General features: G+C 42.2%; 11 protein-coding genes and 1 pseudogene across 17 annotated transcripts in view; 5 read left to right on the forward strand and 7 right to left on the reverse strand.

The window, feature by feature from the left end:
• The first annotated feature begins 341 nt into the window (after window positions 1-341).
• taf5 (TAF5 RNA polymerase II, TATA box binding protein (TBP)-associated factor) lies at window positions 342-13,302 on the forward strand. Its single transcript, XM_054780069.1, has 11 exons — window positions 342-4,077; window positions 4,868-5,099; window positions 5,173-5,488; window positions 5,610-5,773; window positions 7,577-7,712; window positions 7,813-7,933; window positions 8,501-8,630; window positions 8,723-8,887; window positions 9,972-10,149; window positions 10,254-10,431; window positions 12,659-13,302. The coding sequence occupies exons 1-11, from the start codon at window positions 3,669-3,671 to the stop codon at window positions 12,871-12,873; spliced, it is 2,244 nt and encodes a 747-aa protein (XP_054636044.1). The 5' UTR covers window positions 342-3,668; the 3' UTR covers window positions 12,874-13,302.
• On the reverse strand, window positions 13,105-14,198 carry atp5md (ATP synthase membrane subunit k). The gene is made up of 4 exons (XM_054780070.1): window positions 14,108-14,198; window positions 13,483-13,586; window positions 13,317-13,407; window positions 13,105-13,226 (listed from the first exon to the last, which is right to left on the reverse strand). Exons 2-3 carry the CDS (start codon window positions 13,567-13,569, stop codon window positions 13,318-13,320), a joined length of 177 nt encoding a protein of 58 aa, XP_054636045.1. The 5' UTR covers window positions 13,570-13,586; window positions 14,108-14,198; the 3' UTR covers window positions 13,105-13,226; window position 13,317.
• A 143-nt stretch (window positions 14,199-14,341) lies between these two features.
• pdcd11 (programmed cell death 11) lies at window positions 14,342-43,566 on the forward strand. Of its 3 annotated transcripts, none has more exons than XM_054778170.1 (36): window positions 14,342-14,380; window positions 14,777-14,896; window positions 15,053-15,199; window positions 15,993-16,157; window positions 19,354-19,515; window positions 19,602-19,722; window positions 19,816-19,991; window positions 20,666-20,773; window positions 23,653-23,865; window positions 23,953-24,077; window positions 24,179-24,239; window positions 24,991-25,137; window positions 25,224-25,475; window positions 26,773-26,892; window positions 27,324-27,518; window positions 27,652-27,822; window positions 27,920-28,133; window positions 29,239-29,391; window positions 29,706-29,818; window positions 31,360-31,913; window positions 32,027-32,089; window positions 32,175-32,271; window positions 32,355-32,444; window positions 32,884-32,986; window positions 33,088-33,265; window positions 34,157-34,213; window positions 34,297-34,419; window positions 34,517-34,639; window positions 36,983-37,151; window positions 37,300-37,440; window positions 37,504-37,647; window positions 37,748-37,998; window positions 38,231-38,399; window positions 38,507-38,660; window positions 40,681-40,846; window positions 40,973-43,566. In XM_054778170.1, the coding sequence occupies exons 2-36, from the start codon at window positions 14,798-14,800 to the stop codon at window positions 41,142-41,144; spliced, it is 5,496 nt and encodes a 1,831-aa protein (XP_054634145.1). In that variant the 5' UTR covers window positions 14,342-14,380; window positions 14,777-14,797; the 3' UTR covers window positions 41,145-43,566. The 3 variants fall into 3 exon arrangements, with proteins under 3 accessions (XP_054634145.1, XP_054634148.1, XP_054634147.1); XM_054778173.1 differs by having other exon boundaries at window positions 37,507-37,647; XM_054778172.1 differs by lacking the exon at window positions 14,342-14,380 and adding an exon at window positions 14,382-14,438.
• On the reverse strand, window positions 42,574-55,316 carry zgc:175214 (uncharacterized protein LOC557610 homolog). The gene is made up of 6 exons (XM_054778181.1): window positions 54,198-55,316; window positions 51,237-51,390; window positions 47,598-47,640; window positions 46,683-46,724; window positions 45,763-45,845; window positions 42,574-43,356 (listed from the first exon to the last, which is right to left on the reverse strand). The coding sequence occupies exons 1-6, from the start codon at window positions 54,220-54,222 to the stop codon at window positions 43,236-43,238; spliced, it is 468 nt and encodes a 155-aa protein (XP_054634156.1). The 5' UTR covers window positions 54,223-55,316; the 3' UTR covers window positions 42,574-43,235.
• LOC129182287 (inositol 1,4,5-trisphosphate receptor-interacting protein-like) lies at window positions 54,185-68,844 on the forward strand (annotated as a pseudogene).
• On the reverse strand, window positions 60,811-64,248 carry LOC129182284 (calcium homeostasis modulator protein 1). Its single transcript, XM_054778178.1, has 2 exons — window positions 63,703-64,248; window positions 60,811-61,709 (listed from the first exon to the last, which is right to left on the reverse strand). Exons 1-2 carry the CDS (start codon window positions 64,246-64,248, stop codon window positions 61,197-61,199), a joined length of 1,059 nt encoding a protein of 352 aa, XP_054634153.1. The 3' UTR covers window positions 60,811-61,196.
• Window positions 68,845-70,899: 2,055 nt separating the features above from the next.
• On the reverse strand, window positions 70,900-73,183 carry zp3c (zona pellucida glycoprotein 3c). Its single transcript, XM_054778177.1, has 5 exons — window positions 72,568-73,183; window positions 72,383-72,489; window positions 72,134-72,237; window positions 71,108-71,285; window positions 70,900-71,032 (listed from the first exon to the last, which is right to left on the reverse strand). The coding sequence occupies exons 1-5, from the start codon at window positions 73,108-73,110 to the stop codon at window positions 70,900-70,902; spliced, it is 1,065 nt and encodes a 354-aa protein (XP_054634152.1). The 5' UTR covers window positions 73,111-73,183.
• Window positions 73,184-74,274: 1,091 nt separating this feature from the next.
• Window positions 74,275-80,280, forward strand: LOC129182285 (ras-related protein Rab-40C-like). Its single transcript, XM_054778179.1, has 6 exons — window positions 74,275-75,008; window positions 75,089-75,149; window positions 75,223-75,283; window positions 75,356-75,433; window positions 75,508-75,730; window positions 78,308-80,280. Exons 1-6 carry the CDS (start codon window positions 74,855-74,857, stop codon window positions 78,610-78,612), a joined length of 882 nt encoding a protein of 293 aa, XP_054634154.1. The 5' UTR covers window positions 74,275-74,854; the 3' UTR covers window positions 78,613-80,280.
• A 375-nt stretch (window positions 80,281-80,655) lies between these two features.
• On the forward strand, window positions 80,656-88,626 carry wfikkn1 (WAP, follistatin/kazal, immunoglobulin, kunitz and netrin domain containing 1). Of its 3 annotated transcripts, XM_054778176.1 has the most exons (4): window positions 80,656-81,264; window positions 81,328-81,344; window positions 83,052-83,474; window positions 83,546-88,626. In XM_054778176.1, exons 3-4 carry the CDS (start codon window positions 83,205-83,207, stop codon window positions 85,058-85,060), a joined length of 1,785 nt encoding a protein of 594 aa, XP_054634151.1. In that variant the 5' UTR covers window positions 80,656-81,264; window positions 81,328-81,344; window positions 83,052-83,204; the 3' UTR covers window positions 85,061-88,626. The 3 variants fall into 3 exon arrangements, with proteins under 3 accessions (XP_054634151.1, XP_054634150.1, XP_054634149.1); XM_054778175.1 differs by having other exon boundaries at window positions 80,656-80,930; window positions 81,164-83,474; XM_054778174.1 differs by having other exon boundaries at window positions 80,656-83,474.
• mettl26 (methyltransferase like 26) lies at window positions 87,303-89,596 on the reverse strand. The gene is made up of 6 exons (XM_054778180.1): window positions 89,240-89,596; window positions 89,009-89,171; window positions 88,098-88,157; window positions 87,949-88,016; window positions 87,776-87,854; window positions 87,303-87,695 (listed from the first exon to the last, which is right to left on the reverse strand). The coding sequence occupies exons 1-6, from the start codon at window positions 89,500-89,502 to the stop codon at window positions 87,639-87,641; spliced, it is 690 nt and encodes a 229-aa protein (XP_054634155.1). The 5' UTR covers window positions 89,503-89,596; the 3' UTR covers window positions 87,303-87,638.
• Window positions 89,597-90,960: 1,364 nt separating this feature from the next.
• Window positions 90,961-118,354, reverse strand: LOC129183080 (girdin-like). Of its 2 annotated transcripts, none has more exons than XM_054779920.1 (29): window positions 117,993-118,354; window positions 117,823-117,914; window positions 115,626-115,731; window positions 114,767-114,836; window positions 112,588-112,646; window positions 111,198-111,281; window positions 110,832-110,972; window positions 110,558-110,739; window positions 108,275-108,356; window positions 107,063-107,221; window positions 105,110-105,256; window positions 104,845-104,989; window positions 104,020-104,679; window positions 103,735-103,940; window positions 103,459-103,653; window positions 101,568-101,695; window positions 101,343-101,481; window positions 101,092-101,262; window positions 99,267-99,428; window positions 98,920-99,197; window positions 95,983-96,126; window positions 95,687-95,873; window positions 95,448-95,593; window positions 94,940-95,032; window positions 94,544-94,755; window positions 94,258-94,338; window positions 93,738-93,947; window positions 93,544-93,609; window positions 90,961-92,568 (listed from the first exon to the last, which is right to left on the reverse strand). In XM_054779920.1, exons 1-29 carry the CDS (start codon window positions 118,053-118,055, stop codon window positions 91,628-91,630), a joined length of 5,349 nt encoding a protein of 1,782 aa, XP_054635895.1. In that variant the 5' UTR covers window positions 118,056-118,354; the 3' UTR covers window positions 90,961-91,627. The 2 variants fall into 2 exon arrangements, with proteins under 2 accessions (XP_054635895.1, XP_054635893.1); XM_054779918.1 differs by having other exon boundaries at window positions 90,962-92,568; window positions 93,750-93,947; window positions 101,343-101,484.
• A 2,506-nt stretch (window positions 118,355-120,860) lies between these two features.
• pld5 (phospholipase D family, member 5) overlaps window positions 120,861-140,857 on the reverse strand; it is a 23,239-nt gene continuing 3,242 nt past the window's right edge. Inside the window, exons 1-10 of one of the 2 annotated variants that reach the window (XM_054780312.1) lie at window positions 136,027-136,251; window positions 132,635-132,771; window positions 131,033-131,210; window positions 130,709-130,817; window positions 130,498-130,625; window positions 128,586-128,783; window positions 126,531-126,682; window positions 126,194-126,359; window positions 125,357-125,447; window positions 120,861-123,848 (exon numbers count right to left, since the gene is read on the reverse strand). In XM_054780312.1, the coding sequence (XP_054636287.1) occupies window positions 123,610-123,848; window positions 125,357-125,447; window positions 126,194-126,359; window positions 126,531-126,682; window positions 128,586-128,783; window positions 130,498-130,625; window positions 130,709-130,817; window positions 131,033-131,210; window positions 132,635-132,771; window positions 136,027-136,059 (1,431 nt within the window). In that variant the 5' untranslated portion in view covers window positions 136,060-136,251 and the 3' untranslated portion in view covers window positions 120,861-123,609. Of the gene's footprint in view, window positions 123,849-125,356; window positions 125,448-126,193; window positions 126,360-126,530; window positions 126,683-128,585; window positions 128,784-130,497; window positions 130,626-130,708; window positions 130,818-131,032; window positions 131,211-132,634; window positions 132,772-136,026; window positions 136,252-140,857 lie in introns of those variants that run through there. The other variant, XM_054780311.1, reaches the window with a different exon arrangement.

Below are 140,857 nucleotides of genomic sequence, written 5' to 3' on the forward strand. Positions count from 1 at the left end.
CAGAAATTAAAGTGACTGTAGACCCGCCACGCCCTAGCCTGTGCCCCCGCATCACTGCTGCCGCACATGCAAATATTCATGCTCTGCAGAGATATATATTAATAATCATACATTACACCTCACGATCATGAAATAGCTGTAAATGTACCTCAATCTTCGGATGGTGGCACTCATTTTGATTTAGCCATCCCTTATAGACCCTCACGGCTACCTCATTAGAGGATATTTTACACAGCTTGAAGCAACACTTTTCCTGATGCACATTAAACATGTAAACACAACAACAGCCTCTTAATTTGAGCCATTGATGCATATGAATTTGCTGCAGCAGAATCTGAATGGTAAAAATCAGTATAGTAGAATGAGGAGCACATGTTAAGTAGTATACTGTAGTACAAGTATAGTACTGTATGTTTTTCATTGATGTTGGCTTTGTTTCATATACAGAGCTGCTGGTGTTGAGTGGAGCCACACCCTGCGCCTCCTAATAGAGACAGCAAGGAGGAAAGAAAGACACGCGCACACACACACGTACACACACACATGGTGAAGTCACCACTGAGGTGTGAAAGGAGGGTACGATATGCGTCTTTCACCTCCTCCTTACCCATTTCATTATTTTCACATAGAGCAGCATAAAAATGAATAAGATCACATGAGATACTTTACATTTTAAACGTACATTTTACATTACCTTTTATCTAAGAAAAACTAATGTGCCTAAAATGCCCTAATTTTATGTACCTACAATAGGGGTGCAGTGTCATATCATATTTTGTATTGTTAAACTGGAAAATCATTGCAATGCACGACAGTGGGTTAGATTTTTAGAGGTATTGTACCTTTTATTGATTTGTTTTGTTTTTAATGTGCTACAGCAGATCTGGGAAGCTGGTGCATTGAAAAAGCTCTCATCCCTCAGTGCACATGCAGGACATGCTACTGTGTTAAGAAGTCACATATGCAGTATTTTTATACTATATGAAAGGAAGACTTAGAAACACTACATTAAGTTAACTGCCTTCTCTAATTCCTATGCATTGAAGATGATGTGCCATTGCCAGCACTTGATTGTATTTCATGAACTACATACCTTTTGCTCGACATGAGATGAGAAACACTGAGTCTCCACACGTGACCACGCCCTGAAAGGCTGATGTGAACACCAGTGTCTCCCACAGCCACCAAACAACCCCCATCTGAGAAAAGCCCCTGCAATGTTATACAATGTCTTTCTGCTTGCACTGTGAACCCCTCTTTTGTCCAACTACGTTAAATGAACACTTTAGGTGGTGTGAACGTGCTTTAAAAACATACAGGAGCTGTTTGTGTTGCAAAACAGGGTATGTTTAAATATACGCGTAGATGTTTGCAGCCTTCCACCATTTGAAACACTATCAAATGAGTTTGCACGCGTGATTTCTTGAAATATGATGAAATAATATAGTAAACTCTGAGGAAACGGACAAAGACAAAGAATGGTGTGTCGTGAATGAACCTGTGATGACTTGGCTGCTTCTCACCAGGGCAATATTGATGCTTTCAGGCTGACTATCTGACAGCATATTTCTTTGTCTTTTCTGCAACATCTTATTATAGAAGGTCATTGTGATGGGGCTTGAGGGAGGGCGGTGGTGTTGTGTGAGCAAACTGCCCCCACCTGGTATAAAACGGTACTTTCCATAAGCATACCGTGCTACTGCCCTAAAATGAAAAGTCAAGTAAAATATGACCATGATTAGTTATGCAATCATTACATGAGTTCCCCTTTAAAAAAAAAAACTGCTGCTTGTCATGCTAGTTGGGCTGATTGCTGCAATTTCCCTGACTTTTTGTTGTAATTTCAAGGCATGATTTCTTTTGCGCAAGGTGCTAGCTGTCATTAACGACTTGTAAGAGGAGCGATCACATTATTCAAATGACTTATGTCTTCATTACACACACACAAATGCAGTCACCGAACACGAGAGTGTTGTGGGTTTGACTTTTGGGGTTGAATAACAAATATTGACTTTTTGCACACATGTGATGTACCTATATTTTAAATGTACAGAATGATTATTATTGTTAGTCTAATATAGAAACATGTACAAATACTCTGAAGCAGAAAAGTCACAAAACTGAGTTCATGCCTGAACAACAGTATGGAATGTTTTGTTCATAAGATATAGATCAAATCTGTCGTTTACTTCACTAATTCTACAGCAATCTAAAGCTATTTGTAAAACTAGGAGAATACACATGTGGGAGTTTAAATATTATGTGTGGAGTACCCCAGGGGTCAATATTGGGACCAAAACTGTTCAATTTGTACATCAATGACATTTGTAAAGTAACGAAGGATTTAAAGCTGGTATTATTTACGGATGATACCGTTGCCTTTTGTTCTGGGTAAAGCACACAAGAACTAATTAAAAAGGTCAAGGATGAAATGGTCATATTAAAGTCATGGTTTGACAGAAGCAGATTATCCTTGAACCTAAGTAAAACTAAAATAATGCTATTTGGAAATAGCAGAAAGGAGAAGTACGATCAAATACAAATAAACGGAGTGGACATTGAAAGAGTGAAAGAAAATACATATTTGGGTATCATAATAAACAAAAAAATGAGTTGGAAAACTCATATAAAAAATATACAACACAATGTGGCGAGAAATACTTCAATATTGAACAAAGCAAAATATGTTTTAGATCAAAAATCACTCCACACTCTTTACTGCTCTTTGGTATTACCATATGTAACGTATTGTGTGGAGATATGGGGCAATAATTATAAAAGCAATCATCACACGCTCAATGTACTGCAAAAAAGATCGGTGAGGATAATTCATAATGCCGCGTAGAGAGAACATACAAACCCTTTATTTTTAAAATCACAGATATGAAAATTTACTGATTTAGTACACTTTCAAACTGCTAAAATAATGTATAAAGCTAATAATAATTTGTTACCCAAAAACCTCATACAGTATTTCTCTATAAGAGAGGAGAAATATGATTTTAGGGGAAAATCAAATTTAAAACACTTATATGCGAGAACAACGCTGAAAACCCACAGTATTTCTGTATGTGGAGTTAAATTATGGATTGGATTGAGCAAGGAACTCAAAAAATCAAGCAGATGATGTTTGCTATATACAAGGCAGAAGAGTCTTGATCATTACAATGATTGTTCTGTCATGCTTGTTTTTTATTAATTATTACACTGATTATTATATGGAATAATATTACATGGAATGCAGGAAGTGAATAATATGTACTGTACAAGACGTGGAATGGAAGGGGGGTAGGATGAAATAAACTCTGCTTCTTCCTACTCCTTTGGGACATGTGGAACTGTGAAAGGATGATTCATGAGATGTATTCCATTGTAACCTTCATGCATGTTCAAATAAACTAAACTAAACTAAACCACATATACAAATTTGAAAACTTATAATTACATATGCTGTTATACACAAAAACACATTTTTCGTACTTTTTCACATTTGATTTAAAGAGTTAAAATCTTGTGCGATTGAATTGAAATGGGTATTGCACCACGTGACTACCAAAGCGACATAAAATAGTGACGTAATTCAAAGCTAGCCAATCAGGTGGCTTTATGTAGAACCACGAGGTCTTGACTTTTTTTGTACTGTTGCACATGCGCAATTCATTTCGAAAATGGCGGCCGTACAAGGCGGTATGGCCGACGCTGTTGAAATAAAGGACATTAAAACAGAACCACCCATCGATGGCATTGCAAACAACAATGCGAACGACGGAAAGCTACATTCTACGTCCCCTGGGCCCGGTGCTTCAGGTGAAAGTAACAAACCAGCGACTGGAGCTCCAGAGGAGCAACAGACGTTGTTGGCTATTCTGCAATTCCTTAAAAAGAACCAGCTGTCGGAATCCGTCGACATTTTGCGTCGCGAAGCTGGATTGTCGGAGGATTTGTTGGATTTGAAGGCGAGTGATGTGTCCTCAGGCTCCGGGGGTGCAACGGGAACTGTGGAGGGAGGAGGTCTGGATACCAACTCTCTTCTAAGTCGTGTGACGTCCTCCGCTGTACCCCAGGCACCAGTCAAAGGTATGATAACACCTTGCAAATAGATATAGCGATATTGTTACCTATTTAAAAAGCATTCATTTTAAGGAATGTACATCTTTTATTACTGCGTTCTATTATCTGTGAACACTCAACTTGTCTTGGAATACAGTATGTACTGTATACTCTTCCCAGTGTGTGTTCTAGAGATGCTGTGCTGTGTTCTTTTTTGCACAGGTCATTGGCCATTATAGTTTAATTGTAAACATGGTGTCAAACAATAACGCATAGGACATAACACATCCAAGGTTTTAAGATGCACAGAAATGTCAACATCCAAAAGTAGTCACTGTTGATGTACAACACTGCTGATGGGGATGACATACAACTTCAGGTCAAAACATCCCAACTATCCCTTTGGAAAACAAACCGCTGTTTGTTGAGAAGCGCTTCCATGTCAGAGCCTACAAAAGTCTCTTCACCAGATTTTTTCGCAGGTCTCTTTTTTGAAAAAGAGTATCTGGAAGGATCTGATTTCTTGATAAATATAGTGACAACACCGCTAAGTTTGTCAACACTGATGAGTCTTGCTTAGTCTTCTTATTCTCTGGCAGACTAGGTGTGTTTTAATGTTTAATGTTTATGTTATGAGCGAGGGCCAACAGTTAGAGCCAAATCTATTTGTTGCGATTCAAATTTATTTTGGGCGGGCCACACAACAGCAAACCACAGGGTAGGAATTAGGTGTACTTTGTGAACAAAATTGATGCACTAGGAGCTAGCAGACTGTTTTTTATGTGCTAATGTGATAGTATGCTAACTTGTCTTTCAGCCCCCCCTGGAGAGGACCAGCCAGATGTGAGTGTGGTTCTGTCAGCTTACAGCCAGCAAGGAGACCCAGCTCTCTATGAGACTTACTACAGCGGCTTGAAAAAGTTTATAGAAACGGTTTTGGACTGTCACAGAGCAGAACTGTCCCAGGTGTTCTACCCACTGTTTGTACACATGTACCTGGAACTTGTCTACAACAACCACGAGAATGAGGCCAAGGCGTTCTATGAAAAGTGAGTTTCCGTGACAGTCTTATCTTCTTCTGCTTGCTTGACGTTTTAATAAACTGCTTCCACTCCATGTCAGGTTTAGCGGGGATCAAGAGTGCTATTATAAGGAAGACCTACAAGTTTTGTCGGGTTTGACGAAGAAGGAGCACATGCGAGGCAACGAGACCCTGCTGGACTTTCGCACTAGCAAATTTGTCCTGCGAATCTCCCGTGACTCATACCAGCTGCTCAAGAGGCACCTGCAGGAGCGCCAGAACAACCAGATTTGGAACATCATCCAGGAGCACCTCTACATTGACATCTTTGATGGCATGCCGCGCAGCAAAAGTCAGATTGATGCCATGTCTGGCAGTCTGGCAGGAGAGGCCAAGAGAGAGGCTAATAAGGCCAAGGTAGGCAATATGTACATCCCCCGCTTGCGCGCTCTGTTCCCTCATTTTGAGAGCTGTCTCATGCGTTCCACTGGCTTATAAGAAGTGTGTCATGTTTTGGGTCTTAACTACTTCCTTCTAGGTTTACTATGGATTGCTCAAGGAACCAGAAATTGAACTTCCACTGGATGACGAGGACGAAGAGGCGGAGAATGAAGAGGGTAAGCCCAAGAAGAAGAAACCCAAAAAGGACAGCATGGGCTCCAAGAGCAAGAAGCAGGATCCCAATGCCCCTTCACAGACAAGGTATAGATTTGCATTTATTTGTGTTCTTCGGCACACATGGACATATATTATTTTAAAGCAGTGTTTCCTGTATATTGTGCTGGCCTGCCACAAGTAAATGTGGACTGCCACAAATACATTTGGCACTGCCTGTTCGCACTCGCTCATAAACGCATTATATTGGGACTGTGCAAATGTAGCTTCTCATTACAACTCTGTAAAGTAAGTGGCGGTATGCACCATAACTTCGCTTCATAACACACCTGATGCCGGAGAATAAGAAAACAGGAGGCGTCAGTGTTGCCAACTTAGCAACTTCATCGCTATATTCAGCGAGTATTCAAACTCCTGCAGATACTTTTTTTTTTTTCACAAGGGGTTAGCGGCAAATGTAGTGACTTTTTCTGGTCTTTTTGGACTGTGACGTGAAAGCATATATCGTTATTCTCAACAAGCAGCGGGTGCCGTTGTGGAACCCTCCCCCATCTAAAAGCACTCACAGGTGGCTACGTCTTGTTTGTGACATTAAAGAAAAGCCACAGAAAGGAGCCCCAGAAAAAAGTGAATTTGTATTTGTAAATATATACAGGTAGTACTCCCCCATATGTCAAGGTTAATTGCTTCCAGACCCGACCGTGATAAGTAAATTTAATGCCTGTTCTGGCGATCAAGGGCTTATATTTGGATTTTAGGTGAGATTTTAGCCATTTTTATGCTTGAAAATGCTTTTAGGCAAAAAAATATGTACGAATTGCTTAAATATGCATATTTTTCCACTAATAATAGGCCGCATTCTACCATGAAACAGCATGATTTATTAATTACATGATTAATTAATTAATTAATTAATGTTTGAAAAACAGTGAGAGTGAAGTAGGGCTGCAACTAACGATGATTTTAATAACCGGTTAATCGGTTATTAAAATTATTGTTTTTTCGAATAATCGATGGGTTGGATTTAAAAAAAAACAAAACAAAACAACACATTTTTAATTTACACCTCTTGATTCAGAAATAGAAGACTTGAACTGACAGAGCCAATAAGTGCACAAACACCAGGTTGCAGCTTAAATATTCTGTTAAAATAATAATAAATCATAAAAAAATCTAAATGTTTTGTCAAATAGCTTCAGTAAAACAATAAATGTACAAAAAACACAATCATGATCATTTTGCTAGTGGATGAATGTGAAGCTTGTTGTTTGAATGAATGGAGTAATGCGTTAGGCCATAGATGGACCAAATTAATATGAAAAAAACAACTACAGTTGGTGGTTGAAAAGAGGCAAAAATGCCCATCACTGTTTTCCAAAGTCAAAGCTGGTATGTGTGAATATCTTGTTTTGGCTAAAACACAAAGATAATAGGTCTGCTTTCATGGACGACTAAGGAAATAAAAAAATATTCACATTGGAGAGGCTGAAATCAGAGGATATTTACATACAGTATTTAAATAAAAAAAACAATGAATCGATTACCAAAGTAGTTGTCGATGAATTGGGTAATTGATTAATTGTTGCAGCTCTAGAGTGAAGCCATGAAATTTGAACCGCTAGGTGGCGAAGCACGACTCGTTTTCCTTTTCATGTTTTTTTCACTCACTTTTGTCTCTTTTGTCTCTCTTTTTCACAATGTTCTTTCTATCTCCTGCAGCGTCCATGACAATTACATGCACTAATGTCCTGATAAATTATGCAAATTAGACAAAAAGAACTCCCACCACTGCCACAGATAGATTGTAGTCCTGTGGGAAACACTGTAAACTTTATTTAGGATGAAGCATGCAAGCAACATTTCATGTAAACTGTTCTCTGTGTTTCTCAGAATACCTCTTCCAGAATTAAAAGATTCTGACAAACTGGACAAGATAATGTACATGAAAGAGGCCACCAAAAGGATCCGACTTGGACCAGATAACCTTCCTTCCATTTGCTTCTACTCTTTTCTCAATGCGTATCAGGTCTTGAACTCATCACTTTTTAATGAATGCTCAAAGGTGTCAAGTGGACTAAATGCTTCTTGTAGTCTGACTTATTTCATGTTGCCTGTGTTACCTGCAGGGTCTAACTGCTGTGGACATCACGGATGACTCCAGCTTAATTGCAGGAGGCTTCGCTGACTCCTCGGTCAGATTGTGGAGTGTCACTCCGAAAAAGCTGCGCAAAGTCAAGTCAGCAGCAGGTAAAGTAAGCGTGCGGGTCAAATGTCATTTCCATGTTAAATTGAAACTGCCACTAACCTTGCATCAGATTCAGATGGAACTTGCATTGGTGTTACATTTTCTGACACTGCATACATATTTAGTGATGTTTATAGACTTCAACTTAGACATTCTTTATTGATCCACAAGGTGAATTGCTTGGTTGCACTAGTTCAATTGCAGAAGAAAAAGAAAAACACTCTTAAATAAAATCCATCCATATCTCCAATATGCCGCCTGTCCTCACTAGGGTCGCAGGGGTATGCTGGAGCCTATCCCAGCTGACTTTGGGCGAGAGACAGAGTACACCCTGGACTGGTCGCCAGCCATATGAGAATAGATGATAGATTTAGAAACAATGGAGATTTCTTGTCCTTTTTAATATTTTCCATGTCACCAATGTGTGGCTTGTCACCAAAATGTAATTAAAAAGACTTAAAATCACAAAACTCTTCATTGATGATTGGTGGAGGTGAACTCCTGGCTTTCATCCAGCAGCATGTTACGCACTGAAGCTAACTTTGTTTGCCCTTCCTTTCTTCCTCAAGACTTGAATCTGATTGACAAAGAGTCAGATGACGTACTGGAGAGGATCATGGATGAAAAAACAGCCAGCGAGTCCAAGATGCTGTATGGGCACAGTGGTCCTGTGTATGGTATCAGTTTCAGCCCAGACAGGTAAAACAGCGGTTGTGCTCCAGCTGGTACTGCATTAATCACACACATTCTCCTGATTGAGCTGCACCAAACATGCTGTCATGCACTTTTAGAAACTACCTCCTGTCCAGCTCTGAAGATGGCACTGTGAGGCTGTGGAGTCTCCAAACGTTTACATGCCTTGTGGGCTACAAGGGTCACAACTACCCAGTCTGGGATACACAGTTTTCTCCACATGGATACTATTTCATCTCCGGGGGACATGACCGAGTTGCCCGGTAAGAACTGTAGAAATTTATTTTCTTCACTAACTAGGAATACCTACTCTACACAGCACTTTTGTTGGTGTATGACAGCGTCACTTATTAGTAGGGATGCCCCGATCCCATCTTCAGGATCAGCTGCGGATCCGCTGTATTTTGAAGATGCAATAATATCGGCTTCCATCACGAAATCGGGCCGATCCGGTTGCTGTATAACATTGGTAACTCTGGGCCACACTCCAACACGGTAGGTGCGGTAATGCGCCTCTCAGCTGGTTGCCGCTCAACTGCCGCCACCCGCAAGAAGAAAAGGCAACACCACCGTGCAGACATGTCCGCCGTGTATCGTGGGGAAGTTAGTCTCACGTTGGACTACAGTGGTAGTTCCCCCTCATGGTGCCCGGACTGCTGTGTCATGGGGCGGGGAGCTCGCACGAGAACTGCTGCTCTAACCGCTGGTTGCTTATGCTAGGGACTGTCAATAATTTACTATTGCGCTGAAGAGAGGGTTTTTGGGTTTTTTTGAGTCGTATATTGTAAATCACTCCACAAATTGACCTACAACCATGTCAAATGATTAGTTTACCCTAAAAGTATTTTGCATGCCCATTTTTTCCAATTTGATCTATCATAGGATGGACTTTTATTGGATTAGGGACCTGACTCACACAGGTTTGTTACCAAAGCCAAACAATATTGTTGGTCATGCTGTGGAATGAAAAAGTACATTTAGCAATACTTTGCTTGCATTATTTGAATGCTTTGGAGAGGTATTTTCATAACCATATTCAATTGCACAAATTATTTAAAAAAAAATACATAAATAAAGGATCTGTATTGGATCGGATAGGCAAGACTATAAAAAAATCGGATCGGATGGGAAGCCAAAAAATGTGGATCGGGACATCCGTACTTATCAGATATCCCTTCATCTCACGAAAGCACACATCCTTAACTCAGTAATGGAACAAAACATTAAAAACACCTCTTGGTATGTTTTAATGCAGACTACACTAATGTTACAAAAGAAGACCTTTGTCACCTGAGCATTATGAATAAAGAAGATGAACTAAGGTGCTCTGTTCTTTCTCTCGCTTAGTCTATGGGCTACAGATCACTACCAGCCACTGCGGATGTTTGCTGGTCACCTGGCAGACATTACTTGCACCCGCTTCCATCCCAACTCAAATTATGTTGCCACAGGGTCATCTGACCGCACCATTCGCCTGTGGGATGTTCTGACAGGAAACTGTGTTCGCATCTTTACCGGTCACAAGGTTAGAACTGTAATAGTACTTCCTGGCTCCAAGTATTTGAATTCAATGCTCACAGGTACAGAGATGCTGAAGAAAGTCTAACAGCTAAGTATTGCATCTTCTAGGGTCCAATCCATGCCCTGTCATTCTCTCCCAATGGAAAGTTTTTGGCTTCAGGCGCTACTGACGGCCGAGTTCTTCTTTGGGACATTGGTCATGGTCTTATGGTTGGAGAGCTCAAAGGCCACACAGACACCATCTACTCTCTCAGGTTCAGCAGGGATGGAGAGATCCTTGCCTCTGGTGGGTACTTGCCTTCCCCAAAGTCAACAAGCTATTACTAAGATGAGGAACTAAGGGGGGGCTGTAGTCCAACTTCTGATTAAGACGTGCGTCTGGAAACTTTTGTCTATAGAGTTCACATACACTCATGATCAAAATTTTAAGACCAGCTGAAAATTTGCAAGAATTTACATTTTGCACAGTTGGATCTTAAAGGGATCATTGGGGTGTTTTGACATGAAGTTGTAGGACATCCCATCAGCAGTTTAGTACATCAACAGTGACTTGGTCCCGTGAGTCCAGTTCTGGTCGTATTTGGGTGATGAAGAACGTAGTTCCGCTTTGTTGCTGGGTCATTTAAGTAAAGAGTTTGGATTCTCAAAATAATATGCGTTCAAAAGAGTACTACATTTGCATCATAAAAATGTCTCCTCCAAAAAAATAAGACCTCACAAATCGCTTGGCGTTATATTTGTCTCCCACCGTGTCCCTGCACAATGTCGCCTCTCCATTCTTGTGTATGTGATGAAGACGCTCTGATCTTCTTCCGCTGCGGAACACACGTAAACAAGATGGCCGGTGCACCGTCGCAGGAGAAGATGTGAGCGTCTTCATCACATGCAACCCTGACCCTGCAACTAAGCGGAACTACGTTCCTCGTCAGGGATCTCCGACTAGAACTGGACTCGCATGACCAATTTGGGGAGGGGGGGGGGGTGAGTCACCGTAGATGCACTACACTGCTGATGGGGATGTCATACAACTTAATGTCAAAACATCCCAACTGTGCCTCTAAGGAGGTTCTAAGTAGAGCTTCAAAATGCAAAAAGAGGTAATGGGAGTGAGATAAAAATTTTTTTTGAGTAAACAATTTATTGCAACAACAAACTGAAACAGGCTGTTCATCAACTGACCAAAAGACCACAGCCTTTAAAAGCTAAAATGTTGGCAAAAATGTGGATTCAATGTGATTTTCTGTCAAGTATTCACACTGTCATGATCTCTTGATGACAAAGACAAAAAAAGCTTTCTCTCTTTTAATGCGGTGGGATTGTTCAGCTGCATAAGCAAGGCCAACACCTCGTCTCCTTCAACGCCACAAAATTGCCTGTTTGGAATTTGTACAAGAACACCAAACATATGAGACATGGAAAGGTGGAAGAATGTTTTCTTTTCTGGTGAGATCAAATCAAAACTTGATGGTCCTGACGGCTTCCAACGTTACTAGCATGACAAGGAGATCCCACCTGAGATGTTTTCCACCATCATGATCCTTCAATGGAGCTTCGTGTTGTGGGGGGTGGTGTCAAACGGCATATGTTGCAGGGGGCATCCCTCATGATTGAAGGCCCTCGTCTATGTGGCAATGATTGGCTTTTTCAACAGGACAACGCTGCACTTCACAAAGAGGAATAAGCTCACTCTTTTGGGCCATCCTCCGTGTTCCCCTCATCTAAATCCAATGGAGAACATTTGTGGATGGACATGCGTTACAGACAGTGGATGCCCTTCGTGTAGCCATCTTCATCACCTGGAGCAACATTCCCACTAGCTTCCTGGAAATACTGGCATCAAGCATAGCATCAAAGCAAACCCATTTTTGAGGTGATTAACAAGAATGGCGCAGCTACTCATTACGGAGTCCTTTTTTGAAAATGTTATTTTTATTTTTGGTCTTAAACCTTTGACGAGCTGATGAACAGCACAGGACAGGAAGGACCTGCAACGGGTGGTGAGAGCAGCAGAGCGGTTTTTATCCTCAAGCCGTGAAATGTCTTTCCCATCCCCTGAGGAATAGATCACATCCAAGTGCAATTTTCACTTCTAACAATGTGCAATATCACCTCACGTGCAGTACCACTTCCAATAATGTGCAATGCAACTTTACACTTTCTCTGTTACTTTTATACCAACACACTTTAATATTAAATACAGTATGACATTTCAATGCTAAAGATGTTTATTTTATATTTTAGACTGCACCTTATATTTACATTTGTTTAGTGATTTATGTTGCAATGGAGAGTGCCAGACAGATTGTCATTGACAGTAACAATGAAGTTCTATTCTAACAGCCTATTTCAGTGTTTGGAATAAATTGATCACTCAGTTGTTTTTGTCTCACTCCCATTCTACTTCTATTCTATTCACTCCCAAGTTGTACTTATAACCGGCTGAGGATCTAACAGTGCTGCATGTGAATTATTTTCATCAGCAACATATGTAAACATGTTTTTGTCTCCTCCAGGCTCTATGGATAACACAGTTCGTCTGTGGGATGCCATGAAAGCATTTGATGATTTGGAGACTGATGACTTCACAGCAGCCACAGGACACATTCACCTACAAGACAACTCACAGGAGCTTCTGCTTGGCTGCTACACAACTAAATCTTCACCAGTCATACACCTTCACTTCACCCGCAGAAATCTGCTGTTGGCGGCAGGCGCCTACAACCCATAAGACTACAGCATACTAAATTGAGAATCATCTACAAAAGCTTGACATGAAGCATTTTAGTGGCTCCTGACAGTATTGGGCAGCGTGAAAAGACCTCATGATAAATGATGTTTGCCAACACCTACACTGGACCTAAATTAAGTTGTCCGAAGACAGTGCCATTGTAACCGGTGACAATGATAGGAATCATTTTGTATTATATTCTTTTTATAGCTAAATGTGTAAATTAAAGTGTTTTCTATGTTTTGGCCATAAATGATCTTTATTAACACAAGGAAACCAAACAGTTACTTTATTACAAGTACACCCAGCTGCCTCCTCCGCTCCCAGCAGTCAGACTTGGTCAAAATGTACATCTGTGAAGGACATATTCATGATCGTTAAGCAATATACTCTATAAATATGTTGCTACATTTGGACTAAGTGGAGAGGTGCTGTATACTTACATTACTTCTCAGCAATGGCAGCTTGTTTCTTGGGTTTTAATTTGAAGAAAAGGCCAATGGCGAGTAGGGAGGCATATGTGGCCAAAACACACTAATGACAGAGGTTATGAATTACAAACAATACAAAACTGAAATTTGGTTAAAAGTGCAACTACTGTCAACTCACATTCCTCCTGCCTACGTTGGTGTAGGAGTTGAAGTACTTGGCAAGTCCGGTGAACTGTGGGTTCGATCCACTGTCATGGCCTCCCATGATGGATGGTAGTGATCCTGCATCAGGATGAAGATCAAGGGATAATATTTAACATACCAGCAACAAACATCAGTGAGCCCAATGAGAAACGTACAACTCCGTTTTTACTCTGCCCCGTAAGTGCATAACACAGTACAAAGGTAAATAGTTACATTTGCCACACAACAGATGAACTGCACCACTTATGGTAATGTCGAATTACTTAATATTTTTGCGAAACTCACCTCAGTATGACAGCCAAATGGTAGTGGGCCTTAATGAAGTATGGTGTCTTCACAGATTATTTAACTAGGTTTGCCCTTAATCGTAATTGTAATTGCATGAATTGCAACCTGACATTGACTAGTTAGTAACTTGTTAGCATAGTATGCTAACAGTAAGCCATTTATACAGCACTACAGTCGGTTTTAAGCGCTGGCACATTTGTCAATGCTAAACTCGTAAATTACATATGTCCTTACGTTTGTTTAAAGTTACACCGTAACAGATATCACAATCAAGCCCAAAGTGAGCGATGAGATCAAGCATTTATTCTTACCTTTACCACAAGACCCTTGAGAAACTAGAGAGCGGTGTGCCCTTCAATTGGAGGCCTTGAAGCTAGCAACGAAAGGAAGTCCCGCCTACCGCATGCTGTTAGGGTCTGGTTTTCTATTGGTTCAAAATAATGACGTAAAAAAACCTCGCAAAACTTGATTACTGAATGGTCCGAAAGAATATCCATCAACCTTGTTGCTTGTGATTCGCCAGACTTTGAAACGCCCACGCTCGTTGTTATTCCGGGTCACCGCTGTGGCATGCTGAACAACATGTGAGTTTTTAAACCAAGACTGAAATATTTTAGCTAGGGAAACCTCACATTACCATCTGTAAGAGCAGTTTCCAATATTTATACATATGCAAAACGTATAGATAGTATATTAATTTACTAGCAAAGCTGAAATAGTGTTGGTGTTATGTTAGCATTTTTAACACTCTTAAGTTTTGAGCTATGGCCGTGGCTAACAGGAACATAAAATGCTGTTGTTGTTTCATATTAAACACAACATTTTGTATATAGTGTCATTTCAGCCGAATAATATTTGTTAATGAAGTGATCGTGTGCATTCTGTGCAATATTGAGTTGCGATTTTAGACGGCCTGCAAGTGGATAGCGAGCTGTAAGTTTTGCCACTTTGTGCCCACTAAAAGTGTGTTTAATTTGTAGACTGCTGAAGCAACATAAACCATGGCGACAACAGAAGAAGACTTCCCACGAGGTGGGACAGTTAAGAAGACTTCCGAAAGTAAAATAGTGACACTGACTGAGGTGGACAACCTTTTCCAGGTATAATTGGCCATCTTTGTCCTCATTGTTTCAGTTTTGCAGTCAAATGCTTCAAAATTCTCACAACTCTCTCTCCTTTGGGCTTGCACCGATACATTGCAAGCAGTTCAGGCTGCAAAATGTTTAAACATGAGTCTTTTTGTTTTCATGCTGCAGTCAAATGAACCAACAGAAACAAAGAAAAGGAAGGGGGCTCCCAAAGATGATAGCAAGAGAGTTAAAAAGCAAAATACTTCTGACAAGAAACAAGATGTTCTGACCCTCAATGCGTCTGCAAAGTCTGTGGAAATACTTCATATGAAGGTACCTGCAAGCCGTTCCTGTTTGCACATCCTGTTACTTATGTGTCCTTGTGTGGGTGAATGTTTGTGTGTGGTATGTAACACAACATATACAATAATACAGTTCCCCTTGAGACTATAATCAATCAAATAAAGTAAAGTTAAATTTACAAAAGAAATCATTATTTGATGAAAGCAAGAAACTCACGTTCTAACAAGACAGTATACAGTCACAAACTTGTGGTCAAAGACATTTCAAGAAAATAACTCCACCAGCTATTCATTATAATTGTGTGCGTGTGCAAAGTAGATTTAAAAAAAAAAATACTTTGTCATATGCCGTAGCAACAGGCTTTTATCGCAGGCTTGAATGATCTCACAACAGGCATAATAATAATGACATAATGACAACATGGGCTACTGTTAGGGTTAGTCCAAGATAAAACTCATCTCTGAACCCCCGACGTCACTTCCTGTCCTCCAGAGAACACATTCATTGCAACACACAAGACTTATTTATGTCTTAAATTGTTTATATTCTTTTATTTTGTCTACTGAATTGGATAATGCGGGTGACTATAGGGATGTTATTAAATTCTAACATATTTAGAAGTTTGTAAACAGTTTTATGTGCTGTAACTACAAAAATGTTTGATTTATAAATAAGGAATCCTATATTGAAATTCACCTATCACGGTCAGGTCTGGAACCGATTAACCGCAATAAACAAGGGTTTACTGTACACACACTTTAGCCCATTGTTAGTCATAGTGTCTCATTTCTTATTGTGTTTGTGTGTGCTGACGTTTTCACAGGACGTAAAGGAGGGCATGTTGATGCTGGGCTGTGTGAAAGATGTATCGGACTTTGAGGTCACTGTTGGTTTACCTTGTGGCATGCAAGGTTTCCTCAGCATCAGGAACATCTGTGACTCGTACACCAAGATGCTCACTGAACTACTAGATTCAACTGACACGGAGGTACATGCTTGGATTATTCTGTCCTGATGTGTTTCTCCCATCTTTGGGGAAAAAATACATTTTCTAATGATTTAACCAATGGCTTCTTGTGACATACAGTATTCTGAAATCATATTTGAGACGACATATAGGCAGCCGTTTAGTTTGCTGACTCAGTTTTCCAGTTGACCGGAATCGGCGTTCATGGCAAGCGCTCTGCATTTCGCTACCGGAGTTTTGAACTATTTTGCTGCTTTCCTGACCACACTTCATGATCACGAGACTAGAATAGCTTGCTAGCATGCCCAACTTCAACTCGGGTCGGCGAGAGTTACGGATTTGTCGAAATAAACGAGTTATACTGTCATGGAAAAAATGATGAGACCACCCTTCTTTCAGTTTCTTGTTCATTTTAATGCCTGATACAACTAAAGGTAGCTTTTGTTTGGACAAATATACCGTATTTCCTGCACCATAAGGCGCACCGTATCATAAGGCGCATGCTAAAACATACGGTCTGCAAAAAACGAAAGGAAAGCAAAACAGTGAGTTTAGCTGAACTTTATTCTACTATTTAACAATCCATCAAAGCCCTCATCTTCTTTATCTGAATTGAACAGCTGGGCAGTTTCACCATCAAACATGCCGGGTTCCCTCTCATCATTGTCGGAGTCAGTCTCGTTGTCAGGTGGCTGTTCAGCAACGATGCCGGCTTTCGCGAAAGCTCGGACAACAGTTAAAGCAGATACCTTAGCCCAGGTATCTACAATCTATTCGCATATGGTGGCGGAACTCTCCCGGTGCTGCCTCCCAGTCTTAGTAAAGGTGTGTTCTTCGTCTCTCATCCATCGCTCCCACACTGCTTGCAACTTCACTTTGAACGCCCTGTTTACACCAATGTCCAGGGGTTGGAGTTCTTTTATTAATCCTCCCGGAATGATGGCGAGCTCCGAATTCATTTGCTCCACTTGCTTCATTTGTTTCACTTCACAAATGTTGTTTTGCACCATACCGGTAGTATACCTACCTGAGGCGTGGCGGAGGTAAGCTTACGTAATGTGCATATTACGTAATGTTCTCTGATTGGTTTGTCGCTGCCAGCATACGTACTGTACTTATTACGTCCCTGTGTCAGCGGGAAATGGTCCGACAGTCAGTCAAGAGGAGCGCTTACCCAAATCGCACACCAACATTTTTACAGATTTTGGAACTCGGTGCACACGTAAGGCGCACCGTCGATTTTTTGAGAAAATTAAAGGCGCCTTATAGTGTGGAAAATATGGTAACAATGACAACAAAAATAGCTCATAAGAGTTCAATGTTTTGGCGGTACAATGCTATAGCTATTCATGTAAGAACTTAAGTGATTTTGGTTATTATCAAGAACAGCATGGAAGTTGCTAGATAGCTCTTAAATGAAACTGTTATGAGCTATAGTTGTTATCATTATATTTGTCCAAACAATGGGTTAGGATTAGTAAGGTTAGGGTTAGGAGAGTTAGGGTTAGGATTAACAATGGTTCAATAAACTAAGAAACAAGGGTGGTCACATCATTTTTTCTGTGACTACAAGTGCCGACAGCCACTAGCAAGAAACATAACCTGGTTAACTGCCTAAGCTCAACGCGAAAGCAGTATGATTCAGCCACGGAATTTTCGGGTCAGATGACCTGGAAACAAGGACACATCCAACAGAGCAATGCACGCCGTTGGAGGGCAGGGGGTTTTGAACTTCTCTTGAGATCATTGATGAGGTGAAGAACCTTCAGGAGAAAACTAGAACATTGCCCAATGATGTCAAGGTAGTACAGGATGATAGCGCTGCCTTGTGCGCTGCTCTTATGGAAGATAAAGAAGCAGAGGAAAAAAAGAATTGCAGTTGACGAGATGGATCAGAATGCAATAAATGACTTCAGTGTTTCCCCTAGGATTTTTTTGAAGCTGTGGTGGCAGGCTGCATGGGACTGCCGCCGCTGTGTCGTGCCGCTGCTGCGTCCGCAAATTACTTTTTTATGATAAATACCAATTATTTATTAAGTTATTTAACTTTTTTCAACAACTAGCAGAACATGAACCGAGAACATTGCAAAACAGTCAATTTAATGGCAAAGTTGCTGAGAAATTGTACTTTTTATTTACAAAGCACATCTCCACTCAGTGTGCTCATTTGACATTAAATGCAGGTGTCATGTTTGAATAGAACACTTAAATATTCTTTGAGCTCGTGAGCTACCTGTGGGAGACCCCTGTGATAGCATCACTGTCTACAGCTGTACACATGACGTGCTTTTGTTGCACAACTAGTGTTTTGAAGACAAGCATAAGTATTATAATGATAACAAGAGAGCAAGATTAAGTGATATTTTAAAAAGTGAGTTTTGATGATCGTAGCTCGCCCATGGGACAAAAATTAGATAGATGCCGCCGGCCAGAAAGTGGAATGAGATTGAAACGTGAGCGATCACACACGCTGCCATAGATAGGCTTAGCATGTGACAGGCTCTTGTCAGTTGACGACACATTTTACAGGCTATTGTTCATTCTCCTGAAAATAAGAAACAAAATGAAAGTCAACACAAGATGTGTCACATATCTGGTCATACATGCATAAGTGCCAGCAAGGCAGACTGGCGATTCCGGTGCATGATAATCAAAATATAACGCAGTGAAACATTTTTATGGTATTTGAAATCGTTTTTCAAATTAATTGTGGTCAATAATAAGCTATATATGTATGTATGTACTGTATGTAGCATATATATATGTGTGTGTGTGTGTGTGTATATATATATATATATATATATATATATATATATATATATATATATATACAGTATATCCATCCATTTTCTATACCGCTTCTTCCTCATTAGGGTCGCGGGGGCATGCTGGAGCCTATTTTTTTATATTTATATATATATATATATATATACACACACACACACATTCATACAATATATTACTTAAAACCCTAATTTTTAAGGTGTGCTGGCTTTTATTTTTACATGTAGAGGAAGCCCTGCATTAGCAATTGATGTAAAACGAAGAAGGGGTAGGATTAAATAAGCTTTGCTTCTTACTACTCCTTTTTGAACATGTGCAACTGCGGATTGTACTATGTGATGTATTCCAATGTAAAATGTATGCATGTTCAAAATACATGAAACCATCACCATATTTGGGTCTATCTAATAACAGGGTTTTCTGTTCTTTTCAGGATATCTGCGCTTTGCCACAGCTCTTCTATTCTGGCATGTTGCTCAGATGTGTGGTTGCCAAGTTGGACACCACGAAGGGAGGCTCTGTCAGCGTGCAGCTGTCAATCAACCCAAAGTTGGTCAACAAGGCTCTCACCTCTAGTGCTCTGAAGGCTGGCATGGTGAGTCGGAAGCCAACACCAGTGAACCACAGAATAACTTCCTCAGCACTCACTGACTCCATCGTCTCTGTTTTATAATGTTTCAGGTGTTGAGCGGATGTGTTGATAGTATTGAAGATCACGGCTACATAGTTGACATTGGTGTCACTGGAACGAAAGCCTTCCTTCCCAAGAAAACTGAGAAAGAGAAACACAACCATAACAGTGGTATTGCCATCAGGAAATGTCTAATTATTTTCTTCTCTGAAACAACACACTTTATAATCAATTGTTGTTGTTTTTTTACGGTCACTTATGCAGAGCTGAAAGTGGGCCAGTATTTGACTTTTCAACTACAGGAAGTGAAAAACGATGGACGTTTAGTGCGACTGTCTGTCTACTCCGCACCCGGCAGCCAGGCTTGTGCCGAATCCCATCACGGATGGACCTTGACTAACCTTTTGCCGGGTCTTCTTGTCAAAGCCACAATTGCAAAGGTAGGGAGAGCTTTCATGATTTCCGAGACCACTTACAATACAGCAGTGGGCACCAACCTTTTAGGTCCGAGATCCCTGGTCTCACCAAAACACACACACACACACACACACACACACACACACACACATATGAGAAATGTATTTTAAATATATATTTCTCATATGTATGTATATTTATGTGTATATACAGTATCTATGTATAACCAGTGGTGTTAAAAACTGCATTTTGTTTTCACTTGTGTTGTCATTGACTAATATTTAAATTTTTTTGATGACCTGAAACATTTAAGTGTGACAAACATGCAAAAAAATCAGAAATCAGGAAGGGGTCAAACACTTTTTCACACCACTGTATGTCTCACGGAACATTACAGTGATATTACTGACACCTAGTGACCAGTCTAGAGTACTACATTTCATCAACATTTTTGAGTCAGTCTGTTGAATGTCTTATATTTTGTATATTAGTTCATTTTTATGAATAAAAATGCTCAATTTATGCAAAAAGGAGGTAGGAAAAAACGTGGTACATGAAGCCGTGAAATTCTAACGGCATTGTGGCAAAGGACAACATATAAAAGTTTATCACATGTTGTCAAAAGCATGTTCAAATGACATACATTTATCACCCCTCAGATTTTGCAATGTTCAAATTTATCTTTTTTGTTTTGCAGGTGACCAAACATGGACTGCTCCTGGATTTTCTGTCGTCCTTCAGTGGTCAGGTGGACTTCCTCAACATGGAGCGAGACAAGGCTTCCAGCTACACAGAGGGAAGCAAGGTAAAGTCTTCCTGGCAAATGTGCCTGTTGCTGTGTCCTATTACTTTAATACGTCACTTTGTGCCTCATGGCAACTAAGGGCAGGCACCCCTTCAAGCCTCAAGTCCCAGACCAAAATATGGAAAGAGAGACTAAGAAGTATCTTTCCATTGTTGTCCTTGGTGGTTTCTCAAGCATTATCAGGATAAAACTTAGTTTTTTTGTTGATATTGTTCAGTTTTAGACGACAGAAAACATGAATGCCTTACCACAATCAAATATGTCATCAGAACAAATGATTTTCTGACTGTTACTACTCTGTTATTGTAGCTCAGCAAGATATTGATCCCAAATAATGTCAGAGTTAAACGTATTTAAATATTTTATGAAATGCGTTACACCTGCCATTAGCTGGCAACCAGTTGAAGATGTACCCCGCCTCTTGCCCAAAGATAGCTGGGATAGGCTCTAGCATACCCGCGACCCTGGTGAGTACGAGCAGTATAGGAAATGGATGGATGGAAATGCTGTGTTTGTTCAAAGTGGCGGGTTTTTATTGTGTGGTGCCAGTATTACCGGCAAATTTTGTGTTCCTGGTAAGTAGTGGGTCGTCACAGAAGAATTTGCAGTGCATTCAGTACGCTTCCATGCACTAAATTACCATAAATTCCAGTGTATAAATCACTGCGTTCTTTCTTAAACTTTGAACCCTGCAGCTTACACAGTGGTGCGACTAATTTATTCTTGTGACATCTCCTTTACTTCAGAATTACTACTGATTGTTTAAATACTGTGCCGCTTGCGAGTCAGTGAGAAATCGGTAGCTCTCTCTTTGCCAATCACAAGCTATCAGTGCTCTCACAACAAGCTTGTCAGTGGAGGTCAGTATATATACCCAATATAAGAATATTGTTGTCTGCCTCAATGTCATCTTCTAAAGACATTTTACTAACTGTGCTAAATTCAGCACACGGAAACTTCATACTCAGAAGATGTATACACAAATATCGAAACATGTCCCAATGTGACTAAAAGAAAAAGCCAACATTTTAAAGGTTTCCCAAAATGCATTGCGTCTGAGCAGCATTCATTAGGCCGCTGCAATAACTTCACCTTCCTTCCGTCATCGTCTTCCTCTCATTTGGTCCTCTGGCTTCCTCTGGTGGACAGAAGCAGCATTGCAGCCATTATCTTCAAGTATGTGTCCTATGCTCCCCTCCAATGAAATGGTTTTCTCAACCCAAATGCATTATGGGAACACCTTTTTTTCCTCGGACACATGCGGCTTATACACCCGAATATACGGTAGCCAGAATGAAATAATTTGGTTTCTACATTTTTCACACCTCTGAGCGATATCCCTTTTTATACCCACTGTCTCCACCGCGATTGGCCATATGCTACGTGTCTACCAAAACACTAGATGGCGCTAATGCTGCTTTTAGTGGGGGTAAATGTTTGACTTTTCTGGCTGACCTTTATGTCACATATAAACAAAGCATCTTGACCAGTGTTGCCAGATTTGCCAATTAGAAGTGACTTTGGGCTTGTTTTTTTGTAAAGTTGCTTTTAAATTCCCAAGTTCCCTGTTGGTTCGGGCTTGTTTAGTTGTTTGTTTCTCTTGCGAGACCTGGCAACATGTCTCCGTGTCTCGACTGCAAATGTGCGTGAGAAGGAATTGTACGAGCCACATTGTGCTGTCAACTATGTCTCAGGTGAAGTGATTATGCAAAACAGTTACCTGCCAGACACGAGTGCTGTCCTATTCAATTTATGACGAGCATCTAGACTTGGATGGCTGGCAGTTTACACAGAAACAATACGGGTGGCCGCAGCGTGATCGCCTCTTTTTTACATCACAAAGATTGACCGTTTGGCTTCCTCCATATGTACTGCGCTTTATGTCTCTAATAGCCACTAACGGTAGACAGTTGTTTTCCTCCACATTCATAAGCTACCCGGTAGTGATGGAAATTCCAGCTCTTTTGAGAGAGACTGTTCTTTTAGCTCCCAAGTGACTCCTCAGATTTTTTTGTTGTCTTAAATGAACATATTACCAAATGATGTGTATTGTGTAAAAAGAGTTACTAATATAAAACACAGATCATATCCAATCTTTATTATTTAAATTGATTCATTTAAATCCTCAATGAACGGCTACAAAGAAATCGAATTATATGATAAAATACAAGACCCATCTCAAGAGATAAGGTCAAATCTCTGCATGCAAATGTTTTAACTATTTACAATCCCACAACAGAACATCAATTAAAACGTGCAAAAGAAAAAGCAGCATCCAGGTAACAGTTGTCTCTTTTACTGAAGTTTGGCATTCAAAGACGACTCCTCCGTGTGCTGTGTGTGTTTAACCGCCCCTATTGTGTCAAACTTTAACAGAAAAAAGACAAGGAACAAACAAATCGGCTCTCAATTGGCTCCCAACGATGACAACTGGCTCTTGTCGTTCATTTCAAAGAATCGGCTATTAGAGACGATTTTTTTGTGACAGACACATCACTACACAGCAATGTGCATACAGCTAATATTTAGCGATTTCTACACAATCATGACCACTTGGCTACAATTAATTCCGGGTTACCTCACGCCATGGAGACTGGCGTGTGCGCAGAGGGTTGGCTTCACGCCAGTAGCACACACATGCAAGCGAGAGAGCTAGTTTCCATTCGCATCTATCATATCTAGTACCACAGTTAAGAAAACGTAGATAACATACTTTGCCGTAATCGATTGAGATCTTGCAGTGCCACCAAGGTCCCCCACCTCAGGAAAGCACATGTACAGGCCCGTCTGAAGTTTGCCAATCAGCAAAGAATGATTTGAAAACGTAAGTTGACAAGCGACAGCCTCAAAAAGCACATGTTTTTGTATCGTCTGTTTAGGTGCAAGCCCGTGTGCTGTACGTTGAGCCATCCACACGTTTGATAGGAATGAGCCTGCGTAGCTACCTGGTTCAGCCTGAGACCAGAATCATCACCACTCCTGCCTGCGGTGACCGTATTGGTGAAGTTGTGAAGGACTGCAAGATCACTTCCGTGCACCACATGTCTGGAGCCATGTTGGAACTTCCTGACGGAACCCTGGCGTTTGTACATGTGAGTAGAACTGATGTTAGGAATACTTGATGATGAATGGAATGCATATCTCCATATTTGCCTAATGTACATTTTTTTTCTTGACAGAGGACCCACCTGAAGGAGCCAAATGAACCATTCAAAGAGAACAGAGTGCAGGCCTTGACCAAGCACACCTGCAGGATAATGGACTTTAGCCCTATGGACCAAATTCATCTTGTTAGTCTGCGCAAGTACGTGCATTCATCATTGCCTTTTGGATTTATCTTACTGGTCAGTTATTGACCCTAGCATCCAACCGAGTTCCTCCTCGACAACCTCCTCCTTTTTTCAGGAGTTTGATTACGAGAACTTTCTATCGATACCATGATCTTCAGGCGGGTCAAGTCGTAGAGGTAAGTGGTGGCACTGGTACTGGATCGAACAGAAATTCAATTTTGCAGCTCCCGACAATTTTTATTTTTACTGGAATCTGAGGCAAAATGCCTTTTTTAATGGTAAAGGTTTCCGACCCCTGGTATAGTGCCACAGTGTGTTCCCAACACTGTTTTTATGCAGACAGAGGCGTAAGTACTCTTGTAGGAATGAGTTGCACCAACTGCCAAGGCTTGATCAACCTCCATTTCTGCACAACAGCTTTAAATTGTCATTTTGTGGTCTCTGAAACGGTATAATTCTGAAATACACATTATGTTTCACTTTTGGCTAACCTCACCTTTTTTTTTAACCTCTGGTACTTCACCACTTAACTTTGTACCATTTCAACCTATTTGTTGCACTTGAACCACTTGAATTTCAATAAATACCAAAAATTGGGCTGTTGTAAAACTTTGGAACGGTAGTGTATGTACTGTATGTACAGTGGTGTGAAAAAGTGTTCGCCCACTTCCTGATTTTGTATTTTTTCGCGTGTTTACACACTTAAATGTCTCAGATCATCAAACAATTTAAATATTAGTCAATGACAACACAACTGAACACAAAACACAGTTTTTAAATGAAACTTTATTATTATTAAGGGAGAAAAACAATCCAAAGCTACATGGCCCTGTGTGGAAAAAGTGATTGCCCACTAAACCTAATAACTGTAGCAGCCACAACTGCGATCAACTTTAACACCAAGTCTCATGCTGCTTTTCCTTTAAGGGGACAGTCTCAGTCTTGTCGAGTCATGGGATGGTGGTGCATTTGTCTGGCCACATTAGAGGGCTGGTGCCTCGGACACACCTGTCTGACATTGCCCTAAAGAACCCTGGGAAAAAATACACAGAGGGCATGAAGGTGAAATGTCGGGTGAGTCCATTCTTCGCCTTAATAACAAGAAGATCTCATGTGTTGTCTTTCACAAATCTCAGTTATCTTATTGTTTGTGTCCTCAGGTGCTGTCAGTTGAACCAGACAACAAAAAGCTGTATCTGACCAGAAAGATGACCCTTGTTGAAAGCTCCCTGCCCTTGTTCCTCAGCTACACAGATGCGCGTCCTGGACGAGTGTCCCACGGTTACATCGTCTGTGTCAAAAACTTTGGCTGCATTGTTCGATTCTACAACAACGTCAAGGGTCTAGTGCCAGTCAGCGAGCTTGGCTCTGAATTAATCCTCAACCCAGAAGAGGTTTTCCGTGTTGGTCAGGTGAGGAGCTCTTAAATGGTCACTGACATGATTTATCAACTTTGCTTAAATACGGTATGTTCTATATTGTTTGTAATTATGTTCTGCGTTTTTCGTTGTTTTGTTTTTTTTTTTTAAAGCGAGCGTTAAATGAATAAAAAGTCATTTTGGGTCTCACCTTCTTAGAAAAGGGACGTTTTCAAAGTGACGTCGGCGAAGGCGCAGCTCTCATCTTAGGCAGAGTAAACAAACATGATGGACGAGACAGAAAATATTTAGTCATGATAGCAAAGATTTGAGCCATGGGTCAATAGTTTTTGGGATGAAATGTGAACTCGCAGAACATGGAATTAATTTATTTGAAACACCGACGATGGGCCGATATGTCTGATGCGGAGGTGTCTCATGACAAAGGCATGCAGATGAACATTGGTCAGCTTCAAACACAAAATGGTAAGTGTAAATTGCCTTGGAGTTGCCAATTCTTCAATTATTGTTTTAAATCTGCTTCGTAAAATAAATAAGAAGTATTGAAAGTAAGTTTTATAATGCTTGTCGCTGTGGTGGTATAGTGTTTACAATACAATATGTAAATAAGAAATGACTTACTGTGTTCTGTGGCAACTGACGCCTTTCTCCTCCTTTTGTCCTATGTAGCATAGGAATAGCATCCAAAATGCGTTCATACTGGACCTTCAAGCCAAATGCTTCTTGTAAAAGTGTTTCTTCATAGCAGTCTTCAGTGAAATGAACGCAAGGCAGTGGTCCGTATCACATACAACCAAATTAACACTTGCTCCACCCGGGGCTGCTCGCAGCATGTGTACACTTACAAAGCACCTTCCTCGGCCACGGCTGTCGTACTTGCTTCGTTCATTGTAGTCTAAACCTTTGTCTTTTGGAAAACAAAACAAACAGACACTGTGAACAGCCAGCAGCAACACGTTTTGGCATGACTACAATTTTGATGAAAAATATACCGAACGAAGTCGACGAGCTCACTCTAGTGTTTGTTTACTCTGCTAAGATGAGAGATGTCCCTACGCCGACGTCACTTGAGAAGTGCCCCTTTTCTGACGACTGATGAACATGGCCACCGGCATGTACAAAAATGTAATTTTTACTAATTTAATGTTCGCTTTAAAAAAAAAAACAACAACGTAGAACATAATTACAAACAATATGGAACATATTTAAACTAAGTTGATAAATCATGTCAGTGACCCTTTAATGTGTAATGATATTGCAATATCTTAGCTGCCGTCTTGCCGTATTTACTAAGCAAGTACAATGAGCTTTTTTCCATATGGTATTAAAGGTGTTGAAGACCAAGGTTCTCCAGTGTGAGCCAGAGAATGCAAAGATGCTGCTGTCATTTGAGACTGCAGCGGAGGTAGACGCTGAAGAAGCAGTTCAGTTTGATTGTGAGGTGGGAAAGGTAAGTTTAACGACAGGAATATTTGATATTTGTGTGTTTTGACAATTTACAAAAAAAACAATTTAGATTTGTTATTTGATATTATTATATTTTATTTCGCACAATTCGAGTTATCGTGGGAATGGAACAGTCATCACACAAAACAATGGCAGCACCTACAAAGATGCAGTATGATACTATAAGAGACGTTCTAAACTATTTTTGGTTATGCAGTGGAACCTCCTTTTTTTTTTTTCATTAATTCATCAAAAGGTCACATGAAAAATGAATATATGAGAATTTTCCCCATAATCTGTTCCAGACATCCAAAAATATTAACACAAGACAAATTTGACGTGAAATAGTTACAGTTCTACAGAAAACAGAAACATAAATAACGCATTTGTTGCCCAGTGCTCATTAACAATGTTTTTGTTTTGTCTCTGTCATAGAGACTGGAAGCCAAGGTGCTGAAGAAATCGGTCAATGGTGTGGTAGTGTCTATCTTTCCTGAGGAGATTAGTGCCCTGCTACCCACCATGCACCTCTCTGATCACATTTCCAACTGCCCTCTGCTATGGGAGAGTCTGCAGGAGGGAGACACCATCTCAAACCTTGTCTGCATCCTCAAGCACAAGCAAATGATTGTATCCTAGCTTTGATTGCAACCAAAATTTGAACAAGATCCTGACATTGCCTGACCCTGTAAAAGCTGTGTTTATGTTATTGCTGTTATTGTTTGCTGTGGAGCTGGCTTTAATTTACTTAGCAGTTTGCCAGACACTCACCAAGAAGCCAACAGTGATATGGTCTCTGGAGGAAGGATTGGTTGCTAAGGATTTCTCTGAGGTCACAGTTGGAATGCAGATGATTGGCTGGATCAAGAACATCATGGACTACGGTGTCTTTGTGGAGTTCCCATACGGCATCGTTGGTCTTGCACCAAAATCTGTAGGCCATGGGTCGTCGTCAGCAGCGATGGAGTCATTCCCATAAGTATATGTGTTGTGCTAAGTGTGATTCATTTCTGTCTTCTGCCCACTTTTAGGCCATCGCAGACGAGTTCATCTCTGATGTAATGACAACATTCCAGTTGGGCCAGACAGTGATTGCTAAAGTGACTAATTTGGATGATGACAAAAAACGATTCCTGGTCACGCTTAAAATTTCGGAGGTCAGTGTGCCAGAAGGAGCCGTCCAAACCCGACTTATTAATGCTCTGCGGGAGAGACGAGCCGTGACTGAAATGATTGCAATGAGAGGTACGTGTGTTTTGTCTTTGTGAACTAACACTGTCATTAACTCTTTCAACACCTTCAGTAGCGCCCATTTTAGACCATTTTGACTGATCTTATATAAACATGGAACCTACCAAATGAAAGACTAGACTCCCGTCTTTCATTTTTGTTTCTACCTTTTTCTGTTTTTTAGTAATTAGCGGTAGAACATAGGTGAGTTTCAGGAAAATACCAGTTCCTGACTAGAAAAGGGAGAAAACCAGCTTTTTGTGAAAAGATACTGTTTACAATTTTCACATTTGGAACTGAATTGTGTGTGTGTGTGTGTGTGTGTGTGTGTGCATGCGCATGCCTTAAAATTTCCCTACAATGTGTAATTTTTTATAGTGTGGTACATGATGTAACTGCTGCCTTTTTTGCAAGGACTTGTCTTCCTGTTGTGTGTTTCTCCTTCCGCTCATGATGTACTTCTGTCACCTAGTGGCCGTTTTATAACATTACAAGTGCTCTCAAGCCTAATCCATTGGTGAGGCGTTGCATAAGCACCTCCTTTAGCCTCAACAACGTACTGTAAAAGATGTATAAATACTGTACATTGTTGGGATCGGGCGTTCGGATGTATAAAAATGTATAACCACGTCTTTGGGTATTGAATGAGTTAATTGAGAAACAAGCTTACCAGGTACTTCCATCTATAAGCCCCAAAATATATAAAAACACAAGCAATTAAATGAATTGTCGGCAGCATGGTGGAGTATGTGCTTAACAGCTCGCAGCCAGCTGGTTTCCTCCCACAGTCCAATAACATGCATCACCGTCAGGTTAACTTGAGACTCTGTTGGTTGTCTATATGTACCCTGTTATTGACTGATGACCAGTCCAGGGTGTACCACGCTTCTCACCCAAAGGCAGCTGCGATTAGGAATGCATACAGAAACTTGGTATCGTAATGGCACCAATGCCGACATAAACGGTAGCCAGCTAGCTAGCAGTGCCTCACTTTGGTGCAAAATAAATGCAGACTCAGTCATGTGCATCAAGTGCTTGAAGGTGATATGTAGTGTATATTGACCTATGGTTTACGTGAAGTCTGGGTTCACTGTCTGACCTCATCTATGTTGTTCCTCAGACCCCAGTGATCTTCGCCAGCAGCTATCTGCTTTATCTATAGGCCAGAGGCTAAAGTTGGTGGTCGATACGGAGAAGGATGGCGACGGTGCCATCTTCAAGTCAGATGATTTGGTCGGTGCCACCATACTGGCCACAAAGCATCATGTGATGGGTACGTCTTGACCTGAAGCTTTAATAACATTGTACTTGAGAGAATGCATATTTCTAATCCCACGCTTTCCAAGCATATTGGCCCCTTTTTGGGAAATCGTTTTTGTTTATTCTTTGCATCAGGTAGAATGCAAATGCATGAATCTCTTTCCCCCTCCTTTAACAAACAAACGTTTGCTAGACAGCATTTCAAGTGCATCTTACACCCCCTTCTTTCTGATATGTTCTGGATAAATACTGTAAAATCTGATGCATTTTGGAAGTCTGTCTTAGAGCACACCCTCTGCACTTTGCTGTCATGATTTCCTGCTGCAGGTTTTCAGTTGAGCCCTGGACAAAAGGTTACTGTGGTTGTCCTTTATGTGGACATCCTTTCTACTACTGTCCATGTGTCCCTACTTCGCAAGTTGGTTGCCAAAAAGAAAGCGGTAAGTTGTTTTAATAAGGCTTATATCCCAAAACGCATAGATTTGTTCAGTTGACAGTTGCCTTCCATAGATGAGCTGTAGCTGTTGGAGGAATTTTACTTAGTTGAAGAGGTAGTTGGGATTTTTTTACATGAAGTTGTATGACATCCCCATCATGAATGTAGTGCATCAGCGGTGACTTACCCCCCACTTGGTCCTGTGACTAGAGTTCTGGTCGTATTTCGGTAAGGAGGAAGGTAGTTCCACTTAGTTGCTGGGGTCACTTAAAGAGGGCCTTACATCCTGACGTACGTACGTGTGTCCACAATTTTTGGGAAATGTGTTGGCCGTGGCCTGCACGTAGAGGAAGTTGGGTATCACAGGGGTTGCAAGTGTGTCGTACGTTGTGCTCGCCCTCCATCGGTAGCTTTTCGATCGTGAGTGCGGCGTGTGACTCATGCATGCAAGGTGCGCTTCATGTAAGGCTGTCAGACGTTTCACTCACTGGGGACGTATGTTTGTTGGCATCGTACGAGGCTCGTGCAGCCCACTCACTTCGATCGCAAGACGGGCGTACTGGCTTCTTACGGCACCTACGGCTATTGTGACTGGGAGAACCAGAGAGTATAGCGGGAAGAGCCGTGGCCGGGTAAGGCGCATTCATGTCAGATACGCTATGTGAGCAGTCACCGTGCGTCCATACAGAGGGGGGGTTAGCAGTTAGCTTTGTGAGGCAGCATACACTAATATGAATGAAGGCACAGAAGCAATGGTTTCTGAGCCACAGTGTGTGGCTCAGCCCTAGTGTGGGAATATTTCGGTTTTAAACAGAATGGTGAGAGCATGAACACAGACAAACCGATATGTCGCATTTGTTCGAAAGTAGTGAGGAGGAAAAAAGGGAACATGTCCAACTTGCGCCGAGAGATGAAGCGGCAAAAACCATCCTTATAGTCCTGCGTAACATTTTGTGGGAACGACACCGCTGCGGGAGAAGGTGCCAACCAGGCTTTGAGCGTCACAAGTCTGCCTGCTTGCCCCCCCCCCCGCATCTACCTTTTCCTGGGAAGCAATTCCTCCTCTCGCAGCAGGAACTCTGGTACATCAGCCAGGTACGAGGGGCGCAGTTTGTTGGCCCCTTGTACTCGTTTGCACAGGTTTGCCACAATGTTCTGGATTTTAATTCCTGACAATCATACACCAGCAGAGAGTCGTTGGTCCTCACAACAAAAAGGAAAACAAAGATAAGATTACAGTGAGTTGAGGGAAGCGGCGAGCCAGACACAAGGGTTTATATTATTGCATATAGTTCATGAGGAAATGGTCTAAAAAGTGCCGATAAAGCTGATTATCAACCATAATTTGTCGCACAATTATCGATCAGTGAAATTTATCATGACCGGCTCACTAGTATCTTAAAATTGTCCCTTTTGGTTTGTCAAGGCTGCATCTCTCTGGGGTGGGGGGGTTTGAGCTTACTCGGGAAGTTGTTTGCGTTTATAAATTTCTAGACCCCCCCCCCCAAAAAATGTTAACACTTGTGTGTATTTATTTTTGAACAGCTGACAGAAGAGGGCAGGTACACAGGCGTCGTGCAGCATATCGACAAAGACCTTGCCGTCATCTCATTACAAAACGCCGCTCATCTAACCATCATTCAAACACAAAACCACCTGAATGAGGTCACCCTCTCAGAGCATAGCAAGCTGTGGGTTGGAATTTGTTTGGCCACTGAAGTCATTGAACCCGCCTGTGAGCAACTGCAAGGGCTTCCTCTGGTGTCGTGGAAGCGTACTGCACACAAATGGCCCGCCTGTGAGAAACTGCAAGGGCTTCCTCCAGTGTCGTCGAAGCATACTGCACCCAAATGGCAGCGCACTGTCTCTGAAGGCGCCGCAGGTCACTGCTTTGGAGAAATCGTGCAGGGCAAAGTACGAACTGTGAAGCCTACCAGCATTCAGGTGACTTTAGAGGATGGAAGCACTGGCAGTGTGCACGTGTCTGAGGTGATGGAGGCTGCGGAAGTGTCACCGGGATCCTTCCCTACGTCCTCTGTCAAATTGGGCAGTGTGGTCACTGGCAGGGTGATTGGAGGACGAGAAGCCACCGGCCACAGGTCACTGCTCTTCATTTTGCCTTTCTCATTATTTTTATAATGAGTGAATGTAAATATGCTCATAGTCACCATTTCAGGACTTTCAAAATTATTCTGCCATCTGTTTTGTTTAGATTCCTACCCTTTTCCCATCCAAGATTCACATACACCATCCCTGAGCTCACACTCGTACCCAGGCAAGCGTAAAAGATCATTACTACTGTAACAACTTCATAATTACATGGCTGTGTTTTTATCGCTTCCCATTTTTTGTCCACCCAGCAAATTGGATGCGAAAGTCGAGCTCAAGCCAGTTGCAGCAAAAGACAAAGTGGGCAGTTACAAGGTTGGGGAGGAAATAACATGTTTTGTTTCAAAGGTAGGTTGCACTTTGGCACCTGGCATTCTGTTCTGCAAAGCAGAGGTGATTTAAGGAAATAAGTTTTGAATTTGTGTTCACAGTTTCACACCGACAGTAAGACTTTGGAGCTCACCTGTAATCCTTGTGTCACTGGAAGAGTAGAACTGCTGGCCATGATTACTGACCCCAAAGTAAGTTCTTTCACCACGATACATCATTAATTCAACTTTGATCATGCATACAGTGGTGTGTACAAGTGTTTGCCCCCTACATGATTTCTTTTTTTTTTTTCCTCCCTTAATAATAAAAAGTTTCATTTTAAAAACTGCATTAAGTGTTCAGTTGTGTTGTCATTGACTAATATTTTTATTTGTTTGATGATCTGAAACATTTAAGTGTGACAAACAGGCAAAAAAAGAAATCAGGAAGGGGCAAACACTTTTTCACACCACTGTAGCTATTAAAAAAAAGTCATGTGCGTGCCAAAGCATAGGTGGTGCTGTATACTTAACCATGAGGCAAATTAAGGAAATAGAATGATTAAAAAAAACAAATAACATAAAGAGTACTGCTTAGGATGCCATAATAAGGTGCTAAGTCAATTAATTATTGTGGAATTACATTTGTTAGGATTCTAGCCACCCGGAGAAGATATACAAACTTGGTCAAACAGTCAAGGCCAAAGTGGTCGAAGTGAATCTCAAGCCTCAGTACCTTGTACTGTCACTCACAGGTAAGAAGCACTGAATCTTTCTGTTTGGTATAGTGGTCGTACTAATTCAAAGGCAGTGGAAGCATTGTAAACGGCTGCATGACTATTTGTCTTTTTTTAAGGTTTTCATAAACTGGAGGCAGGAAGTGTCGTGTTGGGGATGGTTACTGACATGGTGCAGCATGTAGGCCTCATGGTCAACCTGCCCTTTGGTTGCAAGGGAGTTGTGGCCATCACCGATCTCTCTGACGCGTATAGGCCCAACCCCCTGGCAGCTTTCAGCAAGGCTCAGCTGCTCAGGTCAGTGAGAGTGTTTGGCTAATACGTCTATACAGTATACTGTATGTATTAATGCAATGCACATGCTATTTAACCCTTTAGGCGCCAGAGTTTTTTCAGTTCAGCTTGAAGATGGTTAGAGATAAAGGCGTACTGTAAATTAGAAAAATCTCAAGTATGTCACAAAGTTTGTGATGGGAGTAAATTTAGTCATCTAATTTGTATATTATGACTTCACCAGGCTCAGAATTTGTCCTATCCCTGTCTCTACAATACATCAAAATGTCTGATACGCTTCCTCCTCTCTCAAACCCAGCCATCATCATCGTCATTTACAGCGCGTTCTTGGAACACCACTGCTGCCTCAACGGCTATTACTGCTATTATTACATAGATAGATATAAAGTATCTATCTATCTATTAAGCCTGTAAATATTGTCATTCGTCCAGGTCAATGTATTCTCAGGTCTATTTATCTATTAGCCATGTATTTTTTGTCTCACGTGGATATTTCTGCATTTTCTTTTTTTACTATCCCGCTAACCCACTCACTGTTAGCGGTGTTTTGACAACCCACCACGTCCCCTCCTGCAACCCCACGGTTTAGCAAAGCATCGGCTCAAGTATGCTGCGTCTGGACTGTCATGGTGAGCCGAAGCGCTGCTGCGCACACAAGGGGCTTCGGAGTCTATAAACGTCTAAAACTTTGCATAGAAACGCCCACAAATGTTGCTCAGATTGAAGTTACAGATGTCCGTCATCTCCTGGTGTAAAGTATGAACTACATGAGCAGCATATTTGCAGAAATAGCTTGTTAAATTCAGCAATGTTTCTTGTCTTGGCGCTTAGAGGGCTTTGGTACATAGACACACATACGCTACATATTTTGAGCTGGATGTGATTCTGCTGCAGGTGTTACCTTCTAGGCAGTGAAAACGGCAAGTGGCAGTTGTCTCTACGGCCATCGAGGTACACTGTTTAAAAAATAAAAATCACACGTAAGAGATGAAATACAGTCTTATTGTGGTGTTGATGTCACCCTTCTCGCCCAGGTTGATCCCAGATGAGGCCAAACCAGCAAAAGATCCAGAGGTTGTGTCCTTTAACGACCTGCGTGCAGGCCAATTAATCAGAGGCTACGTCAAGTCTGTCAGTGAGCAAGGGGTCTTTGTAAGGTCAGCCAATGGTTCCCTATGCACCCACAAATTTAGTGGCACTGCCAGCATGATTTTAATTTGACGTCACACGTACATGTCCTTTCTTATCTTTCAGATTGTCAAACCATATTACGGGGAGAGCTGAACTCCAGCATTCCACCAAGTACTTTGTTATCAAGCACAAGGACCTCTCCAATCACCTGCCTCCCAACACGCTGCTCACCACAAAGATCCTTCGGTAAAAGTTGGAATACAGTGTTCCATTGTTTATGGCGGCGGATTGGCTCCCAAAATAGCCCGCAAATAGTGAAATCTGCCAAGTAGCCGACTTTATTTGTTTACAATTATTACATATATTTTAAGACTGTCAAACCCCTCGGCATACACTTGAAATCAAATCAAAGTTTATTTGTATAGCACCTTACAACATCCCAAAGGCGCCCAAGCTGCTTGATGAGAATAAAAGCAAGTTATAGGAAATAAGAAAAGGACAAGATGGAATAAGTTGTAATAAGAACTAAAACAAAATAAATATACATGCAGAGAATCCCATCTAAAATACATATAATCATCATGTGTCAAATGCCAGTCTGAATAAATGAGATTTAAAAACTCATAGCTCCGTAATAGACCATAACGCAGGGGGGAGGGAGTTCCAAAGCTTGGGGGCACCAAAAGAACGATTCCCCCATTTTTTGTATTTCATCCTCAGGACAGGGCCCTGGAGTGGTGACGGACAGTTAAAATTTCAGCCAAGTATGCTGGAGCAAGACCGTCAGTGACCTTGAACTCAAACAGAAGGACTTTAAAATTGATTGTAGGCTGTGCCGGGAGCCAGTGGAGAGAAAAGACAACTGGAGTGATATGAGCGTGTTTTGGAGCATTAGTGAGGAGGCGAGCAGCAGCATTCTGCACCAACTGGAGTCTGCGGCGGAGGGACTGATTTACTCCAGGAGAGAGGGCATTACAATTATCAAGCATCCATCTGATGAAAGCATGAATTGCTTTTTCAAAATCTGTACTTGATAAAAAGGCTTTACCTTTGCCAGGAGCCTGAGGTGGAAAAAAACTTGCTTATTTGCTTATCAAACTTTAGACACCAAGGTTTTTCATGGCAGGAGTAAAAATGAGGGGTAGGAGTGTTAAAATTGGGTTCATTGTGCGGTGAATCAAGACTAAAAACTATATACTCTGTTTTTCCTTCATTTAAACAAAGAAAATTCTGAGACAAATATTGTTTGATGTCATGCAGGCAGCTATGGAGGGGATCTGGTGTGTTCTTGTCACTCAGCATTACTGGTCGGTAGAGCTGGATATCATCAGCAGAAAATGAAAATTGATATTTTGTCTGGAGATGATTGGTCCTTATGGTAGCATGTATAGTGAAAGTAAGGTAGGCCCAAGGATGGAACCGTGGGGCACGCCATAGGAGAGGGGAGCGGCTGTTGAGGAAAAATCATTGATCATTACTGAAAAAGTCCTGTTGGTGAGATATGACATGAACCATTGAAGTACAGAGTCGCATAGGCCAATGCAGTGTAGGCCTTTATACACTTTTCTCAGACAGGCATTAACATTTTCACATTTCTCTTGTTTAAACACCCTCAAAAAAGTTCAAACCTTTGTTTGAATTTTAATGATCACCCTGCAAGGTTGGACACAAGAATTTATTAAGTGACTGACACGTATTCCACTCATGTGACCATGCCTCTTCATCCTGGCGCCGTTCGGATGTAGCGTTTTTGTATCCTTGTTAAAACATGTTACTCCTGTTGTCGTATTTTCCTCCTTCCTTTCTCCGTCTGTGATGGCGCCCTACAGCCGCAGGTTCTGCGTCGTCCTCTGCCTCTTGCACCGGCAAGTGCCTTTGCCCGTGCAGAACGTTTAATTTGACATTGTGGGTCTTGTTGGGGATAAAACTTGCAAACATGCAGCACTTCAGAGTCACACTGCTCGCAATCAAACATTTATGTACATTTGGCAAGCCGAACGCATTCTGTACTGCACAGGAAGAAACAGAGGAGATTGATTGACAATGGTCTGCAGTCCCTTAGCCAATCAGGACGCAGGACACAATGCGTGGCTTCTCCCTTAGGCAGTCAGGATGCAGAACACAATACATGTTCATGCGCTGTAAAAAAAAATTCCGCAAGTCCGTGAAAACCACGATGTAGCGAGGGAACACGGTACACCAAAATAAGTTACACACATTAATCACAACATTAAGTTCAAAAAGAGCTGTCTTGATATTTCTGATTATACAAAGATTAGAATGATATGGATATCAATTATTATTTGTTTATTATTATTATTTATTATTATTTGCTAGCTGAGGTCATAATTAAATTATTGTTTCTACTGGAATCAAAAGGTTTAAAGTACATTATTTTAGAAGGTTATTTATAATAGTTATAATGCAGATATTTGAAAGGATAAAAAATAGGGTTTTTTACCCTAAAAAAATTACAGCATGAGATGACATACGTGCACAGTGAACAGCACCAACATGAGGGAATTATTGTGTTTCACAAAACCGTCTACAGTGCCTAATTGTGCAGCTCTGTCTGCTCTTGTTTTTCAGCATTGACAAAAAAGAGAAGTTAGTCAACCTGTCGCTACTCCCCAAGGACACTGGGAAGCCAGACATCCTTCCAGAGTCCCTCAATCTGCCACTGCGCCTGATAGGGAAGGAGAAAAAGAAGTACGACCTCGAAAAGAAAATCAAACGCTCACTGCCTGAATGTGAAGAGGTAATGAAACGGCGTCCTTGCGCCTTTCTTTCAAGTTAAAACAAATATATAATAGGGACCACTTTCCACGTAGACCGTCTTGTAGCCGTAGTGCTTTTGTATGATGGTTATGAAAAATATTGCATTCATTTTGGATTTGTTTTGCCAGAACCAAAAAGACAGCCCCCCACCAAAAAAGAAGAAGCAGAAGAAAGCAAGCCCTGAAGACTGTGACAGCGGGGTTGAGGTTTACTTCAGAGAGGAGGAAGATGGTGAAAATAAAGAAGAACCCAAACCTGCAGCTGTAAAAGTGAGCAAAATCATTGCCATTCAATCTTTTCAGTCCTATCAACTCAACTGCCATGTCCCTCAGCAGGTTCCCAATTCTACTGGACCCTCCAGACTGCAGGTGGCAGCTGGATTTTCCTGGGATGTTGGCCTGAGCTCGCTGAAGCCTGCCACAGCAAACAAGGATGCGGATTCCAGTGATGGAGAGGACCAAGACGAAAGCAGTGAGGTGAGCCAGCTGTTGATTTGTTGTTTGTTTAAATTCCGCCATGTGTCCTCACCACCCATCCTCTTTATCTCTCTGTTGATTCTTCTATGGTGCTTGTCAGACTCAGAAGAAGTCTCGGTATGAACTGGAGCAGGAGAAAAAGGCAGCAGAGAAAGCCCTGGTGCGGCGGGAGACTGAGCTGATGGACCCTCAGCTCAGACCTCAGGATGCAGCATCATTTGAGCGCCTCCTCCTGGCCTCGCCCAACAGCTCGCTCCTCTGGCTTCAGTACATGGCTCACCACCTGCAGGCCACGCAGATTGAGCAGGCCCGCGCCGTGGCCGAAAGGGCGCTTAAAACCATTTCTTTCAGGTAGGTTGCCGACACGAGCTTTGTGTTATTTTGTCCACATGTAAATTTTAAGAAAACTTCTGCAACAGTGGAAAAAAAAAATCCACTTTTCAGTGCTTGAGTTGTTCTTCAACATTCAATAGTTTTTTTTGATTTATCAAAAGTAATAAGTCATATCAACAAAGTTTTTATTGTGTGCAAAACAATAGTGTCAACAATCAATTTGTCAACAATCCCCCTAATTATTTTCCAGAGAGGAGCAGGAGAAACTGAATGTGTGGGTTGCCCTCCTAAACCTGGAAAATATGTACGGCACGGCAGAGGGCCTCAAGAAAGTGTTTGAGCGGGCGCTCCAGTTCTGCGAGCCCATGCCGGTCTATCAGCAGCTGGCTGACATCTACTCCAAGTCTGACAAGATCAAGGTAGACCGACAGCCACTCTGGAAGCTTTCCAAAGTGTAGAACTGTACTTTCTATGTTTGAAACTGGATGTGAACATGAAGGCCTGCATGTGTCTTTGTTTGGATCAGGAGGCAGACAACTTGTATAAGTCAATGGTGAAGCGTTTCCGTCAAAATAAGGCTGTATGGCTGAGCTATGGGAACTTCCTGCTTCATCAGGGGGAGAGTGACGCTTCCACGGTCCTCCTGCAGAGGGCGCTCAAGAGTCTACCTTCCAAAGAAAGTGAGTCAAACGAACTGTGGTTTATATAGTGGATGTAAAAAAAAAAAACAACTTTATAATCATTAAATATGCATCCACAATGTTAAGCGAGCCTTACATCCTGACGTACGTGCGCCTACATTCTAGCTATGTGCAAAAATGGGGAAAATCGCAAGAGACATGCACGGATTATCAAACCTGCATGCAAAGCCTGTAGGAAGCAAATTGGGATGCAAATTATTTTCTGCGTGCACGCAGGAAAACCTTGCATGCAGCCTGGTCGCAAGGGCAAGGCAGAGGAGGAGCGCGTGACTCTTACATTGTGTACATTGCCCGGCCAGTACGCCCATCTTGCAATCCAAGTGAGTGGGCTGCACGAGCCTCGTACGATGCCCACGCACGGTACATCCCCAGCGAGTAAAACGCACGACAGCCTTACATGAAGCACACTTGGCACGCACGAGTCGCACGCCGCACTCACGATCTAAAAGCTACCGATGGAGGGCGAGTGGCAAGCACGTGGGTGTCACGAATCACTTTCTCCGTAAGTGCAACACACTTGCAACCACGCTGATACCTTACTTCCTTTACGTGCTGGCCACGGACAACACATTTCCCAAAAACTGCGGGGCCCATGCGTGTGGTAACACGTACGTCAGGATGTAAGGCCTGCGTTAGGCACACCACAACAGATGTTTAGGGAACTACAGTATATTTTTCAAAGCTACATAGGTAAATACAGTATGTAAAAAAAACCAACCAAATATTTTAACAACTTTCAGTGCCTTTCCAATACAATTGCCAAGAGATTTCCAGACAATGCATTTTTGATGTACTATCTACCGTAGTTATTAATTAAAGTGGTATTCATCTGTATTATTGTGGGTTCTCATGTGCATGGGTAGTGGTGTAGAGCTGCATTGTATTCATCTGCTAATTCCCGTTAGTGACAGTCCAAACCTTTATGAGACAGATGGACTTTTAAAAAGCACGATATACAAATTATAAAATGCGGGGAAAAAGTATTTGATCCCCGAACAACCCAGCAAGAATTCTCCATGCAAGAGCTCACCTCATGGAGTAAGGGTGATTGGGAGAAAAGTGAAAATTAAAATTTCCCAACAATGCACAACCTTCTGCACGCTACACTCCTCCACGTTCTCTCACTTCCTCCTTCCTGTCATGTTTTTTTCCATCCACATGATCCCTGCTGAGCTCTTATCAAATGCACTTCTGCCACCTTGTGGCCGTTTTTATGGGTAGAAATTGCTCTGAAATGAAATGCATTAGCGGAGAGTTGCGTCATCACCCCTTTTTACCTAAAAAAAAACAAAAAAACCCCCCGTAAAAGACGTATAAAGGAATTGTTGCGATTGGGCGTTCGGATTTATGAAAAACGTCTTTGGTATTGAATGGGTTCATATCTTGGAGCGTTTCCGGAGCTGTGTGGCGGAGTGGAGGAGGACGTGTGGAAGTACGATCAGCAACGTTGCATTTTACGCCGCAACTCAGCTGTAGTCCAACTTAAATATGACCCCCTACATGAGTTTAACAACACACTACATAACTGTGTGGATGTGTGTGTAGGTTTTATTGCAGTGTTTTTTTTTCTTAACAGATGTTCTATGTAGTTTAGCGTCACTGGGAGTACTTCCTGTTTCCCAGCAGCTTTGCTGTACTGTACTTTTATGACACAGTGAGCAGGATTGGTATGTGAAGTGGTGACCTCCCGCGATTTCACTGGGGTTGAGAAGTTCATTGTGAGTTGTGTTGTTACTCTGCTTGCAAAATAAAGGGTTACCTCCTCCTCACCGCTTCGTGAGCGCCACAATAGGCAAATTCACACAGGTACCATCTAGTGGTTCAAATGTGACATGACAAATGGTCCAAAAAAGTCAATATTGTCGACTATCAACGATAATTTATAGCGCAATTATTGACCAGCAAACTTTATCGTGGCAGGCCTATCAGCAGGGAATTAAATACATATTTGCACTATGCATATCACAACAGGTTTTTAACCTTTCTCATTCATCATCAGGTGTGGATGTGATTGCCAAATTTGCCCAACTGGAGTTTCGCTACGGGAATACCGAAAGGGGTCACGCAATGTTTGACAAAGTCTTGACAAGCTACCCAAAACGCACAGATCTCTGGTCCGTCTTCATCGACCTAATGGTCAAGCATGGGGCACAGAAAGAAGTCAGGTGAGGACAAGTTGTTTTGTTTGATGGATCTGTTCTCTGCTGCATCTTTTGAATGGGTCACCATGACAAACATTGGCAAGCAGGTTGTGCACGTGTTCAGTTGTATTCACGACCGCATTCCCACAGGGCTCTCTTTGATCGCGTAATTCACCTGAGTGTGTCAGTGAAGAACATCAAGTTCTTCTTCAAGCGCTACCTGGAGTACGAGAAGAAGCACGGCACGCCGCAAAGTGTACAGGAGGTCAAAAAGAAGGCTGTGGCGTTTGTGGAAGGCAAAAGCTTAAACGCTTGCGACTAAAGAGTGAATGCAAGCGTTGCTGCTCAGGTTCTTCATAAGGAACATCAACATTCTGACTTTTTTATTGTTTTTTATTGTCGGACTGAATTCCTGCATCCTGAAGATTCAAACCAACCTTTGTAAAAAAAAAGTATTAATGTGGTGATGGTGAACCAGAATTTATCTGGATTCCCTTTTATTCCTTGTCTCATTGTATGAATTTGTAGCTAATATGGGAGAATTGTTTGTAGAAGCTTTGCAATGACTCTCAATAAATATTCCACCATTACAATACATTACATGACTTTTTGTTTAAAAATCTCCCATATTAGCTAAAAAATCTGATACTTTATTGATCTCCAAGAGAAATAACCAGAAGAAGTCTAAGTTCCACCAGCCCGAAGGTGACCATCTCACTCTGCTGGCCGTCTGTAACTCATGGTAAATGGTCTTTGACTTGTATAGCACTTTTCCACCGCCAAGGCACTCGAAGCGCTTTGACACTATTAGCACATTTACCTACTGCAGGCCCGTAACCGGGGGGGATTCGGGGGGTTCGAACGAACCCCCCCGCGGGCGACCAGAGGTCCGCTTGGTTAAGAAAAAAAAAAAGCTGCTATCAAGGTGTGCAATCCCGTTCACTTCCCCAACATCAGGGTCCTCCTTCATTTGGCCTGTACCACCCCAGTAACATGGTGTGAATGTGAGCCAAGTGCCAGAACCTTGAAGCGTCTGAACACCTACATGAGGGCCAGTATGACGCAACAGCGGCTGACCTCGCTGGCACTTCTCCACATTCACTACAAAAAGGTTATCAACCTAGAGGAAGTGGTGGACATATTTTCCATGAATGAGCGATAGGTAAGGCTGAAACACGTTGTAGTGATTCATATAGTGCAGGCCTGTGTAAATAGCATCCACCACTGAAGCCATGGCATGCTCAGTCGCCCAGTAAACTGATTAACTTATCTAAATAGGGCAAGCTTGATGTTGTCATTTTGCCCATAAGCTTGTAATTTGGAGGAAATAACATTGTTATGTCTGTCCAAAATATGCATCAGAAAACTGTTTTTTCGGGCTCCAAATGCAAAATTTTCCGTGCTCCCTCCACCCACTTTTCCAATTTTTGGTCGGTTGAAAATTCGCTCCCTCGCAAAAGGTCCGTTCACTCAGATTTTTTAACCCCCCCCAAAAAATATCTGGTTACGGGCCTGTGGCGCAGCATCAGGAGCAACTGGGGGTTCGGTGTCTTGCCCAAGGACACGTCGACACGATCACGGAAGGACCTTCAACCTTCAGGCCACTCTTTCACCTGAGCCATGCCGCCCCCATGGAAGAATAACTATTAGAAATGCTTCATCTCCAAGAGAAATAAAGTATCTATCTGAATTTGTAGCTAATATGGGAGAATTGTTTGTAGAAGCTCTGCAATGATATTCCACCATTACAATACATTACATGACTTTTTATTTAAAAGCAACAAATACAAAATAACAATATACAAGGACACATTTACGTACAATACATACAGGCTAGTTTTCTATCCATCTTTTTTTCTGTTTCTTCTTTTTTTTTTTTTTTTTAAAGGAAAGCTCCCGGGACACATTCTGAAACGTTGCCTACTTAAATCCATCCTGCTGGTTACGTCATCCAGACGGCGTGGCTTCCTCTTGACCAAGTATTTCACCTACATACACAGTGGCAGTATTGATTGTAAGATGCATGTGGGATTAATGGATGGACTGGTATTTGTGCTGGCTGGATTGGAAACACCCCTGAGATGGAAGAGGTATCGGTACTGCTACTGTTGTACTGTGTCCAGCAGTGCAGAAACCCTCAGTGGCCCCTTTTCCAGTCAGGTTGTTGCTGAACAGTGCATTATGGAAGATAAACTAGGACCAATGTAACGAAAATGTCCCATTTCTTGACCTTATATGCTTCTGTCAGTTCCCACCGTGTAATATTGCTCAAAAGTCAGCAGCATCATGGCCACTTGGGACCATAAACAGCATTTTCTGCGGCGAGATGTCCTGTGAGACGGTCATCTGTAGTCGTATTCAAACGTATGTGGTTTCTTCAGGAAAAGTCTGGTTTCATTCCTCCCAGCCACGCTCACACCTCCTCCGGCTCCATGGGACCCTCAGCACCCTGCGGGGCGTCCGTGTGGAGTCGGAGGATGGGTTTGTTGCACATCGGGCATACGCTGCGGATCTCCAGCCACTTTAGCAGGCACCTGAAGAAACAAGTGCCCTCTTAAACATACGCTGTATTTACAATATACTCAAACTTGATGCATTTAACTTCGGGCTGTCAGATGATTACAATGTTCAATCACTTGAAACACTATCGTGGTTCACCGCTGTTTCGCGTGTCTTTTTACAGCAATTTTAGTGGGTTTTTTTTTTTTACACTGCCCATTGTCTCCTGCATCCTGATTGGCTGTAGACCATTGTCAATCCATCTCCTTCGTGCCGCCCTGCACGTCTCCTGTGCCGTCACTAGCTTGCTTGCTTGCCAGCTAGCAGTCTTTGTACGTTTGCAAGTTTCTTCCCAACAAAACCCACAATGTTGACGAAACGTTCTGCGGCCAAAAAGCAGAGGAGGATGCTAACCATCGCACCGAAGGCTGGACTTGTGGACGTGCTGAAGGAATGTAGAAGTTATGTGGCTGTAGGGCGGCATTACGGAATAAATGAATCTTCGGTCGGAGGAGGACTGCGGCAATGTGTTTTAACAAGGATACAAAAACGCTACAGTACCGCGGGTGAAGAGGCACGGTCAGAGGAGTGACATACACGTGAGTCAGTTAATAATTTCTTGTGTCCAACTTCATAGGTTGAGCATTAAAATTCAAACGAAAATTTGAACTTTTGAGTGTGTTTAAGTGTATAAAGCGTATGGTGAGGGTTTTACAGCCGTAAAACATATATAATCATTGTAAACAAAGTTGGCTACTTGGCAGATTTCACTTATTGCAGGCTATTTTGGGAACCTATCCCCGGGATAAATGAGGGAACACTGAATTGTATTAACGGATAAATGACATGTCAGGATATTTATATACTGTATATTAACAGTTCCAAGTGAGCTGAACATTTTAGTCATGCCAAATGATACCACACGTCTGAAAATCTACTTGCTTAACACTGGTTTCTTTAAAAGTAGCAGAACATTTGAATCCGTCTTACGATGAGCAAAGAGGGGTTGCCTTCAAAGACACCACGTAATGTGGTGGAGGTGGTGGTGGGAGGGGGGGGCAACGGACGGGAAACAAACAAATTTATTTTACAGGGACATGTAGCTTTGGATTTTTTTTCTCCCTTAATAATAAAAAGTTTCATTTAAAAACTGCATAAAGTGTTCAGTTGTGTCGTCAATGACTAATATTTAAATTTGTTTGATGTAAAAGTTTTTACTTTTTTACAAAGCTCAGTCTCGGTGGATGTCGTAAGACAATGGAAACATCCGCATGCTAACGACGTCTTTTAATAAGAGTCACTAATAACAATATATTATATCTACAAAGTGTCCCGCATGCGCAGAACCGATTGCGTTTCCGGTACGTATTGCGTAGTAAGAGTAGTCCGTGTTAGGGAGTGTTGTGGCGATTGCGTTACTGCAATAAAAAGGCTTTTAGTTTTACGATACGTTGTCCCTCATGCCGTACACACAAACACACCAATGCTTGTTCTTACAGCTTCCGTTTTGCATCTGGCGTCTTTCCCATGCGACCAGCCAAGTGTACTGCATGAGCGATGTGTAGGTGGTGAACGAACCGGCTCCAAGAGACGACTCTTTGTTCGTCGTTGGGAGCCGAGTAGTTTTTTCCTGGTCTTTGTTTTTTCTGTTAAAGGCGAATGCCATTGGTCACGATGTGTGCCGGCGTCACTGTGTCCACACTGAGCAGGGGGAAGGGCGGGGTTAAACACGCTGTGGTGCTTTTAGAGCCGATTCGTTCAGGAGAAATTTGCATGAAGAAATTTGACCTATTTTGACTTAATTTGTCGACTGAAATGGGCCTTCGTTTTTGTATTTTATAATATAATACATTTTTGTAGTTGTTCATTGAGGTTTAAATAAATCCATTTAGGTAATACATATTTGATATCATGTATTTTTTACATTAGTATTTCTCACAATACACATAATTTGGTAATAAATTAATTAAAGACAACAAAAATATCCAAGGAGCCACTTGGAAGTCGAAAGAGCCGGCTCTTTTTAGTGAGCCGAGCCAAAAAAACAGTTTTCTAAAAAGGAGTCTAAATTTCCATCACTCTAGCGCATGAATAAGCAGTTTTGCATGAACTTCCTTTGCCAATTTACTCTTCAATAATTACACGTGAATCATTTTATTGTAGAGGCCACAACTGGATGGATTTTTGAGACTAAATGACCCAAGATGGTCCTGGTAGCCAAGGCCACGTGTCGAAATGCTGCATTTGTGTTCATCGTCAGCTTCAGAGTCTTACGTAGCCCAATGGACACCAGCACATCTGCGATTCAGCATCCACGTCCCCACAAATGAACGCATATCATGGCTCCATATTAACAGAATCCGCATGGGAGTCTTACAAGCCTTTTAACTGCGTGCCTAAATAGCAAACGTATTAGTAAGTCATGATCAAATGACACTCACTTCTTGTGAAATGCATGTGAGCATGGGCACACTCCCAGTTCATCTCTGGTCCTGAATTCTTCCAGACACACTGCGCAGGTTTGCTGCCAAAACCACAACGATAACGAGGTAAGACACAAAACACGTTTCATCACTGTGTACTTCACAAAAGGTCAACACGTGTACTTTAAAGCAGTGATTCTGAGTGGGAATTTGATGTTTTAATGTTGTCATGCTTCAGTGCGTTGTTTATAAATGTGCTGCTTTTGGAAAAATGGAAATGCAGTCATTAGAAAAGACAGACAAGCGTTTTATAAAGAGCACAGTTATTCTTAGGAGTCCTGAATTGTGCCATGAGAAGGCAGGAAAGCACTTGGAATACAAGAGCTTTTCAGGACGTGTCCACTGCAAGTGTGTGCTGCATGTTGATCGCAGCTGAAGTTGAGTGAAGTACGGCTCAACGGAACACGTGTATGGTAGCTATGTTAGCATAGTCAGTCCAACCTGGCTTGCCAACACGTATAAAAGCATTTCAAAACTTAAAGGGATAGCTATGATGTTTTGACATGAAGTGGTATGACACCCCCATTGGCAGTGTGGTACATCGATAGTGACTTAACTTTTCCGGTCGGATTCCCGTGACGAGGAACGTAGTTTGTAGAACGTAGGGGTAATACATTTGCCTCCCAAAAATGCCTCCTCGGAAAAAATCAGACCTCATGAATCTTTCGGCGTTCAGCGATTTGTGAGATCGGATTTTTTTAGAGGAGGCATTTTTATGATGCAAATGTATTACTCTTTTGAATGCATATTGTTTTGAGAAGCCAAACTCTTGACTTAAATGAAGTCACTTAAAGTCACTGCTGATGTACTACACTGCTGATAGGGGCGTCATACAAATTCATGTCAACAAATCCCAGCTATCCCCTGAAAGGACTTACTCCCAGAAGGCTTAGTTTCTTGCTGGCTCCCTTCAACACCACCTAAAGCGGGAAAGAGAAGATGGAGGGACACACATTCAGTATATTTAGTGTCAGGAATATCATAAAACAAATACTTCAGATGACCCATATTCATCCTCATATTACTGACCTGATGTTACTATTCGCTACATGGTATAGAGGGTCTAATATTAGCATTTAGTTGGCCCTTCCCCTGATGGTCTGCTCTGCACTGCGCTTTCACACTGTCAACCTTTTGAAACGAGAGTATGTAATGATACATGTAGCCAGTCAAGGTCATTTCAGGGGTGGTGCTGGTAGTGGGGGGGAGCTTGGGTTGCATGGTTGAAATAAAAACGTCTGAAATGCTGTGGTAGTATTTAGAGAGCCTCAGAGGGTGTTGAGTGGTTTTACAGGACTGCAGTCTGTCTGTGGCGGAGTGGGGTGGGGTGGGGGTGTTTGACAATGTGCAACACTATCTCATATTTTTAAACCTTATTCAACAACAGAACACCATGTTACTGACTTACAAGGAGGACCCCCCCTCCCCCTCCCTTGTTGAGAAGAGCCACGTGTTCAGAGTGTCCGAAAGTGTCCGATAAAACCAGAAAAAGTCGCTAGATTTGTCACTAGACACTTTTTGGAAAAAGACAATCTAGAGCAGTGATGGTGCTAAAATGACAGCACAGGTAATTAAATGCATACCAACCACCAAAGTACCACAATGCATGCTGGGAGCCAGCATCACCCCCAATTAGGGCTGTGACAAAATACAAAATATCTACCTCAAACTATTGCGCTATTAAACCCTACTGTGGATTATCCATATGCTCTCCCCTTGTATTGCAGAAACGTAGCGGCAACTTCATTCGGGGTGAGTGTCATGAAGGTATGGGAAACGCTGCAGCGACATACCTCATTGTAGCTGAACTGCTCTCTTGTTCCTTGCTGTTTCAACCTGACGGTGACACAAACAGGACAAAACAAGGTGTGTTATTGGTATGTTACACCACACGGATAACCCTGTCCTTTTAATTGAGAAACAGCAGCCCTGGTGACAGAATGAGTAGAAGGCAGACCTTTCGATTCGTTCAATAATGTGAGTCTATTTAGCAGCTCCAGCTAAATAGACTTTGCCTTTCTTCAAAAGTAAAAACATCTAGAAAGAAACCTCGTAATAGGGTCACACGGGGACACTCGCAACGTAAGTGGAGTGACAGTATTTTGGAAGTCTCCCTTGAGAGTGACAGGGTCATCTGAGAAAGGCCTGACTGTTATTTATGCTTATGCACTGGTGCATCTGGTCTTTTTACAGCTCATGTGCACATCCATGGATTGGCAGCGTAGTGGTTCACTCTGCGGACTTTTGTCTTGCTGGTGTTACTCATTCTCACTCAATACCACATTTACAATATCCCTGCGACTGACTAGCAACCAGTCTAGAGCGTACGTAGTCTGCTGGAAGCCTGAATAGGATAAGTGGTATATAAAAAAAATAAAAATGAATGGACAGATTTATCATCAAACCCGAGAGACACTAAAACCAATCTAATGTAGGTGAAGATATGTTAAGGAGGTCTTTACAAGGATTATGGGTGCCCCAGGAGTGCCTGTTGGTCGGGATGACACTGTTATTTTTGTGCAGCCACCCTGGACAAATAGTAACATAGAGTGGTGTGAAAAAGTGTTTTCCCCCTTCTTGATTTCTCATTTTTTTGGACGTTTGTCACACTTAAATGTTTCAGATTATCAAACAAATTTAAATATTAGTCAATGACAACACAACTGAACACAAAATCCAAAGCTACATGGCTCTGTGTGAAAAGTGATTGCCCCCCGTTTAAAACGTAATTTAAGTGCGATGACTTGAGATCTGTTAGTCTGGAAAAGGTTATAAGGCCATTTCTAAAGCTTTGGGACTCCAGCCAACCACAATGAGAGCCATTATCCACAAATGGCCAAAACATGGAACAGTGGTGAACCTTCCCAGGAGTGGCCGGCCAACCAAAATGACCCCAAGAGAGCAGTGCCGACGCATCCGAGAGGTCACAAAAGACCCCACAATAACATCCAAAGAACTGCGGGCCTCACTTGCCTCAGTTAAGGTCAGTGTTCATGACTCCACCATAAGAAAGACGCTGGGCAAAAATGGCCTGCATGGCAGAGTTCTAAGACCAAAACCACTGCTGAAAAAAACCCATTAAGGCTTGTCTCAATTTTGCCAGAAAACATCTTGATGATCCCCAAAACCTTTGGGAAAATACTCTGTGGTCTGACAAAAGTTGAACTTTTTGGAAGGTGTGTGTCCCATTACATCTAGCGTAAAAGTAACGCCGCATTTCAGAAAAAGAACGTCATCGCAAGAGTAAAATATGGTGGTGGTAGTGTGATGGTCTGGGGTTGTTTTGCTGCTTCACAACCTGTAAGACTTGCTGTGATAAATGAAAGCATGAATTCTGCTGAGGGAGAATGTCAGGTCATCTGTTGGTGACCTCAAGCTGAAAGCAACTTGGGTCCTGCAGCAGGACAATGATCCAAAACACACCAGCAAGTCCACCTCTGAATGACTGAAGACTTTGGAGTGGCCTAGTCAAAGTCCTGACCTGAATCCTATTGAGATGCTGTGGTATGACCTTAAAAAGGCGCTTCATGCTGGAAAACCCTCCAATGTGACTGAATGACAACAATTCTGCAAAATTCCTCCCCAGCGCTGTAAGAGACTCATTGCAAGTCAATTGCAGTTGTTGCTGCTAAGGGGGGCCCAACCACTTATTAGGTTTAGGGGGCAATCACTTTTTCACACTGGGCCATGTAGCTTTGGATTTTTTTTCTCCCTTAATAATAACACAAAACTGCATAAAATGTTCAGTTGTGTTGTCGTTGACTAATATTTCAATTTGTTTGATGATCTGAAACATTTAAGTGTGACAAACATGCACAAAATAAGACATCAGGAAGGCGGCAAACACTTTTTCACACCACCGTAGCTATGTACTTTTCAAACAAACAAAGTATTATTCAAAGATAGATGTCATTTTCCATCATGTAAAAGCAGTCACTATAAAACAGTGTTGTGCGTTACATGACAGATCCCACGGTATACTACTTTCAACCATTTTAAATCAGTCTGAGATGTATTCCAAGTGTGATGCACAACTGTCAAACAACCGACAGAGGACAGGAGTGAAGGTATCACGATCTAGAAGACTTCATGAACAAAAGTACAACAGCTACACATGAAGATGCGAAAAGTACAGAGATGAGCCTCAAAATGTCATCGTTTGTCTATTTCTGAGGCAACTGTTTGTCTTTTTATTTGTTAATATAAGTTGATAAGCTAGTTGTTTTTGCAATGTGGTGTCAAAGAGGAAGTGGTAAGCACTCCAGCAGTAGTGCATTCTTAGGCCACAAACTAAAAATAGCTTTTCAAAAGCTGCAAAAACACTGCAGAGGTGTGGCAAGACATTTGGCACATGGAGTCATAGGACCCACTGAAATAATATTCTTACGAGATGAAAATAGTGTTGACAGCGCCTACGGGAAACATGCATATTTGTTAAAAACAAATCACTAATAGTGTCAGCTTGTTACTTAATGTTTACCACTGATGCTTTTATCATTATGCTTTGGTGCACTTAGTAGCTATGTTTTGTAAATGGTCAGAACGAGGGATGCGCCAATCTATCAAAAGCCGATACGTGAGGCTAGCACTATTGCAGTGTTATGTCTTAGCTTACCTAGCGTCTTTGGCGGTGTCATCCTCCCACTTTTCCCACAATAACAATCATGTCTGCAGTGTGGAACTTAACTACCAACACATGCCAGGGAAACTAACTAGCACATTAAGAACTTTAATGCAGCTTTTGAAGAACCAACACTTGACGGAGTACGGTGAGTTTTGGAGGCTCATGGTACGATTATCGGCAGCTAATGTAGCCGTGGAGCTAATAACCCGAAAATAACTGAATTCATCGCACGATAAGAGCAGCCTTTCTCAGCGGTGGAAGACAGAGTTTAGCTGTCACGTACCTGGAAGTTGCACCAATGTGCTCTCACATCTAAAGTCTCCTTAAAGAAGGCGTTTCACCAGTGATATGCTGTATGTTCTCTTCCAAAAGTAAGTCAAGTATGTTTTTGTCTTAATGAAGCTGGTTTTATGGTTACTTTTTTCATATCATATAGTCAGTAGCAGGGGTGCTGGCAGGAATTCTGGGTCTCAAGAAAAATATTACGCTGCTCCCCCTTTGTTAATTAATTGATAATTTTATTAGTAATTACCTATTTTTTGGGTCCCCTGGCAGTCAAGGGGCGTTGGAATTGTCCTGACTTTTCCCCTTCATACGGCACCCCTGGCCAATAGCACTATTAATAATATCATTATTAGCATTATATTATTAGCCAATAGCATTATAAATGAATTGAAAAATGTATACTTCATCCATGTGATCGGTAGCGGTATCTCTTTTTGTTTGTCTTGATTTCTACCTCACACATTGTCTTCTGTCCAGGTGTTTGTCAGCTAGGCACACTTCCACCCTCATCCCATGTACCTACCTGAAAAGGTAGCAGCAGAAGATGAGACTGAGCATGAAGACGAAGAGGCCGATGCCCAGCACAATGACGTACACATTGAGTGGCAGGTGATACGTGTCAGACGTCATGATGCAGTCGTGTTCAGAGCTCAGAGAATTCAAACCACACAGGCATCCTGTCAAAAAATTAAAAACAGACAACACGTTTATTCATACCTACACATTTAATTCTGTAAGGTATTGCCATGGACTCCTGGTGATTTTCACAGCTAGCTTTCCAGGGTGTCAAATCAAGTTCAGCCAGTCCTCACTTAACCTCCTGAGACCCAGGAAAATAAAGTTGCAATTTTATTTGCATGAAATAATTGTTTTGGGTTAAAACAACATACTGCAATATTTTTTTTTGAGAGAAAATAAGTTTTGTTTTTTTTTATACAACGTCCTTTGCAGTGGACTTTTTGTTTTCGCTTAACGCGGACAAAAAAACAGCCTATTTTCAGAAAGAATAAAAACCTTTTTGACCAAAGAGCTGCAAATTTGTGGGGCTGTGAATGTGCTGTACAGTATTTAGTTCGGTATATCAAAATACATGCTTCTTGATGCATTTGTTGCATCAACCATCTTCATCGTTTTATATGAAAAAGTCACAGCAGTACGTCCTCATTTTCACCACAGAGGACATTGGATACATTGTTTGCAGTATCTTCAAAACGGGTGTATGTTGCCAAAACCACCTCAGGCTATTGATTAAACTTTTAATTTCTGCCTTTAAAAACAGAATAACTGCATACATTAAAAAAAACACATGCTGGTTGGCGCCTGCAGGGTGTTCTAGTGGTTGGCATGCTGGCTCCCAGTCAGGAGATCATGAGTTCGTATCTTCGTTGGAACATCTCTGTGTGTAGTTTGTATGTTCTCCTCGTGTCTCCGGGCTCTCTGGCTTCCTCCCATGCAGTGGCGGTGCTACGTGTTGGCCATGGCCACCCCTGGGCACGCTCCGGCCACCCCACCGGCCATCTAAACATTTCAGGTATTAACGTATTGCCACCCCTATGTGAGTAATGGTCTCACCTTGGCCACCCCAATGAAACATTTCTGGCTCCGCCACTGCTCCCACATTCCAAAAATGTGACCAGTCCAGAGTGTAACCCCGCTGGGCAGCTGGAATAGGCCCCCAGCGTACCAGCCACCACCGCGGTATAGAAAATGACCGGATGGACGCTGGTTGGTTTGGCAGCCATTTTGGGAAGACACAGCTTCTACGTCATTGGACAAACCACTCACTGCTTTCTTCTTGTCGAGTGTTTTGCATTTGAGGACAAAAATGCTTTGTTGGGTCTCGGGAGGTTAACAAAACACCAAAACCTTTTCTCATAATTCTATATTCAATTTCAAAACCTATTTTTTAGTTGAAAGCGCTTGAGGAGCTTTAAGAGCCTGCAAGAGTTGCTCCTCTTTGGTGGAAATACTTGATGACGCTGTTGGGATACAGGTGTGTCCATGGTGCCGTGGCTGTGGCACAGTGGTGGCAACCCGTGCCCTCGCCGCGCTGCACAATAATTGGCCATGAAGAAGACAAACACTGCAAAGTGACACGCACAGCACACAACCATCTGTTCCCCAGACTCAATGGAGGAGTGTAGTAAAGTGTGTGTATGCGTGACGGCATTGAGGGGGAGGAGGGGTTGTAGTATGGAGTGCGTGTACGTCTGTGTGCATTTCAAAGACCACAAATGTGTGTGCTGCAGGTGGTGGGGGGTGGGGTATATTTAAACAAGAATGAACCTTGGACCATTTGGCAAAACAATAGCAAAGGAAGCCCCACTTCCACTCGCCACATGTGACCCCGTTAATTTGCAGCAAGCAGGCTCTTTGCCACACTCCAAACGCCCATGAGCTCTTTAAAGTCAATGAATGGGTTCAGCTTGCACAGTGTGGGAGGCACGGATAGGATCATTTGACATAGCTGGAGGTTGGGGGGGTTAATGAAAGATGGGTAAAATGGATCCCAGGCCTTTGCAAGTAGAAGCTAAAAATGGAAGAAAGACTCACCCCCACCACTTATTCAGCTATAACATCTTTGGAGACTTCCTACAAAGATTTTTCCAGAATCCAGAAAAACCGACAAGAGGCGCATAACACTGGTCTACAAATTTCCCCAAAAATTCTGCTACTGTGATAAAACATCACCCTTGGTCAGCTGTGGGCTGCTGAACAAGAATATGAGCATGAAAAAATCGGATGAGCTAAAGTTTTAAAGATATGCGAGGTTGTTTATTACATAGTAACATACAGGGAGTAATACACAACGTGATATGTCTACATAAACTGGATGTGCATAACGTCACAAGATGATGAAGATTCAACTACGCACTTGTTGTGAAGTGAATATAGTGTAGGTTCTGTACTCAGCATTATGCAGCCTATTGCGGGCGTGCGGTGTATCTTTAAAACAAGAGCTAATGAGCATTTTTAAACATCATTTTCCTACTACTACTTTCATTTCAGTAGCGTTTTGGATGTAGACCAGTGTAACCTGCTTGGAGTTTAGGTCAAGGCTCTCAGGTTCTTCCGCAACAAACTCATCCAGCATGCTTTTCTGGTGCTTGCTTTGTGTACATGCTGAAACAGAAAAGGCCAAACTGTGGCCACAAAGTTGAAAACATGCATGATGTCTTTGTCAGATGAAGATCCAGCAGCCACTAACAGACACATGAATGAATCAGATGGAAAAAAAACAAAAACAAAATGGACAATATTCTAGCTGTATCAGTGAAATAAACATGACCTTGAATGCAGCGTATTTTGTGTGCTGTCTGCCATTTGCATCAAAACACTAAACTCAGGCCTCTGTGCGCTCCTCGAAGCCATTATGCAGAACCGCTAAACGGCCGAGCAGAAACCGAGGTTATGCGTTGTAAGTACACAAAGTGCATGTGCCTCTTTAGTATCAAACAGATGGCAGAGAAATCCATTCGCTTACCGTTACACCATTGGAATGGTTGCATGAAATTTGATTCCTGGGCCAGCAGCAGTAAACAGACCCTTTTGAGAAGAAGGCTGAGCCTGAATGGAGGCCAAAGTCTCGAGCTGGTGGTTGTTGCCTGGGATCAGTCACTGTGTGCTGAGCCCCTCCAAATACAAGCCTTAAGTTTTTCAGATTTGCTCAGATTTCCATAAATCCTTGAGAGGTGTGGTTTTGTTGGCTCAGCAGTCTGTGCGGCCCAGCATTCCCAAATCTGGATTAACCACTCCGTGTTAAGATTGGGATATTTGGGACATGAGTTTGGACCTGGACTGAAGACCTCATGTGCTCTTGGATGCCGATAAGAATGATGTCATCAGCGGAGACAAAGAAATGTTGTTGTGTAGCTGTCACTTGCTTCATACCACGGGTTATTTCGCAAGTTGTTGTCAAAATTCGAGTCATGCGCAGTCATAACATAATCAGGAGCGCAGTCAGTGTTGACACAAAACGTCCCTCTTTGACTTGACTTTTTGTCTGCAGGATCGTCTCCGATGACGTCCGCTGATCACAATGACAGTCGTCGATCAATGAAGGTAATAATCTGGATTTAGTCTGCTTTGTCTTCCCCCTCTAAAGCTGCTTTTTTAACAGAGGATTTTCACGGGTATCATTCACCCCCACCTCTCATGTCCTCTGCTTCCTCCTCCTTCGGTCCACTGATGTTGCAGAGGGTATTCCACCAAAAAACTCCCCTCAAAGACCAAACAATAGTGAGGACAGATCCATGCGACAGTTCTCAAGCAGGCTTTGCTGTTGTTGCTTCTGAGTGTGTTTGTTTCTCACTCAGTGCATGTGTGTGCTTGTGTGGAGCGGGAGATCCTCTCCCTCCAACCATCTGCTCCCTCAATCGGAAAAAAAAACAGACAAAGGCGTTGTGTGTAAGCAAAGAGTGTGTCTGTTGCCGTCAGTCTGTCGCAACTCCAGCTGGCTTTGTCATGGCAGTCGTCTCCTCTTCCTACTTCAGTCCGTAATGGTTGTCAGCCTTTCCCTCCCGACGCCTCCTGCGCTGCTCTGCTCTGCCTTGGGTTTGTAAACAGATCTGTGCTCATGTGACCATCAGTTTTGCCTCGCAACTCTGCTCGGCCATAGCCCTCCCTCTTCCTCTGTCCTCCAATCTGTAGGCAGAAGGAAGGCAGAATGAGCCAGACGCTGACGAATAGGGCGCCTGCAAGCATGCTGATGTGTGTGTGTCTGCATGTGTGCACCTCTTTGCATGTATATGTGAGAGGGAGAACGGGGAGGGGGGGCTCTTGCAGCAAAGTCAAGGGAGGCCCGGTCAGCTGCATGCATGCATGGCTGATGTCCTCACAAGCAAAACAATGTCATTTCTGACAAATGGAAATCTGCAAAATCACATACGTGCCTTTTTCCTTCTATCACACGCATCCACATTGTATTTGTAGACACGTTGTTTACTGCAAAAAACAATATAGCCCATAATAATGATGACACTGTCAGAAAGGTATTGGTTAAAAAGCAGTGGCTTTTTTGAGGTGATTGCGATTTTTCTTTTTTTACAGGCTATATTTATGTCTGATCCTGTAGGGTCTAAAGCTTCCGCGAGTGTATAATTGCATCTGAGAGCACCATAACTAAAAAATCAACACCTTTCTTGTGTGTAAAAGGCAATCAGTACATCATATAAATATGATTACAGCCGTGTAGCTCGATGACATGTTTATCACTATAATTGTAGTTTGTGCTGTAATGTCAAGCTGCACTGCATCATTCTGAGAGCTGTGCTGTCATTTTGCTATGAAAATAGCCAACATTACTGCACTGCACTTAAGTTATTAGATTGAGAAGTGTACCTAATGTTGTGACTGATGTGCAGCAAGTGATATGATGTGCAAGAGTACCTGGAGAAAACCCACGTGCGCACAGGTAGAACATGCAAACTCCACACAGAGATTCGAACCCAGATCTTCCCGAACTCCTGAGTGTGTGCTAAGCAATTGGCCACGGTGCAGCCCTAACAAAATGAAAGTTAAATACGGCACATTTATCAGAAACTAAAGGGGAGGGCGAAGGGAAAGTAGGGCAAAACACAAGATTTTCCCGTGGAAAAACAGGAGGGTTGACAGGTATGATGAGTAGTAGTAGTAGTAATCTTTATTGCAGAGGGCACTTGCAAAAAATTACAAGCTGGTCAAAAACATGTGAATGCCTACAACCACCCCCAGCCCCCAACACACCAGCCGCCCTCTCTGCCAGTCCACTAAGGGAGAGAACAGCTGCTGGGCGACTGGGCAAGCTTTGATGCAGTCAAGGGGAGTGCTTCACTAATCCCCAAGGGGGAGGGAGGGACTGCAATGGGATCCATGCCATTTCCATTCACCCCTTCCTCCCTTATTAATGTACTTGCAGGCGAACAGTTGGATTGTCCATGCAGATCCATCCAACCATTTTCCTCCGCTTATCTGCGTCCAGGTCGCGGGGGCAGCAGTCTCAGTAGGGAAGGCCAAACTTCCCGGTCCCCGGCCACCTCTTCCAGTTCCACCGGGAGGACACCAAGGCGTTCCCAGGCCAGCTGTGAGACATAATCCCTGCAGCGTGTCCTAGGTCTGCCCCGTGGCCTTCTTCCGGCTGGGCATGTCCGGAACACCTCACCAGGGAGGCGTGCGGGAGGCATCCACACTAGATGCCCGAGCCACTTCAACTGGCTCCTCTCCATGTGGAGGAGCAGTAGCTCTACTCTGAGCCCCTCCCGGATGACTGAGCTCCTCACCCTATCTCTTAGGGTGAGTCCATCCACCCTACAGAGCAGAGGAAACTCATTTCAGCTGCTTGTATCCACGATCTTGTTCTTTCGGTCATGACCCAAAGCTCATGACCATAGGTGAGGGTAAGAACATAGATGGGGGGGGGGGTAAATTGAAACCTTTAAAAAACCTAACCTAACCTTTAAAAAATTGAAACCTTTGCCTTCCGGCTCAGCTCTCTCTTCACCACGATGGTCTGGTACAGTGACCGCATTACTGCAAACGCTGCACCGATCCACAGTCGAGCTCACACTCCAACCTTCCCTCACTCGTGAATAAGACCCCGAGATACTTGAACTCCTCCACCTGGGGCAGGACCTCACTCCCAACCCAGAGGGTGCAACCCAACCTTTTCCCACTGAGAACCATGGCCTTGGATTTGGAGGTGCTGAGTCTCATCCCAGAAGCTTCAGACTCAGCAGCAAAGCACCCCAGTCAACGCTGAAGGTCACAGCCCGATAAGGCTGTCAGTACCACATCGTCTGCAAATAGCACAGATAAGGTCCTAAGGCCTTGAACTGGACTCCCTCGACGCCTTCGCTGCGCCTAGAAATTGGTGGCAAAGGGCAGCCTTGGCGGAGGCCAACATTCACCGGAAACAGGCTTGGCTTACTGCTGGCAATGCGAACCAGGTACAAGGACCCAATGGCACGTAGCAGCGCGCCACCAATCTCTTACTCCTGGGGCACCCCCCACAGGACACCGCGAGGGACAGGATAGAATGCATTTTCCAAGTCCACAAAGCACATGTAGATTGGTTGGGCAAACTTCCGTGTATCCTCCAGTACCCTTGCAAGATTGTACAGCTTCCGTCTCCACTGTAAACAGTGTGGACCTGGCAATGCTTCCCTTTTCTGAGGCGTCGGACGGTTTGCCAGAACCTCTTTGAGGCCAACCAAAAGTCGTGCTTCATGGCCTCACCGAACCCCTCCCACACACGAGTTGTTGCTTCGACCACCCCTGAAGCCACATGCCGCTTGGCCTGCCGGTACCTGTCGGCTGTTTCGAGTCCCACAAGCCATCTATGCTCGATAGGACGATAGGACCACCTTGCGGCCACAGCTCCGATCAGTTGCGTCCGCAATGGAGAGTCCCATTCGGACTCGATATCCTTGTCCTCTCGTGGAATGCAGGCGAAGCTCTGGGTGAGTGGTGAGAGTTGAAGACTCGACGAACAGAAGACTCTGCCAGGCGTTCCCAGCCCACCCTCACTACACATTTGGGTCTCCTAGGTCTGTCCGGCATCCTCCCCCGCCATCTAATCCAACTCATCACCAGGGGGTGATCAGTTGACAGCTCAGCCCCTCTCTTCACCTGCGTGTCCAGAACATGCGGACGCAGGTCTGATGACACGTCTACAAAGTCAATCATCGACCTGCGGCCTAGGGTATCATGGTTCCAAGTGCACTTGTGGACATCCTTGTTCGAACATGGTGTTCGTTATGGACAAACTGTGGTTTGCCCAGAAGTCCAATAACATCACACCGCACAGGTTCAGATCGGGGACGCCATTTCTCCCAATCACTCCTCTCCAGGTCACACTGTCATTGCCCACATGGCCTTAAAGTCTCCCAGTACAACTACAGACTTTGGAGACCCTACCAGGGGCATATAGCCCCAGACAACATAGCTCCATGCCGATGTGGAGCATAAATGCAGCCTGTAGTGTGCAAATAGCCCGATCAGATTGGTCAGATGTTATTGTTGCTGTTGACATGTCATGATGGTGGTAACAGCTCACTGCTGTCCTGTTGCAGCTGATCAGTGTCACACTATTCTGACTGTCTAACAAAGAAGACAAGAGCCCAAGGCCATGTCTGGCAAAATAAGAACTTATGGGAGTGAGTTGGATGCAAATGTTGAGCAGGTGTTCTTAGCAACAAGTAAATTGTTGTGACCGCTGCAACCTTTTCTTTTGCATAAATCAAACAGACTGCAAATATGGTACAACTGGAGCATTACCCGCCCTCGCCTTCTTGTCTACATGCCCCTATTTCAACGTGTTTTGTCATGTTAGTGCTTTGTGTATCAGACCTTGGGAGTTTTCATGGTGGCTTTTTTCTTGGGAGCAACACAAACATTTGTTATGAGTGTCATCACTGATTTACAGATAAACTAGCTCAGTCCAAAGTGGAGCCTGGGGGCCATTTGGTGGCCAACCGACAAAATTCAACACGAACCTCATTTAAACATTAAGCAGAAAACAAAGACAAATTGTATGGGGGCCAAATCTCCCCAAAATGGCACCTGCAATCCAAAATGTCTAACTACCTGTGCGTCCTTCTCATAATGATGACAATTTTTGGTAGACTACGCATGCTAGTATCCGGAATGATTCCATTATCTGTATCAGTCTTTGATATTTTATCCATTCAGAACTTTTCAAGTTATTTTGAACACAAACAAACAGATAAACGCCGGCAAAAACATAACCTCCTTGGCAGTGGTGATAAAAAGAATACCTGTCCATATTTGCTTTTGAAAATAAGGAACAATTTCTGGAAAACAAGGGAAAATACAGGACATTTCTTCCCCCTCCGAAGCCAAAAAAAGCCTTTGGTGCAATGCAGTATTGTCCTCGCAGATTGCTGTTGCTCACGCGTGGATACGGTCACCATTGTCGCTTAAATAAATAAAATTCAATTTAATGTACAATATATTTACGTGAAATTATTTTAAATGGGAGGGCAACAGGAAAGAAGGGCAAAATGCGGGAGATTCTCAAGAAAAACAGGATTTAACAGTTTATAGTTTATTTATTATAATTTACCATTTGTGCCACTCCACCAAGATTGTTATAAGCAGTTTTTTCCTGAGATGTGTTTAATAGCTTAGCTTACCTTGACCCACATTGGACTGATATCGGAATGTGTCCCTCACACCTCAGTGGAAAATACTTGGACACCCCTGGGCTAAACTATCAACTGGAATCATACAATTTCTGCAGCTTCGCATTTGTTAGTAGGGACGTCCCGATCCACTTTTTTTTTATAGTCTTGCCAATCCGATCCGGTATTGATCAATTTTATTTTTTTTCGACAGTAATAAGCTTTTGTTACAAACATGAATTTGTGGAATCGAATATGGTTATGAAAATAACTCTTCAAAGCATTAGAAATAATGCAAGTTTGGCTTTTGGAACAAACCTCTGTGAATCAGGTCCCTAATCCAATAAAAGATCAAATTGGACAAAAATGGGCGTGCAAAATACTTTGAGGGTAGGACTAATCATTTGACATGGTTATAGATCAATTTGTGGTGTGATTAAAATATATGACTTTTTTTTTAACAAACTCCCTTATGGCCCTATGAAATGCAATTATTTTTTCCCAAATTTTTCTGTTTTAATTGTTTAGAATTGCGTCTTTACCTTTTCCACTTATTTTACCAGCATAGAGTGTGTGCTATTTGGGTTAGTGAATAAATTGTCCATGAATGAAATGCATTTATTGATGCAATACATCATTGGCCCATTTTGTCCAGTCATTGAGAAATGGATGTAGTCGCACACACACACGCACGGCTGCACGGCTAAACTAAGCTAACCCCGGTAGCTTTCATTCACGCTCCGTAACAGAGGCGCTACGGAGCTGAATATCCGACGTCCAACGTGACACTAACTTCACCTTGGTACACTGCGGACATGTCTGCATGGTGGCGTTGCGTTTTCTTTGTCTTGTTGGTGGCGGGAGTCGAGTGGCAACTGGCTACCATGTTGGAGTGTGGCTCAGAATTACAAACGTGATACAGCAACCCGATGTCCCCAATCTCATAGCAGAAGTCGATATTATCCGATCTTCAAAATACAGTGGCTCGGCAGCCGATCCTGATCCTGAAGATTGGGTTGGGACATCCCTACTTGTTAGTGTTTAGTGCCCCAGAGCAGGTTTACTTCCTAGAGTGTCCTGTGGGTGCATATCGTTAGCATTACATTCATTTTTGTGACGCAAATGTACTAATATTTTCAACGCAAGCCAAACTCTTTACTTAGACCAAGTGGGGGGGGTAAGTCGCTGTTAATGAACTACAATGCTGATGGGGATGTCATCCAATTTAATGTCAAAAAATCTGAACTATCCCTTTAAAATCTCAGAAATCTATAAAAATAAAAATACAGTGAGAAGGCTTTTTTTCTGGCACTTTGCGAAGACCAAAGGCGATCATGCATGCATCGTCCATTGTCCCTTTGCCGTCAGACTTTACTGTAATACACCGCCCATTCCTTTTTCTGCACATCTTGGGTGTGGCCATTTGCAAACCCATTTACTGCTCCGTTGGCTTCCCCGTTCAGTTTGCCTTTGTTTTGGCCATTTATTTTCTCCTTTCTCAGTGCAAGAGCTGGCTTGCAGGTGTGCCAGTTCCACAAAGCTTTATTCATGTCATCCTGGGCCCTTATACCCAGCAGCTTCTCTTCATCGTCCCTCCTCTTGTCGTCCTCCTCACGGTCGCTGTCGTATTTGCTGGAGCGATGGTGATGTAAGCTACGCATGTCTCCACTGATGTTCTCAAAGTACTGATGAATGCAAACCTTGGCAAAGCTCTTGGCGTGCTCCTTACAGGTTTCATCAAACATCTTACGCTCGATATCGATGTAGTGGGACCAGTATTTGGTTTTGAGGAAAGCGGCTTGGGTGAAGCATGGCCGAATGGCACGGATCAGGAACGCCGTGAAGGTTATCATGAGCAAAAATATCCAGCCGCAAGCCTGTGAATGTAGACAATATAGACACGTATTAGCAGCAACCTAGCTACAAAATCTATTTGATCTATAGGATCTTGATTAGACATGATGGAAACAGACCCCCAACTGTTCATAGCGTTATAATAGAATCAGTGAAAATGTGTTCACATCTGTTAAACTGCCTTCATCTGATCAACGAGCTAAATAAGAGAGTGTGTGTTTTGGATAGATGAAAATAGTTCCATGAATAATACATTTGGAGGCTTATCTTTCTTCTTATTAAGCCACTAAAAAGCCACCTAGAGCACAAAGTGTGGCTGACTGCAGCTTTATAGGACTAAAGTACAGCAATTTAGATTTGCTTTGGCTATCTTATTTTGTTATTAAATTGTAAAACTTAATGAAAACTTGGCCCACAACCTTTATTGTTGTTATTGAAGTGGAATGTTAAAATCTATCAACACGCTGCAAAACCAGCCATACTTGAAAGAAGCCCAAATGATATTAAAATGAGACAACTTTTCTTATTTTAAGCAAAACATTCTGCCAGTGGGGTAAGCAAAACTTGCTTGGCTAGAATTCTTATAACTAGAATATTTTTCTTGTGGCTTTTAAGAACATAATGTGTCCTAAAGTAAGCAAGTTGTTCTTAATCACATAGCTAGCTTAAAGTCAAATGTTCTTACTGTAAGGTAAGAAGTAAGCCAGATGCTCTTAAAACATTCATAGATTGAGATAAAATGTGCTTTTATGAGGCTAGATTTAAGCAAAATGTTTTTCCATATTCTAGATAGCTGAGTATTATTCTTTAAGAGAGATTTTCTTATAGACAAACAACCATTCATATCTAGGGACAATTTTTAGAGTCTCCAATGAACCCATCACGCATATTGTTGGAATGTGGAAGGAAGCCAGACTACACAGAGAAAACCTCCTGGGGCAGCGTGCGGGTTTCACACAGAGGTGTGCCTGATTGTGTGGTCAACATGCTAACTTCGTCGCTTCTCTTCGGCATGTTAGTTATGTTGGTTACTTCTTCAGCGGTGTGAGCTTTTCAACAGGCATGAAGCAAATTCTATATTAATTACACATATATATATATAAACGTTTTTTATTTCAAAAGAAAAAAGTGGGATTGCATCTAAAATTCACTTAATTTAGGAAAACCTATTGTCATAAACACTATCACAATTCTTTTTTGGCATGATTTGCATGTAAATTCACTAGTTTTTACATTTCCAAACTAGATACTGTAAAAGGAGAGTCATATTTTCATGAATTAATTTGAATAAGTTGACATATTTACACAGATTTTATGACTAGATTTAATATCTTATATATCTTTAATATCTTGGTAAGCTCTATGAAATTTGCTGTGCAGCCGTCATATTGGTCAAAATCAGCATAACTTTCAGAAAAGGTTGCTTAAAATGGAACTTGTGTACTTTCTTCAAATGTCGTTTTTGCAGTGTAGATATATTTTTTGTGTATGAGTCCGTTCTTTAATTTAGAAAGTTTAGAAACCAATTTTATTCTTAATTTAAGAGAAATATATATCCATCTGTTGTCGCAGAATAATCCAAATAAGGTTTCTAGCTTTTTATTAGGAAAAATAACTAATTTCTTCCAAAAAAACCCATCTTCATAAGAATTGCTATGCTTTCTTAATGTAAGATTATTTTTATCACATAAAAATTGTAGACAAGATATTTTTTTCTTTTTAGGAAAAAAATAAGAAATGTCTCCTTAAAATTGAACTTTTTTTTCTTTCTTGAAATTGAGTTTTTGCAGTGCACTAATTTGGATGTACTTTGCACTGGTGTAGAAGAGAATCGTATAATATGTCTAGCAGTGTGTTATCATCTTTATAAATGCACCATTTTTGATCCTGAGATTGTAACTGCAAGTCTAGAAAACAATGTTTTTATAATTGTGCGTTCCTTACATCACTATCACTACAAGCGCACTGAGCTAAGAGCATTGACAAGAAACGTGAAGCACAATAAGATCAGGCCACCTGTGATATGCATTTGATGTATCGTGACGCCGCTGCTCTGATTTCTTGATGCTCAAACAAGTCTTTACATGGGATCTTTGCCAGGAGTTTTATCCTCTCTGTCTCGGGCATCTCTTTGATGAGACTGTAATTCCCAAACTTGTCAATATCCAAATTGATGCTGAAAGCACAGAGGAAGCTCTTCCCATCCATGAGAGTGACTGACACCCACACTGCAGGTGCAATCAAAGATCTCTGCGTGATGGAACAGAACATGTAGCGAAGGATGGAAGGATCCTTCCTCCGTTTTCCTGTCGGCCTTCTCCACTCCTCAGCAAGCACGGACACGTTGTTGTTCAATACAAAACCCAATAGAAAGAACCACACAGGCGGGATGATGAGCAGCCCAATGCCGTAGCTGTAGTTATACTCGGGAATGCAGGGGCAGCTGAACTCAAACGCAGAATACATCTGAGCACTAGCCAGAGCCATGATACCACAGATGCCATTCATAAAAGATTCCTGGTTGGACTGAAGGAACTGGAACATCATTCGGAATTTATCCATCTTTGCGCTCCTCTCGAGGCTTTAGCTCAAAAGTGATAATATCTGTCAAAAGAGGTACATCAGGATGTTAACATATGGCTTTTAAATGAACAAAACACAAACGTAAGATGTGAGAATGACATTAATACCTCAAAAGTCAAACAAACCATCATGTAAAGTGGTGTGAAAAAGTCTTGGCCCCTTCCTGATTTCTTTTTTTTTTTTGGTCACACTTAAATGTTTCAGATCATCAAACAAATGTAAATATTAGTCAATGACAACGCAACTGAACACAAAATGCAGTTTTTAAATGAAACTTTTTATTGTTAAGGAAGAAAACAAATTCAAAGAACAAAGAACATGTGCTCTTTTATACATTACAAAATACTGTAAGAGTAACACTTTCATATCATTTCATATCATCTTTACTTTATAATGTAAGATTAATATCTACATCAACAACCGTAGAATTGAATCGTATCGAATCTTTCTGTTTTTAAAAGATATTGTTTTTGAATCATATCATAACCTGTGTATCTAGATTCGAATGGAATTGTCCATCACAAACAGATTTACATCCTTGGAGGATTTTGATCAAAGAGTTGCAACACTTACTCGATTGAGGCTTGAACGGGATGAGATGGCGAGCTCACACATTTGAATCGTCCATTTGAAGCAATTCGCTGTTCGGTTTTGACCGCCTTACCGTCTCATGTCAGACTGACTGAAAGGTGTTTCCCTAACCCTGCGTGGGGTTTCTCTTACACCACGCCACGCCTCTCATGGGCACCTGTGCTCACAAAAAAGACTGTCATTCATTGCGTATGATTTTTAGCAGACACTCCATTTATTCCACACAGCAATGATGGAAGCGTAAGTTGTTTTTCTTGCTTTGCTGCATCTGTGCATGTTTGTGTTATGTTATGGATTTACACTGATGGAGACATGCAAAACGGTCTCAAAACATTCAAATGTCTGTGGCTTTGTTTGAAAAATGTGGCTCATCTCTGTGGGACATTGTCTGTAAACTAAAAGTGCTCGATGTTTGCTTTCTTGCCAAAATCCGATATTGTCCAGCACTTCATTATTAATACCGATACCGACATTGGCGGCAGCTCTTCCCTCAAACTGTCAGGTCACATGTCGTGTAATGAATGAACACATTGTGCTTCTTTTACTATGATGCACTGGATGCATTTCACAAATATACAGTAGTATTCCCTCGTTTATCGCGGGGGATAGGTTCCAAAATAGCCCGCAAAAAGTGAAATCCGCAAAGTAGCCAACTATGTTTTTATACAATGATTATACATGTATATGTTTTAAGGCTGTAAAAGCCCTCACCATACACTTTATACACTTTTCTCAGACAGGCGTTAACATTTCGTCACATTTCTCTCTTGTTTAAACACTCTCAAAGTTCTAATTTCGTTTGAATTACCTGATAAGTAGCTGATTCTGAACACAAGATGAAGGTACTCTAGCGCATATTTAGTCAATGAAATGTACACACAGCAGTACATATTTCAACACTTTAGCTGAGCTTCCCTTGCAGTCTTACAGCAATGGCCACTGTTGTGTATGTATTACACAGGAAAGTGTCACAACAGAACACACCGAGTGGGTGTACAGGAAATAAGTCATTAACCAAAGACAGGTTCCATTCAAATAGGAAGCAACTGCAGAGGCTGTGACGGTGCGAGGTTAGTCTTGTTTCTTCCTTCAAAACTATTCACAAATTACTGGAAAGCTGCAAAATTGAGGTGAACAATAGTTTGTCATCCATCCATCTTCTACCGCTTATCCGAGATCGAGTCGCTGGGGCAGCAGCATAAGCAGGGAGGCCCCTCTTTCCGGCCACTTTGTCCAGCTCCTCATGGTGGATCCTGAGGCGTTCCCAGGCCAGTTGGGAGACATAGTCTCTCCAAAATGTCCTGGGTCTTCCCCGAGGCCCTTCTACCGGTCGGACTTGCCCTGAACACCTCCTCAGGGAGGCGTCTGGGAGGCATGCTGACCAGATGCCCAAGCCATCTTTCCCGGATGACAGCGTTTCTCTCTAAGGGAGAGAGAGCCCAGCCACCCTACAGAGAAAGCTCATTTCGGCTTGTACCCGCAAACTTGTCCTTTCGGTCACCACCCAAAGCTCATGACCATCGGTGAGGGTAGGAAGGTAGAGCTCAGCTCTCTCTTGACCACAACGGACGGATGTAGGGTCCTCATAGTTTGGTCATGTGTATGCTTTTCTTCATTGGCAGTGTGTTACAATACAGTCAAAATATTTGATAAATGTTGATTCTTTCTTGCTTTGCTTAGCTGCTTTTCCCTACATTTTGTGATTTGGGTTTACGTACTATAGGTAGGTAACACCTGTGATTCTATGTGTTTTGATCCATTCACAGACAAGACTGACTTCTGAGAGTGTTTGTGGTTGCTTTTGGGCTCCTTGTATCCAAGAGACGACCCTGTGATTGAGGAGGAGGATAACGTCATCTTTCCAAAGTATGATGAGAGCATATTCGAGGAGGTAGAGACCCAGGACCATGAAATAAGGCTTGTGAATGAGGAAGCTGTGCATACTTATGCAAGAAAGTCTTGGAATACTTATGCATCTCATCCAAGAAAAGATGGCGAGCAAGTCTCACTGCAAGATGTACCTGACACAAGTGCAGACAAACATATGCCCAACGTTGACGCACTGCACATTGTAAGCATGCAGAATCAGACAAGGACTTGAAAGACGAGCGTTTTAGGAGGAAAATGATCAGCTCCAAAGCAGAAAAATCACCTCAGTCCCACTCTGCAGGAGATGAAGGTTCAGCGATGGCCGTTGCTGATTGGGAAAGGGATTATTATCTCTTGTGCATATGGAATATGTTCTCCTTCATTTCAGTGATCAGGAATCATCAGGAAATATCTGCAGAATTAATCTGCTAAAACTAAGATTTCTGCTGCTGAAGTGCTACTTCCAGACAGTGGCGTTCTTCAGAAGCTTTCCTGTAAATGTCTGCAGCGTTCATTCCAAAAGAAACGGAGGGAGGAGGAATTCTTGGAAGGTTTGATGGATGACTGCTGGAATCCATGAGGGCTACTTGTGTTGGAAATGGCAGGGTGGTCATTGGGGACTTTGGGATGATAGATTGCGGTGATGTTATTATCCCATTGACTCCAGCTCATCCTTACACCTTTGAGTATCTGCCCCGTAGCAAGCAGGCAACTGACCTGCTGCCAGACCTGCACATCTGCGGTCAGATAAAACTGGTGGAAAATAAAAGCCGCTGCCTTTCTCCTGATGCAGATGACACGGTTTGCTTATTGCTTGGTGAGAATGAGTCCAAGACAAAAGCCGGTCCTCTTTGTGCAAACAGCAGCCCATTTTTATCAAAGTCCCGGCTGAGCAGATGGTTTCAGAGCACCATGAGGGATGCTTGGTCAAGGATTTGTCATAAATACAGGTTTGACCTAATCACCTGCGACAGCAAGGCCGCGGGTACGCTTGTGTGATGTTAACCAAGCAAGAAGATTAGATTCTGTTTTTAAACGAGACACTGATTATTACTTCTGCAGCAGCCCATCTTCTAGCACCCGGGATGAAATCTAGACACTGTCACTGAACATCCATGAGGATCGCCTCTTAGGACACGTCTAAACAGCTCCCTGAAAACTCATGCCACATTCAGACTTTAGAAATTGTTTATTTCCTTCACAGCAGACAGGCAGCGCTGGCAGGAAGCAGCGCTTTGACTGCTTGGCATTGCAAAATTGCAGTAATGCAGTGTTTTTCAACCTGTTTTTGCGCCAAGGCACATTTTTTTATTGAAAAAACCCCGAGGCACACCACCAGCCGAAAATGCTAACAGATGAACTCTGTAGCCTACATAGATGATATAAAGTTGTTCTCATCACAGTGTCAGTGTAGGAATCAAAAAAACAAAAGTAACAAGTATTTTCGAATCAATCACATTTCTACTCACTCAGTGTGAAACCTGGGCCTGTTTGGATGAACACAGAGCTAATATCCTGGCAGGAATCAAAAAAAGACACACACAACGCTCTTGCTCAACAACTCTGTCTCTTTTGGAGATGGTGTTTAAGCTTACTTGGGACCAGAGCATTGTTGGATATCTTTTCACCACACACCAAGCACAGCGTAGTCGTTTCCTTGCATCCCCAGTGAAAGCAAATCCAAATGAAAGACAGCTAGTATTGCCTCGCGCAAGAGATTTTGCTTCAGTTATCCGTCTTTGCTTTCTTTTGACATCCACTCATACTTGGGCCTTCATCTGGGTCCAAATTTTTTCCAGGGTGCAGTTCAGAGTTAGCATCTTTCCTTTTCAAAAACTTGTCCATCACTGTTTCGCTCGCCACAACGCCGCTGTCATCGTCATCTGACGCATCCATGCATTGATTCTTTTGCCTGTACAAAGCAATTAGCTACCTGCTGCCACCTACTGATACGGAAGTGTATTACATGGTTACTCTGCCATCACTACTAGACAGCACAGACACTCGGCAACGGCACATTATTTGAAGATATTAGGTGAAATTGGATACTTTCCCACAGCACACCAGACAATCCCTCACGCCACTAGTGTGCCACGGCACAGTGGTTGAAAAACACTGCAGTAATGCGTCTGCCTTTTGTCATCAAGCCAGAGTTTGTGGCCTACAGGCTGCGTGACGTACTGGTCTTCATAGAGAAAAGCCTGCAGGAAAAGCTGCTTCACCATCTTCTTATTGAAAACATCCATCCATCCATCTTCTCTGCCGCTTATCCTCACGAGGGTTGTGGGTTATTGGAAACACTTTGGCCCAAAATATTGTCACTCTCACTTAGGAGTTAACTCTGGCTAAACCAGTGAATCTCTTCCATCCCCTTGTGGTGCATAAGCGTATCTACAGGAATACGCACACAGTACTTTCTTCAAACATGCAAATACAGTTTCTTCCAGATGAAGAATCCTATTTGACTATCGACATACCTGTCATTTGCATTTGAAAATAAAGGAAATTTGGCAAAATAAGAGAATTTGTGCATCTTTCTGCCACAGTTCCGTTCAGCACCCCCTGATGCTGGTGTAAAGACCTGTGTTTCACTTTTGGCTAAAGCGATTCAATCAGATGAATGGTTTTGGCATACAGTAGTTGTTACGGAGGATGCCCTCGCAGCTCATCTTGAAGGCTTGACTATACGGGCGACAGCTTGGGAGGTCGGGAAAGGACAAAATATGGGATTTGCGAAAAAATGACCACTCCTGCTCCATAGACCCCCAGTGAAGTTCAGCATTGAAGTTTGACCGACTATTTTATTCAATTTAAAAGGGAAAGTTCAGCTTCCCTTGTTGTCGATGAGCAATCACCACAGGTTGACAGGCATGACTACCAATTAAATACTGCACAGCACAGACGACATGGAGTCATTTTATTTGTAAAAGCACTCAGACATTCAATAGCTCGTGTCCCAGTAACTGAGGAAGTCTTGATGCTCAGTCATATCCTCCAAGCTGGAGGACCTCGGCTGCAGCTCAAACTCCGGGTTTGGACCCCCGCCCCTGAAGTTGACCCTCCAAGAGGGGCTTGAGACCACATTCTCAGAAGCTGTTGGACAGATCATTTCAATTCTTGCACATTGTTACATTTAAAATGAGGATTTTTGACGCATGGACATTGGCGGTTCCGGCGGCACTCGCCCCTTGGCTACTCCTTTGGTTTGATCCGCATCATGTGGTGGACATTTGAGCATGTAGAGGGTACCCATAGACACAGACGCCGCATCGAGCGCTGAGCCGTACGTCATACTGGATGGGTCAAGGCTGCGCTGTAAATGAATACAAGTGAATGTACTGTACTTTTATAAAGCGCCTTTCTACAAAGTTGAAGTCAATTCCTCTCGTTTATACATTCACACACGCACTAATAAACTTGGGAAACGGTTTTGTACACTGATTGTTTTTGGTGACCAACTGTTTCCCCAAGTATGTTAGTACGTGTGTGTGAATGTATAAAGGAGAGGCATTCACGTCAAGCTTTATGAAAGTACATTGACTTATATTCATTTACAGCGCAGTCTTGACCCATCCAATATGGCGGCGACGACGTATCGCGGCAGTGGAGAAACCCACTTGATGCGGCGTCTATGTCTATGGGGGGGCGGCCATCTGCCACACAAATGCGCTGACCCGCGGCGCCCTTTACAGAATGCCGCCCATGTGTCCCATCGCTAAAACCGCCACGGAGCATGGGTTATTGCTTGAACATGATAAAGTATACAGTATTTATACATTGTGCTAATGCTAAAGGGTACTGCCTCATAAAAGAAAAATGTTAGATGTTGGCAAACTACCTTTCGCTTGTGGCAAGCAGGAGGATTCGCAGCAGGCACACACAGTATCACTGCCATATAACTCCTTCCACCTAAACCAAAGACATCAATTGTTGACTGATCCAAAGTGGTAGTGCAATCGTGTAAAGTAGTGTATTTGTCACAGTTAACCCACTTTTTAGAAGCTTTATCATAATTGCACGCCTTTGAGCTGGGGGTTGGTGTCGGGTCGCCCATGGACAACTCACAGTGGAGGTAGAGCTGCTGAAACTTTTTTTTTTTTTTTTTTAAAAGGTCAGTGTAAAAAAATATATATATATATGTCCCATGTGTACAGTTTGGAGTCGTGTGCGTTAAACTGAGTGTACCGGTGATGAAGTAGCAACCATGTGCTTGAAAATGAAGGCGCCCACACAGAACTTTTGGACATTTATGGAGCCCTTGAGGAACATAGAGTGTCTCGTCGCCACACTGTCGTACATACACCTGCAATAAAAGGACAATTGAATGGCGATGTTTAAAATGTGACATCAAACTCTATAAATGAGTCGAACAATTTACCCTTGGTTGTCGATAACTCCGTATTTCGGTTCCGAGTTAGGATCTTGGGAAACCGTCATGAAACACTTGTTGATGTAAAGCCTCTGGTTTGTTGCTGTGTTGTCTGATCGCTTTACCTCAAAGAACATTGGCTGTCCCAAGATAAACGGTTTGTCACCAACAATTTCATTCCCAGACGCTAAAAAGACAAAAGAATTGCAAAAAAAAAAAACATGGAAATTATTGAAACGTTCACTTTTATGATGATTCTGCTATCATCGTTATTAGATAGTACTGTGCAAAAGTGCTAGGCCACCATTATATTAGTGGATTAAGCTTTACTGTAATGACCATATACAGCAGCTGTGCGGATGGTGCTCGTTGCCCAGGACGGCGTGCTTGCGCATGTCGCGGGCAGCGGTTCCTGAGCTGTGTGGCCGAGTGGAGGACGACGTGTTGAAGTACAATCAGCAACATTGCATTTTACTCCACAACTCAGCTGTGGTCCAGGTCAAATATGACCCCCAACATTAGTTTAACAATACACTACATGACTGCGTGTGTGTGTAGGTTTTATTGGATTTTTTTTTCTTAACAGATATTCTATGTAGTTAAGCGTCGCTGGGAGCACTTCCTGTTTCCCAATGCACTTTGCTGTACTGTACTTTTATGACACCATGAGTAGGATTGGTATGTGAAGGAGTGACCTCCCGCAATTTCAATGGGCCTGAGAAGTTCATCGTGACCTGTAAAAGGTTACCTCTTCCTCACCGACTCATGAGCGCCACAATAGGCAACTTCACACGGGCACACAGTACTTGAATACCATTTAGTGGTTCAAATGTGACATGACACTGAAAAATTAATAAAAAATTTGCTTTAAAATGTTGATATTATCAACTATCGACAATAATTTATAGCACAATTATCGACCAGCAAAATTTGTTATCATGGCAGGCCTAATGAGAGCCATATAATATTTTTAACACTGAATACAACTAAATGCATGCATGTTTAAGCAAGTGGGGTGGTGGTAACAAATCCTACCATCGTGTGGAGTGAGGATATAAGAAAGTTTGGGTCTGAGGGGTTTGTACACCGTGCCTCTCCTCAGTTGGATAGCGAAGCCAGGGTTGAACGAGTGAAAATGGCTGCACAACAGAAACACTTTGTTAATGCAAACCTTAACAGCCTTATTGTATAACACCCAGAGTTCAACTTCATGCAATTGCTTGAAAATGTATGCAGTGATAATTTGCATTCTGTAGTAAATCCGCACTTATGAAAGGCTCTTACCGTGGATATTTGCACTGCAGGGAAATGCTAAATGGCATCTCTCGTATAACTGTAGTAGTCGGCTTGTAGTGGAGCACAATACTGATGAGCAAATGGTCTTTGTTACTCTAGAACACAAACGTGAATAGATTGTATTGTATAGTGTGCACAATGGCAGAACACCAAGAAAAAAGGAAGACACTAACCTCTCTTATGAATCCACAGTCACTTTTCAAAAGGTACAGAAGGTAGTAATGATCTGGAGTGCCTTCATTAACAGGACAGACACCTAGTTTCAAGTCTTTAAATGCATCTGAAGTTGAAAAGAGTTCCCTTCTTACTCTTACGTACATCCGGTCGACATGACACAGGACCTCAACAAGCTTAGATGTGCCTGTTCCTCCAGGCGTAGCAATGGGGGGTGGTGGCGCGAGCAACATTTTCTTGACCGAGTTAGGAACAACTCTGAAACCTTTTTCTGGCCTGAAAAGCTCTTTGGGTTCCTGTGAGAAAGAGGCAATCCGATACCAAGGAGCCCTTTTTCTTTGAGGTGCTGAGGAGCCACTCCTTAAGAATTCAACATCAGACACCACGGCTCTGGGCACAAGGCCTGGGGACACTTCTTCATCCATCTCCGTCTCCGTCTCCAACTCCAACTCGGCCTCCACGCTGTCCCATTCTGATTCTGCATCTCCATTTCCAGCAGAACAAATCAGGAGTAACAAAAGCCAAGCGGACATCAACCCCATCTTCTTACAGCCTTCTTTCTTCTACAGCTGCATGACTCCTCAATTAATTAGCCTGCCAGAATTTTCAGCTGATGTTAATGCCAATTCAAGGTGGTGATCCAAATGTCGATGCCAGGGTAGTATCAATATGCGATCAAGACTAGGGAGTCGGGAGTGATATTTTTCAGGTCTCATCTTCGATTATTTTCACAAATTTCTGTATTATTTTTGTTGTGTTATTTGCCAAATGAAGGAATAAGTCATTTGACACAGGAGGGCTTTAGGGGCCAATAGTACTTCTTGCTTTTGTTTCGTTTTTTTTTTTTGTACTACCAGCTTTATTTATTTTTATCAAACAAGCAGTGTATAATAAAAGGAATACATGTAGTATTAATGTGTTGATATTGTTACATTGTCTGATAGTGTTGTATTTATGTACTTGTACAGTTAAATTCTTCACAAATAAGTGTGATTGCTACAAATATGGTTTTGTTTTACCTCAAATCTATGTCCTGTGTTTTATTTGGATTATAATTAAAGGTAAAAATCACAAGATCATTAGATGAGCTTGAAACATGTCAAAGTAAAAAGTATCGGTATTGGCACTGACACTGGCATTTACTTGGTTTCGTATCGACACTTAGTGTAGCATCGCCCACCTCTAATGCCAACAGCTGTTGCAGGGGCCAAACTAGATCACCCAATGTGTCAATACGTACTGTTTTTTTTTTAATTCGCCACACGTGTGGATAATGCAGTTCCAAGCAACGCCACTTGAACATCTGAAAACAATGTTCAAGTCTATAATATTTGGTTTGCTCGGTTTTGTTCACCTACACTTACTAACGTTTCCGTTTGATTTTCATTTTTGAACGTCCCCCGAACCAACGTTGCCAGATGTACGATAGTTATGGTATTTGTACAATAATTACACCCTTGTACATTGTCCGAGCAATAATTTCAGAAATTGACAACTTGACCCCTTCAATACATGACTCTTAGCAAACAAAAACAGGATACATCCTGCACTGCGCCTAATGTTGTGCATTGTCTCACGTGTCTCTTTACAGCCACATAGGGGTGCTGTTCTGCCAGTGGCAGTTTTTTCCCCCAACATCGGTTATAGTTTTAATTAACGTAACACTGCATTATAATCTATACTAAACGCGGTCTCTGGTGATGTGGGAGATGGTTGTTAGCTACATCAAATCGGGTATATTACATATACCATATTTTCCCTCACTATGCGAGCATTGGTTATTTCCTATCTGGCAACACTGCCCCGGACATTGCGGAACAGTGACGTTAAAACCCGGAAGTTCCAACACCGTCAACAACCAGAAGCTGCGCTGCGTGCGCTGAGTGTTTATCAAAATTAATTGCAAAAGTATAAAAGCCCAATTTTTCTTTAGCGTATTTTACAATATAGTTTTTAACTTTGGCGTCGCTACTTTACATATTCTGGTTATGTTAAAGGTATGTTTTTTGTTTCGGCTGTTGCTAATTAGGCAGCTAATGTGGCTAAAAGCTAATGTTTTCAATCTTGACATTACATCGACGGTGTGTGTTCTGCCTTGTCGCGTGCCACATCACGAATGATTGTCATTTTCATATATATGTGCTTACCAATGAAGCAGTGTATGAATTCCAATAGCGTGTAAACGGCAGTCTTAAATTGTTTGGCACTGCTGGGCCGCCTGGTTTTTGCCTTGACACGACTAGTAAATGGTGGCGAGCTTCACCAGCTCCCCTCGAACCGGATTCAATGCGCGGGATGATGGGGAGCCAGAGTAGTCCAGTCAAGAGTTACGACTATCTTCTGAAATTTCTGCTGGTGGGAGACAGCGACGTTGGCAAAGGGGAGATCTTGGACAGTTTGCAAGACGGGTCCGTGGAGTCTCCCTATGCTTACAGCAGTGGTGAGTTCATGTGTTTCTATTTGACGTAAAACGATGTAATACAGCCAGCATCAGCTGATCTGAATTATGATCAATTTTAGGAATTGATTACAAGACAACCACAATACTGCTGGATGGAAGACGAGTAAAACTAGAGTTGTGGTAAGAACTAATGTTGTCTACAGTTGGAACACAATACTAGCAAGTTTAATGTGCGTGGGTATGCGTGTGTCAGGGACACATCTGGGCAGGGGAGATTCTGCACCATCTTTAGGTCTTACTCCCGAGGGGCACAGGTGAGGACTACAGATCATTTGTAGTGTTTCCTCATCAAATCTGAACTGTGTACTAAGACTTTTATCCCACAGGGCATTCTGCTTGTTTATGACATCACCAATGGCTGGTCATTTGATGGCATTGACCGTTGGATCCGAGAAATTGATGAGGTAGTCTGAGAAATATATGTCAGCACATTTATACACTTAAAACAAAACACACACATGCAATTGTTTTTTTTCAGCATGCCCCGGGTGTGCCCAGGATCTTGGTTGGCAACAGACTTCACTTGGCTTTCAAGCGGCAGGTTCCAACAGAGCAAGCGAGAGCTTATGCGGAGAAAAACAACATGACCTTCTTTGAAGTCAGCCCTCTGTGCAACTTCAATGTCATCGAATCGTTCACGGAACTCTCACGCATCGTGCTCATGAGGCACGGGATGGAAAAATTCTGGAGGCCCAACAGAGGTGAGCATTTTGCTTTTAATTTACTTAATATTACATTAGTATGTAATGTGATTGTACACCAAACCACCATCATTTATACGAGCGGCTGTGACCAGCTACGCTGCTAAATGAGGCGTTCACATCCAGAGTGATTTGTACGAGTCTCCCATGGTTTTGATTGCCTGTCAGACGTGGAGGGAATTTGGGGGTGTCAAAGTAGTTCAGAGGAGGAAAAGTGACCGGTGTTGATCGAGTACTCTTTCTAGTAGCGGATCTAGCTAGTATTGAAGATAAACTTAAATAAATGATCGTTTTAAATTAATGTAAACTTACCCGATACGTTTACTCTGGGGCCAACGAGTTGCCATGCCGCTGCTTTTTTCTTTATATGGATTTTTTTTTTTTTTAGAAATGTAAAGTAGCTCCGGAAAATTAACCTGTTTCATGTTTATTTTAATTGTGGATCATTCCAAATATGCTTTATTTTAGTAGTAAAGAAATTACAGATAGAATAAAATGATGCTTGAAAAAATTGGCAAACAATTGATCACAAAAAAGACGCATTGATAATCGTTTTATCATCGCATGGCAGGCCTCTGAATCGTAATCGCATGGAATTGTGAGATGGACGGAGATTCCCACCCCAATGCAAACATCGTTTTTTGTTCTTAAAAACAGCTTTTGGAAAACTCCGGCCAGAGTGGAGATTTTCAACATCTATGCCTTCAGCGTTTGTGTTGTGTGTGTGTGTGTGTGTGTGTGTACACAGGTAAAACAGAGCTTCCTGGCTTCTCCTTGTCCTAGGTGTGACGTTATCTCATGTTTTAAAACCTACTTTTATCAACGGAACTCGAGTAATTAAGTTATTGACTTATGGTTGTTGGTTTAATTTCATGCTGTGGCCCGTGGCTTATAACACACACAGGTGAATAAAGGTGATTTAAAAAAAAAAAAAAAGCCGAAACATTTATGATGTGTAAATGAGCAGGTAATGTATGTGGCTTATTTTGAGTTTTTTCCCAACAAAACTAGGTAAAAGTGATGTCAAATGTTTAGTTGGCCTGTCATTAATTAGTTGTGCATAATTTAAAATTATAATTATTGTTTAGAAATTGTGTTTTGCGTGTGTCTGGAGTGGATTAATTGGATTTACATTATTTTCTATGGGAAAATTTGCTGTGGTTATAGTGCGTTTGGGTTTGAGTTGGACCTTCTGGAAAGGATTAATGACTTTAACCAAGGCACCACTGTACTCTGAAGTTCAGATTGTGTGTCAATGGAGACGTCAGCTCATTTGCATATACACTTTTAGGGCTGCAGCTATCCAATATTTTAGCAAAAGAGTATTGTACTGAAAATGTTTTCGATTTTAATCAGAAAAAACATTTTTTTGCTTGGGTAAAGAGCAATTATAAATACACGAGAAAATAAAACATTTCGCTAAATAATGAACGACCAATTAGTTAAAATTTTTAGATAATCAAGCTTTTTATTTCTTAAATTGACTGATGGCCTACATGACGGTGCTTTTGTAGATGAATTCATCCTTCCCAGACTGTAAGTATTTACTGGAAAAGGAGAGAAATAATAATGTCTTTACTAAGACTAAATGAATATTACATGACGTTGATGGCTGTGCATTTATCAATCCTAAACACAGACAGGCTGACTAGAAATAAGACAAATATTCTTTATAGGATAATGAGTTTTTGCAGTGTTCAAAGTGAAATGACGACACCTAGTAGTCATAATGAAGAGACAGCTAGCCCTCCATACGGCAAACGTTACGTTAGCAAGGTACATTAACATTAATCTCAGTGATCTGCGATACGTAAATATAACCGTGTCTCGGATCTTCCGCTCCATTCATGAGGAGATGATGCAACATATAAGATGTTCTGTTGTGGTATATAAGTGCCGCGTTATAACAGATACGCGTCACCGCAGTCAACTTGCTGTTTAGACACATTTCTTTGGGGACTTTATTAATTGCATTCCTTCATTTCTTTCGTTGCCCTGTCGCATTCTCTTGCCTCTCCCCGCACCATCTGCTTCCTTCTTCGTCTTCCTCTGCGTAGGTGACGCAAGCGATTCCTCGAGGCAGAAAAAAATCCTTGATTATTTTTTTGTAATCGGGGTAGTGGAATTGTTCGAGGAATCGTTGCACCCCTAATTGCATTCTACTTTGCAGAAATTCACTTATAGCGGTCGGGTCTGGAAGCATTTAACTGCGATAAACGAGGGACGACTGTGTGGGGAAATACTGGGTTTACTTTCCAATCCCTCCAGTGACTCTCCATCATGTTTCATTGTTCACAAAGCCAAAGTCTTGTGACATGAGCACATGCCGAAGTTCACACTACCAGTTAGTACGTTTAATTTGACGGACACTGCAGAGGGCAGACCTGTGCCACAGCCAAACACTGTTCAGTCAGTAGAAAGCTTGAACCTATCCCAGCTGAGCTGAGGTGTGGTGGGGTGCACTCTGACTGATCACCAGCAATATTTCAGGACTGAACGTGTTTGTCCTGCTACCTTTTGAACTAGATCACATGTGGTGTAGTTGTATCATTCAGACTCCCTTCCCGTAATCTGCAGTTTTCAGCCTCCAAGACCTGTGCTGTCGTTCGATTGTCTCCTGCACGCCAGTGCACCTCATCGACAAACTGCCTCTCCCCGTGGCCATCAAATCCCACCTCAAGTCCTTCTCCATGGCCAACGGCATGAATGCGGTCATGATGCACGGACGCTCCTACTCTGTGGCGAACAGTGCGGCGTCCGGCAGCAGTAGTGCCGCAAGCAAGGTCGGAAGTCTCAAACGCTCCAAGTCCTTCAGGCCCCCACAGAGTCCACCTAAAAACTCTTCATCCTCCTCCTCCAAGGGGAACTGTAAAATAGCATAGTGAAAGGGCTGGACTGGTGCCTGTGTTTACGGTGTTCCACAGGTGGTGGAAACCAGCTACCTACAAGTAAACCAAATGAGATGGCATGGTTTCTGTTAGCTTTGCACTTGTGCTGCCATCTTGTGGAGGTCATAGGAGAACCTCCCAATGATCAAGAGGAGCCAGATGATGGACTAACAGATGAGTAGCGGATTATCCCTCACCATCTAACACTACAGCTGACGGGAGCCACTTCTACTCCATTTATTTGGTAAAGTGATTTGGTTTTTCTATTTAAATTTTGAATATGGTGTCTACTGTTTGAGTCTGTTTTCTGGTGATTATTCTTGTAAGGAACTTCTTCTACTTGTTTTCTCTTGGGTATGATTTACGAAGTGTCTTACAAATTTCACTCCAGTTTCTTTGCCAGCTAGCGATGGGCGGCTGAAGTCTCATAAAGCTTTGAGGCTTTCCTTCAAATTGTGCAGATTGGGACCATTGGTGCGTCAGTGAAAGCAACATTTGGAGCGACGTCAAGGCAAAACATTTATACGTACACGCCACATCGAGTGGGTTTGCCCACTGCTGCAATATGTCAACGTCGCCGCCATATTGGATGTGTCAAGGCTGCGCTGTAAATGAATACAAGCAAATGTACTTACTTTCATAAAGCGCCTTTCTACAAATACATTTAAAAGTTAATTCTTCTCGTTTATACATTCACACACACACTGATATACTGTACTTGTGAAACAGTTGTGCACCAAAAACAATGTATTTCATCTTCTCAGATGGCTAAGATAAGAAACTGTTTCCCAAATATATTAGTGTGTGTGAATGTATAAACGAGAGGCATTAACTTCAATGTAGAAAAATACATTTACTTGTATTCATTCACAGCGCAGCCCTGACACATCCAATATGGCGGCAACATTCATGTACGGCGCAGCGTTTGATGCTTCTGTGACTGAACAGAGTCAAGCAGTGGTCGCCATGACAAACGCACAAAAACACTGGCCAGTGCTCTCCTTACAAGCCCACGTTGTTCAGCAGCTTGGTGGTTATTACAAATTCAAGGCAGCGCCAAAACAACCTGTCAAACCAATGACAGCCACCAATCCGTTTGGAGCTGCCGGTACGCGCTGTGACGTATGTTGCTTCCAACGTAATCGGTCGTGTGGTATTTGCAGAATGATACGAGCTCTGATGCGCTGTTTTGAAGCAATCGGGAAGTCTGACGCCAGCTTTGAGGTTTCAGGTTGATTTGACCATCTCTACTGCAAGCGCTGTTGTCTTCAGACTTGAAGATTGAAATTTCATTCAGTTTTAAGTACAAGGTCATCCACACTACTGCCTCTTTCGTTCACCATTGGACATTTTGAGCCTATCAAATATTTACCATAAACAATTAAATGGAGTGCTTGGTGCTGATGAGAAAACTACCTGTACAGATTTTTTTTTAAATCTTGATCGTTTTGCAATCTCTGTTATCATGAATTTGTGTAACATATTGATGTTTGTTTGTTTGCATTTTGAATATTTTATAAATGCTATGTATTTATGAATGTAAAACTATAGTCACCTGCTACCTTTCTGTGGCCATATAGAATCACAAGGAATGTTGTGTTGCTGCCTCTCTTGAATATTTGTGTGTTGTTTTTTTTTTTTTTAAACCTGCTTACTTTGCAACCTCCTAGGAAGTAAGCACATGACAGGGTGGTTAATGTTTTACGTTGCAAAACATGCACAAATGATTGACAAGATGTTATAAGAGCACAATGTTTTTGTGTTAGAACTAAATTTGGTTTAAAATGACTTCAATCATCAAACAATCCACAAAAATCTCAGCAAACTGTGTGAATTCACAGCCATACTTGTACTGTACAATATATAAAACAAAATAAACCCTGCTGCTTATTTCTGTGCATTGATTTTCATCAGTGGCAGAGACAGAAATGTTTAATTGGGGGGCCCAAGGTGAGACCATTACTCACATCGGGGTGGCAATAAGTTGATACCTGAATTGTGTAGATGGCCAGTGGGGTGAGCACGGCCGCCACTGCCTTTGGAGCGTCTGTTAAAGCAATTAATAGCTGAGCAGTGTGCCGAGTACATGTTATCAATGCATAGTTTGTGGATTCTGCGCCTCATCATGACGGCCAAAGCCACGCAAGCCGTAATACAGAAGTGGATGCCGATCGACACTCCTGTTTTATCTCTAGACTCCTTGGTTTACATCACAGACATAGATAGACGCCACAACGAGCCCTGAGCCATACCTCAATGTTGCCGCCTTATTGGATGTGTCAAGGCTGCGCTGTAAATGAATACAAGTAAATGTACTGACGCCTTTCTACAAGCACCTTTCTACAAAGAAATGTAAGTTAATTCCTCTCGTTTACACATCCACACACACACTAATATACTTGGGAAACAGGCACCAAAAATAATGTATTTGACCTTTCCAAGATATTAGTACGTGTGTGAATGTATAAACGAGTGGAATTAACTCAAAGTTGTTTGTAGAAAGGCGCTTTATGAAAGTAAGTACATTTACTTGTATTCATTTCAGCCTTGAAAAATCCAATATGGCGACGACGTTGATGTGTCGAGGCAGTGGACGCCAAAAACCATGAATTTGATCTTCTCAAATGTTTGGTGCCTTACTGTTTCGTAAGTATATTAGTGCGTGTGTGAATGTATAAACGAGAGGCATTAACTTTCATTTCTATGTAGAAAGACACTTTCTGGAAGTAAGTACATTTACTTATATTCATTGACACATCCAATATGGCGGCGACGTTGACGTACGGGTCAGCGGTCGGTGAGGCGTCCACGTATATACATATGTCTATGGCGGCCACGACCACCCCTGACCTCGCCGTTGCTCCGCCACTGAATTTCATGGCGTCAACTCGAGCACAATATGCGCATGTTTGACATGATTTCTTGCAATTGTAGCTGTGTTGCAAGTTTTGGAAGCGGTCTCTTCCAGCTGCATTGAAAATGAAGACACCCTTCTGAAACAAAGGCTAAAACCTAGCTTTGTGTGCGTTCGTGTTATTTTTCATGTTTTTTCTCACCCCCTTCATTCAAACATTTTATCAAGGTCATTGTGGGAATATGTTTGCGCCTCTTTTGTGGTGCGGGGCCACCGTCGGGGCGACTGAATTGATTAGCCCCTTTCAGGGTGTTGGCTACTTTCGGATAACCGGGGTGTGAATGCATCACGGTCAAAAGTCATGCAAAGGTTGCGGGGTCACTGCCAATGAAAGGATGGCGGGGGGCAGGCAGCTTCTCATAGCCTGGGAACAAACATGGCTCGCACAACCGTGAAAATGTGTCGCTTTACGTCCTCCCACCGGACAGCGGCATCTCTACACTTGGTGTGAATGACGGACGGCACTAAATTGACGAGAAAAACATGTTTTTGCAGCCTAGACGAGACATTTTGCTGCTTAAAACGCGCAAATATTTCATAGTCACTCCAGAAAACAACCTCGTATAAAGCCAAAGTACCAATCAGCAATGAAAACTATACTTGGCATCCTGTTGACGGAGGCAATAAATGATGTCTGGACACTTTTAACGTTGGACTTCTCACCGGAATGTTGATGTGCGCGCGTCTTTTCTTTGATGTGTTTACAATGTTTGTGCAGTTGCTGTGCGCATGGCACTGCTTCATAAAAGTTTCAAGCACTGGACACGAGCGGAGGGGGCGGCCGGACCTGCTCTGCCCTCCCACACCCCCTCAGCCATTCACCCTCGGAAATAGGGACGGGCTGGTCCATCCAAAGATCGATAGTGCCGATGTTAAGGTCGGCCCGATACGAGTGTGAAGAAGTTGGTTTGGAGCATGCACGAGCGGCACATCACACGTTTATGGTTTGATATTTCTGAAGAGGAGTTGGAAGAAGCAGAGTTGATTTAATCCTTCCTTGTTTCTGTATCACAGCAATTACAGTATTTGGTCACTTCCTGTGCGCAATATTGCAATTTATCCATTTTTAATAAGAAAAGGAAAGACTAAAGACGCGTAATAAAGTTTGTAGAAAACATTTACGGTACTATAATGAGTAACATATGTGTACCGAATGTGTAATAATACCTCCATTAATGATAAAGAACGAGTAAGTAGTAAGCGCAGTAGTAAAATTAAGTTAAACTTGTGTAGTAGATTATGCATAATGGCGTTTATCGGTATCGGTAATACTGGCTCTGTATCGACTTGGTATCGGATTGACACCAAAGTGTGCGGTATCGTCCACCCTGACTCTGAAAGGCTGATGTTGCGTGTTTCTTTCTCATTGTGCACTCTGGTTTGCGTATTCCTCTGCGGGCAAATGTTCGCTCTGAGAAGAGGAATTGTTTTGGTTTTGACTTAAAACGAGTACGTGTCACGTGCTTTTTCAATGCCTTTTCAAATCCATTTATTGGATTATTTTTTTTTTCCCAATTAGAAGTCGCATGGCGCACGGGTCCTCGTAGTGGAAAGTGGAAAGTGGAATAAGATAACTTCCTTCCGCGCGCAAGTTGGATAAGCTGTGAGGCTATTTTGGGACACAGGCGAGTTATGGATTTACTCAGGAGGCGACTCTTGCAGAAGAGCGACGATGTGTAACACCTCCGTGCACCGTTTGCGTTGCACGTGCGCCGAGGAGGATGCCGTTTGGCGTCATCCATCCGAGTCCGACACACAAGTCGTGGGGTGGATACGTGGATATTTACTGACAATTTTGCTCTGCGATTTACTCGGACTTTCTGTGGGCGCGAGCGTGTCGGGAGCCAAAGCGGAACACGAGGGGCTTTGTCCCAACAAGCTGAACAACAATCTCTGGGTTGACGCACAAAGCACCTGCGAGAGAGAATGCGACGCGGACGAGGTGAGGTCATCCACCGCCCAAAGGAAAACGTTTAAAAATGTGCATTTTCACTTTGTGTGCTTTGTGAGCAGGATTGTGCTGAATTTGAGAAGTGCTGCACCAACGTGTGCGGACTCAACAGTTGCGTAGCTGCACGTTTTTCTGACGGCACCCCTGCTCGGCCTGATGGCCTTGGGGGAGGTAAGGGGGACGGCCCGGGCTCGGCAGCAACTTGCGAGGGCTTCATCTGCAGCCAGCAGGGGGCCACGTGTGACATCTGGGACGGCCAACCCATCTGCAAGTGCCAGGACCGCTGTGAGAAAGAGCCCAACTTCACCTGCGCATCAGACGGCCTCACGTACTTCAACCGCTGCTACATGGACGCAGAGGCCTGCATCCGAGGGGTGGAGCTAACCGTGGTCGCCTGCCGATTCTACCTCTCTGGACCCCACACTAGCCCGCTACCCCAGGACACGACTGCTCATCCCACCCCAACGTCCTCCCAGGAGGACCCGATGCCGCCCACGTTGTACTCCAACCCTCACCACCAATCCATCTACGTCGGAGGCACGGTCAGCTTCCACTGTGATGTCATCGGCACCCCCAGACCTGACGTGACGTGGGAGAAACAGAGCGAGCGACGCGAGCGTCTGGTCATGAGGCCCGATCAAATGTACGGCAACGTGGTGATCACCAACATAGGGCAGCTTGTCATCTACAGCGCCCAGGTGTGGGACACGGGCATCTACACCTGCATCGCACGCAACTCGGCAGGGGTTCTTCGTGCGGACTACCCTCTGTCCGTCATACGCCGGGCCGATGACGACTTCTCGGAGGATCCGGAGATGCCCATGGGGAGGCCCTTCTCGCCGGCAGACTGCCTGGCAGAAGCGGACACGAGAGTGTGCAGCGGCGAGCGCCATGTGGATTGGTTCTACGACAGCAAGCTGGGCTCCTGCGTGACCTTCGCCAACGGCGGATGCGAGGACAGCCGCAACCGCTTTGAGACTTTTGAGGAGTGCAAGGCCTCCTGTCAGAGGGAGGGAATGGGGATCTGCTCCCTGCCTGCTGTCCAGGGGCCCTGCAAAAACTGGGAAGCGCGTTGGGCTTGGAATTCCATGATGAAAAAATGCCAAGCGTTCGCCTTCGGCGGCTGCCACGGGAATGCCAACAGCTTCCGCACGAAAAAGGAATGTGAAGCAAACTGCCCGACACCCAAAAGGAAATCTTGCAAGACGTGTCGGGTTAAAGGGAAAATGGTGCCCAGTTTATGCCGCAGTGACTTTGCCGTCGTGGGGCGGCTGACCGAGCTGGTTGAGGATCTGGACTCCGGGTTAGCGCGTTTTAGCTTAGAAGAGGTTCTCCGAGATGAAAAGATGGGCTTGGCTTTCTTCAACACCAAGCATCTGGAGGTGACGATAGACAAGATAGACTGGAGCTGTCCCTGCCCAAACATCACCGTGGAGGAAAACCCCCTGCTGGTGATGGGGGTGGTGCAGGACGGCGTGGCCATCATCCAGTCGGACAGCTACGTCAGAGCCATAACCGAACGCAGACTCAAGAAGCTCCGTGACGTTGTGGTTAAAAAGACCTGCCAGACATTGTAAAACTCCCAGGACTTGTTATTGCACAGATGGCTGCACCAACAGATGGCCCTGTGGAACATTTAGCACTGAAGCTGACAGAACACTTTTTATGTCAGAGGAGCACTATTACTTGTATTATTATTATTATTAGTAGTAGTGTTAGTAGTAGTAGTACCATCTATATTCTACTTTAAAAGTAGTTTACAGAGATTTGTTCAAAAAAGATTTGGTTTATTTGGATTTTTTTGTCCATAAGTTGACATATTTTCCCGCAAAAACCACATCTAATTCACTTGAAGTAACCATTTATAAATATGTGATAAAATACATGTAAAACATACAGCATACACGTACCAGACCACTTTTTTTTTTTACATTACATTTACTGAGGTTTTTTTGCCAAGCGTAGAGATGTCGCACTTTGTCTGCGTGCTGCTAAGCGAGAGTTGGGATTCAACATTAGCGAGCCCACAAATCTGCAGGTTAGGTAAAAAAAAACAAACAAACTCAAACTGGGCAGTTTTTTTCCCACACAAAATACACGTCATTCACCATAAGTCATTGATCACTCATAAATAAGTGATAATACGGGTCAAATGTACAGCAAACACGTATGAGCCCACATTTTTAAAAACATGTCCTTTTGCTTCACTGATGATATTTTTTCTCGTGTCGCACTTTGCTCAGCGGACTTTGAATGCACCATAGTTGAGTGCTGCTAAGCAAAAGTTGTGATTCAGTGTTGGCAACGCCGCAGATTTATGGTCAAAAAATGACTTCCAAACAATTTTGGCCAAAAATAGACAGTTTTTTCTGCAGAAAACGCCTCATTTAGCCTATGCCGGGAATCATTTATTAATACGTAACAGTTAAAATGCAATTTTTTTGACATGTTTATGTCTTTATACTTCACTGATGTTTTGAGATGCCTCACTTTGTTTGGCGGTCCTTGAATGCACCATAGTTATGCGCTGCGAAGCGAGAATTGGGATTCAGCATTTGCGACCCCACAAATTTGCAGGTTTTGGTAAAAAAAAAAATGTTTAAAGAAAAAGTTTGTCTGCAAATAGGCAGTTTTTTTCCCCCACTGAATACACGCCATTCACCATAAGTCATCAATAATTTATACATTTGGGATAATGCAGGTAAAATGTACAGCATACGTGTAGCAGTCCACATTTTTTTGACATGTTTGCATTTTTATGCTTCACTGATAATGTTCTTTCTACAAGCGCTGAGATGTCGCACTTTGTTCAGCGGTCCTCGAATGCACCATACTTGAGTGCTGCTAAGCAAAATTTGGGATTCAGCGTTCGCGATGCCGCAAATGTGCAGATTAATGGTCAAAAAATGACTTAAAAAGTGACTTTTCCGCAGAAAAGACCTCATTCACACTATGGCGGTAATAATTGATAACTACATAACACAGTTAAAATGTAAACCATACACGTACTTGCCCACAATTTGTTTTTTTTACATGTTTATGCCTTTATGCTTTGCTGATCATGTTTTATTCTCCAAGCGCTGAGATGCCGCACTTTGTTCAGCGGTCCTTGAATGCAACATAGCAGAGTGCTGCTAAGCAAAAGTTGCGATTCAGAGTTCGCGACGCTGCAGATTTGCAGATTTATGGTAAAAAAACATTTTGTCTGAAAATATGCTGTTTTTTTCTGCAGAAAACGCCTCCTCCACCCTATGCCGCTCATCATTTAGAACATAATAATACAGTACAAATGTAAAACATACATGTACCAGCTCACTTTTGGTTTTTTTACATTTCTGTCTTCTCCACTGATGATGTTTTTTTGCAAAGCGCCGACATGTCACACTTTGTTTCCTGGTCCTTGAACACACCACAGTTGAGTGCTGCTAACCTAAAGTGAAACTGTTAACATTCTCCGACGCTGCCACGGCTTTCTGTTCATCCATTGTCTTACATTACCATTCATTAGTTGGGAGAACCTGTCCGTTTTAGACTTTAAAATGTGTTTAACATGCGCGTGGGGCATATTTCGGGCTTAAACCTGAATTGTGTTGCGTTTGCAGGGCATAAAAATCAATTACTCGCAGATTTTCATGGGTAGAGGAGAAGCGGCATCGAAAATGGATGCATGGATGGATTTTCATGGGTAGGTCCAGAACCGAGGGATGTACTGTGTTATGTCTTCTTCTGATGCTAAAAATACTTTTTCAATAATTACAGGAGGTGTCTTGACGTGAATTCTGTATGATAGTATTTAGAAAGCCCCCCCCGCCCCCCCATGTGTAGCAGTCACAGTTGTCTAACTTGTGTCGCTTAGCAAAAACAGCCACTTAAGTTGTGTCTATATTGTTTTTTTTACGAACAGTGTTTTATATGTACGCAAAAAGATCTCATGTGCAGCTCATAAATGTCTCCATTTTTCTGCAAACATAAAAATAAAGAGAACGGGAATAGCAGTACAGAGGCAAAAAGACAATAAAGTGAGATGAAGCAAGAAGTTACTTTTACTGGTGTGCAGTAATGTACATTCATCCGAACGTGTCCATTTGGCAACATGTCTCGCACGCTTGGAGTTATCTTAAGGCGCTTTTCACCATCCACAAAGGGAATGACGCTTCACACCAGACTCTCCTTCCTGAAAAGCAGGCATTTGTTGTTTGCTGGCATGTCCACCTAAAAGAAAGAACAACATATTTTCTAGTTTAGAGGACAACAAATATGTTCCACGTTCCTTGAAAAAGCCGACGCCTTACAATTTTCTCCAGGAATAAGCCATTTATTTCTGCAAGCGATTTGAGGAGGGAGATATCCCTGAGCCCCCACTCCGGGTTCCTGTAAAATGAAAAGATTGCTTTTTTCATTTGCACTGGTGCATTTAACTTCATTCATACAATACCGTTGCCCTTGAAGCGCTGCGCTACTGTACCTCTGCCGTAGGCTGATGTCAAACTCAACGTTGCTTTGTGGTGTGATGTCACCGTTTACAGCATAGGGCTGCGAAGCAGAGTGGAAACACTATTGCTTTTTGATATGGATTCATATTCCGTCGAATGCATCGAGGTGCTTTAAACTCACCCCGTAGGTCAGGAGGAGAGCTTGGGGCTTCAGCACCACTCCGGCCCCTTTGAATAAACCCTAGAAGGGGAGGAATTGTGTTGTACATCATTGAGAAGAGAAGAGGAGAGAAAACATACATCATATTTTGTCTCACTACAAGCCTTGTAAAAAAAAAAAAAAAAAAAAATGCTGTCAAAAATGAGCATCATGGTCTTTTTTTTTTTTTTTGTAAATAAAAAAGACTGTTTTGATAAACACCACCAGTGAAATATTCATTTAACGTCTCTGTGGTCGCAGTTAGCAGTCATGTTATGTAATGTAATGTAATGTATTATTTGTACATTAGTAACTCATTTGGCATATCATTTGATATTATTTTTCAAGTTATATATATTATTCATATATTTGTTGTTGTTTTGAAAACATTTTGGTAATAAATGAATTTCATTTCATCCGATGCACAGCATCATCTCCCGACAGAAGAGCAGTTTCAGTGGCAAATTACTATCACTGTCCTGCTCCACCAGCACCTCATTCCTTTCCTCATTCATTCTATTTCCTACTGTTTTGTATTGTTTGTTTTATTTTTATGTGATTACGTTTATTAGGACATTTTCGCAGAGATGCTGGAAACATGAATTTTTCTTAGAGATGAATAAAGTATCTATATATCTATCTATCTATCTATCTATCTATCTATCTATCTATCTATCTATCTATCTATCAAAAAGATATGTGGAGCCATCCGAAACCGAGGGACAAGAACCCAACAGAAGAAATTCCCATAACCAAGCGCAATCGGGATTTGAATGCACCTCCTGGATGGCGTTCCGATTACGCAGGTGTACCTAATGAAGTGGCCGGTGGGCGTACAGTACGCATGCACGAACAATCCAGTGCAGGCCTCTAGACTAAAATGAGATACCTGCCTCCGTACAGGCCATAGGAGAGATGTGCATCATGTTAATGTTGAGCACCAGATCGAGGCTCTCCGGCTGGATCCCTCCCCAGTGATGATGAGTCAGAGAAGCATCCAGGTGGATGGCAGGCTTCACATTGTTGAGCTGATGGTGAGCTCTATAGGCTTCTATACTGAAAAGACAGCACTACTGTTAGTCCGGCACACCAACACACATATAATACGTGTAATAAACGAATACCTGGCCAAAGATCGATGGTCGTACTCTGACGGCTGCCAAGTAATGTTCTGTAGAGCCCTAGCGAAGTGTACGACGTGCTGTCCGGTACCAGAGGAGATCTCCAGCGCTTGCAGCCGCCTGTCGGTGTTCACGGAGCCCCGCAGCACCGCCAGGATAGGCTCTTTATTCCTCTCCGCCGCGGCGGCGTTCAGCATTTTGCCAAACTCCGGGTACAACTGTCGGACAATGCGAGATAACCTGCGAAGCCAATCCAGCACACACATCTGCTAGCCGCTCAAAATGGAATAACTTGAGCGACGCTCGGAATGTTTTGTTTTTGGATAGCAAAACTTCCGCTTTGTCACGTGAGTTGTCATAGCCAATGAGAGTAGTGGAAAACACTCCGTCTCCCCGCTTAAAAGGACTTGTCTTTTACTGATGGAAACTTCGGCTCTTTTTAGAGAGCCGGTTCTTTCGGCTCCCAAGTGGCTCCTCAGAATTTTTTTGCTGCCTTAAATTCATTTATTACCACATTATGCGTGTTGTGTAAAATGAATTACTTATGTAAAAAAATACATTATATAAAATGTTTATTATTTAAATGGTTTCAGTTAAACTTCAATGAACAGCTACAAAATATATTTGAATATGTTATATTATAAAATACAAAAACAAAGACCCATCTCAATAGACAAATTACTGTAGGTCAAATCTCTTCTCAGTGTGGACACAGATACCGCCACAAAACTCGACCAATGAAAAATACGAGGAAAAAACGAATTGGATCCCAACGACGGGAGCCGGCTGCTGCCATTCATTTCAAAGAGCCGGTTCTTAAGCCAATTCGTTCGCGACTGACACATCACTAATGTCTATTTTGCTTAAATATTTACTTTATTAAAGGGATAAAACACAAAGGATCTCCTTAAATCTTATCACGGATTTACACTTGATCTCACACAGTTCCTTCAGGTTCGTATTGTAAAGTCATAAATCCAAAATGCAGCACTAGTACACCAGGACAAAAAAAATGACAGAAAAACACAAATCACAATCAAACACAAGACTGACGAAACACAACTCTTCATGTACAGTATACAAAATGTATACACACTATCAGTCAAAAGTTTTAGAACACCCCAGTTTTTCCAGTTCTTTATTTAAATTCAAGTTGTTCAAGTCCAGTGAATAGCTTGAAATGGTACAAAGGTATGTTGTGAAGGTTAAAAAAAAAGGTAATGTTAGCCAAAAGTGAAAAATAATGTGTATTTCAAAATGATACTGTTTCAGGAACCACAAAATGGGTCAACAATTCAAAGCTGTTCTGCAGAAATGGAGGTTGATCAAGCCTTGGCAGTTGTTGCAGCTCATTCCTACAGGTGTTCCAAGTTTTGGAGTACTTACCACCTCCTCTGTCTGCATAAAAACACACTGTGGTACTATCAGCGAACATCAGTTGAACAGCATTCTAGTAAAGAAAGTCATTTGTTGCTCCAAAAATGGCAAGAAAAAGGGAATGAACCATGGAAGAGAGACAGACCATCTTAACACTTAAAAATGTGTTCTAAAACTTTTGACCCATAGTGTGTGTGTGTGTGTGTGTGTGTGTGTGTGTGTGTGTGTATATATATATACATATATATATATATATATATACATATATATATATATATATATATATATATATATATATATATATATATATATATATATATATATATATATATATGTATATATATATATATATATATGTATATATATATATAGTGGCGCATGTTGGACATAATTCACCCATCGGAACTTTATGTGAGTTGCAGTTTCATCTGGGCCCTTATGGTTGAGGGAACTTTGTTTTTCCTTTTGAGAGACATGTGCATTTTGCTCTCTCAGGTTGTAAGCTCGAGAGGAGCAGGGAAATAAATGTTCCCAGTTGCTGTTCCAATAACTCCGCCTGCGACTCCTTCTTCTTGGCACCACTATATATATATATATATATATATATATATATATATATATATATATATATATATATATATACTGACCATAGCAGAAGTGCACATACTTGAACAAACACATGGATTGCTGTAAAATCAGCTACTTTTTTCCTCTCTTTCAGCTTTTCCTCTCAATTTCCCTTATTTTTATCATGCAAACATTGGGAGGTATGCACCGAACATCCCCAATGGCTAGGTGTCCCTGGCTGGGAAAAGAATTCGTACTACATGAAAGGCAGCAGCAGCGTGTACCATTACACCACCACTATAATCCAACAGGCAGAAAGCCTAACTAATGATGTTTTTATTTAGTTGTACAGTTAGTAGTAGCCTTTGCTTGAATTGCAGAACACCATGATTTTATGTTATTTATCCTTGTCTTCCAGTCCACAGCCAACATGCTGGCACCAAATGGCTACGAGTAGACTCCTGGCTCGCTGGTGGCTTTACATGTGGACTCTGAGAGGAAAAGGTCTGGTGCGTTCGGACAAGTTGTCCCTACAGAATCACTGAAGATTGTGTTAGAAAAGACAGCGTTGAGTGTAAACTGAGAGTTTAAATCAGACTCCTGTACAGGGGATTTGTGAAGTGCTGGGTCTCTGGGAGGTTTGACTGGAGGAATGTGCTCAGGCCGACTGCTGTCACTGACTTCTGGTTGTTGACTGGTCTTGAATGTTGTTTCTTGTTTCTCCTGGTTATTGCACTTTTCTGACACTGGGGCAGGAAGTTTCTCAGTCTTGACAGGCACCCTGCAGTTGCCGTTGACGCTGGGGCGTCTGGATGGGCCATCAGCTGTGGAAATCACACTGCTGGCACGAGGGAGACCTTTAGGAGACCCGAATCCCTTGAGTCGCCCTTCTTTTCCCAAAGGATTGGAGAAGCAGTTGAGGCACCCGGACATTGAGGACGACTTACCCTGAACATAGAACACTGTAACTGGTGCACAAGCGTTGGTACATTCAGTATTACTGGAGCTAGATTTTAAATTTGTGCCGACCACGCCGCCTAAATCTGATGAGCGACGTGTCTCTTTTCCTTTTGATCCCCTTCTAATACTCTTTGTTCCGCGCGTGAGCCAGAAGTCTTGGGTTGAGGCAGTCTCTTTTTGCTTAAAATCAGAGTCATGGTTCTTTTCCATGGGCATGGTGGATGCTTTGTCCTTGTGTGCTGTGGAGGAGTCCTTCTGTACGTGCTGGGGCGCGGAGGTGTCACGGGGTGGTTGGTATGGCGAAGAAGAGCGGCGAGACAGCGGCTGCTGGACAGGGCTGCTGCCATTTGACCAGGGCTCATTATCCAGGCTCATGCTGAACTCACCACTGCTCTCGCTTTGAGCTCGATCCTGGACCACGTTAAGACCTGAGGGAGAAAAGAATGGACAATCCACTGAGCTCAATAGAGAGCTGTGTCAACGCTCAGTTTTGATTATCACTATGAACTGTGGTTGAAGTTCCCATTGGTGTAGATTTGTACTGCATCACATTGAGAGTGACACAGACGCTCCTTTTCAACTTAGGTTGAAAGCGCAGAGTCGTTACACGATCCGTGCCGGAAACATGAGCGGTTCGTCGCATGTGCAGAACGCATCTACATCCGGTCGTCCTATTTTTCCTTAAGGCCTTAAGGAACTCCGGACAGATCTCATCCAATCCGAGGCCCTGCCAACGAGGAGCTTTGAGACAAGCTCTGCGATGTCAGCCCCAGAGATTGGAGAGCCCACCGTAGAGCCCCCAGGCACTGCCATTGGAAGACGCGTCGGTGAGATTGAGGGAGTCTTTGAAGTATTTCATCCAAAAGCCCACAACATCTGGAGTCGAGGTCAGCAGCACGCCATCCCCACCACACGATGTTGACAGTGTACTGCTTCCCCAACCTGAGACTGAGGATGGTGGTCCACAATCTCTTTGAAGCCGTCCGCACACACAAACTAGTCCACGATGGTGAGGTAAAAGACAAAAGTACGTAAAACTGCTAAATTCTACTCTGGACACCAAAGGGTTATTACGGTAAGTTACCAACAGCTCTATCTGTGTTGTTCGAGCTGCTTCTTCTTCTTCTATACCTAATGTGTACTTCTGTACCTAATGTTTTGACCGGTGAATGTACTGCACAGGCCAGCGAGACAGAATGAATCAGATACAAGCAAATGCATCCAATCGTTAAAGACAGAAAGGGGGCAGTAGAGCCATGCTCTCCTTTTTTGCTGGTGTGGTCAGCTACAGATTAATATGAAACAAGGTCATGATAGCGATTTGATGGATTTATTCTAATTCCTGCGAGGGTAGTACATCTGTATTTGCGGAATCCTCTAAACGGCTATCCACAAAGCTTTACCGTGATGCTGCAGCACGTCGTTGTCCTCAAAACCAGATGGCACAGCACTATCATCTGAATCCTTATCTGTCGGGCAGAGTAAGTGAATAAAATATTATATTTATACAAGACACACAATTCCATTCACTCAAGAGTTGATTCCATATTAAATATATTTAAGATGATGTCAATGAATGGGTGAATGAATGACTCACAGATGTTTATACCTGTCAGTTCTGACACATGTGGGACATCAGTGTCAGTGGCTGTAGTGTGGCGTTGGATGGATGTATCAGTGGTGGGATGCAGGTGGAGGATGGACATGATGGATGTGCTAATGAATGAGGTCAATGCTTCTTTCCCGTCCTGCGCATCGGCCTCGTACCCGTCCAGCTCCTCAGACGGGTACACCATGCTGCTCAGGGCTGCATTGTTGGAGCAGAGGATGGGACATGGGGCAGCGGTGAGGATAAACAAGTGGACTGGTTATGGAAATTGAGGCATACTTTATTTGGAGGGAAATATTTCTGAATTTCTGTAACACTGTGACTGTTTTATGCACTGCATAGGTCCAAGTGAAATATTCTGAATTGCCACTTATGGACGCTCGTACTATTATGACTTACTAAGTTCTGGTAATGTGATGGGGCAGCATGAAGGCGCTAACAATGCGTTGTTATTGCAGGCAAAGCGTTAACAGTGACATGAAAGACTTAAGGCAAGATGGAGTCTTACACAAGGAACGTCGGATGAGGGACTTGACTTTGTCTTTGTTCTTCAGTCTGTTCCTCATATGGGGAAACAGTTTCAGAGTGGCTATTTAACAGAAAACCACACGGGAGGTAAACAGAGATGATTCATGGGAAGGGGAGGTGTGTACGAAAGGGAAAGGGGAAGAGGGAGTGAAGAGAAACAAGACAGAAGGAGAGACATATTGGTGCATGCATAAGGAAGAATGAGACTCTGGACATGACACACAAAGAGAAGTGAGATCGTATTCATTCGGAAAGCTCGTACTCACTGTTGTGCCGCTGAGGTGAGATGGTGTCACCTGCTGAAGTGGAAGTCCAGCCCCCAGAGCCGTCTGAACTGATGATGGAGCTGCCGTCGTGGCATGAGAGTTGTGCCTCGGTGGGCTCTGAGTATGCTGGTGTGAGAGCGTGATCCAGTCCCTTTTCACGACTGTTAGATTTGATCAACTTCTTTAACTTTAGAGTAATCCAGTTGCCTCGCCTGGAGAGAACATTTCAAGGCTGAAAGAAATTCTGTACACATACTGTCTTCCCAGGGACAAAAGAAACTCAAAGTTTAATAAGTTTAAACATTTCAGGTCCACCATATGACCACATTAACTACTAGGACATATTTAATGGTACCGCGGCTACAAGTGTTTAAGTCAAAATGTCAAGGTACTTACCTGCGAGGAGGTGAGGGCTCATAAAACCTATACTGGTCCATTATCTTCTCCTCCAGCTTCTCCTTCTGCCTCCTCAAGTCGTTAAGCTTGTCACTGAACAAACACGGTGAGAGAAAAAAGGGTGTTTGTTTCAGATTAGAATGTCAATGCTTAGCAGGTGTATAAGAAACTCTGTTTTTAAATTTGGGTAATAAAGTTTAGTGTCATGCATGTTGGAGGTTGCATGATTTCCCGTGCGTGAGTTTTCTTCTGGTATTCCGGCTCATACTCATTTGCGGAATTCACCCCTATGGACAATTTCGAGTCTCCAAGGAACCTAACGTGCATCTTTTTGGATTGTGGGAGGAAGTTGGAGGACCCGGAAGAAACCCACGCCCACACAGGGAGAACATGCAATTATAAGCAAGCTGAAAAAAAGGTATCCCAAATCTATCTATGACGGTCCATATTTATTCCCCCACAAATAAATGAATGCATGGGAATCAGGGAAACGCTTCTCTCCGCTTACATATACTGCCGTTCCTCGATGTGAAACAGATCCTTGCTCTCCATAGTCTGCTCTAACAAGGCACGGTTCTGCAGCATCAGTGTGTCGATCTGACTGAGAAGATGGTGATTTTCCTCCTCCAGGTTTCCCTTCAACTGGCTTAGCAACTAGGCATCACACAGGTAAGCATCAAGTGAGCGTTCAAAGCATTCAAGTGAAATTGATCAGTTAATGACTTCGAATCCTTGTTGTTTCTACACCTCGCACTGGTTGGTCAGCTTTGTGGAGGTGATGTCAAGCTGCTGATACTCCTTTTTGAGCTTGGCAAAATCAGCCTCCAGCCAGGTGTGCTCCAGCTTAGTCTCATTTAATTGGCTCTTAAGCTGCTTGTGATCTGCTGACAGCAGCTGATTGTCGTTCAGGAGCTGTCGATACGTTTGGTTTAGCCTGCAAAACACACACGACATGCACGTACATACACATCCGTCACTTAATGCCAGTCTTCTGGCCTATACTGTATGTGTGCATGTGTGTAAAGCTTTGCCACTGTGCTCACCAGTCTTTCTCGTCCCGCAGCCGGCAACATTCAGCAGCAGTGGTCCTGTGATGTTCCTTCTCCATACTTATCCTCATCTGCTCCTCCTTCAGTGATTTCTCCAGATCTTCGAGCTTGGTCCGCTGTTGTAACAGGCTGTTGTATCTACGGTACACATGCCCAATATACGCATGCATGAAGAACATCATAAAAGATGCAGATATCCATGAGCGTAAGATCGAAAAATCAATGTGGGAGAGGCTTTCTTTATCGCTACATCCAGCTCCAGAACCTGTAATTGCACAGGCACAACAAATTACAATGATACATTTCAATGAAATGTGTCACACTTTTTTTCATGGTTTGGCTGGACCTGCGACTTGTACTCCAGAGCAACTCACTGACAGCTGCGAGAGGGCGCGCTAGGCTTGCGCTCTAGGCCACTGAAAATTTACAATGTAATCATCAACTTATACAGACATCTGAGGCCCTGTCCACACCAATATAGATATTTCCCGACTACAACCAGTAAATATGAGCATATTAGTCCAGTACTGAGATCTCTGCACTGGCTTCCTGTTGCTCAGAGAATAGACTTTAAAACTGCTCTGCTTGTGTTCAAGTCTTTTCAAGGTCTTGATGGCCAAAGTACATCTCTGACATGTTAGAGCCACATGAACCATCTCGAGCTCTGAGAAGCTCAGGGAGTGGTCGCCTGCGGGTGCCCAGAGTCAGGACTAAACACGGTGAGTTTGTAACAATCACACTTCCTATTAGAAGTGTCAAAGCTATAATGCAAATAATTGAGGTCGCGGGAGGACCAGATATCAGCTGGAAGAAAAGAACAACAACAAAAGTACTCAATTGCCTCCAATAAGGCTGTTTAACTGCACCAACTTAATCCCGCATAAGACACTCTCTCCCCGCGAACTAAATATTTTGAACACTCCGCACTCCCTCAAACCCGTCAATAAAAGCAATCAACCAAAAAAGTCAATCCCGTATGACCCACAAAACTCCCACTCTATTCCCCCCCAAATCTCCCCAAAGTCACCAAAATAAGGCAAGGTATAGTTCAAGTAGCGAAAGCCGCAGTTCCACTCGCGAATGAACTTTTGGAAAATTCCAAAAAGAATGAAGAATTTTTTAAAGCTTTGGCTTCAGCATATTCGTGAGGATGGCAAAGACGCAACTTTTGGCTTGTTGCTGACCGATGATGTAACAATTATGAGCCGTTATGTCCACATTAGATAAGCATAATTTAATGTGTGCAATGGCACACATAGCATTGCCACTTCCAAACACGCAGAAATGACTTTTTTTTGTGTATAAGAGTAAACATACGCCTACTTTCGCTTTACATTGACTAACAAGGGTGCCATTGTGGGCTTCGAAGGGCGCTACTCCTGCTGTGTCGCTCGCTAAACGGCTTCGACACCCCCGCCAATGATGGGACCTCTAGCTGGAGGGACAAGTTTGACATGCATGTTTTATTTTGGAAGAATGGCGTGGGAACGTTAGCATGGCAACAAGCTTGTGATTGCGTTTGGCCGAGCTGCTTTGCCCGCACATTGAAAGCTTCCTTGCTAAATACGCCTGCCTTGTGCTGCGTGACTACTGTCGTGGAGGCAACTAAACAAGGACAATCTGCCTGACATACAATTATTTCAGCAATGATAGCGTCACAGCCGTTCGAGTTCGTTCTTGATTGATTAAATGACGTGATAATCAACATCTGTTACATTTTAATAAAGAACATGTTTCATACATTTTCAGTTTTCTATTCAACAAATTTTGCTGACAAATGTGAAATAACGTACTGAAAAGTAACGCTACTTGGCTAGCAGTCCACATGTAGCTTCTACCGTACGTTGCCATGTTTGTTATCATACCTCTACAAAATTGGTGTCATCGGCGCCTCTGATTGGTTCAAATTAAACAGTCTACAGCTGCAGCGACCCACTTACATTGGCATGCGCATGAAAGCCACAAAGGCCCACAAAAAGAAAATCATATCCTGCAGATTACGAGCGGCAAGTAGTGAAACATGCAGCCGAAAACAATAATCAAGGTGCAGAAAGAAAGTTTGGAGCGAACGAGCAACTTGTGAGGGGCTGTGGGAAAGCGGAGGATACTCTAACTGCAATGAAGGGAACAAAAAAAGGTAATCGCGGGCTAAAAGCTCGATGGCCACAGTTACAGAGGAACAAGTTGACAAATGGGTGCTTGAAGAACATGCTGCCTGGAGAGGCTTGACAAAAGTGCAGGTACGTCTCCACGCCCAGGTAGGTGTCAAGGCCATGAATATAGATGACTTTGGGGGTTGTTTAGGCTATAGTTACAGTATCTGAATAACTGTTAATATGTTACCTTAGCATACCACCTATTCACGTTACGTTAACAGACGCCTATTTAGCCTGTTGTTCTCCATTTCATTGTTATTACTATAACTCGCCTTTCAAAATTAAATGTCTGTTCTTGGTCTCTGATTTTGACTTTTCCCCCAAAAGTGCAACTCAGAGTCCAGTGTGACTTGTTTTATTTTTCTTCATCATTGTGCATTTTTGGCTGGTGCGACTTATACTCCCGAGTGACTTATAGTCCGGAAAATACGTTCATATTGCTGACAGATATGCAGACTAAACTGTCTAAACTGGTATAAGATAGTCCTCTTTACTTGGTTTAATTACTTGTGAGAAGAGTGTGGCCCTGGGCCCGTGCTTTGTTGTCAATTACAAACTGGATTTTATGGAATTGTAAATACACCTGCAACATTTTATCTATCCTCCATTTTCTATACTGCTTGTACTCATCAGGGTTGCGGGTGAGCTGGAGCCAATCCCTGCTGACTTTGGGCGAGAGGCGAGGTACACCCTGGACTGGTCGCCAGTCACTCACACTTGCATCCAAGGACAGTTTAGAGTCTGTAATTAGCCCAACACGCACGTCTTCCCTCACCTGTCCTGCAGTGTTCGATGCTCCAGCTCCAGTGTGCGATGAACTTTTTTCAGACAGCCATGTTTCCCCATGAGGACCTCATACTCCGTGGCTTGACGCTCATGAAGAGCCGCCAGACGCTCATGGTCACGTAATAGCTGTTCATGAGCGCCACGCAGCTCTTCGCGCTCCCGCATGGCGCCGTCTTTCTCGCTTTCTGTCCCCGCCTGTTGCTGCTGCAGCTGAGCATTTTGAGCCATCAGGGAGGCACTCTGCGAGTTCAGTGTGGACTTTTCCACCTGGAAAAAGCAAAAAGCTCCGTTTATTTCAGCATGGATGTTCAGAGACCAGGGTATCTTTTCTCCTACCTGCAGGTTTGCGTTGTGTGTCTGCAAAGTAGTGTTGTTCTCCTGCAGAGAGGCTGCTTGCCTCTGGAGGGCAAGGATCTGAGCCTGTTGAATGTCAGACTGACTCTCCAGCTGCTTCAGCTGGGCCTGCGTAGCCTGGCGCTCTGTCTCCAAAGTTGCATTCTGCATTCGAGAAGAAAGAGGTGACGACAGGAACTGGCCTTAGTCACGTGCGATCGACTGCATTCATTTTCTATACCTATTTCTATTTATGCTTTAATGTCATGGCAAGGGCTACCCCAGATCACTTAGGGCAGGAGTGCCCACACCTTTTCAAGTTCTACTTCAAGATCTACCTCCTACTATAAATACAGAAAATACGTATATATTTACTGTCTTGATAAAAATGGGTTTTTCAGCATGCAAGTTATAAGTTGACATGATCTATCTCTTACTATAAGACATATAATACGTATATATGCAAAATCTAAGGTAAACTACTATACTAAACACTAATGATTAGTATTTCACATTCACAGTTTCAAAGTTTACAGGTCATCAAAGTAGATCATTCACAATCAATATGGCAATAAAGATAATTCCACATAATTCCTCGATAGTTGTGTACATAACCTGAGTACCCGTGATATGTCCGTCAAAATAGCTACGTAGCGTTCGTGTGACACACACTTCAGTTAGCATTTCCTATCAAACATTACAGGTATACAAGAAATGAAAATGATTATGCAAAAGGCAATCCAGCCCAAGTCAAGGCAATATATTAAAAAGCTTTCAGCAACGGGCACATTTTCCAATTCATCATGAAATAATAGTTTAAGAAAGGGAAGAGTAGAAAAACACGCATTTCTGTAGTGGATTTCATGACGCCAAGCAAAGCCCTCAAACAATTCACTTTTATTCTACATAACTAGCCGCTACAAGTGAATGGATAACTTTTGTTAGAGATATCAGCATCTTACCACTGACTTAGTTTATCCATAATCGGAATAATAAAGATGAAAGTTGCATCTCCGTGTGTAGTTTGAAATGTCTTGAGCAACAGCGAATCAGGAGGGGAGCTTAATGTCAGCTGACTGATTTCATACGACATCTACAAAGTGACGTTTACGCCATCGACACGAATTACCTTCGCGATCGACGTAATGGGCAGCCCTGACTTAGCGTAAAAGGTGGATTACACGCACTGGACTGGTCTCCACTCGAGGACGCGGACATTACGAATGGGGAATTGCTATGAGAATCAGTACCAATGACACTCAGGATAAAATCATGCGCAAATTTTTTAAAATGTTTAAATTGTTATGGTCATGAAACTACACGACTGGTCAAAAGTGTTACAACACCCCCATTTTTGCAGCTATTTATTGAAATTCAAGTGGTTCAAGTCCAAAGAATAGCCTTAAATGGTACAAAGGTAAGTGGTGAAGCGCCAGAGCTTAAAAAAAGGTAAGATTAACCAAAAGTGAAAAATAATGTGTTTTACAGAATGATACTGTTTCAGGGACCACAAAATGGGTAAACAATTTAAAGCTGTTGTGCAGAAATGGAGGTTGATCAAGCCTTGGCAGTTGGTGCAACTCATTCCTACAGGAGTACTTACTACCTCCTCTGTCTGCATAGAGACACACTGTAGTACTATACCCTTGTGAACATCAGCTGAACAGCTTTGTACTGGAGAAAGTCATTTGTTGCTACAAAAATGCTACAAAAAAAAGGGACTTAACAATGGAAGCGAGACAGACCATCTTAACACTTTAAGTTGTAGCTTTTTCCTCCAGAGAAATTGGAGTGTTTGAAAACTTTTGACCGGTAGTGTATATCTTACGTTCCTCTCCACTTCAATCAGACGGTCTTTGAGCTTCAGCAGTTCTTTGGTTGCTTCATGGCTTTCACGCAGCCATTCACTCATTGCCTTGCCATTCTCCCGTGGTGAGGTGGAGGTGGAGCTTGATGCCTCCTCCTGCTTCTGTTGCAAGGCTTCACAGTGCAGTTTCACCTGTGCCGTGGAACAAAGTTCAAACACCTGGAAAAAAACATATCAACTTGTCCGCAAAGTTGCGTCATGATGTGACTTACAGTTTTGAGCTCATGGCGAAGCTGTTGGTTAAGTGTCGAAGATTCTTGCAGACGGGCCTCGAGGACAGCCATCTTCTCTTCTTTAATTTGAAAAGACCTTTTCATGGACAGCTGCAACTCTGACTCAAGCATCTTGAATCTACTGCAAAGACAATTACACATGTCACCCTTGGAAGCTGGCAGTTATTTGCTTCCTATATTGAAATACAAGCAGTACGAGTGCACCTGTCTGCTGAGTTGAGTTCCACTTGTTGTTTAGTCTCTTGGTTGAGAAGCTTCAACTCCTGCTCATGGGCAAGCTTCTCTAGTTCAGTATCTTTCTGCTGAGTCTTCAGTTTCTCACTAACAAGCTCCTAAAGCAAGCCAATCACAATAAATGCATGAACAACATTTAAGATGTGTAATTTTTTATCTTTAAGCAGCTGCGGTCACACTGAAAAAACTAAATGTCAACGAAGTAAAACAAGTCCCGTTTCTTATTTTTCTCTAAAAAGAAACAATATCTTGTCCAGCAATTTTCACATGACAAAAATAATCTTATATCAACAAAGTATAGCTAGCCAATTCTTATGAAGATATTTTTTGCCAGAAATTTGTTCTTTATTTTCCTAATAAAAAGCTAAAAACCTTATTTGGATTATGCTCCAACAACAGATGAATATATATTTGTCTTAAATTAAGAATAAAACTGGTTTTCTAAACTTTCTAAATGCAAGAATTGACTCACACACAGAAAATAAATCTACACCGCAAAAACGACATTCCAAGAAAGTAAACAGGTCCCATTTTAAGCAACCATTTCTTAAAGATTTGCTGACTTGGGACCAATGTAAAAGCTGCACAGCAAATTTCATAGAGCGTACCAAGATTTATGACATTAAATCTAGTCATAAAATCCGTGTAAATGTGTCATATTATCCAACTTGATTCAAGGGAATATGACTCTCTTTTTATCTAGTTTATAAATGTAAAAACTAATGAATTTACATGAAAATCATGCCAAACAAAAATTCTGATACTGTTTGAGTATTAATTTTTCTAAGACCTTATTTTCATTTCACCTAGTTGTTGGGTGTTTTTGCAAACGTTGATTTGTAATGTTAGTCACAATGACACTTCATGAGATTATTTGCTTGAAGAGAATGATATCTGAGTGATGGGCAGTTTACCTCACTAATGTCTACTTGTTGTACGCTGTGTTTGTTTTTTATACATTGAGGTCCATTTTGTGTTGAGCTGTTTAAAAAAAACAGAATGTTTAATAAACCAAAATGTGCATAAAGCAGACATATTATCCAATCTGATGTTGATAGGTGTATTAAAAACTTTCAAATGATCTTTCAAAAGGTACACTTATGATCTATAACAACTTCTAACCGTGATGAATTGCATTTAATTACGAGTTAACTATGGCTAACGTGATTAATCACGATTAAATATTTTAATCGATTGACATGCCCTTATGTATATATAATATACATAATTCATCCAACTATAATTTAATATACAGTCATGGAAAAGGAGCACCCTTGTTTTTTCAGTTTCTTGTTCATTTTAATGCCTGATACAACTCAAGGTACCAAAAACAAAAATAGCTCACAAGAGTTATATTTTTTGGCAGTACAATGCTATAAGTGATTTTGGTTATAATCAAGAAAACCATGGAAGTTGACCCTTATGAGCTACTGTATATTTGTTATCGTTATATTTGTCCAAACAAATGTACCTTGAGTTGTACCAGGCATTCCAATGGATCAATAAACTCAAGAAACAAGGCTGGTCTAATAACTTTTTCCATGATGGTGTATAAAATAATCATGAAGTACATGATCAGAAAGTTCACATTAGATTAGTTGGCACACTGTAAAAAGTGGAAATTTCAGCAAGATGAAATACTTGAAATCAAGGTCAGAGGTGCTTATTTTTGAGAAAATAAATTATAATAATTTTTCCTTACGAGGCACTTTAATCTTAGAGCATTTTGCTTAAGTATACTACAATCTGAGATATATTACTTAAAATAAGCAGACAAAAAACAAGTATATTTTTCTTGTTCTGCACTTTTGACCGAACTTCAATATTTTATCTTGCTGAGATTTCCACTTCTCCTTGTTACCTCTCTAAGAGTGGCCAGGGTCTTCTGGTCAATTGCAACTTGCTTGGTCAGTTCTCTGTTGTCTCTCTCCAGGCCTTTCACCCTTTCTGCTGTCTCCCTTAACTCTTCCACCTCCTTTATGAGGCAGCGCAGCTCCCTTTCCAGGCTCGCCATGCAGACATTGCTGCTGTCTAAATTGGCTTCTTGAATTTCACTCTGAGAGCAGCAGGTACAATTTGCTTCATATACGAATATTGAAAATACGGCACCTTGCGCCTAACGGAAGGTTTCACTTACCTGCTGGCGAAGACGTCGATTCTCCTTCTCCAGTTTCCTTTTTTCCTTCTCCAGAGTTGTGGTTTCTTTTTCCAAAGTCTGCTTCTCTGCTTCCATTTGATCCAGACGGCGTGCAGTAATCCTGAGTTCCTCTAAAGTGGCTTGAAGGCTTTGGTTGTCTGCCTCTAGCTCCTGAACCTCACACTCCAATCGCTGGACTTTTCGTTCTAAAGAGAATTAAAAGAGAGGCAGCATGTGGAAAATCAAGGGGATTCCTCACTTAAGCTGAACGTGTACAAAACCTACCAATGTTACCAAGAGAAGTTTGTAGTTGTTGATTAACGGAGTCCAGGGTCCTGCACTTGCCCTCCAGACGCTCTGTGTGCTTGTTGGCATAAGTGAAACGTGCTGGCAAGCCCGCGAAGATGCCGTCACTGCTGGAGCTTCTGCTTCTTGAGCCAGGGGAGGGATCGTGTGCTCCAACAAGGTGACTGTTTTCATACACTTCCAGGTCAGACATAACCGCTTGCAAATGCTCTCCACTCTTATCCTCCTCAAACTGTTCTTTCTCCTCAATATTAGGAGCTGCAATAGCTGACAGGAGGCCTGTGTGAGCGCCCTCAGGTTCTTGTGTGAAGACTTGCTGCTGTTTGGGATCCATCATGGATATCTGCTGTTTTACCAGAGTCAGACTCGATACATTTGTGGTGTTCTGTTCATGTGAGCAGGAAATGAGCAACATTGTGTTTTCTTCAGTTGATGAGGTCCGATTATCTGTGCTGCAGACGTCCTGGTGGACCAGGTTCCTGTCATTGTGGTGGAAGAGTTTCTTAGCCTGTGTGTTACAGCGAGCAGGGGCAGCTCTGAGCTCCTCCACAGTTTTCAGGAGACATTGGTTCTCCTTCTCCAGTTTTAGCAGCCGACTGCGGATCCGCTCACTCACTTCCTCGCTTAAAGTCTGCTGCCCTTTAGACGAACACATAGCGGTGTTTAGCACTGTATATCATGACTTTTATTTATCGAAATATTACCAGGCTGCAAATTTAATCCAATGAAAATAAAAAAACAAACACATTACATCTCCCTGAAAGGTGGTATCTCCCATCATTTCATGCAAATACCTGCTCTTACCATGAGAATTATCTGTGTTTTTGGAAAGCTGCTCGAGCTCCCATCCCAGATGTTGGGACTCATCCAGGCTCCTCCTCTGTGCTAAACAGAGTGTCAGGTTTTCGTCCTGCAGCTCCTCGATGCGTTTACGATCTGCCTCCCTCCCCTAACGTGGAGAAACGAGGCTGATTAGCCGGGTTCCAAACATTTGAACTATGTTGCAATTTGCAGAAGAGGATTATTTCAATGTACATCAGCTATGTCCTTTTTTGTGAAGATTACTAACTTGTTCCATGTCGTGGATTCGGGCTTTCAGGAGAAGACTATGTTTCTCCAGCTGGTGGATTTTATCCGAGCGTGCCCTCCATCCTGCCAGCTGATCCTCCAACACCTCCTTCGTCTCATGGAGCACTCTGTTGTCCTCCTTGAGCTCCTGAGGTACCCGCAGCCAAAACCAAAAAAAAAACTTTGTTGGAGTTACTTTTTAGTGCAATATTTGTTTTAGCTCTCATGTTGAATTAAAATATCTACAGTACGAGTACTGTTTATACTGTACATTACATATTATTTATCTCAAATTTCTTTCACACACGTTCAATTCTGTATACACTAGAAATACAATAGAAATCATCTCGCAGAAAAGGTGCGTCATTTTGGCAGAGGTCTGGACTGGTCACAGCAATAGTCCGTAGTGATGTGTCGGTCGCAAATGAATCGGTCGGCTCTTTGAAACGAACGGCAGGAGCCGATTTGCGTCGTTGAGAGCCGATTGGGAGCCGATTAGATTTTTCCTCGTCTTTTTTTCTGTTAAAGGCGAATGCCATTGGCCAAGATGTGCGGTGGCGTCTCTGTGTCCACACTGAGCAGGAGGAGGGGCGGGGTCAAACACACGTTGTGGTGCTCTTAGAGCTGATTGGTTTGTGAGAAAGTAGCATGAAGAGATTTGACCTATTTTGACTTAATTTGTCTACTTAGATGGGCCTTTGTTGTTGTATTTAATTTATATATAACATTGCAGTGGCTCAGGAGGTAGAGCAGGTTCCAGAAACCAGAAGGTTTCCAGTCACTGTCGTTGTGTCCTTGGGCAAGACACTTCACCCATATAGCCTCCAGTTCTGTGCACACGGGTGTATGAATGCGAGCGAATTAATGTTTGGTGGTGGTCGGAGAGGCCGTGGGCATGAATTGGCAGCCACGTCTCCATCAGACTACCCCAGGGCAGCTGTGACTACAGATGTAGATTACCATCACCAATGTGTGATTGAGGAGTGAATGAATGATGGGTTCACTTCTTTGTGAAGCGCTTTGGGTACCTTGAAAAGCGCCATAAAATCTAATACGTTATTATTGTTAATATTATTATTACATATTTTTGTAGCTGCTCATTGAGGTTTAAATAAATTCATTTAAATAATAAAACATTTGATATCATGTATTTTTTACATCAGTAATTAATTTGACATAATACACATAATATGATAATAAATACATTTAAGACAGCAACAAAAAATATGAGGAGCCACTTGGGCTTGGCTGTCTTTAATGAGCCAAGCAAAAAGAAATTTCCATGACTAAAAGTCAGGCACCTATAGGCACTGAAGTGCAAAAGGTGGTCATCATATGTAATGATTCAGTAGGTTACCTGCTCCTCACCTGCCAGGTGCAGACATTGTTATGCTTGTTAATGCTAATAGTACGTATTTGTGAAACAATATTGGAGTCTAAGGTGTAAATGCAAGTGGGTTTTAGAACACTCCAATGTCTCAGGAGGAAAAAGCTACATTTTGAAGTGTCAAGATCTGTCTTCCATTGTTAATTGCCTTTTTTCTTGCCATTTGTGTAGCAACAAATGAGGGATGCTCACGAGGGTATAGTACCACAGTGTGTTCCCAACACTCTTTATGTCCTACTACCTCCTTATGTCCTACTACCTACTTACCTTTATACCATTTCAAGCTATTCATTGAACTTGAACGACTTGTATTTCAATAAATAACTGCAAAAATTGGGGTGTTCTAAAACGTTTGACCGGTAGTGTGCATGTGGTGACCAGTCCAGGGTGTACCCCGCCTCTTGCCATAAGTCAGCCTGCTCACATGCAACCCTATTGAGTACTTGCGGTATACAAAATAGATGTATGGATGATTGACAACCAATATAGAGGCTTCTTGGAGGTTTACTGGTAGCAAAATCATGTTTTAGTTGTGTGTATTAAAGTGAGATGTTTAGTTGTATGAACCTCCACTTTGGCCTTGTAGAACTCTATCTTGTGCAGTTGCTCCCTGTAGCGTCCAACCTCGCTCTCCAACTTGTCTGCTTTCATTGCTTGCTCTCTCAGAGCATCCAGCTCGTCGCGGTAGGCGCGGGCCGCTCGGGCGTCCTTGAGCAGCTGCAGATTCTGCAGGAGAGACAGATACAATTCAGAAAATTCCACTTATGAAGCAGACATCAAACAGCAGACCAACCAAAATTTTTATAGACGGTCGATATCGGATACACCGATATTGCCCAGCAGATCTTCCCTCAGACTAATGTCGGGATACATTTTATGTAACGAAGGAACACATAATGCTTCTTTCACTGTGATGCCGCTGGATGCATTTTTTCACGGCAAAACCATTATCGGCAAAAAAATCTGACACCAGTATGAACCGATATCTTATTTTTTACGCCAAATTCAATTATTTTTCGAGTTATTAGCTTAGCCGTCTGACTGTCATGCACATACGGGTGAGTGTTAGCCACATGGCCGCATTAGCTGCCGTTTGACTCATGATCACACCGTAAGCCTCCGAAACTCACCATACTCAATCAATTGTTTGTTCCTCAAATGCCGTATTAAAGTTTTTTAATGTGCCACCCCCGCAGGATAGTGTTCGTGGCGTGTGTTAGCAGTCAGGTTCCACACGGCAGACATGATTGTTTTGTTTTGAAGGAAAGTGGGAGGACGACGCTGCCCAAGATGTTGGTTAGGACAAGACACTACACTGCTCGAAAGGGTCACTGCGGACTGCAATAGTGCTAGCCACAGGTGGCCTTGCCTGCGTTTCATCGGCATATGCCAGTCACACGATTTCTTAACGGAAATTGGCCAATACGATTGGTGGCCTATTTATCGGAGCACCCCGAGCATTGACATGTCTATGTTGTAACGAAATCATGGTTTTCTTTGTCTAAACTAAAGGAAAAACATTAACATTAACAATCAATAGTAGAATTATATCGCTAACTAGTGCTGCCAAACTAGGTTCCAAAGCTTGATTAAACTAAAACTTGATCTCCCGTTCAAACGCCAGTGTTAATCTGCACTAAATGAGAGATTTTAAATTGCAGTCGGTAAGCACAGTTCGGCATCTGAGTGCGGTGTGCATTAAGCTGTGTAATCTGCAGAGAGGGTCAGAAGGTCACGGCAGGAGACGCAATTCAATGTCTGTCTTGTTTGACTTCAAACCTCCTGCTGTATCCTCTTCAGCTCTGCCTCCACATTCTCTAGCTCGTGTCTGTTGTCCAACATCTGTTCACTCTTCTCTTCTCTGCAGGATGGACAAACAATAAGATGAGTGTGCACTTCTAACTTCTTTACTGCAGTAATGAGTAAAACACACAATTATGTTCTTATAAATAGGTTAATGTATGCCATACAAATGGGCAATTAGGGCAATCTTTGAAATGATCCTTTTTGTCTCTTTGCTATGCCTGTAACAAGATGCATGTTTAGATGCATGGACCGTCCAAGTCCAAAGCACACCTCCTTAAATAACAAGACTTCATGCCCAGAAAAATAAATGAAATGATCAAATCAATGGCAAAGATCTGTGTCTGACCCTACAAGCGATGATAATACAACGATGAGAGGGTGATTATGAGCAGCTAGTGCAGTTAGAGCAGATCTTGAGATCAAGGTTTGTGTGCATGTGCATGCACTCTAGTCATGGGACAAAACCAATGTGGGTCAGTGGTATAGTGCACCCATGGAACTTGCCAGGCAGGCATTAATGTGGGCCAAACTCCCTGGGGCATCTTTTATCCTGTAGTATCTCTCGTTCATTCTCTGCTGGAAGGTCTCCAGAGGAGGCTAAATACCAGCAACCCATGGCCACCACATTAACACATTGTATTTTATGTACAATATTTTTCCACAAAATCTAAATTAAAATGAAAACAATTTTTTTCATGCCTATAAACAATTAATACGGTTTTTGTATGCCGAGTTTTCGTCGCAAAGTACGAAGGTAGTGTCTGTTACAATAAAATTGTAACGTAAAGGTTCTTTATATAAGTTCAAGTGAGCAAGTATACACAGCTCTAACCTTCCACCCTTCAAAGTTAAGTTTGTGACAGACTAGAATGAAACAGCATCCGTGTGGGTCTTCCGTCCCTTCCCTCCACTCATCTCTGTGTTTGTTAGTCTTCAATGAGTCTAAAATGTTAAATGTTGGTTTAACATCTCTTCTCAATTCCAATGCCATACCTTCCAAAGAGGAAGCAGAGTCTGAGGACACGAACAAGGGCAGTTCCATCACCTTAGCTGAGGTATCTGGGGTAGTCAAAACGCCCCCCAGTAGCAAAGCTCCAGGGGTGGACGAGTTTCGCCCTGAATTGCTCAAGGTTCTGGATGTTGAGGGACTGTCTTGGCTGACATTGCGTGGAAGTCAAGAACAGTACCTCTGGATTGGCAGACTGGGGTGGTGGTCCCCTTTTTCAAGAAGGGTGACCGGAGGGTGTGTTCCAACTATAGGGGATCATACTCCTCAGCCTCCCTGGGAAAGTCTATTCCAGGGTGCTGGAGAGAAGGGTAAGACCGTTGACTACAGGAGGTTCAATGTGGTTTTCATCTAGGTCACGGAACACTGGACCACCTCTACACTCATGAAAGGGTATTGGAGGGTACATGGGAGTTTGCCCAACCGGTCTACATGTGCTTTGCGGACTTGGAAAAGGCATTGGACCGTTTCCCTCACGGTGTCCTGTGGAGGGTGCTCCGTGCGTATGGGAGTGGTGGTGCGCTACTGTGTGCTGTTCGGTCCTTGTACAACCGGAGCAGGAGCCTGGCTGGCATTGCCCGTTTCCGGGGAACGTTGGCCTCCGCTAAAGCTGTTCTTTTGCCACCCATTCTTGATCATTTTCATGGACAGAATGTCTAGGCGCAGCCAAGGAGTCGAGGGAGTCCAGTTTGGGGGTCTTAGGATCTCGTCTATCTGCAGACGATGTGGTCCTGTTGGCCTCATCGGGCTGTGACCTTCAGCGTTTACTGGGGCGGTTTGCAGCTGAGTGCGAAGCTTCTAATGACAAAAACTAAAAATGATATGCTTATAGTACATGACCTACTTACAAACAATGTATTTTGTAGAATAAAAAAAAGAAGCTTTGCCAGTTGTTACGTAATTAACAAGAACACGCTGAGCACCAATCAGTGGTGCTGACTGACTGACATGTATTTCATACAATGATGCAACAGTCGTCACTGAAAAGCCAGCTAATGACAGTTCGGTACTTACACAGAAAAGTCTTACTGCAGGAATATAATGGTTACTATTTCATGTGAGCATTTTATCATCAAGATATATTTTAGAACACAAACAAGTGATAATCTATCTGATTACAATCATTGTCCAAACATTGCCCGTGTCATAAATCCTGATTTATTAATCACCCCCAAGAACGCTGTGAGCCCCAAGTTAACTCTTAAGAGCATTCACGTCTTAGGTTCCATCTTTACGCTCCAGATACTCACAGCTCTTGTCTAAGTCGTCTGATCTTGGCCTTCGAGTCAGCAAGTTCCACCACTAAGTGTTGATGATTCCCAGTCTGCTGCTGCTGTTGCATGCTGGAAGGATACATGGCCGACTGCAGGTTGGCTGGGATCGAGAGCACACTAACCGCACCTTCCCTTTCCTGTGTTAGCTCAGCTATAGTCTTCAGAAACACAATTACAGTGACACATACAGTAACACAAGCAGGAAGGGAAAATGAAGACAAACAACAGAACAACTATTAATGCATCCTACTTCCAGGTGGGCATCTCTCTGGTTCAGCAGGCGTTGAAGATGCATGGCCATATTCTTTGCCAAGATCTCCAGCTCATGGGTGGGTATGCCACAAGACTCCAGCCAGTGTAGGTCTAGTAGATTGTCTTGACTGTGGGTTAGCTGCACGCATACATGAGATCCTCTTTCATTCGACTCATAACTTTTCATTACATAACCAGAACATGTGCAGTCGCCCCTCTTGATGTATTTGTTGTATTATGGTAGATGTACATCGCATGATTGTTTCCATTTCTGTAATTTATTACCTTTAAATGTCTCTTTTTTTACGTATTTGATAAAAAGCTGCCTTAGAGACTGACTTGTAGAAGCATGAAGCCGACATACCTCTTGAATATGCAACGCGATGGCTGCTTTTGTGTCAAAGTCGAGCATCTGGATTCTCTCAATGTACTCCTGTTTCTTTTCACACTGAAAATGAAACACGTAATTGCTCACAGAGACTGTTTATGATCATGAGCTAAGAGATTACTATAGCAATGAAACCTGGATAGAGTAGTCAGTGTGTAGCCGGTGAAGCAGTACCGTGTTCCCTCCTTTATCGCGCGGGATAGGTTCCCAAAATAGACCGCAATGAGTGAAATCCGCAGAAGTAGCCAACTATATTTTTTTACAATGCTCATATATGCTTATATATGTTTAACATTTTCTCACATTTCCGTCTTGTTTAAACACTCTCAACTTTCAAATTTAGTTTGAATTTTAATGATCAACCTAGTAGGTTGGACACAAGAAATTATTAAGTCACTCACGTATTTCACTTTTCACACAGATGAGTGAGAATAGAGACACTATTGTTGTTCTGTGCTGAAGCACAGAACAACACTCAACTTCCCACAATGCAATTCTTCTTAAAGGGCCAAGCGCGGCCTATTACAGTGTTCATACGCTGTAAAAAAAAAAAGAAGAAAAAAAAAACACCAAAATTGCACTAAAAAAATCTGCCAAACATTGAGTCCGCGAAAGGTGAACCTCGATGGAGCAAGGGAACACTGTATAGATTTAATATGCACTGAAAATGACTCAATACATAGTCATTCTGTATAAACAGATGGCAACTCAAGTGAGTACAAAGATAACTGTGTCCTGCCAGCAGTCAAACGCATAAAGGTGATCCCGTCATGGTCTGGGTCTACGTGAGTAGACCCAGACACTGCGAGTGCCATTCTGAAGCAGACCATGAGTCCCTACCTTGGAAAATGGGGTGCCATGGCAGTTTTCCCAATGTGATAACAAGCCCAAACTCCAAGATAACAAGCGCCTTACTACGGAAGGTGAAGGTGATGGAGTGGCCAAGTATGTATTCTCCAGATCTGAACCCAATTCAGAACCCGTGGAGCATCTTCAAGTACGAGGTGTCTGACACCGACCAGCTTAATGATGTCATCATGTACGAGTGGAAGAGGATTCCAGTAACTGTCCAGCGCTGTTGGATTAATGCCCAACATGAAAAAGGCAGTGCTAGATAATGATGGTGCTTCAAGAAAATATTGAAACTTCAGACACAATTTTCACAAGTCATACTCACTTGTGTTGCCAGCTATTTAAACAATATGAGGACAGTAAATCTACAATATACTTCCTTCCAAGCGGTACACTGACTACTTTCATTTCGGTAATAGTGTCCCCTGATACGATATGGGTAAATAAAATTGCTGAAATGTGAGTGTGTATACCATAAATGCAGAATGTTGGTTAGCAGACATTCGATGTTTACCTGGACTGCACATCCCAGCAGCAACAACAAAAGTTTCTTCATTTCCTCCAGAGTTAATTCTGTCAAGAGTTATAAGAGAGAAAATAGCTTTAAAATGTAACAAAAACACCACTAATTTGCCAGGAGTTGCCATAGAATGTGTGCAAAAGTTGTTTTTTTTTAATCACAATCAAGCAAAGTTAAGACTACTGCAATGGAGTGCAGACCTTTCATGCCTTTTACTGTTAAGCAGTTATATAACTAACCAGCACCTTTCAATATTTTTTTGTTTTTGTAGCATTAGAGTAACCATTAGAGTGCAAGCGAGAAAAAAAAAAGAATGAGCAAAAATCTCAGCCTATGACCTCTGCTACCTCAACCGTCGCGTTGCATAGCAAAAAAATTAGTAACGTTACCATAGGCAAAGGCTGAACTTAAAATACTTCAAAATCAATTAAATAGACCACAAAGTTCAATCAAAATGTTGATATTTATGTGTAGGACATAAACCGGATGGACAAAATGATCCCAACAAGTTATCGGCACTCAGTTGGAGGCGTTTGTAACAGTGACAGACAGGAGGACACTGGACAAATTGCTCTCCATCATGGACAACCCCACCCACCCACTCCATCGGAAAATAGTGGGGCAGCGGAGCTCATTCTCCAACAGACTCCTCCAATTTTGTTCCCACAGTAAACGCTACAGGACTTCATTTATTCCACACGCCATCCAGCGCTACAATATCTCACCCGTCTGGAAAACACCACATTATTGTGCTGTATTGTCTGCCCTCCTTGTATAAAGTGTACATTTACTTGTATTTACCATATTTCTACACACTATTTGTAAACATGCAATCTTGTCCATCTTATATTATTTTTATTTATCTTATATATATTTTTATTTTATTATATTTTATTCATATTGCATAACTTTTTATTTAAGAGTGTCTTTTTCTTCTGCAATTGAGCTACTGTAACCAAGCAATTTCCCTTGTGGATCAATAAAGTCTACAGTAAGTCTATATAGATTTTAATCTGTTTTTCGAGCTACCTCGGCCATCACGTGGTGGATGATATTCAATGACCAATTCAATTCAATGCATAAAATCCTAAAAAATGACATGATCAGCATATGCCGATAAATGCCTTTCAACGCCGATCACCCGTGGCTCGTACTATTGCAGCCTGCAGCCTGTAGCGATCACCGCATGCAGTGTAGTAGTGTCTTGGGCAGCGTCCTCCTCCCACTTTCCTTCAACAGGCGCGGCAAAACCAAAACAATCATGTCTGCCGTGTGGAACTTACTGCCGACACAGTCCAAGAAAACCATCTTGCGGGGGTAGCACGTTAAAAAGCTTTAGTTTAATACGGTATTTGAAGAACACTTGACGGAGTATGGTGAGTTTTCGAGGCTCACGATGTCATTATCACTCAAACGCCAGCCAATGTAGCCAAAACGGTGGACAACACTCGCCCGTATGTGCGTGACAGTCAGAACGCTAAGCAAATAAGACGAAAATTAATTGACTTCATCGGACAGGATGACCAGCCTTTGGAAGACAACGGGTTCACCGACGGCTCTCTCACTTGGAGCCCACCTACGTGCTACCTGGAAGTCCCGCTAGGACTCTACCAATGTACTCTCACATCCAAAGTCTCCTTAAAGAAGGCGTCACATTTTCTGGAAGTTTCACGACTGATATATGTTCTCTTGGAAAAGTAAGTCAAATATGTTTTTGTCTAAATTAAGGTGATTTAATGGTTCCTTTTTTCATATCATATAGCCAATCATAGCAGGGGTACAGCCAGGAATTCTGGGCCCCATGAAAAAAAATCACCCTAAAGATGGAGGTGCGGGGGGCTTATTATGAATTAATTACTAATTTTATTAGTAATTACGTGTTTTTGGGCCTCCTGGCATTCAGGGGACCTTGGAATTGTACTGACTTTTTCTCTTTATATAGCACCCCTGGCCGATAGTACTCATCAGAAATAAATCGGTATCGGTACTGGCCGATTTCACTCATGGATGATGGGTATGGAAATTGGCAGGATAAAACCCCGATTGGAGCATCCCTAATATCAACAGATTTTTGGATTGTGAACTAGGAATCCTAGCCTCCACTTTACCAGCAAACTAAGACAATATTAAGTACATCACTAAACTTGATGTCATAGAAAGGAAAGTTTATTACCACTTTGAGGAATCCTAGCAAGCAGCAGCACGTTTGGAACAGGAATCAGAATCAACTGTCTCAGGTTTTCCTGCAAAACATCGTGCAACAAAAAGGAAACAGCCTGCATGAGATGGACTAAAAATGTTTCAGCCAATGAAGAGGTAAAGCATCTGCTGATGTTACAGGGTAAAAATAGACATTTTCTGTTTGGATGAGAGGTGAAGGAATGGTCTTAAAAGGTTGATATTATTGATTATCAACAATAATTTATAACACAAATTATCAGTGACTGCATTTGTTTCCTATAAAGTTATTAGAAAGATTGGACTTTTCCTCCTTCAATTGTGAGTTTAAATTAAATCAGTAATCTGACATGCTAAAATGATGCCGCTGGAAAAATCCTTTTTGCTAGCTTGATTATTTAAAGAATTGACTTGCTCCATCCTCCTTGAAATGACTTTCTTGTAATCTGAATAAATCTCGGCACAAGACAGCTTATCTCAAACTGCGGTTAATTAATTTGACAGAGGAGGAACATCCAAGTCTCATCAGATCAGCAGTGGTGTGTGTTCCAGCATCTAACGCTTGAAATGTGCCCGTTTAAAACTCTGACTCCATCTTTACGGATGCACGCCAACTCCATCCGACGTTAGGATAGCTCATATTTAGGGCAGGCGTCTTAAGACGGCAGGGGCACGAGTGCTACCAACTGTTGGGTTTGCGCACGTGTGATCCAGTGCTTGCGTGCCCGCATGTGCAAAGTTGAGGTGAAATTGAAAAATCCAAAGCAAATGTTCCAATATCATAATCCGATGTTGAGGAAGGGCTTAGCAACATGCAGCTTGGATGGATGCAGAATATTCCAGCAGCAACTCACCAGATAATATGTCTTTATTTGCTGAACAAGGAAGGTTAAGTTCCGGACCCTCTGACTTGGATCCTTGCTGAATTTATTTGCAGTTTGATGTATAGCTGGAGGATTTCTGCAGGCAGTAAACCACATACAAACAATTTAGTTTATTGCCAAAACAAACAAATGGTTGTTTTGCAAAAGGCGGTAGTGAACATGATGATGATGATTGATTCATCTTTATTTAGGACATGCAATGTCATTCCTTTTATTAACTGTATTGGCAGGGTGGCTGGTGCCTATACCAGCAGGGCACACCTTTGGTTGCCAGTCAAATGCATTCTTTCTGAACCAAATGAGGTGGCTTTAGAAGAAGGAAGACCAGTGGCGGAGCCAGAAATTTGTATGGGCATATCAATTACTTGTGGTTTTCCGCCATTCGCTGCTGGCCACGGAACGTAATCCCCTGCGAAAAGCGGTGATCCGCTGTTGTCCACTTGCATTGCAAGTTGGGCAGTGACCAACCAGATCCAACAGATGGCACTGGAGTGGAGCAGTATGGCTTCGCATGTCATGATGTTAGGTCAGACAGAGGCTGCTTCAAATGGTTGGACTGGCAGGAAGAGGTTGAACAACAATGCTGTCATGCATGTGTTGCTACACAGTAATTTACTAATGTCTGACACTCAGCATTCAGTCAAATGCTGCTAGCTAGCCCGCCCATCACACTGTTCAGTCTTCCTCTCGTCACCCATTTTTTAATGTCCCACTTCTGTGTCTGAGCCTCCCTCCTCCCTCCCATCTGTGTCCCAGTGCCACGAAACACCAGCAACATGGATTTAATCCTGGAGGGTCTCCCAATCCAAGAGATTATCCCACCTCTTTCCCCTCCCCTCTCCTCACTCCTCAGCACTGTTTCTCATTTTGAGCTTTTTATTGTGACCATGGCTGATAAAACGAATGAATGAATGCTATGGATCCACTTTTGCCAGATAGCCTTAAGGATCTTGGGTTGTCAGTTTTACTCCTTTTCAGAATAAGAGTGTCCGGCATGTTACTGGATGCATTTCGAAAACCATAAACTGCCAGCAGACCATTTTTTGCTAATTCTCATAGAACATACGCTGCTCAAATCATAATCTCTTAAGTAGCGTCTTGGCCGTATTTATGTCTCCTCTGTTTTGCAGAGTTTCCATTTACAGTGGTTCCCATACATTTATTTACTCGTAGCAGCCCGCGACAAATAGCTTTTTTGTTTGCCTTCGCACATAAACACATTAGAATGGGAATGTCTGTGTCGTTACAATTCCGTACAGAAGATGGCATCATAACTGTACTTCTTAAATCATAAAGACACATTAATTAACAGCTGTTATGCACATTTTGGCCAATTAAAAGACTGAAAAGGCTACGGCAGCTATCTTCTTCACGCATTATAAAGCCTCTGTTCATCGATATACAGTGTGCCCTCGTTTATCACGGGGGTAGGTTCCCAGAATAGCCCGCAATAAGTGAAATCTGCGAAGTAGCCAACTGAATTATTTTATATAATACACAGTGTCTAATACACAGCCCTCACCATACACTTTTCTCAGGCAGGTATTAACATTTGATCACATTTATCTCTTTTTTAGTCACTCTCAAAACCTTCATGAGAATTTTAATGATCAACACAAGAAATTATTAAATCACTCACACGTATTTCACTCCCGTGACCTTTCCCTTTCGTCCTGGCGCCGTTCCGCTGTAATGTAGCGCTTTTGTATCCTTGTTAAAACATATTGTTGAAGTCCTCCTCCTTCGAACCGAAGATTAATTTACAAGCTAGTTAGCAAGCAAGCTAGCAATGACACGGGAGCCACGGCGGAGTGGCACAAAGGAGATTGATTAACAATGGTCGACAGCCAATCAGGACGCAGAAAACTATGGGCGGTGCAGACAGATGAGAGAGGGAAGAGAGAAACACCCAACTTCCCACAATGCAATTCTTCTTAAAGGGCCAGGCTCTGGCTGTAACAGCATTCTTTTAAAAAAAAGAAGCACTACAATAATTCCGCAAAAGGTGAACCGCGATAGAGCGAGGGAACACTGTATAGCCTGTATGATAGGAAAATACCTCACTAGAAATGGAAATGTTACATTTGATCTAACCTTTATGTTGCAATACCGCTTTTTACAAGCACTATACACACCATATTGACTAGAAACCCAAAGCAACACTTACATTTGACTCATAACATCATTCAATAAGACTCCATCCAACAAGTCCGAAAAGTCCAAGTGTCGGCCTTCATCGTGTGAAACAAAGGTCTTCACCTGCAGAGAAGCATGTGATCAATCAAGTCCAGCAAAGTTTCACATCACGGACCTGCACGGTGGACCACATGCACTTACCCAAGTGACAAGTGGGCTCAGCATGAACTGATCCAGGGAGGGCAGAAAAACACACTTTTCCATCTTCACGACAAAGTGTGAAAGAAGTATATCCACTTAGAAGTCAAACCTGTTTGTGTTTCTAACTACTGTATGTTACCCTGATGAGGCAGCCATGCTTGCAAACCTTGCAGCTGCTGTAAAAACCGGCCCCATCCATCTCCATTCAGCTTGTTCTTGGTGGCCAATTCAATTCCGAATGTCTACTGAGTCGTCATACATCAGGCGAATGAATCAGACACGCTGCCACGCCATCCACTCCACACGCATCCTCCACGCGAAACGGCTCTTTGAGTTGGCTTTTTGAAGTCAACGCTCCTGAATGACAGCCTACTTTTTTTGTGTTTCCGACCCCTTCGCTCGCTCACTTTTTTTTCTCTTCAGGCCACACGTGATTGGTCAATATGCGTGGCAACGTCTCTGCGTCTGAGCTGAGCGGAGGCGGGAGGGGTGGCAGTTAGAGTGCACGTGAACAGGAGATTTATTTAAATCCTCAATGAACAGCTACAAAAAATTATTATAATACCATATTATTTATGTATATATAACATTATAACATACAAAAACAAAGCCCCGTCTCAATAGACAAGGTCAAATTTCTGCATACAAACTTGTACCCATTTACAGTCAAACAACACAACATCCACAACACAATATAAATTTAAAAGTGCAAAACAAAAAGAAAAAGCAGCATATAGGTAACAGTTATGTCTTTACTTAAGAGTGGTATTCAAAAACTCCTTTTCTGTCACGCATGTTTTCCCTTACCCTTTCAAGTAAATGTGTCTACCCTCCCTCCCGTTCGCGTGCTGCTTTGTTGTGCTCCCGAATCGAGTAGTTCGTTTCAAAAAGCCGGATTTTACAGCCGATTCGTTCGCGACCGACACATCACTACAGGAGAAAAGGAGTGAGGGAAACGAGAGACGAAGAGCGCAAGGAGCCAAATAAAAAGAGTCGGTTCTATAAAAAGTGCCGAACTGTCCGTCTATGATCTAAATGTGGCCTACAACTGCGTGCCCCCCACCTCTTGTCTCGTCAGTCACAACGTGTTGACTTGATTCCAGAAGGTTTACAGCGCAATCTGGAATATCTTTCCACATAATCTGTGATCATGGTGATTCAAACCCCCCGCACACCGGCTCCTTTAAAAAATCAGAGCATTAAAACGTAAACAGGCCCGTAATCAGCCCTATTTCACGACGCTTTTTATCTCAGGCACTTGAAATGTGATATTTAGGACTAAAACGGAGGTCAGCGGCGCTCATAACTGCCTGATAGGGTACCGGTCAGCAAGAAAACCAAGCGCCAAACTTTAATCACTTTTTGTGGTCCAACACTCCCACCATGTGCCACGTCTGGGAACTGCGTGTCAACTGTTAAACGTGTAACACCGGTGTGCAAAGAATGATACACAGGAAGTACTATACCAGTAGCCACGGATATGAGTGATTGTGTAACAGTTAGGCACATACAGGTAGTATAACAGGCTCGTGATAAGAAAGCTAAACTCAGCTCAGGGAGGAAGTAAGGAGACTGAATGCTTTGAAGCGTCCTATCGTCCTTAGGGTCAATTTGACCTCTTCAATGTTTGTCATTCAAAAAAAAAATTTGTTGACTTTTTATTTTTTGCTTCATATTTCATGACTTGAGGGTCAAACAGGACGTACACACGTTAACCGTAAAAAAAAAAAAAAATTGTGCCATTAAATTCAAGATTCAAGATTCAAGAGTTTCGAATCTTGAATTTCTTGAATTCTTTGAATTAAAGGAAATGTCCTTTAACGCGTTATTAACATGTTACCTTTGACAGCCCTGCCAGAGGTGATGGGACACAGTATTTTCCCTTGGGGATCATCAATATGTTTTCTGGCAAAATTGAGACAAGCCTTGTGTTGTTTTTGTTCAGCAGTGGTTTTGGTCTTGGAACTCTGAAACTCTGCCATGCCAGTGTCTTTCTTATGGTGGAGTCATGAACACTGAGCTTAACTGAGGCAAGGGAGGCCTGCAGTTCTTTGGATGTTGTTGTGGGGTCTTTTTTGACCTCTCGGATGAGTTGTCGCTGCGCTCTTGGGGTCATTTTGGTTGGCCGGCCACTCCTGGGAAGATTCACCACTGTTCCATGTTTTGGCCATTTGTGGATAATGGCTCTCAATGTGGTTGGCTGGAGTCCTAAAGCTTTAGAAATGGCTTTATAACATTTTCCACATTGATAGATCTCAATCCATTTCACTTAAGTTATGTTTTCATAATAAAAAGTTGCATTTAAAAACTGCATTTTACGTTCAGTTGTGTTGTCACTGACTAATATTTAAATTTGTTTGATGATCTGAAACATTTAAGTGTGCCAAACGTGCAAAAAAATAAGAAGTCAGTAAGGGGGCAAACACTTTTTTCACACCACTGTGTATAGCATTTCCATGTGTGCACACAATCAAAAGCAAATAGCACTAATTGCAGTATAAATACAATGTACTCTGAATTATACACTTAAATACATTTAATATTAAGGGTTCTAAATAGTTTTAAAATGCAGCACCAAATGTGGCGAAGTCAGGAGAAATAAGACGAAACACAGGCTCTGCACAGGACCTCTTACCCGGGGTACACATTCCTTGTCAAAAATTACTGTATATTGATAAACAGTAGTGGCAAAAAACAAAAATTACCTCCAAAATTTTCAAGTACAAAAACAGTATTGGTGTCATTATCGGTATCAGCAATACTGGCCCTGAATATATCAGTTCCATTCCAAAATTTGCAGTATGGCCCACTTCTAAAAACAGTACAAAGATGAAAAATAGAGTACAATATATATCATTTATTCTCAGTTGCATTCCCGATATTCTGCCGTAGACACACATTTCTGGTGCACACGATGGATGCAGTGGATGGTTTTGCCACCAGATGCCTCTGCAGATTTATAATACACAGTATCTTTGCAGCGTTCATGTAAAGCAAGAGCTTTTACAAGTGCTGTCATGGTTATTTGAGCCTCAACGCACGGGTATATCAGTGCATGTCAATAAATTACAATATTGTGCAAAAGCATCCAATGCACAGCATCATCTCCCAACAGAAGAGCAGTGGCAGATTACTATCACTGCCCTGCTCCCCTGATAGAATGAGCAGGTCATTCCTTCCCCGCGCCATGCGGCTTTTCAACACAACAGGCAGGGAGCGATAAAAACACACACATGACTGGACTTATTATCTTGTTATGCATAATGATAATAATTGTTATTATTATGTATTATTGCATGTTGGCCACACAGTCAGGAGATCGTGAAGATGGAGAAGTGGAGTTTGCATGTTCTCCCTGTTTGTGCGTGGGCTTTCTCCGGGTACACATTCCAAAAACAGTCATGCTAGGTTAGCGGAGGAGAGCAGTGTCATATTTGTAATTTCTCCATACTTTTTGCTGTCATTTGAAACCTCTTTGATTCGTGCAGCGTTCACATTTGCGCTCAACTGCACTGGAGCTCACTTACAAGTGGACCGAAACCCATCTCTCAAGTCGTCTCGGTCCGCTTGTATGGCGCACACCGGGGTTCGGACCGCACGAGCAGATCAAACAGCCCAGAGTTTGCTTTAACTGAACCAAACAAGACAAGCGTCAACTGAGTTTGATTGTTTTTTTCTCACTTTATCAATCCAACAGTCACATACAGAAGAAGCTTTGACTTGTACAGTGTTCCCTCGCTACACCTCGTTCACCTTTCGCGGACCCGCTGTTAAAAAGTGCAACTTTGCATGTTTTTGAACGCGCATTGTGTTCTGCGTCTTTGTGGTGTATTAGAGCGATTTATCGGTGCTCTGTTGTATGTGTCTGTTATTGTATTTACTATTGCTACCAGTAGAGGGTGTTGTACTATACTCATGTGAGAGTTGAAGACGTGTGTGTAGTCGGACTAAAGATGTCCTCCCTTCACCTCGTCTCAGTATGTGTAGCTGGATGTCGTATGATCGCTAGCTATTTGAATAATAATAATAATAAGAAGAAGAAGAATACTGTAAATGAATCTTGGGTTCATGGAGGACGAGAGGGAGGAGTAAAATATGACGACATTAGCAATATGTTTGAACAAGGATACAAAAACGCTACAGTACAGCCAAATGGCAGCAGGACGAAGAGGCAGGTCGTAGGAGTGAAATACATATGAGTCACTTATTAATTTCTTGTGTCCAACCTTGTAGGTTGATCATTAAAATTAAAACTAAATTTGAATTTTGAGAGTTTAAACAAGAGATATGTGAGCAAATGTTAATGCCTGTCTGAGAAAAGTGTATGAAGTGTATGGTGAGGGATTTTACAGTCTTAAAACATATATATCATTGTAAAAAAAAAAAGAAAAGTTGTCTACTTCGTGGATTCCACTCATTGCAGGCTATTTTGGGAACCTATCCCACATAGTAAACGAGGAAACACTGTATTGGTACTTGTACATTAGTTGTATACAGGTATATTGTTGGCTGAATATTCCATATATTGGCTTGCATATCCACATTATACTATATTGTATACCAGAGGTGGGAGCATGTCAGTGTTTTGCAGGTCTCAAGTCTTTAATCTCAAGTCTCGAGTCAAGTCTCAAGTAAAGACATGCAAGTCCAAGTCACAGGCTTGAAATGTTCAAGTCCTTACAAGTCGTAAGCACTGTTTAGTGTCTCCCAAATCAAATGCCATTTTAACAATGTAACAATCTATTACATTTGACAGATACAATGAATGCATTTTCAATTGTTTTATTTTTAAAAATAAAATGAGACCAGCGTGACAAGACTCAGTCACATAAAAAGAGTGCTGACAGAGCAAAACTCAAACTCAAACCCAAAACCTACCTCTTCGCTAAAGCATATAGTTAGAAGTGAGCCCTGATGCCCTGATATGTATCACAGACATTCCTCTACAGTATGTTCCTTGGGCTAAGACTTCTGGCTTGATCTACCATCTATCCCTCTACTCTATTTTTATATCTTAACCCAACCGGTCAAGACAGACCGGTCGCCCCACAGAGCCTGGGTTCTGTTCAAAGGTTTCTTCCCCAGAGGGATTTTTTCCTTGCCTCCGTCGCCAAGTGGGGTTTCAGTTGCTTCTCTGTTTTCATTTCTGAATGTGTAAAGTGAGACAGATAACTGCTGTTGGGATGTCTTGCCGAAAATGACATAATAGCAATCACGTTAGTGGAATGCTTTGAACGGGGCCACATTTTACTCCACACGTTCACACAAAGTCTCAAGTATTTTCAAGTCATCGGATTAAAGTGCAAATCGAGTTCGGAGTCGTCGATGTCCGAGTCTTTGATGGTATTGTCAAGTGGAGTCCAAAGTCACCAAAATTGTGAATTGAGTCTGACTCAAGTCCTCGCGTGACTTGAGTCCACATCTGTGCTGTATGCCATATATCTATATTCATGCAGCATTGCATTCCTATATGACTGTCAACAACTAGATGATTACATACTAGTTAACGTTAGAAAATCAAAGTCAAGTATAATCCATTTCTAGTAGTGCATACTGCAGATATATAAACTCGAATAATGTGCACATTAAATATAAGTTGTAGAAATGTAGACATTGTTTATAAAGCTAAAGGGTCATTCCATTCATGTTCCTTTATAGTCTCCACTTGGTGCGGATTTCTGTATTTGCCGTCTTGATCTTTGTTTCCTAGCAAGCGTCTGGAATAAGGCGACATCCAGTCTCTTTCAAAGGCAGCTTTCACTTGTTTCACGAGCTTCCCTCCCTCGTTTTTCATCTGGACCACCAGCCCAACTCCGCCATTATCGGAAAAATCATTTCCAACCCAGTCGTGGTTCCCTGTGGAGGCAAAACACCAAATTAAAAAAAAAAGAAATTTAGATTTTCACACATTGTACAGTCCTTGTGTATCCCTCCTCACATCACGCTTCGAATTTAGCGGCTTCACTTTTCCCAGTTTTTAAAAAATATATTAACTAATAAATCATTTAGTGGTTTAAAATGGTTATGGTTTAATGGCTACAGTTTAATTTATTTCGAACATGCATATACCTGTAGTTGAGCCCCGTTAGTGACAGGATGATACATCCAAAGTGTGTGAAGGAGAGGTATCGCAGGTCTTTCCTTCCTGTAGCTCTCAGACTCCATAATATAAACTGCTCCAAAAATCCTGTACAATAACCGTGCAATAAACTGTGCAATAAATGCCCCGACTACACTTAGTTTCTAGGGCTGTACACCCATTGGCTCTTAGCCCTTACCCCTTGGTTTAAGGAGAACTGGCACACCACTTGATTCCAGTGAACGTGCAAAACCTTGAGGCAAGGGCTAACATAAGGGGTAAGGGATGGAATTGCTATTTAGCCTTAATCATCGGCTTTTAGTTCAGGTTTGGATTATGAGACACAAGAATCCCTAACATGGGCTACTGTTGTGCTGTAACCCTCACCAAGCTAAAACGCAACTCTGAACCCCTGACGTCACTTCCTGTCCGTGCCACTGGAACACATTTACAGCAACACACAGGAGTACAAGTCTTATTTATTTCTTATTTCCTGGTATTATGTCTACTAGATTGGGTAATAGGAGTGTAAAGGTGACTATAGGGGTGTTATTTCATGTCTAGAGGGCTTTAATAATGTTAAAAAAAACATATTTAGAAGGTCTGATACAGGTTTCCTATGCTCTAACTACACAAATATTCCATTTATAATTAAGGAATCTTAATTATACTACTAAATGAAGGTTTACGGCAAACTGCACCGTGGTACCATGTGGAAGACACACTATAACCCACAAAGCATACTGGGTACATGGGCTCCCCAGCATGCTTTGCGTGTTTTAAATTTGTATCAATTTGTATCATATAGTATCATTTTGCATGCATATTAGTGTGTAAGCGTTTATTATGGTCGGTATGGTACAGTTGCATTGTGTGTTCTTACTTGCTACTGCAGATAAACAGGACTTCCTCAAGCAAACTAAAGTTTGTCTCTGGCTACTTGCGCTGAATTTCAAGCTTGCCATGGTGTTCTGCCGATCAATGCAATAGTAATGCAGTACTGTTGTACTGTATTACATTACTACCTATTTATAAATTAGCACCAATGCGATGAGTTGGGTTTTCTGCCATGTAGACGGTCTAACGGTGGTGATTACATACATTTCTACAAAAAGAAATTTGTGGTGTTGCAAAGGTTGAATCGCGAATATGTGGGAACCCGTCAGCCATCATTTAACTGTGGCATTGATGTACAGTACCAATGCAACAAAACATAAGCGCATTTAATACTTGGGTCTGAGCACGGTCCACAAAACCATGATACAAATACAAAATACATGCCTACCAACGTAAAGAGCATTGTCGGTCACCATGTACTTGTTGTGATTAAGTCCATGTTGAATGTCGTCCATCTGCTGCTTGTGACTGAAAAACCTCTGAAATCATATATTTATATATACACTCCAGATCAAAATTTCAAGACCAGTTGAAAAATTGCAAGAATTTTCATTTTGCACTGTTGGACCTAAGGAGGTTCTAAGTAGAGCTTCAGAATGGGAGTGACACAAAAAAGTTTTGAGTAAGCACTTTATTACAACCAAGCATGAAAGTGAAATAGGCTGTTCATCAGCTGACCAAAAAAGCTTTCTCTCTTTGAACGCGGTCGGATTGTTGAGTAGCATAAGCGAGGCCTCTCGCAGCGCGCCATTGCTGCTGAGGTTGGACGCAGATCCTCAGGCTCAAAAAAGTCAAGTGATAGACCCCAAAAAATATCACCAGTCCTGAGCTGGAGAATCTCCGTTGGGCATCTCTGTGTGGAGTTTGCATGTTATCCCCGTGCATGCGTGGGTTTACTCCGGGTACTCCGGTTTCCTCCCACATTCCAAAAACATGAATATTAGGTTCATTGGCGACTCTAAATTGTCCATCGGTATGAATGTGAGTGTGGATGCTTGTTTGTTTGTATATATGCAACCAATCCAGGGTGTACCCCGCCTTTCACCCATAGTATAGCATGCCCGCGACCTTAGTGAGGACAAGCGGCATAGAAGATGGATGTTTTTGTCTCACTCCCATTTCTTTTGCATTCTGAAGCACTATTTGGAACCTCCTAAGTGTAAGTAAGTAAATGCAGCATCCTGTCCATCCACAGTTGCACGTAGAGAGGAGCTGATGTACGTACCACTTCTAGAGAACAGTTGTACAGGTGCATGCACAGCGACTTGAGAGAGGTGGCAAAGTTAAAGGTGAGCTGGTGAGTGTTCTTCCAGAAGCTTATCAGTAGGCGAACTTTGACCCCTCTCAGAACCACAGCCTCTCTAATCATCTCATCAAGGTGTGACCAGTACCTATTGATGGAGCCATTTTAATTAGATGAATCCTTGCTTATTTCGCACAGGCAGCAACCCAAAGCCAGCCCCAACGTGTTCATCCGTGCAAGTACAAACAAGAATGAGCATGACACATAGAATGTCACACGAAGCATATGTTTTTAAAAATGTTTTATGAAAGCTCAGTACCTGGTGATCAAGGTTCCTCTGAAGCGCCTGCTCACCACAGGGAGGTAGTCCGTCACGGAAATGAAGACGAATGTCTTGGCAGTCTGCATGACATGATAAATGGCATCCACGTCTCTGGTGCGATCTCTAGCACAGAAGAGATCAGGGGAGGACTGCAGAGAGCAAACATCGCTCGGGTGAGTGTACACCTACAGCAATGAAAGATACTGTACATTGTTGCAGATTCAGTTAAACCAACGATGCATTATTTTGTTTCATGTGCCATCATTACAGTACGAGAGGTTACAAGAGCAGGTTGCTGCTGATCATGACATATGGCTCCACCAGTTTCTGGAAGATGATGAATGGTTTCAATGTAGCTCATTAACAGTTGGTCATTTAGTGAACCGGGAGACACATTGTTGTCAAATTATGTTCATTTACTGAATCATTTTTAGTCATCGTCTGCAAGATATACTGCAACATGATTACCGTCAACAGGATTTGGAACTCAGCCCTCTTATTTTGAAGACCGGAAGTGTGTTGCGTGTGTTGTGAAGGTCTCCTGACTGTTGCTTGATTTACACTGAGCCTCCACATCTGCAGGCATCCTCAAACCTTCAGCTGCATAAACATAGTCCCATGTTGATACGCCGGCGTCTAGGTGACTCGCTGCTAATACTGTCAATAACGACAGTAGCGGAGGTAAGATCGATGCTTTCTTTGGGAACGAAATATGAATATAAAATCGCGCAGCCCTACAACACACACCTTAAAAATCTCAAGTATTTTCAAGTCATCAGACTAAAGTCTGAATCGATTTCCGAGTCATTGGTGTCAAAGTCCAAGTCGACTTGCAAGTCTTTGATGATATTGTCAAGTCGAGTCCAAAGTCTTCAAAGTTGTGAAGAGTCCAAGTCTCGTGACTTGAATCCACACCACTGAAAACTAGAATTGTAAAACTACAAAAATGTGTTTTGTGTCTCAACATTTTTGAGAGTCAACAGCTGATGACATCATACATGTGCGACGTAATGCAGCTGACTTCCGGTTGCCATTTTGTTAGTGAGCTAACAGGGAAGAACATTTTGTGATAAAAAATACATAAAACAACACAGTTGGACTCACGGCGTGTATTAATAACACGACAATATGCGCCATATTGTACACTGACTGTAGAATGCATGCAAACCGAGGCAAAATTGTGGCGTACATTTTCACCGTTAACGAAAAAATGTGCTAATCGTGGTTGACGCTAACAGAGGTTCCACTGTATAAGGCATTCTTTAAATGCATTGAAAGAAACATTGTGCTATGTAGTATTCTACACTGGTCACTGGTGTCAATAATGTTACACTGATGAGACAATAGCCGCCACAGGATGTACGAGTGTCCAGAAACCGGAACATCAAGCTATCCCAGTGCTAACATGTGAGTCTATATGTGAGACTAATTTTCTATTATTATGTCTACTATGTTGGGTAATATGAGTGTAAAGTGTCACGCTCAGGATGACAGTTTGGACTCTTGTGCTGGTTCTCATTTCCTGTGTTGAACTTTAACCACTTCCTGTCTGGTGCTGTTTTGAGATGCTTTACCTCTTTCTGAGGACGCTGCCATTTGGTGTGGACTTTGGGGCTGCTGGTTCTTTGTTATTTGTATACTGAGAAGTTTGATGTGTCCCACTGCATCTTCTGTATTATTTACCAGTACTTTTTTTCTGCTCACGGTGCTGTTGTAATTCCCGTTTTGTACCGTTCCCTTTTTACGACTTCTTCATCTGTGACTGTTTGCACCTGCCTGAAAAAGACTCTTTTTGCCTGCACTTGGCGTCTGTCTTTGCACCCTCGAGTCACAACCAAGCCACGTTGTGACAGTAAAGGTGACTATAGGGGTGTTATTTCATTTCTAGAGTTCTCTAACAATGTTAAAAACTTTTAGAAGGCCATAAAAAGGTTTTCTATGCTCCAACTACAAAAAGATTCAATTGATAAATAAGGAATTCTACTTTGGAGAAAGCTCTCTGCCCCGGGTAAAAGCATAAACTATTAAAAAGAGAACAAATTGCTCCCTTACGGACATATATGCAGCCGCAGGTGTATTGTTGAGTTGTAGTTCCAGGGCCTGGTGTCTCCCATAGAGGGCTGTAACTCTCTTAGACCAGATGGAGGGGATATAGTCCCTCTCATGGAGCTGCCAGTAAAAAGAAAAGACTCTGTGGAGGTCCAGCGCCAGGCAGCTGCAATTATAGACCATCAGACCCAGCTCCTTCCTCTAGATAGGAATAAAAAAACATCAGAAACAGCAGACAAGTTGCAGCAAGAGTGTAAATACTGACTTTTGACTTGAGAGAAAAGGAAAGTATGTTAATGACACAAATGGCTCAAACTAATATAATATATATACATATGTAATAGTATAATATAATAGTATATATAATAATTTGAGGATAAGACATGAGTCAGCAAAAACATTAACTCTAAGTATACAGTACGCTTGCAGGGTCATTAAAGGGGCCCTATAATCCTGCTCATTTCAAGGGCTTTTAAAATGTTATTGCATCCCAGTGGGGCACTATACAGTGGTAACGGTAAGGCAAATGGTTTCATTTATTTTGAACATGCATACAAGTTACACTGGAATACATCACATAGTACAAGCCACAGTTACACATATCCAAAACGGAGTAGGAAAAAGCAAAGCTTATTCAATCCTACCTCCTTTCCGTTTCCCATCAATTACAGTACATTTGGTCACTTCCTGTATTCCAAATGCACTCTTTGTCAATTTTAAATACATAGGAAAATGGTAAGGCTGTAGGCCTGTCACGATAACAAATTTTGCTAGTCGATAATTGGCCTACAAATTATTGTCGATTTTTGGAGACTATTTTTACATTAATTTTTTGGCAAAATAATGAGAGTACATTGCATCAAAAGAAACAAACTTTCTCAAGAGTATTTAACATTGTAATTGGAATGTCTAGAGCTTTTAAATAAATTAAACAAACAACATAATAAATTAAACAAAAAAGACAAAAAAACTTGATGAAAATAAAATGTACAAAAAATTGCACTTAAATAAAAATCACAATAATAACACAAAAGAATACAAAATTGACGCTGTCTCTGTTAAGAAAAAATAACACTCCAATAAAAGCCACACACTCACACACACACACACACATGCAGTTATGTTGTGTATTGTTAAACTAATGTAGGGGTTATATTAGAGCTGACCACATATCTGTGGTGGCGGATTAAAATGCTATTTTTCTGATGTTCTTCAACACATCGTCTTTCGCTGGGTCATACAGTTCAGGAAGTGCTGTTTGTGACATGTGCACGTACGTTCTCCCAGGCAATTCCTACTGTCTGTCAAACATTTGTAACATTTCCCTAAATGAAAAATGAATATACTGTAAATACTTTGCGGTTTGAACACTGCTCCCTCAATCTATTTTGTTTTTTAAACAATTACTTACTTGAAAATTGATGGATGTTTCGTGGTTGACTATGGCCTATTATTAGTAAAAAAATAAGTCATACGCAGTATACTCCTTGCTAACCTTTTGAAGCCACTCATATAGAAAATACCACATGAGGGACGTTGGACTTCCATAGGTTCTCAGGTCTGGGACAGGTGTGACATGACAAGTGTGCACATCTGATGGAGCTCACGGAGGTCCAAGCAATGCTCAGACACTTGAAAAATGAGCAGGAACGTTGCAAATAAGTCTGAAAAGTTGGACATGTAGCAAAGGGCCCCTCTAACTACCCAGCAGGGATTTACTTTATGATAATGCTGCAAACAAAACGAAATGCTACAATTGGATCTCCTGAAATAACTGCTTATTGACTCAAATGCTTCAGCCTTCTTTTGTATTTGTGCTTGTCCAGCCTCCTGTTCAGAGACGCCACGAACGCGTCTAATGAGAGTAGTTCACCTTGACCATTTTTGCACAGCACATGCAAAATGTTGATGTTACCTTCGAGAATGACCTCCAGTCCATGTCAGCGCTCCCGACATAAAAGTGTGTTCGGTCCACGATCCAGAACGAGGAATGGAGTCCCCCTCTGGTAAAAGCTGTCATGTTCACTATATGGACCTCTGCACCTGTGCAGTGAGGAGCAGACCGATAGACAGGAGAGTGCGAAAGGTGAAACGTTGCAAGGAATAATAGTTTGCAAGTCACCTACTGTGTGCCGCCAGAATCGTCTGTTCTGCAGAGTTGGTCAGACTGCTGGCAATCTTGAGTTTGACTCCACGAGATTTCAAACTGAGCAATCTCTGAAATAAATGTTGACCCTGTGGAAGTGATGTTCTGCAGTTGAGTGTTTGTGCACAGTACACACTTGAGAGTTTGACACTTCAAGTATTAAAAGGTCTAAACTCATTAAGAGACGACACATAATCTTTACTAGAAAATAATTAAAGTTTTTTTTTGAGTCGACCACTTGGGAAATGCAAATGGACACATGCTCTGTTGGAAACTAAGTGATGCATTTAGACACTACTTGTACCTGTTTGGCTGTACTTGGCATAGTTTCCGGGTCCCAGGGCCTCAGGTTCCAGACCGGTGACACCACCTGGACCGAGTGCTTTGCTTGGTCCAGCAGGGTGTGAAAGCCATCTGAGAGTGGGAGGTGTGGTCCCATGTGCTGATTAAGATCTGCTGGGATTGTCTCCATAAGGACAATGCTGAAATGAACAAATACAGGTGCTGCTCGGGTTATGGCGTTCCGTGGTTTATGAATGCGCGCACATAAATTTATATCATTTTGGTTCGATGGGCAAATATTAATTTTTGTATTTTTCATCATCTGCCTCCCCTGAGCAGGCGTCACTGCTCCCAAGAAAATCCATCACCATGGAAGTGAAAATGAACATCATGAAAGAGTTTCCAAGAGAGGAGAAACACCCACTCAGATTGGCTGCTATTTTTAATCAATCAATTAACCGCACAATAAATAAAAACAAACTGGATCATTTTGCTGGCCTCGATAAATTGACATGTTTGTTTTCCTGCTCTCTGTCTACCAAACAGGCTGGATGACAAGAAGCTTCACTCTGTGCATCAGTCTCAACACCGGGGCATGTTGGTTCCATAGCGGAACGAACAGAGGGAGTGAACCCTCCTGTCAGTCATTCAGTGTCTTTGTCCCAGTGGGGAGAGGCGGGGCTAGCTGTGTGTGTCGTGTGCTACACGATCAAATACTTTCTTCGTGCCTGTTGTGTATAAAACACCACCTGATGTCATTTTCAACCTGTTTGCACATCATCACTTTGTGACATGAAAAGGTTTGTGACAAAGACAAGTAAACAAATGTTTTTAAAAATCGTACAACTTACGTTCCAGCTGCGGCGATTCCCGAAATATAACACCTCTTTGTGCACCAAATGCATTTTTCTGCATCCAGAACATGTATTTTGACAAATGTCCCACAAAACGTGACACCTCATTAAACGTAAACAGCGTCGCGGAAGGTGAAGTGTGCTACTCTTGTGCGAACTAATCAAGCACTGAAGAACACTTCGATGCAATTCAAGTGTGCAATTTTGTTTAGCGAGACTTGATACTTGAAGGGTCTATTTTTTTTTATTGTTGTTGGCTCGTTTATCGGACATAATTTGCAGGACAATTATTGTCCAGCAAAATTTGTTATCGTGACAGGCCTACTAATAACTAAGCAGCACATTGGCCTTATTATTGGCTGGAAGACCAGAATCAATATCTCAGTGAGCCTCATGTTGATTCAGGAGAAGGCTAAAAGATTGTTTTCTTTCTCCTGCCTCTTCTACTTCCTCCTCCCAATAAGACATAGGGAGAAATCTAAGCTATTGGTCTCTTTTTAATCTCTTTACTGGTTCATTTCATTCTTGGATTTGATGTTTTTATTACTGTACATGTCCCTCATGTGTCCCGTGTACGGTGTGAGTGACTTAGGTATAATATATTTAGGTATCAGAGTCAACTTACATCAAAACTCGACTTACATCACAGCCTAGGGACAGAACTCGTTCGTAAGGATGGTGCAACGACCACCTGTAACTGATGATGACTATAAACAAACCGACCGTCTTCTTCTTATGGCTTTATGATTCCCTCGTGTAGAACATCTCACCGGCAGTCGGTGCGACAGTTCTCCTCCGTGATTCCATCCTCGCTATCCCCCCAAACGTCCACGGAAGAGAAGATCAGCACCAGTAGCACAGCAAAGCAGCACAGCAGGGCGAAGATGGCGATGCACTTCTGCTGTGTCTGACAGGCGAGAGACACGCAGACACAGCAACTTCAGTGAGACATCAGCAGTGCATCAACCAGGAAACAACGGCGACATAAAACAGAATGGCAATTTATTTTACAGCCTTGGGAAAGGAAAGTAATGACACCATTGAGGTTAATATCCTCAATTGATTCGGCTGAGAAAGGAGGGCAGGTTTGTGATCAATAAACGAATCTCATTGTCTTTGTACGGTAATATGGCAGCAGAAAAACAACCAATGACCCACAGTGTTCCACGACAGGGAAGCAATTGCAACTGTAAGGATAATGTAAGGCTCGGCTTGATTACTTTGTTGTTGCTGTTCAAGTGTGTCCCAATTGAACGGGATTTTATCACCTCTGGCCCAGGCTGGAGCGGGCCAATGTCTTGTCATATTAACAGGGATGTTTGTGTGCATAAGTGTATATTATGGTTGCAATAAACATGGGGAGGGGTGTCAGCCAGACTGGTGCACCGGCTCCACTGTCCTGATCCAGTCTCATAAGTAGGGATGTCCGATATTGGCTTTCTTGCCGATAGCTGACATGCCGATATTGTCCAACTCTCAAGTTCCGATTTTGATATCAACCGATACCAATAGGTGTAACATCACGTATCTCCTGTCATGGAATTAACACATTGTGGTGACTCACAATATTGTTTTACTCTGCTGGAAAAACACAGCATACACCAGCTACCAGCATGACCAGCATAGACCAGCATGGTCCACCAGCTAAACCAGCACCAAACCAGGATAGACCAGCTACCAGCATGACCAGCATAGACCAGCATGGTCCACCAGCTAAACCAGCACCAAACCAGAATAGACCAGCTACCAGCATGACCAGCATAGACCAGCATGGTCCACCACCAGAATAATTTCAATATCTATCTATCTACAGGTCGTCTATCTATCTATCTATCTATCTATCTATCTATCTATCTATCTATCTATCATTGCCGACAAGCTCACAAACACAAACTGCATGGCAGGCACCATGAGCCAACTCTACCAAGTGTACTTCCGTTTCTGGGTCATGAGGTTACTGTAGCCACTTATCTATTGCTACAGAATTGTTGCGTGTTTTTGAGTTAAGCTAGCGAGTTAGCTGACGTCGGCGCTATCTGCTGCTCTATCCACGCCCGTGGTTTCAACATATCAAGCCCAGTTCCGACTGCGAGTAATAACACAGGATGTGACAAAGTATTTCCATGTATTGGCGCCGCAGGATGGCTCGACAAGTACGGGTTTTCATTATAGGGAAAAACCTGATACCGATACCAACCGATATTACATTTTCATGCCAATATCGGGACAATAATATCGGTGGGCCGATATTATCAGACATCCCTACTCATAAGCCTTGATTTGTCAGTTTTGAACAGACAGTGAGGTAGGTGCTGTGTTTTTGCATCCATCTGCAGACTTTTTGTCATTGCTTTCTGTGCCCGATGTGACATTGCTGGTTTTGTGAGCTGTCAACATGGCGTATTACACACTCACTGGCAGGGGCGTAGTATTCTTAAATTGTGGGCCCCCATGCATAAGCCTCCTGAATAATAAATGGTAAATGTGTGCTGCATGTTTTTTATGTCTTTCGAACAAATAAAAACAAACTGAAAGGAGGACTACGGAGACCAAAAAAAGATCTAGGCAGGAGTGGCAGTGGTCGGAGGACAGTAATGCCGTATTTTTAGGAGCTCAACAAAGTTTTGGGCCACATTCAGCGGCATGCCAGCTTGCTGGTGAATGCTGGCGAATAACTCCACCGACATCCGGGGGGCCGTCACAAAACAATACGCAGGCACGAGTCAGACCTGCCTGGACTCCCGTAAGTTGTGTTTGTTTAATTTAATGTTCACAGCGCAGTTTGGGGTGTAAATACTAGCCTGCTGTTAACATTAGCATGTTAGCTTGCTATTGTGGAACGAATGAAAGCCTCGCCACCCTCCCCTTCCTTCTCATTTGTGCATACGGGAGCAAAGTACTTTCACTGTAAAGCTATAGTCATGTAAGAAATAACATTTATTAGGCACCTTAATGTTTTTATCTTTCTGTCAGAAAACAATGGCGATGTAATGGATCATCCTCCCCTCGCTACGAGCTCCCCACAAATCCCTAGCCTGCAGCGTGCGATCTTTATGTTGCCGGCGTTTACCTTACTTCGTACATTTTGCACCTTTATATTTCTATTTTAACCTGTAAGTAACGTGCAGTGTCAAGGACTATACTGACAAAACAGTCAACACAACTTTCTTCCACCTTTCACTGTTCCGTGTTTGGTGCTCTTGTGCAAATTTGAGACGGGTAATTTTGTGGCGCAGAAGGAGCTGAGGCCTTTGAAGACTTTTTTTGTTTGTTCTTAAAACCCTTCTCCTGCAGATGGCATCTGATGGATATTGGGCCACAATATGCTAATTCCATGACAGGGGATATGTGATGATACACATATTGGAATTGGTTGATATCGGAATCGGAAATTGGGAGTTGGACAATATCGGCATATAGGTTATCGGCAAAAAAGCCAATATCGGACATCCCTAATTATAAAGTTTTCTATTTTGAGGTTTTACTTTAAAATGCCATCAAAAACAAAAAAGAAAATAAAAAAAATGTATCAAAATGTATCAAAAGAGCCAAATATGGCTCGCGAGCCATAGGTCCCCACCCCTAACTTAAATTCTCGGTTTTAAAATTGTATGCACACAATGCAGCACAGTTCTATACAAGCTAAAACCATGACCAAAAAGGTTTTTGTTTATGTAACATGCAACTAAAAAGAACGTTACCCATCACAAAGCCTTACATGATATTAGGACAATGTTTGTTAGCCCATCTCTGATCTGCCTCGTCTTCCATCTCAGCTAATAAAGCTGGTGCAGCACAATGTATTGTACTCCCCTCTCATATCCACTGAGACTCTGAGGTCTTCATTAGTCTAACCTGAGGCAAACGTCATGCTTGACTTGCGGATATGCACATTAGTGCTTGGAAATAAAGTCCCATTGAGCCCTGGGATGGTGTAAAGGTTATTTTTGTGCTGATTCATCTAAAACTCACCTAAAAAAATCAATTATGTCAATGAAAAACATGAGCATTGCTGAATGTATTACATTCAAAAAAAAAAAACATGTAACAATTTCCTGACATTTACATTTCATACATGAAACAATAATGTGACGGAGTATGCATGTTCATGCATATTAAACGCATGCACAGTGAAGCATATAAAAGCATTGGGGCACATCACCTTTACGGGTTCCTGTGTGGTCGGTCCCGCCATGAGAGCTGCACTGCTTCAAACTTCTGTGACAGAAGCTCATTTGCATAATCGTCACCGGTCCGTTTGTACCTTTCAGTCAGCTCTTCTCCAGCTTCAGCATGCTTCACGCTTCACTGTCCTAACGCATGCATGTGTGCAAGTGCACCCGATGTCCTGATGTTACCTGCAGTTTGAGGTGTGCGCGCGTGCGTGTGTGTTGCGTGAGTGTGTGTGTGAGAGCGAGCAGTCTAGTGTGTGCATGTGTGCAGCTCTACAGTGACATAACAGAAGCTGTTGGAGAGATGGAGACAGATCCACCCCCCCTTTCTACCCCCACCCCCTACCGCCCCTGTTGAAACCACCAATGCAAAGCTGTTGTTGCAAATCCCAGCAGACCCCTCTCCTTCCCTTCCATACCTCCTTTATTCCAGTCTTGTAGATACATTGTGATAAAAATTGACATACAGTGTTCGCAAAATAGCCCGCAATAAGTGAAATCCGCTAACTATATTTGTTTCCAATGATTATATATGTTTTAAGGCCGTGAAAGCCCTCATAATACACTTTATACACTTTTCTCAGGCAAGCATGAACATTTTCTCACATTTTTCTCTTGTTTAAACACTCTCAAAGTAAAAATTTCTCTTGAATTTTAATGATCAATCTACTAGGTTGAACACAAGAAATTATGAAGTTACTCGCGCGTACTTCACTCCTCTGACCGTGCCTCGTCCTGGCGGCGTTCGGCTGTAGCCTTTTTGTATCCTTGTTAAAACATATTGCTCCTCATTTAGCTGGTTAGCTGCTTCTTCTTCTATTGTTCAGTTAGCTAGTTAGCTAGTTTACCAGCTAATTTACCACAACAGGAAAGGCACGAAGGATATTGATTAACAGTGGTCTACAGCCAATCAGGACACAGAACACAATAGGCGGGTTCTCCCTTAGCCAATAAGGACTGTTGTGGCTTTATATTTAGCCGGCTATTGCCAATATGCTGGTACAGGCAAACACATACTGAGACAAGTGGACACTCTTCATCTCTCACATGAGTATACAACACCCTCTACTGGTAGCAGCAGTAAATACAATAACAGACACATACAACAGAGCACCGATAGATTGCTCTAATACACCACAAGGACGCACAACACAATGCGCGTTAAAAATGATATCTGCTAAATTGCACTTTAAAAAATCAGCGAAACACCGAATATGCGAAAGGTGAACCGCGAGAGAACACTACGCAGTACACCTGAAGATAATCATGCAATAACATACCACTGGCAACACACACATCTTTGTCCATGCAACACTGCCTGCTTTAAATCACTTTAACAAATGTAGCTTTTGGGAGGAATGCCCAATTAAAGTGCACTCGTTTGGGTTTTACTGCAGCATCACGTCCCCTCTCATTCTCTTCCAAGCTCATTAAAAAGCCTTGGTAGAGCAGCACAAAACATAGAAAAATGGTCTCTCTATTTACCTCAGCAGAAAACAACATATGCTACCGACAGCAGGCAAGCTGTTGCTCTGCTTAACTCTAAGAGAGGCACGGAAACGGAGTAGGGATTCAGTTTTTGTAACTTTATTGTAACTTTGGGCAATGTGCAAATACAAAGACTTCATGTTTTTGTTAAATCCCTCTATATATAAAAATATATGTGGGCCTTTTCCTCTAACTAAGAAGTCAATTTAAATAGTCCGTCCATCCTTTTTATACGCCACTTGTCATCACGAGGGTATGCTGGAGCCTATTCCAGCTGTCTTTGGGAGAGAGGGAGTGTACACCCTGGACGGGTCACCAGCCAATGGTAGGGCACATATAGACAAACAACCATTCACACCTATGGACAATTTAGAGTCTCCAATTAACCTAACATGCATTGTTTTTGGAATGTGGGAGAAAACCAGGGAGAACATGCGAATTGAGATTGTTTTGGCTGGGACCACCAGAGAATGTCAAAAAAAAAGAAACACACGAGTAATTGACACACCTATAAAAATGTCAATTTTTTGACACACTGCTTGTTGTCTTTCTCTCTTCAATTGCCGTGACACAAGCCATGTTTAAATATGCCTCACACGCTTATTAAACGCCTTTTAAAGTATAAAACGTATCAGTACTCACCACTAATGAATGATAATGTAACACGATTGATTCACGTGAGTAACGGTGTAGTCAGTCACATCACACAACAATGGTGCGTTCAAGGATTGCTGAACAAAGTGCAAAATCTCAACGCTTGACGAAAAAACATCAATGCAGCATAAATACATAAATGTGTCAAAATTATAAATCAAATTTATATTTGATGTTTATAATTAGAAATATAATTAGAAATATAAATAAATTATAAATATACATTTATAAATTATTACCAACTTACGGTGAATGTTTATTGTGCAGGAATTTTTTTTTTTTTCAGATACATTGGAAAATACATGAGTTACTGTCATTAGTTACTTTGTAGCTTATAAGACAACGCTAACATGGCAATCTTTGGTACAGATAGCACTGATCTATATCGGAATGGTTTTACATTGTAAAAAATGTATCAATATATACATTTATATATATATATATATATATGTAGCAAAGAAAGCTGCCATGAAGGTTTAGGATGCTTAATGCACATCCTCTTCTTGGTGAGTGAGCAAAAGAGGAGAGAGAGAGGCTGGAAAAGTCTGAGTCACTTCCAGAGGGAGGTGACGGCTCTTAAAACTGCACCCATCGGGGCCAACCCTATTTTTACACAGGTCTTTCAAGTACATAACATGCCATCAGGCAGATAGATACTGTAGATACAGTAGATCAGGAGTTTCAAACTCAATTTACCTGGGGGCTGCTGGAGGTAGGGTCTAGGTGGGGTCGGGCAGGGCTGCATGAAGTATTGGGAATAGGGCCGGGAATCTCAGGGTACCCCACGATACGGTACGATATGTCATGCATGGCTCACGATAACGATAATATCTCGATACAGTGATAGGGTGATAGGCTCCAGCTTACCCGTGACCCTAATGAGGACAAGCGGTATATAAAATGGGTGGAATTTTTATAATTCAAGTAACAATGGTGCAAAAAGAATGTGACTGTTTTACTGCAAAATAAGTGTGAACAGGATTTTAGTTTAGGTATCTGAAAAAAAAAAAAACTGTCAAGGTATTTTCATTTTAAGTAGGTCAAGCAGGTCAACTCTATAAAGTAGAAGCATATCAAAAACTAATATCTTGTTGGAATCCCTGACACGGATGCTGCCCCTTGATGAAAAACTTGATGGAAGATCATTTATAACTTTTTCAAAATGCATAATGCATTTTGGGACTGAGGACACTGGGGTCGTCAAATATTTCAGGTGTGTGTTTGTCTCATTTATTCCTGCAAGATGTGCACTACAGTGTACAATATGGGATATTTGTTAATATGTCGTGCACACTAAACTCATCACACAGCAACTTAACAATCAAAAGGTATACTATAAGGTATATAAAGGTATATAAAGGTATATATTAAGAAATATACAAACAAGCACCAATATGAGTTGACAAAAAGCATGACGAAAAGCAACTATTTTAAAGTTTTCCCATCATGCATTGCGTCTGAGCATTGGAGGACAAGCGGGATAGAAAATGGATGGAAGGATGGGCGGTGCTGCAATGCTGCCTCTGTCCACCAGAGGGAGGCTGACTGACATAATAATAATACATTTTATTTATATTGCACTTTACATTTTAGCAGTCTCAAAGTGCTACAGAGTGACAAAATGAAGTTTATAAACACAGCAATTATGAAATAAATCAATATCTATCCATATCCCATTTTTGACAATTCCTGAAAATTCCATCCAAATCCATTCAGAACTCTTCAAGTTATTTTGAACACAAACAAACAGATAAAACGCCAGCAAAAAGATAACCTCCGTGCTGCACTTGCGCTTAGCACTTGGCGGAGGTAATTAAAACAAAAACTATAAAGAATATTGCAGCGCCCCGGCAGCCACCAATGAATGCTCTGCTCAGACGCAATGCATTAAGGGAAAGCTTTAAAATATATTTTTTTTTTCATTTTGCTCCCTTATTGGTACTTGTTTGTATATTTATCAGGTATACCTTTTGAGTGTTAAGTTGTTGTGTGATGAGTTTAGTGTTCTTTGTAAGATGACACCGTGAGTCAGACTGTTACATATAATGACTTCCTGCGATTTCCAGTGGGTTGACAAGCTCGTTGTGAGTGCACTGCTAGCTCGTGATTGGTTCCTACCAAAGAAAGAGCTACCGTTTCCTCACTGACTCGCGAGCAGCACCGTATTTAAATGATTAGTAGTAGTTCTGAAGTACAGGAGATGTCACGAGATTAGAATTTAGCCATAAATTAGCCAAACCGCTGTATAAACTGCAGGGTTCAAAGTTTAAGAAAAAAGTAGCGGTTCATACGCCGGAAATTACGGTAATCCTTACACCAAATTCTACATTTCCTGTTATCCAAAAGAACCTTCCTGAATGCCTGTGAAGGACGTTTCACTGCGGGTGTCTCACCTTCACACCAGAGGCTCAGTGGACGTGTTGGCATTTTATGAGTTTTTTCTGGTTTTCCATGTTACTCTAACATCAAAGTCAAGGTGATATTTGCTAAGTGAAGGCTGACTGGGCACCACGCCATGATGGAACCCAGCTGGGCCACATGCCAAAAGCTGCAGATTGGGATCTAGCGGTAAAAAATGATCCAGCCTGTCTACTTGAAAAAGCCCCATCAGTGTCTGGACAGGGCAGAGTACTACTACTTCAAAAACCACCACTGCAGGCTGCAGTCAGCTACATTTTT

This window comes from Dunckerocampus dactyliophorus, chromosome 6, assembly GCF_027744805.1.
Source record: "Dunckerocampus dactyliophorus isolate RoL2022-P2 chromosome 6, RoL_Ddac_1.1, whole genome shotgun sequence".
Lineage (NCBI taxonomy): Eukaryota > Metazoa > Chordata > Actinopteri > Syngnathiformes > Syngnathidae > Dunckerocampus > Dunckerocampus dactyliophorus.

What these genes read in the sequence shown, in the direction of transcription:
- wfikkn1 (XM_054778174.1), top strand. Translation starts at nt 83,205, where the DNA reads ATGTGTAACACCTCCGTGCACCGTTTGCGTTGCACGTGCGCCGAGGAG. An exon ending in GAGAATGCGACGCGGACGAG is followed by an intron (nt 83,475 to 83,545) that starts GTGAGGTCATCC and finishes CTTTGTGAGCAG; the next exon opens with GATTGTGCTGAATTTGAGAA.
- taf5 (XM_054780069.1), top strand. Translation starts at nt 3,669, where the DNA reads ATGGCGGCCGTACAAGGCGGTATGGCCGACGCTGTTGAAATAAAGGAC. An exon ending in GAGAGGCTAATAAGGCCAAG is followed by an intron (nt 5,489 to 5,609) that starts GTAGGCAATATG and finishes ACTTCCTTCTAG; the next exon opens with GTTTACTATGGATTGCTCAA. An exon ending in CTTTTCTCAATGCGTATCAG is followed by an intron (nt 7,713 to 7,812) that starts GTCTTGAACTCA and finishes TGTTACCTGCAG; the next exon opens with GGTCTAACTGCTGTGGACAT.
- zgc:175214 (XM_054778181.1), bottom strand. Translation starts at nt 54,222, where the DNA reads ATGCAACCATTCCAATGGTGTAACG. An exon ending in AGCAGTTCAGCTACAATGAG is followed by an intron (nt 46,725 to 47,597) that starts GTATGTCGCTGC and finishes TTCCCGCTTTAG; the next exon opens with GTGGTGTTGAAGGGAGCCAG. An exon ending in AGAAACTAAGCCTTCTGGGA is followed by an intron (nt 45,846 to 46,682) that starts GTAAGTCCTTTC and finishes TGGTTTTGGCAG; the next exon opens with CAAACCTGCGCAGTGTGTCT.
- LOC129183080 (XM_054779920.1), bottom strand. Translation starts at nt 118,055, where the DNA reads ATGGAAAAGTGTGTTTTTCTGCCCTCCCTGGATCAGTTCATGCTGAGC. An exon ending in GAATCCACGACATGGAACAA is followed by an intron (nt 104,990 to 105,109) that starts GTTAGTAATCTT and finishes TCTCCACGTTAG; the next exon opens with GGGAGGGAGGCAGATCGTAA. An exon ending in AAACACAGATAATTCTCATG is followed by an intron (nt 104,680 to 104,844) that starts GTAAGAGCAGGT and finishes GTTCGTCTAAAG; the next exon opens with GGCAGCAGACTTTAAGCGAG.
- atp5md (XM_054780070.1), bottom strand. Translation starts at nt 13,569, where the DNA reads ATGGGAGGCCATGACAGTGGATCGAACCCACAGTTCACCGGACTTGCC. An exon ending in CCAACGTAGGCAGGAGGAAT is followed by an intron (nt 13,408 to 13,482) that starts GTGAGTTGACAG and finishes CTCTGTCATTAG; the next exon opens with TGTGTTTTGGCCACATATGC.
- LOC129182285 (XM_054778179.1), top strand. Translation starts at nt 74,855, where the DNA reads ATGCGCGGGATGATGGGGAGCCAGAGTAGTCCAGTCAAGAGTTACGAC. An exon ending in CGAGTAAAACTAGAGTTGTG is followed by an intron (nt 75,150 to 75,222) that starts GTAAGAACTAAT and finishes TGCGTGTGTCAG; the next exon opens with GGACACATCTGGGCAGGGGA. An exon ending in GGATCCGAGAAATTGATGAG is followed by an intron (nt 75,434 to 75,507) that starts GTAGTCTGAGAA and finishes GTTTTTTTTCAG; the next exon opens with CATGCCCCGGGTGTGCCCAG.
- pdcd11 (XM_054778170.1), top strand. Translation starts at nt 14,798, where the DNA reads ATGGCGACAACAGAAGAAGACTTCCCACGAGGTGGGACAGTTAAGAAG. An exon ending in AGGTGGACAACCTTTTCCAG is followed by an intron (nt 14,897 to 15,052) that starts GTATAATTGGCC and finishes TTCATGCTGCAG; the next exon opens with TCAAATGAACCAACAGAAAC. An exon ending in TGAAATGATTGCAATGAGAG is followed by an intron (nt 28,134 to 29,238) that starts GTACGTGTGTTT and finishes GTTGTTCCTCAG; the next exon opens with ACCCCAGTGATCTTCGCCAG.
- mettl26 (XM_054778180.1), bottom strand. Translation starts at nt 89,502, where the DNA reads ATGTGTGTGCTGGATTGGCTTCGCAGGTTATCTCGCATTGTCCGACAG. An exon ending in CTCTCCTCCTGACCTACGGG is followed by an intron (nt 88,017 to 88,097) that starts GTGAGTTTAAAG and finishes TCTGCTTCGCAG; the next exon opens with CCCTATGCTGTAAACGGTGA. An exon ending in GCTTATTCCTGGAGAAAATT is followed by an intron (nt 87,696 to 87,775) that starts GTAAGGCGTCGG and finishes TCTTTCTTTTAG; the next exon opens with GTGGACATGCCAGCAAACAA.
- LOC129182284 (XM_054778178.1), bottom strand. Translation starts at nt 64,248, where the DNA reads ATGGATAAATTCCGAATGATGTTCCAGTTCCTTCAGTCCAACCAGGAA. An exon ending in ACATCAAATGCATATCACAG is followed by an intron (nt 61,710 to 63,702) that starts GTGGCCTGATCT and finishes CTACATTCACAG; the next exon opens with GCTTGCGGCTGGATATTTTT.
- zp3c (XM_054778177.1), bottom strand. Translation starts at nt 73,110, where the DNA reads ATGGGGTTGATGTCCGCTTGGCTTTTGTTACTCCTGATTTGTTCTGCT. An exon ending in TATCCTCACTCCACACGATG is followed by an intron (nt 71,286 to 72,133) that starts GTAGGATTTGTT and finishes TTGTCTTTTTAG; the next exon opens with CGTCTGGGAATGAAATTGTT. An exon ending in GGAGTTATCGACAACCAAGG is followed by an intron (nt 71,033 to 71,107) that starts GTAAATTGTTCG and finishes CTTTTATTGCAG; the next exon opens with GTGTATGTACGACAGTGTGG.